The sequence below is a fragment of the Macaca mulatta genome, chromosome 13 (assembly GCF_049350105.2).
Source record: "Macaca mulatta isolate MMU2019108-1 chromosome 13, T2T-MMU8v2.0, whole genome shotgun sequence".
Lineage (NCBI taxonomy): Eukaryota > Metazoa > Chordata > Mammalia > Primates > Cercopithecidae > Macaca > Macaca mulatta.
Window position 1 is genome coordinate 86,189,683 of NC_133418.1, and position 104,918 is coordinate 86,294,600.

The window sequence follows — 104,918 nt, forward strand, 5'->3', positions numbered from 1 at the left end:
CCATTCTCCTGCCTCAACCTCCCGAGTAGCTGGGACTACAGGCGCCTGCCACCTCGCCTGGCTAGTTTTTTGTATTTTTTTAGTAGAGAGGGGGTTTCACCGTGTTAGCCAGGATGGTCTTGATCTCCTGACCTCGTGATCCGCCCGTCTCGGCCTCCCAAAGTGCTGGGATTACAGGCTTGAGCCACCGCGCCCGGCCGAATGTGATTTTTTAAAAAAGATTCATGGGGCCAGGGGCGGTGGCTCACGCCTGTAATCCCAGCACTTTGGGATGCTGAGGAGGGTGAATTAGGAGGTCAGGAGTTCGAGACCAGCCCGACCAATGTGCTGAAACCCATCTCTACTAAAAATATAAAAAATCAGCCAGGCATGGTGGCGTGTGCCTGTAATCCCAGCTACTCAGGAGGCTGAGGCAGAAGCATAGCTTGAACCAGAGTGGCGGAGGTTGCATGCCATTGCACTCTAGCCTGAGCAACAGAGCGAGACTCCATCTCAAATAAAAAAAAAAAAGAGGCCAGGCGCAGTGGCTCATTGTGTAATCCCAGCACTTTGGGAGACCAAAGTGGGCCTGGGCCTAGGAGTTCCAGACCAGCCTGGGCAGCATAGTGAGACTCCCTTCCTCATCTCCCCCGCCCCAACCATCTCTACAAAAAAATTAAAAGCCAGGAGTGCTGTTGCATGCCTGTAGATGCAGTTACTCAGAAGCTGAGGTAGGAGGATCCCTTGGGCCTGTGAGTTCCAGGCTGCAGTGAGTTGAGATCACACTCCAGCCTGGATGGGGGAGACAGACCCTGTCTCAAAAACAAACAAACAAAAACCCACGCCACTGTGTCCTAGAATTATTCTGTCTGGTTACATACCATGGAAGGTTGTTTACTGTTGCTTTTGGCATTGTTTTTTAATTGTTTTGTAGAGATGGGGGTCTTATCATGTTACCCAGGCTGCTTTTGAACTGGACTCAAGCAATCCTCCCGCTTGGCCTCCCAACTGCTGGGATGGCAAGTGTGAGCCACCGGGCTCAGTCTATTGTATTTTTATGTACAAATATCCTTATTCCTTCTTTAGAAAAGCAGCCCCCGGGCCGGGGGGGGGGGGTGGCTCACACCTGTAATCCCAGCACTTTGGGAGGCTGAGTCGGGCGGATCACGTGAGGTCGGGAGTTCAAGACCAGCCTGACCAACATGGAAAAACCCTGTCTCTACTGAAAATACAAAATTAGCTGGGTGTGGTGGCACATGCCTGTAATCCCAGCTACTCGAGAGGCTGAGACAGGAGAATCACTTGAACCCAGGAGGTGGAGGTTGCAATAAAGCCGAGATCACGCCATTGCACTCCAGCCTGGGCAACAAGAGTGAAACTCTGTCTCAAAATAAATAAATAAATAATACAATTATTTAAAAAATAATACTACAGACAGGGTCTTGCCATGTTGCCCAGGCTGGTCTCGAAGTCCTGAGCTCAAGCCATCCACCCACCTCTGCCTCCTTGAGTGTTGGGATTACAGGCATGAGCCACCTCACCTGGCCATTTCATAATACAATATAACATTCCTCAGAAAACTTTACCATTACCTAGATTTTACACACCTAAACCATCCATTTAGGTAGTATTTGTACCAGTGGGGCATTCCTACATCACATTATTCCTTTTCCTAGTTTCACTCTTGAAGTTGGTCAGAGCACTGCAATTGTTTAACTATTGCTCTCTCTCTCTAGCCTCTCATCTTTTAGTACTGACAGTTGTCCAGTACTTGGCTAATGAGAAATTAATTTCTTAATACAGTATGAAAGAATTATGAACATGCCTCTTCCTTCCCAGAATGTCCTAACAGCATTCTAGAGGAAACAGAAAATCATGAAATGTGGAAAAAGTAAAGAAAGCTGAATATAGCTGTTTGACTTGACCTACAGTACACACACACACAGCACATACATAGATACATATTAAAGACTAGTATTTGTTAGCATAGGCTACTTATTTATATTAAAAATAGATTATTGGCCTGGCAGAGGGGGAAGCTGGGGTCCAGGAGGCGGAGTCCGAGGTCTGCCCACTTCTCGCCCTGCCTTAAAAAAAAAAAAAGATTAATGTGCAAAAGGTTTAAATTTGTTTTTCCTTTCTTGTTTTAACATTTTCACATTCAAGCTCAAGTGATGATAATAATGATGATAATGACTTAAAAGTGAAACTGAAATGGTGAGAGAAGTAAGATTAAAAAGGGAACTTTTTCTTTAATATTTATCTGGAAATACCAAATGTAGAAAATGCGGATACATTTTGAAGACTGCTGTAAAAGGCTTATGAATTACTCCGCTTTCCTAAACTAATAATACTGTTAAAATTTAACAGTAGTAACATGTTAATAACTAATAATTCATATTAGGAAATATTACAATATTTGAATTAAGTACTTTTCATATTCAAACCATCTGAGAATGTAATCTAAATTTAACACAGATTTCCAGAGGCAGAAACTTATGTGGGTGAATGTGAATTCAAAAAGAATTAGCAGGAATGAAAGTTCTCTGCACAGTAAAATCTCCCTGATTTGGATTGACATTTAGTGAAAAGAATTGGTTGCCTGTTCTTAGAGAAAGAGTGTTCAGTAGAAAGTAGAATAGTCTGTGGAAATAGTATACAGTACTATGATTTTTTCATGGTAACCAGATTAACAAAGCCTGGCCTTATACTGACCCTGCTTTCATAGGGATAAATAGTATGTAATTAGTTTACTGAACACCTGTCTCCAAGACAGGCATGTCTGTGAATCAGGATTTGAAAGCAATTGGTTATAAATTTTAAAACTGCTTCTGTTTACTATTACTTGCTTAGAAATTTCTTTAGTACAGCTATAGACTTTTTGTTTTGTTGGTAGAGATGGGGGTCTAGTTCTGTTGCCCAGGTTGGTCTCAAAGTCCTGGCCTCAAGCAATCCTCCCACCTCAGCCTCCCAAAGTGCTGGGATTACCGGCATGAGCCACGAAGCCTGACCTAGACTTTGTATTCAGAGTCAAAAAAAGTTTATTGAGGTTTATTAGGAATTATACAGCATAATATGCACTGTCTTTCAAGCAGTTATCTATGCTTGGTTCAACAGTAATTTTCTTTTTTTTTTGAGTCAGAGTTTTGCTCTTTTTTTTTTTTTGAGACGGAGTTTTGCTCTCGTTGCCCAGGCTGGAGTACAATGACGTGATCTCGGCTCACTGCAACCTCTGCCTCCTGGTTCAAGCAGTTCTCCTGTCTCAGTCTCCCAAGTAGCTGGGATTACAGGCATGCGCCACCACGCCCAGCTAATTTTGTATTTTTAGTAGAGACAGGGTTCCTCCATGTTGGTCAGGCTGGTCTCGAACTCCTGACCTCAGGTGATCCACCAGCCTCAGCCTCCCAAAGTGCTGGGATTACAGGCGTGAGCCACTGCGCCTGGCCTCAACAGTAATTTTCATAGCTTCTTAACAGAAGAAATAAGGCTGTACAGAATTTATGTTCTATCTTTCAGTGACTATATAATTTTTTTTTTTTTTTTGAGACGGAGTCTTGCTCTGTCGCCCAGACTGGAGTGCAGTGGCACAATCTCAGCTCACTGCAACCTCCGCCTCCCGGGTTCAAGCAATTCTGCCGCCTCAGCCTCCCGAGTAGCTGGGACTACAGGCAAACGCCGCCACGCCAGGCTAATTTTTTGTATTTTAGTAGGGACGGGGTTTTACTGTGCTGCCCAGGCTGGTCTCAAACTCCTGAGCTCAGGCAATCCGCCCGCCTCGGCCTCCCAAAGTGTTGGGATGACAGGCGTGAGCCACTGCGCCCGGCCCCTATATAGTCTTTATAATTCTTGTTTAATTCTTTTTTTTTTTTTTTTTTTTTTTTTTTTTGAGACGGAGTCTCGCTCTGTCTCCCAGGCTGGAGTGCAGTGGCCGGATCTCAGCTCACTGCAAGCTCCGCCTCCCGGGTTCACGCCATTCTCCCGCCTCAGCCTCCCGAGTAGCTGGGACTACAGGCGCCCACCACCTCGCCCAGCTAGTTTTTTGTATTTCTTAGTAGAGACGGGGTTTCACCATGTTAGCTAGGATGATCTCGATCTCCTGACCTCGTGATCCGCCCGTCTCGGCCTCCCAAAGTGCTGGGATTACAGGCTTGAGCCACCGCGCCCGGCCTATTGTTTAATTCTTTTGAGAAGAACCTTGTTAAGACAAACATCACCAAGACTAAGTGAGAACACATATACTCTACAGAGCTTCTATTTCCTTCCTAGAGATTTTCCTGAGACAGACTAATTCTCTCTATAACTTAACCTATTTAAAAAATATGCAGAAAATCATAGCATGACCTGGAGAGAATCCATGCTTTATTCACCAACTAGGCCTCCTTTCCCTGTACTTTACATTCCACACCTATACACACCAAATGAAGTTGCTGAAGATGAAAAAGATAAAAATGCAAATACCTAAAGATGTCCTTTTTTATGTACATTTCCAACTTTTGTGTATTCCAAGAATTTACGATGTAATGTCTATGTTTCTAGCAAAAAAGAACTATTTCTCTATTTGTAGTTGGTGTCTAGAGCAATTCTAATGTAAAGAAGTTTTGCATTTATTTGGTACTATTGAGTGGCTGAGCCGCAAGGCTGCTATTTCCACTGAGTGGAGATACAAAAAGATGACTTATGAGTCCCAGTCCTCAGGATCTGAGTATTGGTGGATCACACGTGTTACAAAACGAAAGCATTAGGAAGTGCAAATCAGTTACTTTGAGCTTCAGATGCAAATAATTTCCAAATTGTCACTGCCCAAAATGCTTTAAACATTCAGGGTTTTGTCACAATTTCAATATAACGGGGGGGGGGGGGCGGGACCCCACAGCTCTATTCCTTTGTCTTTCAGACTCCAAGAACTCAGACCGTGGTGGTGACAAACTGGTGACTGACTGGTTGAGAAGAAGTTGGAGGGGGCGTGCAGGGCAGGAGGCTTTACCACCAGTCCCTGGGTGCGTCATCCTTCCTAAAGCCTATGGTGTAAAAACCACCACTCAGAATGGCGGGGCTCATGGACTTTTCACCAGGGCCAAACCTTCGATTACCTCTGATGAGCCCCAAAGATCACAGAGTAGCTGACTGGGCCAGGTCCCCCAAACGGAAAGGTGCGACGGCTGCAACATCAGCGGTTAAATGGTACAGCCTTTCATAGGCCGGTCTAATGCATCCGTACTAAGATTGTTAAGGCTGAGGGTCCCTAGACTGGGGAAAACGAATGGAGGCAGGGGGTAGGGATACGGGAAGGAAGACAAGGAGGGTGTAGAAAAGGGGGAGAGGAGGGGGCGGGACAGCATGGGGAAGGTCTCAGGTTTACGGGCGAGATCGTGGCGTTCCCATGGAAACGTATCCCTCCGCCCATGCCCCGCGTGTTCGTTTCTTCAGTTCCTTCCGCGTCGTTTCTCGCTGTTTCCGCCCAGCTCCTTTGTGCCGCGCAGAACAACGGGATGACGCATGCGCAGAGTCCAGCGGCCGCATATATAAATGCGAACCCGGGCTCTTCCTCGTAGTGCCGCCGGGACTGTTGGCGGGTGTGGGTCTGTGTCAGCTTTTGCGTCACTCGAGCCCTGGGCGCTGCGAGCTGAAGAGCCGAGCACGCGGGTCGGTCATCATGTCGCGTTACGGGCGGTACGGAGGAGGTAAGAGGCTGGAGTCCGGTGAGGGACGTTGCTGTGGGTGTAGTGAGCACTGCGAGGCCGTAGGGTTGGCGCGGCGGTTGGGAGACGGTTATTCCGCGTGCGTAATGGCGGCTTCGGCGCACGCCATACGAAGCCGGAGGCAGCGGGGGCGGGGTGGTGAAGGGAGACGGAGGATGGCGGGTGTACCTCTCTGCCGAGTTCGGTACTCTCGGGCATTTTTGTGGCCCAATCCAGCCTGAAGCAGGGTTGAGATCACGGTTTTCGCGTTGCCTTTCTCGGAGCCGCCCGGCGGCCCCCCCTCCCCCCGCCCTCGGCGGCGGCTGCCATTTTGCGCACATTGACGACCGTGGTGGCGCATTTCCTCAGCGCTTTCCCGCCACTTCAGCGGACAGATGTGGCCGCAGCCGTAAGATCGTGGTTGTGTTTGAGAAGGAACGAAATTGACAGCTGTGAGCTGCGTGTTCTCGTCAAACAATCGGTTAAATTGCGGAATGGGAATGGGGACGTAATCTGCGACTGGCGGCTGGTTTCTTTTTCTCTTTTAGTTCTTTCGAGCACGGTTTATGGCTCTGGGGCGGGGAGCTGGAGTCTTGGGCGAGCCTGTGCCTGGGGCGGTTGCCGCGGAGGAAGAGAGCTGGTGCAGCCCTGCTCTCCCTGCCCGGCCCCTACTGAGGCCCTCCCGCCGCCGACGCCGCTGCCGCTGCGGGCCCGCGCGCTCCCCGTGCGCCCGGGGCTGCCGGGACTCATGGGCGGGGCCGGGCCGGATCCCGCCCCACGCCTCGGTGTATCCTACCACGCATCTCTGTGTTCGGGAGGGTCACTTCGCATTATTTAGAACGTTAAGAACTTTGTCAAAAGTCTAGTTTTTCAGGGATTTGCGGACTTTCACCAGTTTTAGGACTAAGTTCAATCTTGGATAGAGGGCATTTAATGTGCTTTACCCTATCTTGAGGATGGCCCGTTTTAAGGCAAATAATTGATTGAAATTTGGGCCAGGTTTTGCATAACGTGCATTCTTCTATTTGCGTTTTTAAACAGAAACCAAGGTGTATGTTGGTAACCTGGGAACTGGCGCTGGCAAAGGAGAGTTAGAAAGGGCTTTCAGTTATTATGGTCCTTTAAGAACTGTATGGATTGCGAGAAATCCTCCAGGATTTGCCTTTGTGGAATTCGAAGATCCTAGAGATGCAGAAGATGCAGTACGAGGACTGGATGGGAAGTAAGTAAGATGTTATGAAACTTCTGTTCATTAAAATATACTGTGGCTAGATAATAAACTTAGTGCTAAGCTTGGATACTGAAGTCTGGAAGAGACCTTAAATAGCTAGTCAGAGTGTTACTTGCTAAAGGCACACGAAGGTTAAAGAAAGCGGAGATGGATTTAGGGCTTAGTAAAGACCGCCAAAGTTTGTGAGGGGGAAGGAGTGGTTGGAAAGAGTTCTTTTTAAATCTAGAAGTCCTGAATATATTTTTAACTTTAGAATTTTGTTAATTTACTTTTATTAGAGTGATTTGTGGCTCCCGAGTGAGGGTTGAACTATCGACAGGCATGCCTCGGAGATCACGTTTTGATAGACCACCTGCCCGACGTCCCTTTGATCCAAATGATAGATGCTATGAGTGTGGCGAAAAGGGACATTATGCCTATGATTGTCATCGTTACAGCCGGCGAAGAAGAAGCAGGTATTTATTTTAATAAAGGAATGGTTGGTATTCTAGTTAATCAAGTAATTCTTTTATTAGCAAGGCAGAAACTAGTGTTTTTCTATAAACTTGAATGTTAATTGTACAGGTGTATTTTACAATTTTTGTTTAATTAAAAAAATGTTACTATATTAATAATCAACCTGGTCAAAACCTTTCAGGTTTCTTCGTTTGAGTCAGTCGCCTTGATTCAGAATGTCACGAGCCTTATGATATCATGCTGAGGCGCCTTGCAAATCCGACAATTAAGATCCTCCTAGACCTTGAGGTGATCAGCATAAGAGGCCAGATCCCCTCGAGTCATCTACACCTAGCTTCACCTTATTCTTTAAAGGGCAGAAAATTTGAGACGGTGATCGCCGTAACAGTAAATTTGGCTTACAATTGGGGCCCCCCTCCGGTTTAGAAAGAGGAACACCAGATTGACCACATTCCCAACTAGAAAAATCTTCTTGCGTCAATCAAGCCTCACCTGGCTCATTTGGCTGTCAGTTTGATCGTCGTTAGATTGAAGAAAACATCTAGATGCAGCGATCGGCTATAGATACTTCTAGATCGTCTAGATCTACTAGACCATGGGCCAAAGAGGGTCGACCTGCAAACTTGCAAGGTTTATTTTAAATACACATTACAGTGTTTTATATTATGTAATTCTAAGTTGTAATTCAGCTTTTAACAAATCTTTTTTTAGGTAGTAAAAAAAAAAAAAAAAATACTCAACAACTGATAGGCCCAGAGTTTATTTCCAAATGAGACTCTAAATTTAAATAGTTTTGAGATTTGATTTCAGCAGAGGCACACAAACTCTTAAAAACGAGTTATTGTCTGACATTTTGTTTTTTCTCTAACTTGAAAAATAGGTCACGGTCTAGATCACATTCTCGATCCAGAGGAAGGCGATACTCTCGCTCACGCAGCAGGAGCAGGGGACGGAGGTGAGATCTTGTTTAATTGAAGTCTTTCTGTATTATTATTAAATTCACTGATAGTCCAATACAGAAAGAAAAAGCTCACTAATTTTTTGGAGACAGGGTCTTGTTCTGTCACCCAGGCTAGAGTACAGTGGCATAATCACGACTCACTGCAGCCTTGACCTCTTGGATTTAAGCAGTCCTCCTGCCTCAGCCTCCTGAGTAACTGGGATTGTAGGCACTGCCACCATACCCAGCTAGTTTTTCTTTTTGTAGAAATGGTCTTGCACTGTTTCCCAGGCTGGTCTCAAGCTCCTGGGCTTGAGACCAGTGCTGGGATTACAGGTATAAGCCATTGCACCGTTCCCCAATTGAAGTCTTAACAGGCCAAAAAAAAAATGTGGAGATGGACTTAAAGTTCTTTATTTTAGGTCAAGGTCAGCATCTCCTCGACGATCAAGATCTATCTCTCTTCGTAGATCAAGATCAGCTTCACTCAGAAGATCTAGGTCTGGTTCTATAAAAGGATCGAGGTATTTCCAGTATGTAACACTTTCTTTTCTTACTTGTGTTTGGGTTGTTCACATCTTCACAGCAGTAGAGTGTCTTAAAGACATAATTCAAATGGATTGTTGCAGGGAATATTTGAGATGTAAAAGTTTGGAATTGATATGTAACTTGTAACATAAATATTAATCTAGTTTTACAGATGAAGAAAAGGGCTACTAGAGATTTTAAGGCTTGTTAGAGAGGCCATGGTGGTAGAGAAAGGTCCAAAGCAACACAATTTTAGTGAACACGCTGGATAGGCATATTGCTATAAACTTGTGGCTTCAGATTAGATGATACTAGCTCTGAAAGATGGTAATTGATTTTCCCGACAAAAAGGCCTGTTAGAACCAGGAAAAGAGATTAGAAGCAAGTAGAAACATTTCTCATTTTTGGAATGATGGTGTTGATTGGAGACACTGGAAAGTTGGGGCAGTAGTGTGTACATACAAATGAATGTGGATTTTTTTTTTGGACAGAGACCTGAAAAAACAAACTTAAGAACCAGAGCTTTACTCTTTGTAGGCGGCCTTAAAAGGAGATAGAGTGGAAAAAATTGTAAAATGAGTATTGTAATATGTAATTAATAATATTCCAATATTGTGAGACAGAGCCTCGCTCTGTTGCCCAGGCTGGAGTGCAGTGGTGCAATCTCTGCTCACTGCAAGCTCCATCTCCTGAGTTCACACCACTTTCCTGCCTCAGCCTCCCTGGTAGCTGGGACTACAGGCGCCTACTACCACGCCCAGCTAATTTTTTGTATTTTTAGTAGAGACGGGGTTTCACCGTGTTAGCCAGGATGGTCTTGATCGCCTGACTTGTGATCTGTCCGCCTCAGCCTCCCAAAGTGCTGGGATTACAGGCTTGAGCCACCGCGCCTGGCCCAACAATATTATCTGTATCAATGATAAAACAGTGGTACAGAATGCTACTGGGAGTTAAATTGCTGTTTAGTAGCACAAAACCTTTAAATGCAGGAACTCTGAATCTTGTGGTCTATTTGAGAAAGCTATGGACTATCTCATTAGATATATTTAAAAGATAGATATGTCCGATTTGGTTTGTCTGACAAATTGATGGCTCTCAAACGTAACGATCCAGGAATGTAAAGCCTTATTAAGTGGTGGCTTTCTTCTCGTCTGGCCTTATCACCTGAATTAGTCTCAGTTCAGGGGTCTGGTTATTTTCTTTTTTTTTTTTTTGAGATGGAGTCTCTGTGTGTCGCCCAGGCTGGAGTGCAGGGGCGCAATCTTGGCTTACTGCAAGCTCCGCCTCCTGAGTTCATGCCATTCTCCTGCCTCAGCCTCCCCAGCAGCTGGGACTACAGGTGCACAACGCCATGCCCAGCTAATTTTTGTATTTTTAGTAGAGACGGGGTTTCACCATGTTAGCCAGGATGGTCTCTATCTCCTGACCTTGTGATCCACATGCCTTGGCCTCCCAGAGTGCTGGGATTACAGGCGTGAACCACCACACCAGCTGGGGTCTGGTTATTTTCATCCTGCCTTAGCCTCCTGAGTAGCTGGGACTACCATTGTGCACCACAGTGCCCAGCTGAGGAATCTGTGCCTTAAGTGAGGTTAGTTTTGCTTCCTTCATACCAGTCTTATCAAATGAAAACCATGTGTTTCCCTTGGATGTTACACAGTGTTTGAGAATATTCCTGTACGGGAACTGTAACCAGCTGAGTGATAGAAACGAGTAATTGAAATGGTGGTTCCTTATGTCTCATAACAGTTTGTTTGAAAGTGTGTTTAGAATAAGGCAAGTGTTGTATCTTGCTTAGTCTTAGCTTCTCTATGCCTAACCTACCTAATACAGTGTTGAGTAGTTGTTTAAGGAAATTCCTTTGGATAATTGATATAATTGTGTTTTTCACTTTTTTATTAAGATCCCCGTCGAGGTCAAGATCAAGATCCAGGTCTATTTCAAGACCAAGAAGCAGGTAGGGTAAAAATTTGATTATGCTCTTCTAGTTATATGGCACCAATATCCAAAGAGTTCAAAGTGTTTTTTAATTGTTGAAATTTTAAGTGTTAACTCTAAACTTAGTTGTTAGTGGGAACACAGTACCTTATTTGTGTATGTCCTATTTATTACTGACTGACTTTCCCTGAAAAAGGGAATGTAAAACTGTAGTGAGAAAGACGTTTGTGACTTTGGGGATTATATTAAAGAGGCCCTTGTTAGAACTGATAGGTGCATGGAGAAGCATCCTGAAATTAATATGCAATGTAAAAGATTAATCATGATACAGTAATTGATTCATTTTTTTGAAAAACAGTTGTTGGAAGATTGGCCTTTGTTAGCAACAACTGGTAGGATGTTTTTCAGTTTAAGTGCAGTCTGACATTTTAAGCTTAGGACCTTTGGGGGTTTGTTTTACGGTATTGGTGACTACAAGAAAGGGATTGGTTAGTACTCTTTCTTTAATAGAATTTCTCATGTTTTGACAGCCGATCAAAGTCCAGATCTCCATCTCCAAAAAGAAGGTAAGCTAAATGTTTTGTTGCCAGATCTTGCCTGTCAAGTGTGGCCTCTGCAGAATTTGTTTGCTTACTGCTTTGCAGTCTTTGAGCTCTTTGGAGAATTGGTGCTATATAGATTAAAATACTATGCTAAGTTTCTGAAATGATTGCTTTTCTTGATTCAAGAACATTAGTTTATACTTTAGCTGGAAATATTTAGTCATAAAATGTTAGTGTGATTATGATTGGTCCTGTGAGTACTTGGTAGAAATTTTGGTAAGAAACATGCCTTTTCCCCACATGTAATAGATACAAAGTGAGGAGACAAGTCTTGCAAATAGTTACCTGCATAGTGCTAATGACCAGAAAACTTCAAATAGTTGTCATATTTAACTGCAAGTTGACCTTCCAATTTTGACAAGGAAGATAGCCTAATTTTTTTTTTCTTTTTTTTTCGAGATGGAGTTTCCACTCTGTCGCCCAGGCTGGAGTGCAGTGGCACAATCTTGGCTCACTGCAGCCTCTGCTTCCTGGGTTTAAGCGATTATCCTGCCTCAGCTTCCTGAGCAGTTGGGATTACAGGCCCACCACCACGCCTGGCTAAATTTTTGTATTTTTAGTAGAGACGGAGTTTCACCATGTTTGGCCAGGTTGGTGTCGAACTCCTGACCTCAGGTGATCCACCTGCCTCAGCCTCCCAGTGTTGGGAGTACAGGTGCGAGCCACCGTGCCCGGCCAGGGTAGCCTAATCTTAAGCCAGGGACAAAAGATGAACATGTAAGTCTCATGACATTTTTAGGTCTTTGCTATAGGAAATTAGTACTTTAGGCTACCTTTGAATTTATTGAAAGTTAGTACGTGTACATGAGAGTTTCAATTGACACTAATTGGATCCAAACCTAATGTTTTTCTTTTTAGTCGTTCCCCATCAGGAAGTCCTCGCAGAAGTGCAAGTCCTGAAAGAATGGACTGAAGCTCTCAAGTTCACCCTTTAGGGAAAAGTTATTTTGTTTACATTATTATAAGGGATTTGTGATGTCTGTAAAATGTAACCTAGAAAAGATAATTCAACCATCTAATCAAAATGGATCTGGATTACTACTCTGTAAATTCACAGCAGTAAGATAATATAAATTTTTGTTGAATGTATTAACATCCTATGGTCTGAAAATGTGGGTTTTTATTTGGCACATTTAAATAAAATGTTTCTAACTAGATTTTTGATTTGTGTTCAATATTAACACTTATCAATTTGACGAATTTCAGAGTCAGACGTTATAATTGTTAACCTTATTCATACAGACCTACATTCAGAATTGAAAGGTGTTGGTTAAGTCTTGAACATCACTAACTGTTCTATACATAAAACTTGGCCAGGATCTTAAGGGACTTTGAAAATTAAATTTTACCCTTGTAGCTTTGGGTAAGATGACCTTGAGTCCCCTATAATATAGCATGACTGCATCATGACAGATCCTTAAGTTAGCTAATCCGTTTGAAGTTGGTGTTAGTAGGTATTGTCAAACTAATGATCAGTGGTCAGGCTAGTGGGACCGCTGATCTGTCTGTAAATGAGCATGACAGGAACTAAGCAAAAGTGATTAAATGTATGACAAATAGGGAGAAACTGATTTCTGGATGATCTTTATACTAATTGCAGCTTTCAGGCTACTACTAGGTGGCATAGTGTCAATTAGAACTCCCCAACATAGGGGGAATTCTACTCAATGGTCTTTCATTTCTTTGCTTTCTACATTAGTTATAACCAGTTTTATACCAAAAAAATGCATGTTTGAGGAATTGTCTGAAATAGGGACAAAACACCATGTAAACCAGCTTTGCAAAATTTTCCAGCCCAGATACTACTCCTGTATTCAAATGGATTGTCTTATTCTGAGCAAAGACCTGGTAATCTTCAAGCTAGGTTTTGCAGTTCCCAACCACCAACATTCTTCTATTTTGCCAGGCTGGTGCAAAGTAATTAAAGATGTCAATCAGAAATGTCAATGAGACTAAAGTGGTTTTGTAAATCTCAGCTATATTTAGCAACACTCCATGTAGCTAATTTTTTTTTGGTAGCATCTGGTAGACCTTAGAATGTTATAGCCAGTAGGTTCTTTATTCAGATTTTAAATATATTAAGAATAGTAGGGCAGTAACAGTTACTTTTGAGAGTTTTCTGGTCAAGCTTTTACCAGGCATTCTCTAGCCTTGGTACAAAAAAAAAAAAAAAAAAAAAACCCTGCTGGTTGCACAGATACCTAGGCTTGTCCATTTTATGCATTTCAGCAAAGTCATTGGATACCATTGCAACTTGGGAATACTGGTCTGCATCAAGTTTATTTGGTAGTTTGATCGCTAGTATGTTGGAAGTTATTTGGATTCTTTGTTTTTGGAATTTTGACAACTGGCTGAATTATGGTTGGTATAAAGTTATGTGTATAATTGGCAGGCTTATTTATCTGTTGCACTTGGTTAGCTTTAATTGTTCTGTATTATATAAAGATAAGTTTACTGAACAATAAATCTGCAGAGATTGAACAAATAATCCTGATACTTAATTTTTGGAAGCGGGAGCTCTCAGCCAAAAGTAGGAGGCATTAATCCTGTAGCTTTAGGATGGGCAGCTAGCAGCGTCCTAGAAATGAGCATTGAAAGGCTAAAAAGGGTATGGAGGAGGGGTAGGGGCAAAAATGGTTTTAAACAAATTCTACCCTTGGGAAGAGGGCTGTCTGGGCGCTCTTACGTCACATGCAATCTGGCACCCCTGTTACTGATCTCAAAATAAGCTTTGGTGCATCTCCCACTTGTTTTCTGTGATTGGAACTGCCAAATAGATGCTGATTTGAAAAGTGCTGGTCCAGACTCATTCCTTCTAAACTTATAGCCTAGCACTGATGAGGAATCAGTTTTTTTTTGTTTTTTTTGTTTTTTTTTTTTTTTGAGACGGAGTCTCGCTCTGTCGCCCAGGCTGGAGTGCAGTGGCGCGATCTCAGCTCACTGCAAGCTCCGCCTCCCGGGTTCACGCCATTCTCCTGCCTCAGCCTCCCGAGTAGCTGGGACTACAGGCGCCCACAACCGCGCCCGGCTAATTTTTTGTATTTTTAGTAGAGACGGGGTTTCACCGTGGTCTCGATCTCCTGACCTTGTGATCCGCCCGCCTCGGCCTCCCAAAGTGCTGGGATTACAGGCGTGAGCCACCGCGCCTGGCCAGTTTTTTTTTTTTTTTTAAATTAAAAATTTTTTTTTGCCGGTGCGGTGGCTCACACCTGTAATCCCCCAGCTACTTGGGAGGCTGAGCCAGGAGAATTGCTTGAACCCAATTGAATAGAGGTTGTAGTGAGCTGAGATCGCGCCACTGTACTCCAGCCTGGGCGACAGAGGAAAACTCCGTCTCAAAAAAAAAAAAAAAATTAGTGTTGCAGTGAATAACTACAGTACACCACTGACAGGTGAACGTGCTTATCCAGATCATTCTCGGAAATGGAATTGCTGAGTCAAAGGGTATGTGCATTATGATTTTTGCTGGGTATTGTTGGTTTGCCTTCATGGCAGTGTATAGGAGTACCTGTTTCCTTGAATCAATTCCTACCTGATGGGCTATCAAACTTGATTTTTACCAATCTCAAGTTGAAAAATGCTCTTTCAGCATAGATTTTTTTTTTTTCTTTTTTAAGACGGAGTCTTGCTCTGTCACCCAGGCTGGAGTGCAGTGGCGTGATCTCCGCTCACTGCAACCTCTGCTTCCTGAGTTCAAGTGATTCTCCTGCCTCAGCCTCCCAAGTAGCTGGGATTACAGGTGCCCACCACCACGCCCTGCTAATTTGTACTTTTAGTAGAAATGGGTTTTGCCATGTTGGGCAGGCTGGCCTTGAACTTCTGACTTTAGGTGATCTGTCCGCCTTGGCCTCCCAAAGTGCTGGGATTACAGGCGTGAGCCGCCGTGCCTGGCCTCAGCATACATTTTTTTTTTTTTTTTTTTTTTTGAGGCGGGTTCTCACTCTGTTGCACATGCTGGAGTGCCTTGGTACAATCGGCTTACTGCAGCCTCTGAACTCCTGGGCTCGAGTGATTCTGCTACCTGTCTCCCGAGTTGCTGAGACTACAGACATGCACCACCACACTGGGCTTATTTATTTATTTCTTATTTTTCGTAGAAATCTCGCTTTGTTGCCCAGGCTGTTCTTGGACTCCTGGGTTTAAGTGATCCTCCCATTTTGGCCTCCCAAAGTGCTGGGATTCCAGGTGTGAGCCACTATGGCCGGCCAAGTTTTACATTTTGAAGTGGTTGAAAAAAAATTGTTCACGTTTTATGACATGTAAATTGTGTGAAGTTTGAATTGTAGTGTTTATAAAGTTTTATGGAAACAGCCATGACTTTGTTTGCTTATCGGCTGTGACTGTTTTTGTGCTAACAGTAGTGGAGTTGCCACAAAGCCTAAAATATCTACTCTCTCCTTTTCATTTTATAGAAAATATTTGCCAGCCCCTGGTTTAGACATTTGTCTTCAACTTCACAACTTTCAAAACAATTTTTACCTGGAGATCTTGGGTACCAAGATTATTTGTAGGGTTGCCAGGGCCTTACTAAGATAAGACTTTTGGTCTGGGAAGACCGACTTCTCCAGGACTCATTCCTTGAAGTGCTTTGTGAAGCTAGGGGGCAAATTCTAGCCAAACACATTTACACACCATAAAATTGGTGAATGAGATCATAGTAGGGAAAACTTTTACTCTAGGACAGTGGTTCTGATTGCTAGTTGTAGACTAAAATCACCCAGAGTGCTTAAAGACATTTGAATGAAAGAATCACTGAGGGTGGTGAAGCCTGGGTATTAATCTAAACATTTTACCTGGTGATTTTTTTCTGAAAGCATCTGTCACCCAGGCTGGAGTGCAGTGGCATGATCACTTGACTCCCTGACCTCAGGTGATCCTCCTGCCTCAGCCTCCCGAGTAGCTGGGACTACAGGCATGTGCCACCATGCCAGCTAATTTTTGCATTTTTTTTTTTTTAAAGATGGGGTTTCGCCATGTTGCTTAGGTGGGTCTTGAACTCCTGGGCTCAAGCATTCCACCACCCTCAGCCTCCTAATGTGCTAGGATTACAGGTGTGAGCCACAGTGTCTCGCCTCTCCCTTGGTTCTAATATGCAACCAGAATTGAAAACCACTGCTCTGGAAGTGGTTTTCGTTATTGAAGATTGGCTTGGTTTATTCTATTATAATAAGGAAGTAGCAGCACTCACACGTGTTTCAAAGAAGGATTCTACTACGTGTCCTCTAGGTTTCTCTGTCTCCAAATGATCCCATGCTGGAAACAAAACTGAAAAAAACAGAAATGGCATTTTAATTTATATTAGTACCAGTAGAGGTCACTGTGCTCAAGGAAATAATCATCTTTAAAAAAAAGTTAACGTTCTATTCAGAAATTTTGTTTTTTTTTTTTTGAGACAAGAGTTTTGCTCTTGTTGTCCAGGCTGGAGTGCAATGGCGTGATTTCCGCCCACTGCAACCTTTGCCTCCTGGGTTCGACCTTTTTTCCTGCCTCAGCCTCCTGAGTAGTAGGGATTATAGGCATGTGTCACCACGCCCGGCTAATTTTGTATTTTTAGTAGAGACGGGGTTTCTCCATGTTGATCAGGCTGGTCTCAAACTCCCGACCTCAGATGATCCACCCGCCTCGGCCTCCCAAAGTGCTGGGATTGTACAGGTGTGAGCCACCATGCCTGGCCCTCTATTAAGGAATTTTGAAGAAGTATTTACCAGGTCTCTCTGATGACCTAAACTTCCCTACACTCTGTCACAAAGAAATAAAGCCCTGGCAGGGCCCTGAAGGAGGACAGGGTTTTGTGTGTGTGTGGGTTTTTTTTGTTTTGTTTTTTGTTTTTGTTTTGTTTTGGAGATGGAGTCTTGCTCAGCTGCCCAGGCTGCAGTGCAGTGGCATGATCTCGGCTCACTGCAACCTCCTCCGCCTCCCAAATTCAAGCAATTTATCCTGCCTCAGACTCCCAAGTAGCTGGGATTTAGGCATGCACCACCATGCCTGGCTAATTTTGTATTTTTAGTAGAGACGGGTATCGCCACGTTGGCCAGGCTGGTTTCAAACCCCTGACCTCAGGTGATCTTCCCACTTCAGCCTCCCAAAGTGCTGGGATTATAGGCATGAGCCACCACACCTGACCTAAATATTTTTTTTAGTATAAAAAATTAAGATAAATGTGTTACTTAATTCCTCTTGATTTTTTAAAACTATTTTTTAGTTAGTGGTTGAATCTTAATTTATCACAATGTAGTTCTGATTAATATTATGGTAAAATATAGAAATTATACTCCAATGCTATTTCCTTTTACTCCTCCCTCCTTTATGCTGTTTTTATGTATTCTAAACTCGATACTGTGTTATAATTATTGCTTTATGCAATCTTATGTCTTTTTTTTTTTTTTCTTTGAGATGGAGTCTTACTCTGTTGCCAGGCTGGAGTGCAGTGGCACGATCTTGGCTCACTGCAACCTCTGCCTCCTGGATTCAAGTGATTCTCCTGCCTCAGCCTCTCGAGTAGCTGGGACTACAGGCGCATGCCACCATGCCCAGCTAATTTTTGTATTTTTAGTAGAGACAGGGTTTCACCATGTTAGCCAGGATGGTCTCGATCTCTTGACCTTTGATCCGCCTTCCTCAGCCTCCCAAAGTGCTGGGATTACAGGTGTGAGCCACCATGCCCAGCCAATCTTACATCTTTTAAGATAATAAATGAAAAATTAGAGCATCTTTCTTCTTAATCCATATATTTACTATTTCTGATCTTCTTTATTTCCATGGATTCTGGTGTAATTTCAGTATGAAGGACTTCCTCCAGTATTTCTCATAAGGCAGGCTTGCTAGCAATGAATTCTCTAGTCTTTATTTCACCTTTGTTTTTGAAGGATAGTTCTGGGTGATAATTGAATCTCTGGTTTTGAAGCACTTTGACCATGTCATTCCACTGCATTCTGGACTCCATTGTTCCAGATGAGAAGTCAGCTGTTCATTGTACTGGTGCTGGTGGTCCCCTATAGCGAGGAGTCATTTTTCTCTTGCCGCTTTCAAATTTTGTTTGCTTTTGACATTCAACAGTTTAAATGTGTCAACAGTTTGATGTACCTAGATGGGAATCACTATCTTGAAGTTTGTTGAGCTTCTTAGATTTATAGATTAATGGTTTTCATCAAATTTGGACGTTTTTTGCCATTATTTTTTCTATCCCTCTCTTTGGACTCCCATTACACATACACTCATGTGCCTATTTTCTCACAGGTCTCTGAGGTTCTGTTCAGTTTTCTTCAATCTCTTCTGTTTTTCAGATTGAATAATTCCTATTACTCTACCTTCAAGTTCACTTTTTCTTTTGCTGTCTCAAATCTACTTCTGAGTCTCTCTAGTTAACCTTTTTTTTTTTTTTTTTGAGACACAGTTTCACTCACCCAGGCTGGAGTGCAGTGGCATGATCTTGGCTCACTGCAACCTCTGCCTCCTGGGTTCAAGTGATTCTTGTGCCTCAGCCTCCCAGTATTACAGGCACAGGCATGTGGTGACGTCTGGCCAATTTTTGTATTATTAGTAGAGATGGGGTTTCACTAGGTTGACCAGGCTCGTCTTGAACTACTGTCCTCAAGTGATCCGCCTGCCTCAGCCTCCCAAAGTGCTGGGATTACAGATGTGAGCCATTGTGCCTGGCCTCTCTACTTAACTTTTCATGCATTATTGTACTGTTTTCAACAAACTCTTCACTTGATGCCCCACCTCCTTTTTTTTTTTTTTTTTTTTTTTTTTGAGGTAGTGTCTCACTCTGTCACCCAGGATGGAGTGCAGTGGCACGATCTCAGCTCACTGAGATTGCCTTCCAGGTTCAAGCGATTCTCCTGGCTCAGCCTCCCAAGTGTCTGGGATTACAGGTGTGCGCCACCACACCTGGCTAATTTTTGTATTTTTAGTAGAGATTGAGCTTTGCCATGTTGGCCAGGCTGGTCTCAAACTGCTGGCCTCAGGTGATCCGCCTGCCTCGGGCTCCCAAAGTGCTGGGATTACAGGCGTGAGCCACCAGGCCCAGCCTACTTGATTCCTTTTTATAATCTCCAGGTTTGTTTTTTTTTCCCCCCCCAACATTATTGTGTTTATCTTTTAAGACAGAGTCTCCCTATGTTGTCCAGGCTGGAGTGCAGTTGGCTATTCACAGGTGGGATCATAGTACACTATAGCCATAGTACACTGGGCTCAAGCAACCCTTCTGTCTCAGCCTCCTGAGTAGCTGGGGCTACAGGCACGAACCACTATGTCCAGCTTCTTATGCTTATTTTAAAATTCTAGGGGGTTGCCTTGTGTCTGCACAGCTTAGGGGGCAGCCACTTTCTGGAGAGTTTGTGCTGATACCTCAACCAGTCAGACTTCTGCCCTCCGCTGATGGGTCTGTGTGTAGGCAGGTGAGTAATTTTAATATTCAGGCTGCTTTCAAGTTTATCCTGAGTTTTACTTTTTGTTGAGCCCTTCATCTTTGTTGCACATGCACCCAGCCTCCGATCAGCCAAAAATCTGCTTGCTGCAGCCACGACTGCAACCTCAGGCCAGTAGAGCCATAGGCCCTTCCTGCCTGCACAGCACTGGGATCGTTACTTCTATTGACGATGATTTGGATATGGCTGCCACTCACACCTCCAAAAGGAGTGAACCCTCTTTCAACCACAGCTGCTTGTTCGTCCTCCGCAGAACCTTCATAATTACTGAGTTGGAGGAGTGAGGGGGATGGGAACAGCCCCAGGCAAGAACACTACAGACTCCCACTATTCCTACTCAAAGCTCAGTAGTTTTTCAGACAACATATCTCAGACTGGAAGGTTTTATGTCTGTTTCCAGAGCACCAAAATTGTTCTGAGCCGGGAGTAGTGGTGTGTGCTTATAGTTGCAGGTACTTAGGAGGCTGAGGCTGGAGGGGGGATTGCTTGAGGGCAGGAATTCAAGACCAACCTGGGCAACATAGCAAGACCCCCATCTCTAAACAAACAAAAAAAAATGTTTTGCCAAATGTTTTCAGCATTTTCATTGCTTGAACTATAATAAGGAGAGGATTTGCTGACGTCCTTGCCTGACTATAGCTGGAAGTGCTGCCCAAAGCATCTGAGACTTTAACGAAGGAAATGCCTTGATTGGAAAAGGACTGTACTCCTGTCCAAACAGCCTCTTGAAAACTGGTGATCCAATTGCTTAAAATGGTTAAGAGTGAAAATGGGAACTGGCCAGGGACCAGGACACATGCCGGGCTTCCTTCCTGCCCTGTGCTGGTAGTCCTGCATTTTTTTCATGTTCTACTTTCTGTAAACTCTCCAGTTCCACCTCCACAGCATGACATCTTAATCTTTACAGCAATGTTTGTGCAATTATTTTAATATTACATCTTACCTTGTACTTCTTTTTTTTTTGAGACAGAGTCTCGCTCTGTAACCCAAGCTGGAGTGCAGTGGTGCAATCTAGGCTTACTGCAACCTCCGCTTCCCAGGCTCAAGCAATTCTCTGTCTCAGCCTCCCGAGTAGCTGGGATTACAGGCACCCACCACCACGCCTGGCAAAGTTTTGTGGTTTTAGTAGAGACGGGGTTTCACCATCTTGGCCAGGCTGATCTTAAACTCCTGACCTAGTGATCCACCCACCTCAGCCTCCCAGAGTGCTGGGATTACAGGCATGAGCCACTGCACCAAGCACCTTCTAAAATTTTATTTCTTGCTGGGGCCTTCAGAGACTTTATAAAATCACACAGTTATGCTCACATGCTGTCACACGTCACAATCTATGTCTTATAAGCACATGGAAGGGCTTCTCAAGCAAAGTTCTCGTGTGTTTCATGAAAAAGGACAGATTGGTTGCTGCCACTAAAAGAGTTTCTCCAAATTTTTGCTTGCCTCAGATGCATGGTGTGACAAACGTAGCCAATTTTTTTTTTTTTTTTTTTTAAGACGAGTCTCACTCTGTTGCCCAGGCTGGAGTGCAGTAGCGAGATCTCAGCTCACTGCAACCTCTGCCTCCCTGGTTCAAGCAATTCCCCTCTCTCAGCCTCCTGAGTAGCTGGGATTACAGGCGCATGCCACCACGCCCAGCTAATTTTTTTGTATTTTTAGTAGAGACGGGGTTTCACCAGCTTGGCCAGACTGGTCTTGAACTCCTGACCTCGGGTGATTCGCCCGCCTCGGCCTCCGAAAGTGCTGGGAGTACAGACGTGAGCCACTGCATCTGGCCACCTTTTTACTTGCTTTTATAAACACCATTAATTTAAATGCTAGTAACTTATTTGAGCTGCCCCACAGGCGATGAGTATCCTTACTTGGACTCCTGGAGACTTGGCTTCTTATAAAAACAATACTCTTTTTGGACAGAAGAAAACAAAGCATTTGGCTAATTAATTAATAATAAATTAATTAATTTGGCATTCTCAAACCTAGAGGCCGTTACACTAAGAACTAATTTGTAGTTGTTACATTTCTTTGTTTTGTCTCAGTGGATCCAGGGCTGGAATTGTCCCCATAGTGGCGGCAGGGGAGACCCCACCAGGGAGTGCTCCAAGCTGTCTCGAGATAGGGCAAAGAAAGAAGCTCTAAGCGCCAGGGTGATCAATCCAAAGCATGTATTAGAGGAACTTCCTTACAGAGTGCTGCAGCAATCGCTGAGAGAGAAAAGGGGTGTTGTACCGAGGTATGTCAGCATTGAGGGAGTTTCTCTGACAGTTTAAGGAATTTGGCTCAGGGCCAGAGCCAGTTTCTTTTTTCTTTTTCTATTTTTTTTTTTTTTTTTTTAGACAGAGTCTCGCTCTGTCACCCAGGCTGGAGTGCAGTGATGCAATTTTGGCTCACTGCAACCTCCGCCTCCCGAGCTCAAGCAACTCTCCTGTCTCAGCCTCCTGACTAGCTGAGATTACAGGCACCTGCCACCATGCCCAGCTAATTTTTTTGTATTTTTTTTCAGTTGAGACGGGATTTCACCATGCTGGCCAGGCTGGTCTTGAATGCCTGACCTCAGGTGACCCACCCACCTCGGCCTCCCAAAGTGCTGGGATTACAGGCGTGAGCCACCATGCCCGGCCCAGTGCCAGTTTCTTTTAGTGTTTTAGGGAACAACCTAGACAGCTTTATCAGTGCCTGGGAATGTTCAAGGCCCGGTTTGGGTTCAAGCCTGCTGGGAAAAACCTGCAGCTGGCTAGGGGACACAGGTCAAGGCACTCTGTGACTTTTGCTCAGGATACAGAAAGCAGGGGCAACTGGCAACCCTGCACTTGTGAATAAGACAACGTTCATTCTCTTCTCTGGGATTTCCTAAATGATTGCTGGCACCCAGAGTATGAGAACCCTGCATCGAACAGTTTAATCAAATTGGTAGCTGGGTTGCAGTCAGCTTAACAGTTCATCTCTGAGGCCTCTTGGCTAATGTATACATTGGTAACTTTAAGAGTAGAGAGACCTGCAGGCAGCCTCAAGTCACCAAAGTTAACCTCACCAGTGAGAAGACACCTGAGTACGTTGCCCCACCTGACGGGCTGTCGTGGGCAGCATCACACCTGACTTGAACCCCTTCACAGACCCAGCAGAGGGCTGGGTACAGAGCAGGTGCTCAGAAAATCCATGCCGAAATGAATTGAAAAATAAACAAGATCTTTGGTTTATTATCGGTTACAAAGAAAGAGGAAGTATGGAAAGCGACTTCCACTGAGATAGCTTTCCTAACTGTTAGGCAGGAAAATGCCGGGGCTCCCACTGGAGGGCAACGTAGAATCCAGAACACATCCATATTCTCGGTCCATTTCCCAAAGGTCCACGCCTGAGAGACTTAAAGCTGAGTAAAGGAACAAGTCTTTTGAAGATGCAGATTTTGGTTTTATTTCAATTCAGTACAGTGTATATTAGTATAACATGCTTTTTTTTTTTTTTTTCAAAATCACCAACCAAAACCCATCACCGATGCTTTGATTGTCTAGGAAAGAAGGAGCCCCCAGCCTTGTCATATAACACAACCTCTGTCCCTGGTGCAATGTCATGCTCACTGTGCTGTGAAAGGCAAGGCTCTTTCTTCACCCTAGTATCTCCTGTCTCCAGTGCTTGCCTGCCTTTCTTCCCAAGCATTGGCCTGGCTGTGCTTTCTCAGTCAACCCAAAGGCTCTTTGCAGGCCTTTTCCTCTCGGAAGTCCCCTCCCTCTCCCTAGAGACAGAGAGCTGTTTTCTCTCTCTCTCTCTTTTTTGTGAGATGGAGTTTTGCTCTGTTGCCCAGTGCAATGTCACAATCTTGGCTCACTGCAACCTCTACCTCCCAGGTTCAAGCGATTCTCCTGCTTCAGCCTCCCAAGTAGCTGGGACTACAGGCGCGTGCTACCACACCCGGCTAATATTTTTTGTAGAGACGGGGTTTCACCGTGTTAGCCAGGATGGTCTCGATCTCCTGACCTCGTGATCCGCCTGCCTTGGCCTCCCAAAGTGCTGGGATTACAGGCGTGAGCCACCGTGCCCAGCCTCAACTTTTTATTTATTAGCTTGTTGGTCTTCAACCTCTCTAAGTCTCAGTTTCCTCACTTAGCAATCATCTACTGCTGTATAGAGACAGGTCCATCTCCCAGCATGCAGGGTGAGCTAACGTGACATTTGAAAACTCCGGAGTGCTGCTGACAGCGGTTGGAGGTGAAGGAGGAGGAAACAAAAGCAATGCGAGAATAGCTTTAAAGAAAGGAAGGGCGAAAAGTTGAAAGAGGCAGCGTGGAGAGATGGAGCCAACAGCAGCATGGGAGTCCCTGGCTAGGATCAGGGCTTAGATGACGACATCGTTGGTTGGGTTCACTTGCACTCTGAACTGCACAGGGAATCGAGCTGGTCATTAGACATGGCCTGGAGCCAGTCACTGGAAAAGGAAATCAATACCCAGACTGATTCTCACGACAGCCACCATTTGTATGATTTTAATCCATAGAATCATTCTGAAAGCTTCTTAATCTTCACCTTTTTTCTGGACAGGAGACAGGCGGCTGAGCCTAGCCCTGGACTGGATCATATCTTCACACCTTCTTAAGCCACAGAAAACTTGAACCAGGTGGTGTGGTCATACTCCTCACCAGGCCTCAGCAGCACGGGAGGGAAGTGGGGCTGTGAAAGGGGAAGCAACACAGGTGACATTTGACACCACAGGCTGCAACATTAACCATTCGGGTGTGCTTCTGGACAGTCCTCTAGACCAGTGCTCCGTGGAGGGCCGCCAGTGCGGGAACTGTTTATGATTGGTTCATGGTGAGATAAAGAAGTTTAATCAGAGTGGAAAAAAGCACACTTTGTTAAAGGAAGGCTTTCCTGATGAAGGGAAGCAGTGTGTTGATCTATAATCCGGTGCAAGGTGTAGGCTTTTTTTTTTTTTTTTGAGATGAAGTCTCACTTCTGTTGCCCAGGCTGGAGTGCAGTGGAACAATCTCAGTTAACTGCAAACCCTGCTTCCTGGGTTCAAGCGATTCTCCTGCCACCTCAGCCTTCCAAGTAGCTAGGATCACAGGCACCTGCCACCATGCCCAGCTACTTTTTGTATTTTTACTAGAGACAGGGTTTTGTCATGTTGACCAGACTGGTCGTGAACTCCTGACCTCAAGTGATACGCCTGCCTCAGCCTCTCAAAGTGCTGGGATTACAGGTGTGAGCCACCGCACCTGGCCCTTTTTTTTTTTTTTTTCTTTTTTTAAGACAGGGTCTCATTCTGTTGCACAGGCCAGAGTGCAGTGGTGTGATCATGGCTCACTGCAGCCTTGATCTCCCAGGCTCAGGTGATCCTCCCACCTCAGCCTCCCAAGTAGCTGGGGCCACAGGTGTGCACCACCACACCCGGCTAATTTTTCTAATAATCCGTAAGGATGAGGTCCCCCTGTGTTCCCCAGGTTAGCCTCAATCTCAGGTTCAACCAATCCTCCCGCCTCAGCCTCCCAAAGTGCTGGGATTACAGGCATGAGCCACCTTGCCCAGCCCAAGGTGCAAGTTTCTTATTGTGGGCTGGCACTTTCAGGAGTACTGCTTTAGGTAACAACCAGAAAAGAAAGTTACGAGGGAGCACACAGGAGGAGACGATATGGAAGCGCTCCTTAAGTGTGGCTGCAGAAAACGAGAAGGTATTGGTAAGGAGAAACAAACTGGATAAAGGCTTTGAGCTTTCTTAAAACCATGTAAATCCCAAGTCAGTAGCTTGGCTGTGGGTTTTCTGTGACTTGGAGAAGAGAATAAGCATGAACTTTTGAGCCGGGCACAGCGGCTCATGCCTGTAATCCTAGCATTTTGGGAGGCCAAGGCAGGTGGATCGCTTGAGGTCAGGAGTTTGAGACCAGCCTGACCAACATGGTGAAACCTCATCTCTACTAAAAATACAAAAATTAACCAGGCATGGTGGTAGGTGCCTGTAATCCCAGCTACTTGGAAGGCTGGGGCAGGAGAATCGCTTGGACCCAGGAGACGGAGGTTGCAGTGAGCTGAGATCACGCCACTGCACTGCAGCCTGGGCGACAAGAATGAGACTCTGTCTCAAAAAACAACCTAACAAACAAAGCCTGAACTTTTGAATCATACAACCTGATCCGAGTGTAGTGAACTCTGTCGTATAGTGTGACCTTGGACACAACTCCACTCCAACAAGCCAGCCTGTGGCATTACCTGATTGACTGCGTCAGGCCAGTTCTGAGTCTCCAGGCAGAAACCAGAGTGCTTAGGATAGATAGCTCCATTCTTGCCCTTTAATGTGCCATCCAGGAAGTTGCCCGTGTAAAACTGGACCCCGGGCTGGGTGGTGTATACTTCTAGTACCCGCCCGCTTGCAGCATGATGCACCCTGGTAAGAAACACAAACCACATGAGTCCAGGGCAGAAAAGCAGGCGGGGAGGAGTAGAAGCTGGGAAGCAGCTTTGAGACAGGAATCAGACCCAGCCACAGAGCAGGGACCAGATATAAGGAGGAGATGAAGGTAAGAAGAGCATGATGGAAAATTCTTCCAGTCTCAAAAGCAAGGCATGAGCAGGTGGCTTTCAGGATCCTCAGTAGCAACGTCTCACTCTGATCTTGGCTTCTTTGGGGCATCACAAAACAGACTCACTCCTGCCAGCTGGGGAGTAAGGAGGAAGGCAGCAGCCAGGTTGGAGAGAAGAAGGTCCTGGAGAGGCTGAGATTCTTTCTTTTTTTGAAATAGAGTCTTGCTCTATTGCCCAGGCTGCAACCTCAGCCTCCCGGGCTCAATCAATTCTCCCACCTCAGCTCCCCAGTAGCTGGGACTGCAGGTGCACACCACCACGTCCAGCTACTTTTTGTGTCTTTGTTTGTTTGTTTGTTTTGAGACGGAGTCTGGCTCTGTCGCCCAGGGTAGAGTGCAGTGGTGTGATCTTGACTCACTGCAACCCCTGCCCCCATAGTTCAAGCGATTCTCCTGCCTCAGCCTCTAGAGTCGCTGGGATTACAGGTGCCCGCCATCACGTCCAGCTGATTTTTTTTGTACTTTTAGTATTGACGGAGTTTCACCATGTTGGCCCAGCTGGTCTTGAACTACTGACTTCAGGTGATCTGACCACCTCAGCCTCCCAAAGTGCTGGGATTACAGGCATGAGAGCCACTGCACCCAGCCTGAGATTATTTTCTTTTTGAGATGGAGTTTTGCTCTATTGCCTAGCCTGGAGTGCAGTGGTGCAATCTTGGCTCACTGCAACTTTCGCCCCCTGGGTTCAAGCGATTCTCCTGCCTCAGCCTCCTGAGTAGCTGGGATTATAGGTGCCCACCATCACGCCTGGCTAATTTTTATATTTTTAGTAGAGACGGGGTTTCACCATGTTGGCCATGCTGGTCTTGAACCCCTGACTTCAGGTGATCTACCCGCCTGAGCCTCCCAAAGTTCTGGAATTACAGGTGTGAGCCACCATGCCCTACTGAGATTCTTTTTCATAAAGAATTGGGGCTCTCTGCTTGACCTGGCAAAACCACCAGCCTTGTCTCATGAAAGTGAAGAGAAGCTTTTCTAAATTAAACTGTTCCCTTCCCTGGGACTTAAGCAGGCTGTTTTTTAGTTAGGTCTCCCCTCATAACAGTCCTGCTGTGGGTTTTCACTAGATTCACTGTGTTCTTTTTTTTTTTTTTTTTTTAAATCAGGCCTTGGCCGAACATGGTGGAGCCTGTAATCCCAGCACTCTGGGAGGCTAAGACAGGAGGATTGCTTGAACTCAGGAATTTGGGACCACCCCTGGAAACATAGTGAGACTTTATCTCTACAAAAATAAATGATTAAAAAACCTAGCTAGGCGCATGGTCCTTGGGAGGCTGAGGTGGGAGGATTGCTTGAGCCTGGGAGATTGAGGTTGCAGGTGAGTTGCGGTCTCACCACTGCACTCCAGCCTAGGTGATGAAGCAAGACCCTGTCTCAAAAACCAAACAAAGCAAAATAAAACATAAAAATCCAGGCCTCTACAGTGGGGAGTTTCCTGCCTGGTCCTACACTTGGTGTTGAAGGGATATAGATTAAAACAGGCCTGGGTCTTATAGTTTCACTGAGAGGCAAAACACATGCATGAAATAGTTAAAACATCCCCACCACAGGCAGTTAACCAAGAGGTTCTGAGAAAGATGCTTGGAGAAGGAGGGCTAGGATTTGGGTAAATGGGGAGAGAGCAGGAGGGTCTCCCGGGGTGGGGAGAGGAATGTGGGTAAGAGCACAGAGGAGGAAAGTCGGGTGGAGCTGCAGGAACACTGCTGGGACCTTGTACTGGGGCTCAGAGTCAGGGAAGGGATTTTTTTTTTTTTTTTTTTGAGACAGAGTCTTGCTCTGTCACCTAGGCTGGAGTGCAGTGGTGCAATCTCCACTCACTGCAACCTCCATCTCCCTGGTTCAAGCAATTCTCCTGCTTCAGCCTCCCGAGTAGCTGGGACTATAGGCCCGCGCCACCACACCCAGCTAATTTTTGTATTTTTAGTAGAGACAGAGAGCTTCACCATGTTGGCCAGGCTGGTCTCGAACTCCTGATCTCAAATGATCCGCCCACCTCAGCCGCCCAAAGTACTGGGATTACAGGCGTGAGCCACCACCCCCAGCCTGGAGAAGGTCTTTGACCTTTTTTCTGTCACTATTAGGTTTGAGTCATTTTCTCTGCTTTATTCAAAAACTGTTGAGCCGGGTGCAGTGGCTTACCCCTGTAATCCCAGCACTTTGGGAGGCTGAGGCGGGTGGATTACAAGGTCAAGAGTTCAAGACCAGCCTGACCAACATTGCAAAACCCCCATCTCTACTAAAAATACAAAAATCAGCTGGGCATGGTGGCGCATGCCTGTAATCCCAGCTACTCAGGAGGCTGAGGCAGGAGAATCGCTTGAACCCGGGAGGCGGAGGTTGCAGTAAACCTAGATCCCGCCACTGCACTCCAGCCTGGGCGACAGAGCAAGACTCTGTCTCACAAAAAAAACCAACTGTTAATTCTGCAAATATTTATTCATTATTTGCTAGTGCCAAGGATGATACTAGGTGTTAGGGTAGAGGTAGGGCTTCACAAAGATGAAATGACATGAGGAGCTGGGATTTGGTGAGAAGGCGAGAGTGTGCACACAAGTGTCTATCGGTCAAGGCTGGAGGCGGTGAGTGCTGCGGGAGATGCCTAGCCTCCAACTGGCCATGGAGTAGGCAGGCATAAGTCACAGATCGAGAAAACACAAAGCCTCTGGAAGTTCGATGATGGCCAAGGTGACTTACGCTAGGAAGAGTTAAGGCTTCTAACAGAAAATGAGCCTTAAAGAACAGGCAGAGAGTGAGAGAAGGGGTGTTGAGCAGGGGGCCTAGGGGTAATGGCAGGCAGAGGGAGGAGGATACATTCTACAGAGCTCACCTGTGCCATGGGAGCTTTGAGAAAATATGGGATGTGGTATTGGGTCACCTGTAGCACGGTAAATGCCACGGATGTGGCCAGAGGAAAAGCCCCAGAGGAAGATAGGAGGTGGTGTCATTTCTTTCTTCCTTACAGACTCAGGAAGTGAAAAGTACCTCACCTTGCACAAAAATGCTTTTCTTTAGATCCCTTCAGACAGAAATTGTGGTCAAAACCATTGAGATGGAAGTCCTGCAGGTGTTTTCCCAGCTCCACTGGCTTTCTCAGGTCGAATGCAGTTCCTTGCACCGGGGCAACTTCTCCTGATGGGAGGAGACAGAAAACAAAGATGATAAATGCCCAAGTTTCATCTTTATATAGAGCCTCCCCAAACACTCACTGGTTCTACCCTCTCCACCTTCATTTTAATTTGTTAAAGAGATGGGAGCCCAGATCCTGGGAAACATGCAGAGACCCCATCTCTACCAAAATAAATAAATAAATACAAGTGAAAAATTAGCCAGGCATAGTGATGTGTGCCTGTGGTCTCAGCTATTTAGGAGGCTGAGGCAGGAGGACTGCTTGAGCCCAGGAAGTCAAGGCTATAGTGAGCCATGATTGCACCACTGCACTCCAGCATAGGTGACAGAATGAGACTGTCTTCAAAAACAAATATGGAGAGGGTGGGGAAGAGAAAACAAAACAACCCTCAAATAAATAAACAAGTAAATAGAGTATATGGGAGTATGGGCTCAGATTATATGCAAATACTGCACCATTTTATAGAACGAACTAGAGTGTCCAATGATTTAAGTATCAGTAGGGGGTCCTGGAACCAGTCTTCTGTGGATTCCAAGGGACAATGGAAAATATATACTCATAAATATATAGTAACATATATATAAAAGCCAGAGTTGTTCTGGCTGAATCAAGTACAGGTTCTGAGCAGCTCAGGTGGAAAACCCCAGGATAAGATGATCCACTTCCTCTTAAAATTATGGCCCACCCAGGAGTAACAGCCAGGTGCTAGAACCTTGCACCAAGAATAGAGAATCCCAGGTTCCTCTGTAACAGGCCAAATCGCTCCAGCCCTTTCTTTTTGAAGAGGAAAGAGAAAAGGACTCTGTTTCAGAGCCTGAAACAATGATACAGTTGAGTCTTCTTAAAAGCTTTTTTTTTAGACAGAGTTTTGCTCTTGTCGCCCAGGCTGGAGGCTCCCGCCTCAGCCTCCCAAGTAGCTGGGATTACAGGCACACACCACTACGCCCAGCTAATTTTTTTTTTTTTTTTTTTTTTTTTTTTTTTTTTTTTTTTGAGACGGAGTCTCGCTCTGTCACCCAGGCTGGAGTGCAGTGGCCGGATCTCAGCTCACTGCAAGCTCCGCCTCCCGGGTTCACGCCATTCTCCTGCCTCAGCCTCCCGAGTAGCTGGGACTACAGGCGCCTGCCACCTCGCCCGGCTAAGTTTTTGTATTTTTAGTAGAGACGGGGTTTCACTGTGTTACCCAGGATGGTCTCGATCTCCTGACCTCGTGATCCGCCCGTCTCGGCCTCCCAAAGTGCTGGGATTACAGGCTTGAGCCACCGCGCCCGGCCTCGCCCAGCTAATTTTTGTATTTTTAGTAGAGGCGGGGTTTCACCACGTTGGCCAGGCTAGTCTCCAATTCCTGACCTCAGGTGATCCACCAGCCGTGGCCTCCCGAAGTGCTGGGATTACAGGTGTGAGCCACCATGCCTGGCCTAAAAAGTTTTCTTATAGTCCCAGAGCTGTCTCATATATTTTAAAGGTAAATGCAAGTGATAGGAGGTTAACATACTCTTTTAGGGTGATAATTATTTTTCCCTTTCATGTGGTCAAATGGCAATTTTAGGAACTTGGCTTCTACTGTTATTAGGGAAGAGAATTAGCATGCAAAGTAGGGCTGAAATCTTAAGAGGCTAAGAAAAAGCAGGAACTTGTACCTTACCATTAAAATAATTTAAAAAGTAAAAGAAGAACCAATTGCCAGTCATTTAAAACATTTGGTTCTGCTTTTGTGGGTTCCTAAATGCTGAGAGAACACACAAATCTATCTGAGTAAAAGAGGACATTTCCTTTCTCTCTCTCTCTCTCTCTCTTTCTTTCTTTTTTTTTTTTTTTGACATAGTTTCCCCCTGCCTGTTGCCCAGGCTGGAGTGCAATGGCGCAGTCTTGGCTCAATGCAACCTCTGCCTCCTGGGTTCAAGCGATTCTGCTGCCTCAGCCTCCCGAGGAGCTGAGAATACAGGCGCACACCATCACACCCAGTTAATTTTTGTGTAGACACAGGGTTTCACCATATTGGCCAGGCTGGTCTTGAACTCCTGACCTCGAGAACCACCAGCCTCGGCCTCCCAAAGGGCTGGGATTATAGGTGTGAACAACTGCACCCGGCCCCATTTCTTTTCTTAAACTCAGAACTGCTCTTCAAAAATGTAGTCTTCCTGGTGTCTGAAGACTAGAGTTCTGAGTTCACATACAGCCTCAGGGTGCCTGGGTATGAAGCACTCAAGTGAGACACTGAGGTCCAGGTGATACCAGCCCGCGTGTCTGGGTGTCCACTGTTCAACCGAGAGAATCTGGGAAGTGCACAAAGGATTCCTTGCTCTTTTTTTTTTTTTTGAGACACATTCTCACTGTGTCGCCCAAGCTGGAGTGCAGTGGCGCGATCTTGGCTCAGTGCAATCTCTGCCTGCCGGGTTCAAGTGATTCTTCCGCCTCAGCCTCCCAAACAGATGGGATTTCAGGGACATACCATCAAGCCCAGACAATGTTTGTATTTTTAGTAGAGACGGTTTTTTGTTTGTTTGTTTGTTTTTTTGAGACGGAGTCCCGCTCAGTCGCCCAGGCTGGAGTGCAGTGGCACGATCTCGGCTCATTGCAAGCTCCGCCTCACGGGTTCACGCCATTCTCCTGCCTCAGCCTCCCAAGTAGCTGGGACTACAGGCGCCCGCCACCTCGCTCGGCTAATTTTTTGTATTTTTATAGAGACGGGGTTTCACCGTGTTAACCAGGTCTCAATCTCCTGACCTTGTGATCCGCCCACCTTGGCCTCCCAAAGTGCTGGGATTACAGGTGTGATCTGGCCAAATTTTTAATTTATTCCCTGTTTAAATTTTTAAATTTTAAACAGGGAATATTTGCACATGCAACCTTTTTTTTTTGTTTTTAAGACAGTTTTGCTCTTGTTGCCCAGGCTGGAGTGCAGTGGCACAATCTCGGCTCACCCCAACCTCGGCCTCCCGTGTTCAAGCGATTCTCCTGCCTCAGCCTCCCTAGTAGCTGGGATTACAGGTACGTGCCACTATGCCCAGCTAATTTTTTGTATTTTTAGTAGAGACGGGGTTTCTCCATGTTGGTCAGGCTGGTCTCAAACTCCTGACTTGAGGTGATCCACCCACCTCAGCTTCCCAAAGTGCTGGGATTACAGGCGTGAGCCACTGTGCCTGGCCACAACCATTTTTTTTTAAACTTTTTTAATTTTTTGAAGCAATTCTCATACCTCAGCCTCCCGAGTAGCTGGAATTACAAGTGCACACCACCAAGCCAGGCTAATTTTGTATTTTTAGTAGAGATGGGGTTTCACCATGTTGGCCCTACTGGCCTTGAAGTCCTGACCTCAAGTGATCTGCTGCCTTGGCCTCCCAAAGTGCTGGGATTACAGGTGTGGCCTTGTAGTTTTATTTTTAATTGACACATACTAATTGTACATATTTATGGGGCATAGTGTTGATGTTTTGATACATGTACACATTTTGTAATAATCAAGTATTTAGCATATCCATCACCTCAAACATTTTATTTATTTATTTTGAGGCAGAGTCTCACTCTGTTGCCCAGGCTGGAGTGCAGTGACGCGACCTCAGCTCACTGCAACCTCCACCTCCCCGGCTCAAGTGATTCTCTTGCCTGCGCCTCTGCCTCCCAAGTAGCTGAGATTACAGGCACGCGCCACCATTCTCATCTAATGTTTTGTTCTTTTTTTTTTTTTGAGACGTAGTTTCACTCTTGTTGCCCAGGCTGGAGTGCAATGGCATGATCTCACTGCAACCTCTGCCTCCCGGGTTCAAGCGATTCTCCTGCCTCAGCCTCCCGAGTAACTGGGATTACAGGTTTGAGACCAGCCTGGCCTACACGGTGAAAACTTGTCTCTACTAAAATACAAAAATTAGCTGGGTGTGGTAGCGCACGCCTGTATTCCCAGCTACTCGAGAGGTTCAGGTAGGAGGATTGCTTGAGCCCAGGAGTTCGAGGTAGTAGTGAACTATGATCATGCCCCTGCAACCACACTAGCCTAGGTGACAGAGGGAGACTCCATCTCAAAAAACCAAAACAAAACAAAAATACAAACAACTGAGACTCTGTTTAATAGGCACATTTAACTGCATTAATACAGCATATATATATATATTTTATATATATATAAATATATGTGTGTGTGTGTTCTGTTGTTAGTTCTGTCATTGTACTTTATAGTATACTTTCTGTTTTTATGACTTCTGTTTTTTTGTTTTTCTTTTTAAATCTTTGGGATGCCAAGGCAGGGGGGTCATTTGAGCTCAGAAGTTCAAGACCAGCCTGGGCAACATGATGAAACCCCATTTCTATTAAAAAAAAAAAAAAATGCAGCTGGGCGCGGTGGCTCACGCCTGTAATCCCAGCACTTTGGGAGGCCGAGGCGGGCAGATCACGAGGTCAGGAGATCGAGACCATCCTGGCTAACACGGTGAAACCCCATCTCTACTAAAAATGCAAAAAATTAGCTGGGCGTGGCGGCGGGTGCCTGTAGTCGGAGGCTGAGGCAGGAGAATGGCGCTGAGGCAGGAGAATGGCGTGAACCCGGGAGGCGGAGCTTGCAATGAGCTGAGATCGCGCCACTGCACTCCAGCCTGGGCGACTGAGCGAGACTCTGTCTCAAAAAAAAAAGCAAAAATTAGCAGGGCATGGTAGTGCACACTGTAGTCCCAGCTACTAGAAAGGCTGAGGTGGGAGGATCGCTTGAGCCCAGGAGGTCGAGGCTGCAGTGAGCCAAAATTGTGCTACTGCACTCCAGCCTGGGTGACAGAGTAAGACCCTGTCTCAAAAAAAAAAAAAAAAAAAAATCTTTTACCATATGGACTGTGTTTGCTTGTGTGCATTTCTGGTAATTTAAATTTAGAAGGTCTGTATTTTTGTTTTAGTGGTTCCATCTAATATATAAGCATTTAATCCTCTTTTTCTTACATAGAATCTGCTCTGAGCTTCTCTTTCCTCCCCTTTTCTCCTTCTTCTGCTACCTGTTAGGTTGCTGACACTTTCATCTGAAGGTATACTAATAAAGGCACTTTTGTCTCCCAGTAGATGGTGCTAGAGACACAATAGAAAGAGGTTGCTTTACAGTCTCTAAACCCTGATCAGTTCTGGCAGGATTCATAGTTGAACTTTTTGGATCTCGAAAGCCAAAGGCCAAATCCGAGATAGCAGTGTGACTCACTTGGGTATGCTTTTGTCCTGCAACACTTACATGATAAACCACCTCCCAGACTTGCATGGTGGCTCATGCCTGTATTCCCAGCGCTTTGGGAGGCCGAGGCGGGCAGATCACTTGAGGTCAGGAGTTTGAGACCAGCCTGGGCAACACGGCGAAACCCTATCTCTACTAAAAATACAAAAATTAGCCAGGTGTGGTGGTGCGTGCCTGTAATATCAGCTACTCAGTAGACTGAGGCACAAGAATCGCTTGAACCCAGGAAATGGAGGTTGCAGTGAGCCAAGATTTCACCACTGCACTCCAGGCTGGGTGACAGAGTGAGACCCTGCCTCAAAAAAAAAGCAAACCAAACCAAACCAAACAAACAAACAAAAACAAAAAGCAAAGCAAAGAAAAAGGCAGCAATAATTTTTCTTTTTTAGAGACAGGGTCCTGCTATGCTCAAGTGATCCTCCTGCCTCAGCCTCCTGAGTAGCTAGGACTACAGGTGTATGTCCAATTTTTATATATATACACATACGTGTGTGTGTGTGTGTGTGTGTGTGTGTTTAAGAGAGCGGGTCTCGTTCTGTTATCCAGGCTGTAGTGCAGTGGCATGATCACGGCTCACTGCAGCCTCAACCTGCCAGGCTCAGGTAATCCTCCTGTCTCAGCCTCCTGAGTAGCTAGGACCCCCAGGCATGTACCAGCACCCCTGGCTAATTTTTAAATTATTTGTAGAGATGGGAGTCTCACTTTGTTGCGCAGGCTGGTTTCAAACTCCTGGGTTCAAGCAATCCTCTTGCCTCAGCCTCCCAAAGTACTGGGTTTGCAAGCATGAGCCACCATGCTCAGCAGTTCTTCATGAAACAATTAGACTTGGGGAAAAAAAGCAGGTATTCTCATGGGCTCAGGAAGATTTTAGCTTTACCAACCTATATTCCGAGTGGTAACTTATGCTTTCTTCTATAACTTTATTTTTTTTATTTTTTTAATTTTTTTTTTTTGAGACGGAGTCTCGCTGTGTCTCCCAGGCTGGAGTGCAGTGGCGTGATCTCGGCTCACTGCAAGCTCCGCCTCCTGGGTTCACGCCATTCTCCCGCCTCAGCCTCCCAAGTAGCTGAGACTACAGGCGCCCGCCACCACGCCCGGCTAGTTTTTTGTATTTTTAGTAGAGACGGGGTTTCACCATGTTAGCCAGGATAGTCTCGATCTCCTGACCTCGTGATCCACCCGCCTCGGCCTCCCAAAGTGCTGGGATTACAGGCTTGAGCCACCGCGCCCGGCCTCTTCTATAACTTTAAATGGTGTTCACAATATTTAATTCTTCCTTAAAGCCACAGTCAACTCAAAATCTAACCCATATGAACGTCCTAGTGTGATTGACTCAGGTCAGTCAAAATTGCTTATAATTATCTCCCTTAAGGTATAACTACAGGTAGAAGGCTTGAAGAAACAAAGAAAGCTACAAAATTTTTGTGAAGGAAAGACAGAGGGCGTATATCAGGTCTCTTTCCCTGTTACCAAGCATCTACAAATCAGTGTTTGCTTCAGCTCTTCCCTCTGTAAAATGAAGCTGTTATTTGCTGCCGCATTACATGGAAATATTTGATAAATGGTGTGCTTGAACACCTTCAGGAGGCTGGCATAAAAAAATATATATAACAGGGCCAGATTTCAGGCTACCACATAGAATACAGAGCAGAGGGCACAGAGGGTAAGACTTTAAGCATGACAAAGAAGCCCTGACTTAAAATTAGAAAATTGGGACAATTCTACAATGATGAAATTTTTGCTAAATGAGAAGAAGAAAAAGAGAGAAGGCTCCAATCTATCTTGTCCAACGTCATGCACTGACACACTTGGTCATGTGTTTAATGGTCAGCTATATGGAAAATGTGGAATTTGTCCCCCAGATTTGCCATGTCTTTGGGCCCTTTCTCAAAACTGGAAAGAATGTTCCTTCTGGTTCCCTATGCCCACCACACTCTGGCAAAGTCCAGTTGATTGTTCAAGAATATTCTCTAACATAATTTCCTCTTGTGAAATATTCTAATCTCTATAGCCAGAACCAATCTTTTTTTCTTTGCTCCCATTATACTTAGAACAGACTTTCTCAAAACATTGATCACATTATGACATAATTACATGATTTATCAAAGTCAAAATAAAATATAGAGATGAATCTCTCAATGTTTTATTTGAGAATCACAGAATTGGCCAGGCGTGGTGGCTCATGCCTGTAATCCCAACACTTTGGGAGGCTGAGATGGACAGATCACTTGAGGTCAGATAATATTTGTCTTTACTAAAAATACAAAAATTAGCTGGGCATGGTAGTGCATGCCTGTAGTCCCAGCTACTCTGGAGGCTGAGGCAGGAGAAATGCTTGAACCGGGAGGTGGAGCTTGCAGTGAGCTGAGATCGTGCCACTGCACTCCAGCCTGGGCAACATAGCGAGACTCAGTCTCAAAAAAAAAAAAGAGAGAGAGAATCACAGAATTGCAATTCAGAGCGCACACACAGCCTGGGTGGTCCTCAGTATGTCCGGAAAACAGAGAGAAGGTTGGGAATTTTATATATATATATATATATATATATATATATATATTTTTTTTTTTTTTTTTTTTTGCTTTTGTTTTTCTGTTTTTTGAGTCAGTGTCTTGCTCTGTCACCCAGGCTGGAGTACAGTGGTTTGATCAGAGCTCACTGCAGCCTCAAACTCCTGGGCTCAAGGGATTCTCCTGCCTCAGCCTCCTGAGTAGCTATGACTATTGGAGTATACAACCATACCAGCTATAATTTTTAAATATTTTTGTAGAGATGAGGTTTCACTATGTTGCCCAGGGTGGTCTTGAACTCCTGGCTTCAAGTGATCCTCCTACCTCAGCTTCCCAAAGTGCTACGATTACAGGCGTGAGTTACTGCACCTGGCCAGGAGTTTTATTAGAAAGAGAAATGTTACATACTATTCTGACAGAACACTCATTGGCACTAAAGAAACTTCTGGGAGCTGGCAGGCTCTGACTGGTGAGTGACAGCAGTAGGTAAAACTAGTGTTAGAGTCACAGCAGGTCATTTTAGCAATTACTAGGGTGAAACTGGTCTTAGGGTTACAGCAGGCTGTTTCAGCTTTGCAGAAAAATCAATTCTTGGAGCAGGTGCTATGTACCCTAAATGCCCTTTTCCCCCAGCCTCTCAATTCTGAGTTAGTTGGGTATGACAAGAATGACCCAGTTTGTATAACCAACTTTCACATATATCAAGTGATTTGTCTATAAGGAATGTGAGTTCCTAAAGGGCAAGAATTGTGCCCTGTTTATCTCTGTACCCTCTGGGCATGAAGCAGAGCCTTTAGTTGATTGAAAAACTGATGAATGAAGGCAGGAGAGGCAGAGAAAAACCCAGAGGCAACTGTGTATATTGTAGCATCTGGTGATGAAGAATGAAAGATCTAGAAAGGGGCTTAGGAATTACCTCATCCCGTCCCCTCACTTTGCAGATGGTGAGCTTGAGCCCCCGGCAACTGAAGGGACTTGCCCGAGGTGACACATCTGCATAGTGTCAGAACCTCCATTCAGGCACTTTCCACCTTCCTCTGGAGTGTCCGACTTGGTTACAGCCCCTTACGCCCCCAACCCCAACAGGTGCTCTTGATTTTTCTCACTAAGAATTTAGAAAATGAACGTGCAGTTTTTCTAACCTTGGTTTATCTGCATATATGACTTCGTGCTTTGGTGCTAAGAATAGAAGGAGATGTCAAAATAGCTCTCTCAGCAACGCTGAGTGTTCAGAAAAATGAAGCGGAAATGGAAAGGGTACCCTCAGAGAGAATGTCACATCCTCTGACTTTAGTTCTGAAGCCACCAGAAAGCCAGGGGTGTCAGCAGGGAGAAGCAGTTTCTGAAGAGGATTTTTTATTCTCCTGGAGGCCAGATGGGTGTGTATTCAGGTCTGGGCAGCAGTGCCTGGCAGATGAGGGGCTATGACCCAATGTTGTAGGGTTACAGCTCTGGGCCAGAGGAGCAGCTCATGCCCTATTTCAGAGAACGTCTGACTGCAGGCAGCATCAAGGGCCCACTAGAGGTTGTTTTCATAAATATAGAGACCAGAAGCTGCATGGTGACAGCTGTGGAGGGTGTGCGGGGTGGGGTTAATCAGGGTTGGGTTTGTTAGGAACATACAAGAAGGAGGGAGGGGGCAAGAGAGTTGAGTGTGTGCAAAGGGATGATTCTCATGATAGACTTCTTAGTAGAGACAGGGTTTCACCATGTTGGCCAGGCTGTCTCGAACTCCTGACCTCAGGTGATCCACCAGCCTGCGTCTCCCAAAGTGCTGGGATTACAGGCGTGAGCCGCCTCACCCGGCCTGCATGATACACCTTTGTTCTAGGTGGGGGCAGGGGGTGGGGAAGGGAAGGTATAGTTGGGGAGGGACAGTGAAAAGGTGATAGTTATGCCAAAGAACTGTATGTTCTTGTGGTGCTGAAGAATTATTGGAGCTGAAAGATATCTGGAATAGCGATCATGGAAGGTTGCAAAGAGAGGTCATGACAAAGTCAAAGAAGTGAGCAGCTGAGAAGGGTGAAGGACAAGATCATTGGAAGAGTGGATCTCAAGCTGAGTGGACCAGGCGTGGTGGCTCACGCCTGTAATTCCAGCACTTTGGGAGGCTGAGGAGGGCAGATCCCTTGAGCCCAGGAGTTCGAGACCAACCTGGGCAACCCGGTGAGATCTTGTCTCTACAAAAAATTAAAAAATTAGCCAGGTGTGGTATGGCACACACCTGTGACTCCAGCTACTAGGGAGGCTGAGGTGGGAAGATAACTAGAGCCTGGGAGGTCAATGCTGCAGAGAGCCATGATCATGCCACTGCACTCCAGCCTGGGTGACAGAGTGAGAGGCCATCTCAAAAAAGAAGCAGAGTGGTCAGAGTATCACCAACATGGATAAGAAAATAATCAAGGATTATGACAAGAGTGATGTTAGAGTGACAGTAAGCCAGGAAGAGGTGGAAGTGACTGGAGGAGGGGGGATGACTTAACAAAGAGAGTTCGTGAGGGTGTTACTCTAGCCACTACGACTGCCTCATTTTTTCAAGAAGATGAAGTAGATCTGATCACTGGAAATAGGACTTTCTAACATTCCAGATCTCTGTCACAAAAGATTAAACCTTCCTCTTTCTATTTGCATTCTTGACAGAGTTAAAATTACCTGCACTCTGAAAGTGAAGGAAAAACTCACTGCCTTCACAAAATTCATCTGCCTTGATTCATATCTCTTGTCTTACATAAGAGATTCACACCCACAGTCTATTATGAGGAATTTGGCCTTTTCCCCATGACTGCTTGTGACAGATTGCATTTTTCAAAGATGGCCACACTAGTCTAGATCCCATCCACAAGCTCTCCTTACAATGTGATGTTGACACTTCTTCACTGAGCGGTGGAGTCTGTGTTTCCTCTTTGGAACTTGGATGGACCTTTTAAACCACCTTAACCAAAAGAATGTGGCCAAATGACGCTGTGTGATTTCTGTGACCAGGTTACGTAAAAGGCTCCAGCCTCACCCTCTCTCTCTCTCAAGGCATTTGCCCTTGGAGCCCAGCCACCATGCTGTAAGGAAGCTCAAGTCACGTGGAGAGGCTGTGTGTGGGCTGTTCTGGCTGACAGCCCCAGCAAGGCCTCCAACCAACAGCCAACATCAACTGCCAGACATGTGAGTGAACAAGCCTTCTGATGATTCCAGCCCTGTTCTAATCTTTTAAGCTGAGGCCCTAGACATCATGTGCAGAAACAAGATGTGCCCTGTCTAAATTCCTGGCCAATAGAAACAATGAACGAAGTGCTGGAGTAATTTGTTGTATAGCAATAGATTGCTAGTATACTGCTAGTATCTAAGAGGTGATGTTTTCACCTCCTAGCACTGACTTCACAAATTCTGACAGGAGACTAATTTTCCTCCCCAGCTCCTCCTTGCCCCCCGCTCCTTTTTTTTTTTTTTCTAACATAGTCAGAAGTGCCTTTACATGATTATACCTTAAGAACACTAGTCCTTGCAATTACTTTTGGATGGGGAAAAAACAAACACAAATTTGTTAGTTTACCAATTTTTGAGCATTTTCTACGTGCCAGGCATTAAACTGACCTCAGGAAACCTAGAACCTAGCGGAAGAGACAGATTAAAACCATAACAATTTATTTATTTATTTATTTAGAGACAAGGTCTCACTCTGTCACCCTGGTGGAGTGCAGCGGCGTGATCATAGCTCAATGAAGCCTTGACCTCCCTGGGCTCAGGTGATCCTCCCACTACAGCCTCCCGAGTAGCTGGGACTACAAATGTGTGCCATCGCGCCTGGCTAATTATTATTATTATTATTATTATTTTAGTACAGATGGGGTTTCACCATCTTGCCCAGGCTGGTCTCAAACTCCTGGGCTCAAGCAACCCACCCGGTCAGCCTCCCAAAGTGTTGGTGTGAGCCAACGCACCTGGCCAAAACAATAACACTTACAGGAGAGTGTGAGACATGCAAGGACAGTGGAATTCCTAAGGCTCTGGGGGAGCAGGGAGAAGCAGCATCGAACTCAGCCTCGGGGGTCACAAAAGGTTCTCCGAGGTGTGACAGGATCCTAATCTTTTTTTTTTTTTTTTGAGACAGAATTTCACTCTTGTCCCCTAGGCTAGAGCGCAATGGCGTGATCTCGGCTCACTGCAACCCTCCACCTTCAAGCGATTCTCCTGCCTCAGCTCCCAAGTAGCTGAGATTATAGATGCCCACCACCACACCTGGCTAATTTTTGTATTTTCAGTAGAGACAGGATTTCACCATGTTGGCCAGGCTGGTCTCGAACTCCTGACCTCAAGTGATCCACCCACTTCAGCCTCCCAAAGTGCTGGGATTACAGGTGTGAGTCACTGCACCTGGCCAGGATCCTAATTTTTTTTTTTTTTTTTTGAGATGGAGTCTCGCTTTGTTGCACAGGCTGGAGTGCAATGGCATGATCTCAGCCCACTGCAACCTCCGCCTCCCAGGTTCAAGCAATTCTTTGCCTCAGCTTCCCAAGTAGCTGGGATTGCAGGCACCTGCCACCATGCCTGGCTAATTTTTGTATTTTTAGTAGAGACAGGGTTTCACCATCATGGCCAGGATGGTCTTGAACTCCTGACCTCATGATCCACCTGCTTCGGGCCCCTAAAGTGTTGGGATTACAGGCATGAACTACTGCACCCAGACAGGATCCTAATCTTGAAGGGTAAATTGGGATTGGCTAACTGATGAGGCGCAGGAGAGAACACGCACAGGACTGGCTCCAGCCACCAGTGAAGGTGCAGCTGTGGCACAGGCAAGACACATTTATGCCACACACATTCTACAGGCTCCTAGCGCTAACTTAATTTTGATGGGGAAGACTGAAGAAATGAGGTAGAAAGTGAGCTGGGTCTATGAACTTCTGACCAAGCACCGATTACAGGAAAATAGCCTTTTTTGTAATATTTGGCCATGAACACTCTCTCACCTGGGGTGAATTTTAATTCAAAGCTTTTAATTTCTCATGATCTCAAGTCGCTTTTTTTCCCTGCCTGGTGGCCCTCATGCCTGACTCTCTGAGAAGAGGAACAGATGGTAATGACGCTGTAAGAGTTATTGACTCTTGAGTTCATTCATTTTTAGACTCTTCCTTCCCAACAGATCCTCTTTCTAGCCCATCTTCACACAACCCAGTAGACAATCCAGGAATAAAACCACAGTCCTGCCAGACGAGGACTGTATAAAAGCACAGTACCTGTGCTCCTGAGCACAGATACATCCTGTTTATAATAACAATTAAAAATTATTTTAAGGGAGAAAAGAGAAAAGAAAGGAAATCTGACATAGACTTCCTAGAAAAATTTGGGAAATGAGTAGGAAAGAAATTTTCTCCAATAATGTTTTTTCCCCTAAAAAAAGAAATACTTGGGCCAGGTGCAGTGGCTCACGCTTGTAATCCCAGCACTTTGGGAGGCTGAGGCAGGCAGATCACCTGAGGTCAGGAGTTCAAGACCAGCCTGGCTAACATAGTGAAACCCTGTCTCTACTGAAAATACAAAAATTAGCCGGGCAAGGTGGCGGCGCTTGTAATCCCAGCTACTTGGGAGGCTGAGGCAGGAGAATCACTTGAACCTGGGAGGCAGAGGTTGCAGTGAGCTGAGATTATGCCCTCCAGCCTGGGCGAGAGAGGGAGATTCCATCTCAAAAAAGAAAAAAAAAGAAATACTTGTACACATATTAAGCATGTTATTTGGAAACTGTTTTCTGGCTGGGGGCAGTAGCTCACACTGTAATCTCAGCACTCTGGGAGGCCGATATAGGAGGATCTCTTGAGCCCAGGAGTTCAAGACTAGCCTGGGCAACATAGCAGGATCCCCATCTCTACAAAAAACAGAAAATATTAGCCAGGCGTGGTGGTGCGTGCCTGTAGTCCTAACTACTTGGGAGGCTGAGGTGGGAGGATCGTTTAAGCCTGGGAGGTTAAGGCTGCAGTGAGCTGTGACTGTGCCACTGCACTCCAGTCTGGGCTACAGAGCGAGACTCTGTCTCAAAAAAAGAAAACAAAGAAAATGGTTTTATATAATTTGTTCCTTATTTTGCTTTACAAATCTATGCAAGCTGTCTTAGGGCTTGCGTGGACTTACTAACTGATCTCGGGTATTTCTATGCCCTGTAAGATTCAATTTCCCCATTTATAAAATGGAGCTAAGGCCTGGGATGGTGGCTTCCACCTATAATTCCAGCACTTTGGGAGCCTGAGGTGGGGGGATCACTTGAGGCCAGGAGTTCGACACCAGCTTGGCCAACAGGGTGAAACCCTGTTTCTGCTAAAAATACAAAAAATTAGCCAGGCATGGTGGTGTGCACCTGTAACCCAGCTACTTGGGAGGCTCAAGTGTGAGAACTGCTTGAAGCCAGGAGGCGGAGGTTGCAGTGAGCTGAGATGGTGCCACTGCACTCCAGCCTGGGCGATAGAGTGAGACTCTCTCAAAAAGAAAAATGGAACTAATACTAGTATTTACCTGGCACATAGTGTGTGTTCTCTCTCTCCCTCTTTTACACACACACACACACACACAACTTCCTTAATACAGAGACCAGGTATTAATCACAGCAGAAACCTTTTTTTTCTTTTCTTTTCTTTTTTTTTTTTTTTGAGACAGAGTTTCACTCTTGTTGCCCAGGCTGGAGTGCAATGGCACAATCTTGGCTCACCGCAACCTCTGCCCCTGGGTTCAAGCAATTCTCCTGCCTCAGTCTACCGAGTAGCTGGGATTACAGGCATGTGCCACCATGCCTGGCTAATTTTGTGTTTTTAGTAGAGATGAGGTTTCACCACGTTGGTCAGGCTGGTCTTGAACTCCTGACCTTAGGTGATCTCCCCGCCTCGGCCTCCCAAAGTGCTGGGATTACAGACATGAGCCACTGCAGCCTGGGCCCCGTAGCATAAATCACGTAAAAAGGAAGGTGCAGTTCTGCCTCCAGGGCACACTGTCATTTTCATAAGAGTACTTAAGGTTTCTGTTTTGTTTGTTTGTTTGTTTACTTGTTTTTAGAGTCAGGGTCTCTTATGCTGCCTAGGCTGCAGTGCAGTGGCTATTCACAGGTGTAATCATAGTGCACTGCAGCCACGAACTCATGGGCTCAAGCCATCCTCCCACCTCAGCCTCTTGAGTAGCTGGGACTACAAGCACACAGCACTGTGCCTGGCTTATTCTGTTTTCTGAAGCTTCCTCTTCTAGTGATTTTAAAATTGAGAACAATGATTTTTAAATGATTTTTTTGAGTTATGAAATCCTTTGAGAATATTATAAAAGTTATGAGCTCTCTCTCCAGTAAGATGCACACACACATACAAAATGTTCCCAGAGCCTCTGAAGCCCTGCCGTGCATCCCTGGCTAAGAATCCCTGGTCTATAGAATATGTTCTACTTACGGTGCTGTTCATCACAAAACAAGTTGCCCCGTCACAACCTGATGTTGAAATGCACATTTGGAATCTCACAGTCACATAACCTCAAGTGTTTGTTCAAGAAACACAGATTCCTCCCATAGCAACGTGGCAAAAACTTTGTGTAGTACACCAGGCCTCCTTCTGGATTGTTTATGATTCCTCTATACTCTTGAACACGTACACAACAATCTGACGAGCGAAAGGCACAGAAGCTGGTCTTAATCTGAGCAAATCAACAGCTTTCAGAAGCTGCAGGGAAATGAAGCATCAGAGAAAGTGAAAATTATCCCTAACAACAGCTCAGAAAATAGGGCTGATTAGGCAAACTGTGTATCCCTGGGTTTCAGTGGATCCTAGAAGTCATGGATCACCAATTGCTGTTACCAACCTCCTAGGAGCATCCTGCTCACCTGTTCGGCAGTCAAACTCAAGAGAACAGCCTTTAGAGTCAGGCAGGCCTGGATTTAAATGCTGGCTTTCTTTGCTGTATAAATTTTTGGAGGCTGCTTAGCTTCTCTGAACCTTGATTACGTCATCTGTAAAATGGGGATAACGAGAATCTACCTCTTAGGATTATTGTGATCATTAAATGAAACGAGGCAGGTAAAGTGCTCAGCACCCTCCTCAGCAAGTGGGAAGTACTCAGTAATATGGCTGTTACTATGGGCAGTAGCAGAGGACAATAACAGTGTAACTCTGGAGTTAGGAAAACTCGATTCCAGGCCGGACACGGTGGCTCATGCCTATAATCCCAGCACTTTGGGAGGCCAAGGCGGGTGGATCGCTTGAACCCAGGAGTTCAAGACCAGCCAGACAAAAAGTACAAAAATTAGCCAGGTGTGGTGGTGCATGCCTGTGGTCCCAGCTACTCAGGAGACTGAGGTGGGAGGATCACTTGAGCTCAGGAGGTTGAAGCTAAAGTGAGCTGTGATTGCACCACTGTACTCCAGCCTGGGCAACACAGCAAGGCCCTGTCTCCAAAACAAAAAATAAACAACAAAAACCCCTTGATTCTAGATTTTGACTTCACCAATTACTTACAAGTTTAACTCTGTGCAGGTTACTGAACTCTCCCATTTTTAGCTTCCTCAACTGAGGCACAGGGTTAAACCCTACTTCCAAGTGTAGTTCAGCCAGGCACAGTGGCTCACCTGTAATCCCAGCACTTTTGCAGGCCGAGGTGGGAGGATCATTTGAGGTCAGGAGTTCAAGACCAGCCTGACCAACGTGGTGAAACCCTATCTCTACTAAAAATACAAAAATTAGCCAGGTGTGGTGGTGCACGCCTGTGGTCCCAGCTACTCGAGAGGCTGAAGCAGGAGAATTGCTTGAGCCTGGGAGGCAGAGGTTGCAGTGAGCCGAGATCGTGCCACTGCACTCCCGCCTGGACGACACATCAAGACTCCATCTCAAAAAACAACAACCCTCCCCACCACCAAAAAAACCCCAAAGTAGTTCAATGAGCTCATAGTGCATGTGCTATATGTGTTTAGACATGTCTGGTACATATTAGACACTCAGTAAATACTGGCAATAAAGATGATGATGGTACTAATAATAGTTAATACTTACAAAGCTCTTACTAAATGCCAGGAACTGTTCTAAGCATTTTACATGTATTATTTTTTATTTAGTTGTCACAACCAGTAAGGTAAGTCCAATTATTATCTTTGGATGAGGCCTACAGAACTCAAATAAACTGTGCTAGATCACAGAGCCAGTAAAGATTTTTTTTCCTGAGGCAGGGTCTTGCTCTGTTGCCCAGGCTAGAGTGCTGTGGCACGACCAAAGCTTATCAGAACCTCAACCTCCTAGAATCAAGTGATCCTCCTGCCTCAGCCTCCTCAGTAGCTGGGACTACAGGTGTGTGCCACAATGCCCAGCTAATTTTTAAATTTTTTTTGTAGGGATGGGGTATCTCTATGTTGCTCAGACTGGTCTCAAACTCCTGAGCTCAAGCAATCCTCCTGCCTTGGCCTCCCAAAGGGCTGGGATTACAACTGTGAGCCAGCACACCCGACAAGATTTCAACCTAGACAGAGCTCGAGACCTTGCCCTAAACCACTGTTTTCCTGAGAATAATGTGTCAAAATCAGCCCTGTAAATCAGCGATTCAAGATCATTTCACTAGGGTTTGAGACACTTCCCATTTCTGGCTGGGGCTCCCCTGCCTGCCCCATCAGTTTTCATGGCATGAGGGGCCACCATTGTCCAAGAACAGGAGGACTGCTAGGGCCACATGCTGTTTTTTTTTTTTTTTGAGATGGAGTCTCGCTCTGTCGCCCAGGCTGGAGTGCAGTGGCCGGATCTCAGCTCACTGCAAGCTCCGCCTCCCGGGTTCACGCCATTCTCCTGCCTCAGCCTCCCGAGTAGCTGGGACTACAGGCACCCGCCACCTCGCCTGGCTAGTTTTTTTGTATTTTTTAGTAGAGACGGGGTTTCACCGTATTAGCCAGGATAGTCTCGATCACCTGACCTCGTGATCCGCCTGTCTTGGCCTCCCAAAGTGCTGGGATTACAGGCTTGAGCCACCGCGCCCGGCCCATGCTGTTCTAAGAGAACAAGACAGCCTTCCCCAAATCCACTGGCTCAGTCAGCCAATGGCCACTGACTGCTCTAGTATGAGAGAGACAACCCTTCTGCCTGACCACACCAAGAGAAGGCATTCAGGGTTTGCTTGATGATTTCATGAGGGGAACATATTGGGGTGGAAGAATGTTCCCTGCATGCTTGTTTTGCTACTTCCCAGCAGCTCGGGCAGGCTCCGGTGACAACGGCGGGATTAGGGAGCCCATGCTGATGGCAGACCCAGGGCCTCCTGCTCTCCTCCAAAAGTCGCAAGGCTCCCACAGTCACGACTCACAGGAAGCCAAGAAGGGCACCAGGGACAGGTGGCAGACATCCCGACATCGTGAAAAGGGTGGGTAATTGAACTTAGCTAGGTTACATTAATTACCCAGGGTCAGAGAACAGAACCAGGAAAGGAGACAGGGGAAAAATCAGTCCAGTCTTTCTGGTCATTTGGCACAGGAGCAGTGGCACAAAATGGCTTTATGTGGGGGATTTAGCCCCCGTAATCTCTATCAGGGCAGCCCCTGCCTGCAAATCACCCCAAATAAACATACAACCTAAATTCAGCCCCAGCCTCCCCTCTGATGAGATTGCTGCCCTGAGCTCCTCCTTTATAGAAATGCAGGCAACACCATGACTGCTCAGCCACCTATGGTTTAGTGGGAACACAGAGGCTTGCATTTGCACTGCTGGAGTCAGAGGCAGGGAGCCCTGAAGCCCAGGGACAGTCTCCTAGATCTAACTATCTGCGGGGATTAACTGGTCATTATCCCCTCTGGGATGTGTGTTCTGCAGGCCCTGCTTTCTATCTGTTCCTTGCATCTAGCCCTGCCCAGAGGACTAATTTCAACAACTATAAATTTGGGGGGTGCGGTCCATCTTGGAAAGGATTCTGGAATGCAGACCTGAAAGCTGTGAGGAAACATGTTTCCCAGGAACCAAATACAAATATGTTCAAATACAAATCATGCCTGACCACTCTCTAGGCTTCTCTGAGTGGGTTACAAGACTACAGGCTCAGGGAGCTTCAGGAGATGTGCACCATCGGGCTTCAGTGAGCAGAATCTGTAGGGAATTGCCACATGGCCTCTGACCTTGTGTATGATCTAGGTGAAGATACATATTTTTCTCACAATATGACAGACAGCATGAAGCTAGGGGCAGATACACTTGGGAGGACAGAACCAGGAATCCAAAAGATAGTGTAAAGTAAGGGTAAAATGCTGACTGAAAGAAGAAATTTATGAATAGCAGGAACAGATATGGTCTTGCACTTTTGTCAACAATGAAACAAACAAAACCAACCAATGGACCCTGCTCAGATTTAGATTCTTGTCACTGTTACCCTGGGCACAAAACATAATCTTGTGAGGTCCCACTTCCTCACTTATAAAACTGGGATAACAATAGCCCCTACCTCATGAAGTTGTTATGAGGAGTAAATCAGTAAATGTAGGCAGAGCACTTACTTAACATATTGATGATGATGATGATGATGATGATGATGATGATGGTGATGATGATGATGGTGGTGATAGTGATGGTGATGATGGTGATAGTGATGATGGTGATGATGATGATGATGGTGATGGTGATGATGGTGCTGGTGATCATGATGATGATAGTGATGGTGATGATGATGGTGGGTTTAGTGATGATGGTGCTGGTGATGATGATGATGGTGATGGTGATGATGGTGGTTGTAGTGATGATGGTGGTGATGATGGTAATGATAGTGATGGTGATGATGGTGGTTGTGATGATGGTGATGATGGTGGTGATGGATGATAGTGATGGTGATGGTGGTGATGGTGGTTGTGATGATGGTGATGGTGATAGTGATGGTGATGATGATGGTTGTAGTGATGATAGTGCTGGTGATGATGATGATAGTGATGGTGATGATGGTGATGGTGATGATGATGATAGTGATGGTGATGATGGTGATGGTGATGATAATGGTGCTGGTGATGACAGTGGTTGTAGTGATGATGGTGGGGATGGTGATAATGGTGGTGGTATGATGATGACGGTGATGGTGGTGACAGTGATGGTGATGCTGATAATGGTGGTGACAGTGATGGTGATGGTACTGATGATGGTGGTGATGGTGATGGATGATAGTAATGGTGATGATGGTGATGGTGATGGTGATAGCGATGGTGATGGTGATAATGGTGGTGACAGTGATGGTGATAATGGTGGTGACAGTGATGTGATGGTACTGATGATGGTGGTGATAGTGATGGTGATGGTGGTGATAGTGATGGTGATAATGGTGGTGATAGTGATGGTGATGGTGATAATGGTGGTGACAGTGATGGTGATGGTAATGATGATGGTGGTGATAGTGATGGTGATGGATGATAGTAATGGTGATGATGGTGATGATGGTGGTGATAGTGATGGTGATGGTAATGATGATGGTAGTGATAGTGATGGTGATGGATGATAGTGATGGTGATGATGGTGGTGATAGTGATGATGATGATGGTGATGATGGTGATGATGGTGGTGATAGTGATGGTGATGGTGATAATGGTGGTGACAGTGATGGTGATGGTAATGATGATGGTGGTGATAGTGATGGTGATGATGGTGGTGATAGTGATGGTGATGGTAATGATGATGGTAGTGATAGTGATGGTGATGGATGATAGTGATGGTGATGATGGTGATGATGGTGGTGATAGTGATGATGATGGTGATGATGGTGGTGATAGTGATGGTGATGGTGATAATGGTGGTGACAGTGATGGTGATGGTAATGATGGTGGTGATAGTGATAGTGATGGTGATGATAGTGATGATGGTAGTGATAGTGATGGTGATAATGGTGGTGATAGTGATGATAATGGTAACAACGATGGTGGTTATAGTGATGGTGATGGATGATGATGATGGTGATGGTGATAGATAACACATGGTGCTAATCATAGTGCTTCCCACTAGGCAGTCTCATTCCAGAGACTATGTTCTTAATCACCTTGCTATACTAACTCTCATAAGTGTTAAGTGTAATTATTATCATTATTACTGACTAGGAAGAAATGTGGCTGATCCACAGCATGTGTGAAAATGACTTTAAGGATGATGGCTGACAGCAAGTTCAACATGAGTCACATAAAGGCTATCTGTAAGGCGAGGTGTGGTGGCTCATGCCTGTAATCCCAGCAATTTGGGAGGCCGAGGTGGGCGGATCACCCGAGGTCGGGAGTTCGAGACCAGCATGACCAACGTGGTGAAACCCCATCCCTACTAAAAAATACAAAAATTAGCCAGGTGTGGTGGCACGTGCCTGTAATCCCAGCTACTCAGGAGGATGAGGCAGGAGAATCACTTGAACCTGGGAGGCGGAGGTTGCAGTAAGCGTAGACTGCGCCACTGCATGCCAGCCTGGGCGACATAGCGAGACTCCGTCTCAAAAAAAAAAAAAAAAAGGCTATCTGTAATGAGGTGGTGACACTCCCAAGCTACTTTTTGCAGCATGAGTATCACAAGAGGAGAGGCCTAAAGACACACAGAGCAGGATCAGAAGGAAATGACCAGGGGTGGGTACAGTGGCTCACGCCTGTAATCCCAGCACTTTGGGAGGCTGAGGTGGGCGGATAGCCTAAAGTCAGAAGTTCAAGACCAGCCTGGTCAAGATGGTGAATCCCCGTCTCTACTAAAAATACAAAAATTAGCTGGGTGTGGCGGCAGGCACCTGTAATCCCAGCTACTTGGGAGGCTGAGGCAGGAGAGCCGCTTGAACCCAGGAGGCGGAGGTTGCGGTGAGCCAAGATCGCGCCATTGCACTCCAGCCTGGGCAACAAGAGTGAAACTCCGTCTCAAAAAAAAAAAAAAAAGAAGGAAATGACCAGTATGACCAAACCATAGCATAAGAAGAATAGCCAAGACCAGGCATGGTGGCTCATGCCTGTAATCTCAGCACTTTGGGAGCCTGAGGCAGGAGGATCACTTAAGCCCAGAAGTTTGAGACCAGCCTGGGCAACATAGTGAGACCCTGTCTCTAGAAAAAAAATTTTTAATTATAGCCAGAGGACCTGGCATGTTTTGCCTGAATAAAATACTTGGGGGACATGCCAGCCACTTTCTAAGGCCTTAAGCCGGCTACATAGGAACCAAGGCCCAGAAGTAGGGCAGGTGAGGGTGAGCCCTACGTAGACAGATCTCAGCTCAATACAGGAAGGCCTTTCTGACATGTTGACCCAAGATGGATAGTAAGCATCCTGTCCCAGAAGCATCTCAGTGCTGGCGGAATCCAGAAGTCTGGGACTCAAACACTGGATAGGGGAGTAACTATTTTATAGGCTCTAAATAGCTCCTCCAAGTGTGGGCCTAGGACCATCTGACGACCACATGCATCACCCAGGGGCTTGTTAGACACATGGATCCAGAGGCTACACCCCAGCCACTGAGTCTGAATATGCATTTTCGCAAGTTGCACAGGTGATCTGTGTGCACATGAAAGCTGACAAGCACTGATGTGGAGATCATCTGAGCAAGACCCAAGTTCAGGTGGGGTGCCGCTCTGAAAAGCAAGAGTTGGGAGGGACGCTGGGGCAGCAGGAAGAGCACATGGTGCTAGAGTCTAGTCTCCATGCGGATGGCCCAGCTGTGCTTCCAGCCCAGCTGCTCCAATTATGTCTGTTTCTTTATCTAGTCGGGCTCAGAAGAGTCAGTCAAATTTGCATAAGGAGGCCTGCGGTAAAGGGGCTCGTGGGCACAGGTACTTATCTGACACCTCATTAAGCCATCTTGGTAAATCATCTCTAGAATGCCTGTTGTTATTTTAGGAAACAACATAAAGAGGATGATAATTAAAAGTAACACCCTGGGTGGGAATTTTTACTTCCTTCCAGTGGTTGGCAAGTAAAGCACCTTGGGAATTTTTTGGTAAGGTAACATTTCTATACATTTTCACAGATCACACAACATCAAAGCTTGTCTATGCTGCAGCTTTTTTTCCTTTTCCTCTGTTGGTGCTTTGGGTTTGCGGCTTTATTCTATTGCTGGTTTTTTGTCTTATGGTTTTTTTTTTTTCCTTTCCACTGAGCATTTTCTGATTTTACTTTGACTTGCAACGTGGGGAGGGTATTGCTTCTGGATGTTACATGACATCCAAAGCATAAAATGCTAAACCAAGCTGCAGGTCGTTTTCAGGTGAAAAGGCAATTTTACGCTTCATGGTTGGGACCATGTAAGGCATTTTCATGGTGGGGTATTTTTCATCTTAGATCCATCAGGATGACATCCAGGGATTTGCTATCTGGTAGAAAGTTCACCTTTCAGTTACCCACTATCTGTCTGCAGTCTCCTAGTCTTGCTGCTCTCCTGCAGGTGCAAGGGCATTCCTGCTAGACCTGCTCCTCTCCTGGGACTGCCAGGCCCCTGATGTGGCAATATTCCCTGGGTTTTCAGGGCCCCTTGCCATGCATCTTCCCTGTCCCCCACGACCTTCACTGCCTACCTGTCTAGGCCCACTGTCTAGGACCTGAGCCCCTTAGTAACACTCCTTGATCCGTCTTACACCCTGTCCTCCTGTTCCTCCTCTCTGATAAAACCCCAGCTTCGGGTCATCCCACCATTTGCCTTCTCTGCTCCTGACTCCACCCTGCCGAGAGAGGAGAAAGCCCACAGAAGCACCCGCTGAGGCCACCACAGATTCACGGTCTCAAGCCTTCCCTGGATTCCTTTGCTCTCTGACAACCATTTTACTTGTCCTAAATCAGCTCCTCTCCTCCAAAACAAAAACAAAAACAAAAACAAAACTGTTATTTGACCCCACTTCCCTGCCTCACAGAGGAGCCTTCTCTTTGTCATGGCTTGTTGACAGCACATTCTTTCTTTTCTTTTTCTTTTTTTTTTTTTTGAGATGGAGTCTCACTCTGTTGCCCAGGCTAGAGTGCAATGGCGCGATCTCGGCTCACTGCAAGCTCCGCCTCCCGGGTTCACGCCATTCTCCTGCCTCAGCCTCCCGAGTAGCTGGGACTACAGGCGCCGCCACCACACCCAGCTCATTTTTTTGTATTTTTAGTAGAGACAGGGTTTCACCATGTTAGCCAGGATGGTCTCGATCCCCTGACCTCATGATCTGCCCGCCTTGCCCTCCCAAAGTGCTGGCATTACAGACGTAAGCCACCGCGCCCGGCCGACAGCACTTTCAATACCAGTCCTTTCTGTTAACTCACTGAGGCAGCATCTAGGATGCTGGGACAGATTCCATGGCCCTGTGCTAAAGCCAATGAATCAGAATCTCTGAGGTGGGGCCCAGGGTTCTTTTTTATTTATTTTTATTTTTATTTTTTTAGAGACAGGGTCTTGCTCTGTCACCCAGGTTGGAGTGCAGTGGTGTGATCATAGCTCACTGTAGCCCCTAGCTCTCTGAGCTTAAGAGATACTCCTGCCTCAGCCTCTCAAGCAGCTGGTACTACAGGTGCAAGCCACCATGCCAGGCTTTTTAACTTAATTTCATTTAATTTAATTTAATTTTTGATACAGAGCCTCACTCTGTTGCCCATGCTAGAGTGCAGTGGCACGATCTTGGCTCACTGCAACCTCCGCCTTCCAGGTACAAGCAATTCTTCTGCCTTAGCCTCCCGAGCAGCTGTGATTACAGGTGTGTGCTACCATGCCTGGCTAATTTTTTATTTTTAGTAGACAGGGTTTCACCATTTTTGCCAGGCTGGTCTTGAACACCTGACCTCAAGTGATCTACCTGCCTTGGCCTCCCAAAGGTGCTGGGATTATAGGCATGAGCCACCACACCCGGCTGCTAATTTTTTATTTTATATATTTTTTGTAGAGATGGGGTCTTGCTGTGTCCTGAACTCCTGGCCTCAAGTGATCCTTCCGACTCAGCTTCCCCAAGGACTGGGATTATAGGTGTGAAGCACTGTGCCTAGCAGAGTTCCGTATTCAAGAAAGCTGCCTAGTTGGGAATCAGTTATTGGCCTATATTCCTGAATCTCTCCTCACTTTTTGTCACTTCTCAAACGGTTACAGTCTGGCTTCTGCCCTGACCACTCTGTTAAATACTTAAACGGGCTCAGGACAACAACCACCACAGCCATGCAGGTTCCCAGGTCTCCTGCCACTTCACCTCCCTGGAGTATTGACACTGTTGGTCACTCCAAGACTTCTAGACACCTCTTCTCCTTCCTTGCCTTCTACCCCTGGCCATCTCCCTTGGCACTTTAAGGGAGACCCTTTTTGGACCTTAAATATTGATGGTTGGTTCCTAGAGTTTCCCAGGGTTTGGTCCTCAGACCACTGCTCTCCTTAATCTACGATTCCTCTCTGGGAAATCCAAGTGGCTTAATCTATAAAGTACACACTGATGTATGTCTCCAGCTCTCATTTCTCTAACGTCACTCATGGGTCCAACTGCTGGAGGTGTAAGGTCAGGTGTACAGAGGAGATGGACACGCCACAGGCACCCTAACCTCAAATATTTCAAGATCAAATCCACAGTTCCCCCAGCCCCCAGTCCCACGCCAGCTCCCCCTCCTCCCCTACTCACGACTCACTGAACATTCCCATCCCTACTGCCCAGCAGCTGCCCTAGAGTCCCGAGGTCATCACATAGCCTTCCTGCTTCCTCATCTACGCATTCAATTCAGGCCTCTTGATTTTTATCCCCTAAATATGATTAAACTGCCTTCTTCCACCTGACCCTTAGTTTGGGTCTCATCTCTTGCTTGGACTATTAAAATAGCGACCCCCCAACCCACCTTTTTTTAAAGAGATGGAGTCTCACTATGTTGCCCAGACTGGACTTGAACTCCTAGATTCAAGTGATCTTCCCACCTCTGCCTCCTGAGTAGCTGGGACTACAGGAACACACCATTGTGCCCGGCTCCAACAACAGCATCTAATCTGGTCTCTGTCTCCAGTCAAGTCCCACCAGAACAGTTGCTGGGGTAACATTTCTTTCTTTTTGAAACAGGATCTCCCTTAGTCGCCCAGGCTGGATCACAGTTCACTGCAACCTCCACCTCCCTGGCTCAAGGGATCCTCCCACCTCAGCCTCCCGAGTAGCTGAGACTAGAGGTGTGGGCTACCACACCTGGCTAGTTTTTTTTTTTGTAGAGATGGGGTCTCAATATGTTGCCCAGGCTGGTCTCAAACTCCTGGGCTCAAGCAATCCGCCTGCCTCGACCTCCCAAAGTGCTGGGATTACAGGTGTGAGCTACCACGCTCAACCTGGGGTAATATTTCTAAAATGCCAATCTTGCCAGGTCAGTCCCCAGCTTAGAATGCGCTTGTTATCCAGGCTGGAGTGCAGTGGAGCAATTATAGCTCACTGCAGCCTTGGCCTCCTGGGCTCAAGCAGTCATCCCACCTCAGCCTCCTGAGTAGCTAGGTTCACAGCCATGCCCCCACCATGCTCAGCTAATTAAAAAAAAATTTTTTTTTTAGGCTGGGAACAGTGGTTTATGCCTTTAATCCCAGAAGTTTGAGAGGCCAAGGCAGGAGGATTGATTGAGTCCAGGAGTTCAAGAACCTGAGAAATATAGAGAGACCCCATTTCTACTACAAAAAAATAAAATAAAAAAATTAGCCGGGCCCAGTGGCATTCACCTGTAGTGCCACCATGTGAGAACTGGGATTCAGAAAACCAGGATATAGGTCTCCGTTCTGCCATTCTAGCTATGCTATGAATCGGCCATGAAAATTCTCTGGGCCTATTGACTGAATCTGTAAAATCTGACTTATGAAAGCCCTCTATGATCTAAAGTTAAAATTCCAGTCGGGTGCGGTGGCTCACACCTGTAAACCCAACATTTTGGGAGGCCAAGGCGGGTGGATCATCTGAGGTCAGGAGTTCGAGACCAGCCTGGCCAACATAGTGAAACCTTGTCTCTCCTAAAAATACAAAAATTAGCTGAGTATGGTGGTGGGCACCTGTAATCCCAGCTACTTGGGAGGTGAGGGAGGAGAATCGCTTGAACCTGGGAGGCAGAAGTTGCAGTGAGCAGAGATCGTACCACTGCACTCCAGCTTGGGCAACAGAGTGAGACTTCATCTCAAAAAAAAATAAAAACACTAAAATACAAAAATTAGCCGGGCATGGTGGTGCATGCCTGTAACCCCAGCTATTCGGGAGGCTGAGGTGGGAGAACAGCTTGAACCTGGAGAGGGAGGCTGCACCATTGAACCCAGAGTGGGAGGTTGCACTGCTGAACCGGACGGGGAGGTTGCCACTGCACTCCAGCCTGGGTGACAGCGCAAGACTCCGTCAAAAATTAAAAATAAAAAAATCCCAGCTCATCAGCATGGCCCAGAAAGACAATCACACTATACTCAACTGTAGGGCTGGGCAAATGCGGTGCCTAGGGTGCAAAATTTAAGGAGACACACACTCTCAGGTGCTGACCCTGCACGTGCATCACCCTGAGAGTGAGTGCTCCTTACATTCTGCACCCTAGTCCTTGCCCTGTCCAACTGCCTCTTTGGCTTCTTGGCTTAACAGTCATCCCCACTCCTGAATTCTGTGCTTTGGTACTCTCACTCTCCTTGTGGCTAGATCCTCACAGACACTGAGAGGCTTCTCACAGCTCAGGACAATCTCGAGAAGCCTCCTTCTACCCTGGCTTCTATACTCCGTCAGTCCCACAGGCATTGTGTCTACAACTGCTCTGACCACATTAGGTTCTCTCCATCCCTCTGAGCTTCTCAAGGGCAGAGACAGTGTTCCGTCCTCTCTCTTTCAGGCAGCATGTAACAATCAGTAGTAGGTGCTCTATAAATGTTAGCTGAACTGAACACAATTCTGCTCTGGGAACTCACCTGAGTTAACATCAGGTCCATTGCCCAAGGCCCACAGTCCCACTAAGCCCCTTCAGAATGTAGTGACCACTAAGGATGGCTATGCACCAGGAATGAACTAGAGCCAGCCCTTGTCCAGACCTGTGCTGGAGGAAGGGTAGATGTGAACCATCAACTCTCCAAGGGTGGTTGCTCTAGCAAATAATTCCCCTTGTGGCAAATTCACTGAAGGTTAGCCTGCAATTTTCACAGGAATTATACATTGCCTGGCCAAGTGCTAAATTTTGAGCTTTCTTCCTGCCAAATTTCTACCATGCTGGTTCATGTTTGCCAATCTTGTAGTGGTAATGTGTTTTCCAGTAGGGAACATGAGTAGCTTCAGGAGTTTTTCTGGAGGCTCATAAAAAGGATCTTGTGACCATTTCATAGGAAGGATTCAGTAATGTGCCCTCTTAAAGAATACCATTGGTCCTTGGAGAGGTCCTTGGAGTTTTTGCATTCAACCTTGAACACCATCTAGGAGGGACTCAACATACAATAAACAGCTCTCGGGTAAACACATTTCATAGGCTCCAATGTCATGACTTTAACTTTTTTACTGTTTTAACTTTTTTACTGTTATCCAAGTACTTTCTTACCTGTAGCTATATATATATATATATATATATATATATTTTTTTTTTTTTTGGAGACAAGGTCTTGCCGTGTCACCGAGGCTGAGTGTGGTACACATCATAGCTCAATTTGCCTTGAACTCCTGGGTTTAAGCAATCCTCTGCCTCAGCCTCGTAAGTAGTTGGCATTACAGGTGAATGCCACTGGGTCCAGCTAACTTTTTGATTTTTTTTTTTTTTTTAGTAGTAGAAATGGGGTCTATATTTCTCAGGTTCTTGAACTCCTGGACTCAATCAGTCCTCCCACCTTGGCCTCTCAAAATACTGGGATTAAAGGCGTGAACCACTGTTCCCAGCCTCAAAAAATTTTTTTTAATTAGCTGAGCATGGTGGGGGCATACCTGTGATCCTAGCTACTCAGGAGGCTGAGGTGGGATGACCGCTTGAGCCCAGGGGGCGAAGGCTGCAGTGAGCTGTAATTGCGCCACTGCACTCCAGCCTGGATAACAGGGTGAGACCCTGTCTCTAAAAAAAATAATAATAAGTAAAATAATAAAAAGAGAATACATGGTAGGGCAACCATAGACTACCATTACTTTGAAGGAGGAAAAAAGATAAGAAAATCCCCTTTGTGGGCCAAGGTGATGCAGCCAGTTCACAAAATATTTTACATAGAATTTTTTATTTTATTTTATTTATTCATTTATTTATTTTTTGAGACAGAATTTCTCCTTGTCTCCCAGGTTGGAGTACAGTGGCATGATCTTGGCTCACTGCAACCTCCACCTCCAGAGTTCAAGCAATTCTCATGCCTCAGCCTCCTGAGTAGCTGGGACTATAGGCACATGCCACCACACCTGGCTGATTGTTTTTGTATTGTAATAGAGATGGGGTTTCACCATGTTGCCCAGGCTGGTCTCGAACTCCTGAGCTCAGGCAATCTGCCCGCCTCAGCCTCCCAAAGTACTGGGATTATAGGTGTGAGCCACCATGCCCAGCCTTGGATTTTACATAGAATTTAAAGAGCTCATGATCCCCTTGAAGTTCTTTCATCACCTTCCCAGACATACAAGAACCCTAGTTAAGAACATCTGGGTTAGAGATTCTGTGTGGTCTTTGAATCAGGGTGTAAGAAATGGACAGGACCTCAGAGTTCAATGAATATAATCCTCATCAAGTCAGATTTTACAGATTCAGTCAATCAGGCCCAGAGAATTTTCATTGCTGACTCATAGCACAGCTAGTGGATGGCAGAACAGAGACCTATGTTCTGGTTTTCTGAATCCCAGTTCTCACACAGTGTTGGGCTAATATACTGTGTTTAAGGTTGGGTACAGTGGCTCATGCCTATAATCCCAGCACTTTGAGAGGCCAAGGTGGGTGGATCACCTGAGGTTGGGAATTAGAGACCAGCGTGACCAACATGGAGAAACCCCGTCTCTACTTAAAATACAAAATTAGCAGGGCATGGTGGTGCATGCCTGTAATCCCCCCTACTCAGGAGGCTGAGGCAGGAGAATCACTTGAACCTGGGAGGTGGAGGTTGCGGTGAGCCGAGATCATGCCATTGCACTCCAGCCTGGGCAACAAGAGCAAAACTCTGTCTAAAAAAAAAAAAAAAAAAAAAAAAAAAATCCCACATATCATCCCACCTCAGCCTCCCAGCCTCCTGAGCAGCTAGGATCACAGGCATGCCCCACCATGCCCAGCTAAATTAAAAAATAATAATAAATTATATATACGTGTGTGTGTGTTTTTGTGTGTGTGTGTGTGTGCCTATATATATATACTGTGTTTAAAACAAATGTAAAGAAGAGAGGAGTGTAGAGAGACTGGCTGGGGGCAAAAAAAGCAATAGTTAATTCCTAGGATGTATAGGTTGGCTATTACTCAGCTTCATTTTTGTGTTCAGTATAGATTAGTTTTCTAGCTTCAACCCAAAGAGACCAAGCCTGAAGCTCCCTACTTTCAATCTGTGACTAAATCCTGATGGATTATCTGAGCAAGCTCTGTGGAGAAGCAAATAGCAGGGCCTGGGCACATCATGAATTCTAAACAGCTGATGTCATTACAAAAACCATGAGCAAGAAAGAATCTACGGTTTCCAGAAAGTGGGGGGGAAAGTTTCTAAGGAGAAAATATGAGTTGTGAAGAAGGAGGGTAAGGGCTATGTAGCAAAGAAGAGGTTACTGGGTGGTCCCTGTAGGCTGGGGGTGGGAGAGGGATGCACAGCAGGGTGGGGTGTGAGTGAGGCATGCTCAGAGATAATTTTTGTTTTTTTGTTTTGTTTTGTTTTGTTTTGTTTTTTTTTGAGACGGAGTCTCGCTCTGTCACCCAGGCTGGAGTGCAGTGGCCGGATCTCAGCTCACTGCAAGCTCCGCCTCCCGGGTTTACGCCATTCTCCGGCCTCAGCCTCCCGAGTAGCTGGGACTACAGGCGCCCGCCACCTCGCCCGGCTAGTTTTTTGTATTTCTTAATAGAGACGGGGTTTCACCGTGTTAGCCAGGATGGTCTCGATCTCCTGACCTCGTGATCCACCCGTCTCGGCCTCCCAAAGTGCTGGGATTACAGGCTTGAGCCACCGCACCCGGCCTGTTTTTGTTTTTTGACCAGTGAAATGTTTGATTTTTTTTTTAGTTTTACAATTTTTAAATTTTTATTTTTTTGACCAGTGAAATGAGAGATGGTTTTGGGGAGGCCTGGGAACTGTCTAAGAGGTTTATTAACCTGGAGATTATCAAAGTAAGATTTGCCTTTTAGATAGATGCTTTTACATGGAAGATAGAGGTTAAGTTTTTTTTTTTCAGTTAGGTGTTAGAGTGCTGTTGTCCAGAATATGAATCATTCATTCATTGATCCCACTTTATGAAGCCCATAATATAAGCCAGGCACTAATCTAGACAAGAAAAGATAGTCTAAAGCAGCACAGTGACAATGGAGATGGAGTTATATAACCCACGATACACACTGAGGAGACAGATTTGAGAAATACTTAGGAGTTAAAAATCAGTAGAATCTGATGACTAATGAAGGCAGTGGGGAGTGGAATGGAAAGAGTAAGGTATTGACAGATGCTTGAAACAAATATGTCCAATATTTTAGAATTATATAATAAATGTAAAGGAATTTTCTGTCAGGAGCTCCAGAAAGATTAAAACCCAAATGCTAATACATAAAGATCAAAACAGCCTTCGTTTGCAACATCTTTGAATGAGGAGACTACTTTGGACTTTGTTATTTCTCCAAGGCAGAGATAGAGACTTACCCCAGGGAGGTAATTATATCATCTACCGAATTGTAGGTTTAACCAAGAGAGGTTGAAAAAAAATACAAAAGTCTTGCTGGGCCTCTCTCCATAGCCTTGTGGCAAGCGTTTCCTACCAGAATTCTAATTTTGTCAAAATGGGGTTGCTTTCATGTAATTTTAGAATAAGCTTTTAAAAACTGAGAGCATCAAGAACAGCAGTGAACACAGATGGGCTGGGGGGCAGAGTGAATTGGGTAAATTTTATAAGAATAAAAAAGAAGAGGGGATTTTACTAATGTTACCTTCAAAGGCAAAAGACCTAGTCAAAGCACTCATTTTTGCTTTCTTAATTCCTTATCTACTACTACAAATAAAGAGCACTAAACTTATAAGGAAAAAAAAAAAAAAGCTATGTGCTGTAAATGCCTTTTAACACACCTCCTTGGTAGTGCACTGTGTTGTATACATCATAATGTCTTGCTGGGCAAGCTGCCCAGCTCACCCCCTAATTCTACAGTTCTGTGAGTTGAAGGTGAAATGTAATATTTACAATCCTGAGAATGAATTAATCCCTGGCAAAATAGAAGGATTTGATTTTCTCATCTGCTCACATCTAGCTGGCCTAATACTTAAGCAGTGCACCAGGGATCTGTTTCTACTTGTTACCATAGGGCAGGGAACTAGAATCAGGTCCTGAAACTAAATGTCTGACATATCTCAGACAAACAAAAACTGACAGAATTCATCACCACTAGACCAGTCTTACAAGAAATGCTCAAGGGAGTTCCACGAAATGATAATTACTATCAAGAAAACACAAAAAATATAAAACTCACTGGTAGAGCACATACACAAAGAAGAAAGAAAAGAATCAAACTTTACCACTATAGAAAACCACCAAATCACAAGAATGAACAATAAGAGGGGAAGAAAAGAACAAAGGATATAAAAAAAAGAAAACAGAAAATAATTAACAAAATGACAGAAGTCCTCACCTATCAATAATAAACTTGAATGTAAACTGATTAAATTTCCCCCCTTAAAATATATAGACTGGCTGAATGGATTAAAAAACATGACCCAACTATGGTTGCCTACAGGAAATTCACTTCATCTGTAAAGACACACATAGACTGAAAGGGTGGAAAAAGATATTCCATGCAAACAGAAACCAAAAGCAAGCAGGGTAGCTGTACTTGCATCAGATGAAACAGAGTTCAAGTCAAAAACGATTAAAAAAAAGAAAAAGGTTATTATATAATGGTAAAGGGATCAATTCAGCAAGAGGACATAACAATTCTAAATATATATGCACCCAACACTGAAGCGCCCAGATATATAATATAAAGCAAATTATTATTAGATCTGAAGGGAGACATGGACACCAGTACAATAGCTGGGGAATTCAACAACCCATTCTCAGCACCAAACGGATCATCTAGACAGAAAATCAACAACAAAACACTAGATTTAAACCGCACTTTAGGCTGGGCGCGGTGGTTCACATTTGTTATCCTAGTACGTTGGGAGGCTAAGGTGGGCGGATCACTCGAGGCCAGAAGTTTAAAACCAGCCTGGTCAACATGGTAAAACCCTGTCTCTACTAAAAATACAAAAATTAGCTGGGTGTGGTGGTGGGCACCTGTAATCCCAGCTACTTAGAAGGCTGAGGCATAAGAATTGCTTGAACCTGGGAGGTGGAGGTTGCAGTGAGTCAAGATCATGCTACTGCACTCCCAGCCTGGGAACAGAGTGAGACTCAAAAAAACAAAAAATCCCTGCATTTTAGACTAACAAAGAGACATTTACAGAGCATTTCATCCAACAGATTCAGAAGACACATTATTTCATCAGCACAAGAAACATTCTCCAGAACAGACCATATGTTTGGCCACAAAACAAGTCTAGTAACTGAAATTATATCAAGTATCTTTCCTGACCACAATGGAATAAAACCAGAACTCAACAATAAGGTGAACTTTTGAAATTGTACAAATACACGGAAATTAAACAATATGCTCCTGAATGACCAGTGAAGAAAATTTTAAATTTTATTTTCTTTTCTTTCTTTTTTTTTTTTTTTTGAGACGGAGTCTCGCTCTGCCGCCCAGGCTGGAATGCAGTGGCCAGATCTCAGCTCACTGCAAGCTCCGCCTCCCGGGTTCAAGCGATTCTCCTGCCTCAGCCTCCCGAGTAGCTGGGACTACAGGCGTCCGCCACCACGCCCGGCTAGTTTTTTGTATTTTTTTAGTAGAGATGGGGTTTCACCGTGTTAGCCAGGATGGTCTCGATCTCCTGACCTCGTGATCCGCCCGTCTCGGCCTCCCAAAGTGCTGGGATTACAGGCTTGAGCCACCGCGCCCAGCCTTCTTTTCTTTTTAAAGACGGTTCTTGCTATGTTGCCCAGGCTGGTCTTGAACTCCTGACCTCAGGTGATCCACCCACCTCGATCTCCCAAAGTGCTGGGATTACAGGCGTGAGCCACTGTGCACAGCCTAAAGGTTGCTTAATGGATACAAAAGTACAGCTAGATAGGGGGAATAAGTTCTAGTGCTCTAAAGCACTATAGGGTGACTATAAGTAACAATTTATTGTATATTTTCAAATAGCTAGAACAGCAGATTTTGAATGTCCCAACACAAAAAAATGATAAATGTTTGAGGTGATGGACATGCTAATTACCCTGATTTGATCCTTACACATTGTAAACATGTATCAAAATATCACAATATACCCTGTAAATATGTATTAGGTATCAATTAAATATGTATTAGGTATCAAGTATTAAGTATCAATTAAAAATAATAATAGCTGGGGCCAGGTAGGGTGGCTCATGCCTGTAATCCCAGCACTTTGAGAGGCCGAGGTGAATGGATCACCTAAAGTTAGGAGTTCGAAACCAGCCTGGCCAACATGGTGAAACCCCGCCTCTACTAAAAATACAAAAATTAGCTGGGCATGGTGGCGGGTGTCTGTAATCCCAGCTACTCGGGAGGCTGAGGTAGGAGAATTGCTTGAACCCAGGAGGCGGAGGTTGCAGTGAGCCGAGGTTGTGCCATTGGACTCCAGCCTAGGCAACAAGAACAAAACTGTCTCAAAATAATAATAATAATAATAATAATAATAATAACAGCTGGACACAGTGGCTTATGCCTGTAATCCCAGCACTTTAGGAGGCTGAGGTGGGAGGATCACTTGAGCTCAGGAGATCAAGACCAGCCTGGGCAACACAGTGAGACCCCATCTCAAAAACAAACAAACAAAATAATAAATAAACAAATGTCTGACAAAGCAGCACACGGATCTGGCACTGGAGTGTTCTCTGTCTCTGGACATCCATTATCTACACCCCTATCCTTTCTGGGAAACAGCTTCGGGGAGTTCTACTTCTGGGAAACTACAGGGACAGCCCTGACAACAACAAACAGAAAACACATGCCAGAGGGCCTCAAATGCCCAACAATAGAGTGTGCTCCCATCCTACAGAGCAGCAAATGCTTTATGGGCGTCATTTTTTTTTCCTTTTTTTTAATCTTTAAATAGCTAAGGATAATTGCTCTGAAGACGCAAAGCTAAACTAACTGCTAACATCCAAACACAGCCTGACAGTGTAGCTGCAAACTTTGCTCCTGGTCCATGGGTAAAAGGAGCTCTCAGCCTTGCAGAAGCCTTCTGTTGGTGCCGCCTGCCATGGGACAGGAAAGAAGCACCTGTGAGTAAGGGTCATGCACTCAGTACACTGCTGCTGACTCCTAAGTGCCGGAATTTCATCTAGAGAAGCAGCTTTAGAAGTTAGGTGATGAATTCTACTCATTTTTTTATATATATATACGTATATACTTAAAATATATACGTATATATAATTTATATTTATATATAATGTATATTTAAAATATAACGTATATATTTAAAATATATACGTATATATTTAAAATATAACGTATATTTAAAATATATATGTATATATAATTTATATTTATATATAAAATGTATATTTAAAATATATATGTATATATATAATCCTAGCACTTTAAAAGGCTGAGGTGGGCAGATCACTTGACGTCAGGGGTTTGAGACCAGCCTGGGCAACATGGTGAAATCCCATCTCTACCAAAAATACAAAAATTAGCTGGCTGTGGTGGTACGCACCTGTAGTCCCAGCTACTCAGGAGGCTGAGGCAAGAGGATCACTTGAACCCAGGAGGTGGAGGCTGCAGTGAGCCGAGATTGTACCACTGCACTCCAGTCTGGTGACAGAGTGAGACTCTGTCTAAAAAACCACCAAAACTCAAAATTGCCAACAGGAAGAAGGCAGGAGCAAAACAGGTGCTCACAGCTGCTAGATATTTGTGGGCCCTGCCTGGGGTAGAGATCTAAATGCTGGCTCTGCATTGAAAACATAAGGGAATTTCTTTGTCTTGCTCTTGCTCCGGCTCCCTCTTACTGCATACCATGGTATCTCTTTTCTTTCTAGGTGATAATGCCCCATCCATAAGCAATTTACTAACAAAATGGAGGACAGGACTTCACTCCTCCCCAAACATCTACAAGGGGAAGGTCCCCTTTTACTGAGCACCATGGCCACAATTTTAACAGTTACTACAAAATAAAAGTTGCTACATTCTCATGATGATGGGTTTTCCCATCACCTGAAAAATTATTTACCGAGTGTCTGTAGCCAGCGTGAAAAACACCCCTAAAGTTTAGATATGCATCAGTATTTCCCTCAAGAACAGCACACGTTAAAAGCTTTCATAAAGAGAAAACAAAAATAAGGAGTTGAAAAACATAAAAGTATAAATGAATAGCCACAAAAGGGAGAAGTTAAAGAGAGACTATGAAAACATATTTGTCTTGCAGAAAGATACAATCTGAGAAGCAACCCTGCAGGACTTGGCTGAAAGTCAACGGGTGGCTGATCAAATGAAGCGATAGGAGCTGTGTAATTTGTCACATCAAGCATCTGCGACAAACCCACACACAATCCGAGGAATGTAGGTGATCTGACAAAAGGCCTCATGTTTAAAATTCGCCCTAAGCTTCCCCAAATCCATCACAAATTTCCCTGCGTGAGCCTTTTTCAGACACAGTTTAGCTATCTGTTCTTGTGACACGAGGTGCATTTAAAGAGTTCTTAGGGGCCGGGTGCAGTAGCTCATGCCCATAATCCCAGCACTTTGGGAGGCCATGGCGGGTGGACCAGTTGAGGTCAGAAGTTCGAGACCATCCTGGTCAATGTGGTGAAACCCCCTCTCTACTGAAAATACAAAAATTAGCTGGGCATGGTGGCGTGTACCTGTAATTCTAGTTACTCGGGAGGCTGAGGTGGGAGGATTGCTTGAACCTGGGAGGCAGAGGTTGCAGTGATCTGAGATCATGCCACTGCACTCCAGCCTGGTTGACAGAGCAAGACTTTGTCTCCAAAAAAAAAAAAGAGTTCTTGGGGGTAGGTGCAGTGGTTCACACCTGTAATCCTAGCATTTTGGGAGGCTAAAGTGGAAGGATGGCTTGAGGCAGGGATTTTGAGACCAGCCTGGCAACATAGTGAGACATCATCTCTGCCAAAAAAGAAAAAAAAAAAATCCATGTTGAGTCACATTTGTGTAAGAAAAGAAAAAATTACCTGGGCGTGGTGGTGTGCACCTGTAATCCTAGGTATTTGGAAGGCTGAGCCAGGAAGATTGCTTGAGCCCAGAAGTTTGATGCTACAGTGAGCTATGATTGTGCTGCTGTGTTCCAGCCTGGGCAATAGAATGAGACCCTGTCTCAAAAACAACAACAACAACAACAACAACAAACTGGACACAGTGGCTTGCACCTGTGATCCCAGCACTCTGGGAGGCCAAGGCAGGTAGATCACCTGAGGTCAGGAGTTCGAGACCAGCCTGACCAACATGATGAAACCCTGATTCTACTAAAAATACAAAATTAGCCAGGTGTGGTGGCACATGCCTGTAATTCCAGCTACTTGGGAGGCCAAGGCAGGAGAATTGCTTGAATCCAGGAGGTGGAGGTTGCAGTGAGCTAAGATCGCACCACTGCACTCTAGCCTGGGCAACAAGAGCGAAACACTGTCTCAAAAGAAAAAAACCTCTACACTTTTTTTATTGTTACAATGACAAAAATAGAGGCTTTTCTCTCCAGGAGCTCTAAGTGAAATTAATGAGAATTCTCATGACTCTAGGAAGAGAGATTTTCAAAACAAACATATAGGCCGGGTGTGGTGGCTCACCCCTGTAATCCCAGCACTTCGGGATGCTAAGGCGGATGGATCGCTTGAGGTCAGGAGTTCAAGATCAGCCTGGCCAACATGGTGAAACCCCATTCCTACTAAAAATACAAAAATTGGCTGGGCGTGGTGGCATGCACGCCTGTATCCCAGCTACTCAGGAGGCAGAGGCAGGAGAACCACTTGAACCTGGGAAGTGGAGGTTGCTGCAGAGAGCTGAGATCAAGCCACTGTACTCCAGCTTGGGCAACAGAGTGAGACTCCATCTCAAAAAACAAACAAGCAAACAAATAAACAAACAAAGAAAACCACAAACATATAAACCAGGATTTGGGGTGGAAAGCAGAGGACTAGAATGGTAAGCAAAAGAACTGATTTACAGAGTAAAAGTCATTCATATGCAAAAAGGCCAAAGCTGTTTTAGAGAAGTTTTCTACTGTTGATTTCTGAGGGTTTCAACACAACCAAGCAGCCTTCCCAGGGAAAGCCAGGTAGGGCAAAGGGTCTAAAATGAGCTCATTATCCGGCATCTCCCCCGGATAAATGAAGTACCCACCATACGGGGCTGCTCCAGATAGCTGAACGCCATCCTCTAAGTGGTACGGCTTTTCTTTGACTATGTCTGTAAATTTTCTTTCATTTTTTGAAATTTTAATTAATCAATTTATTTATTTTTATTTTGAGACCGGGCTGTGAGATTGGCTAATTTTTGTATTTTTGGTAGAGACGGGGTTTCACCGTGTTGCCAAGGCTGGTCTCGAACTCCTGGGCTCAAAAATCCAAACGCCTCTGCCTCCTGAGGTGCTGGAATTACAAGCATGAGCCACCGCGCCTGGCCTGTTTGTAAATTTTCTACTGACGGTGATTTTTCTATCATCTTCAACAGAGATGACCAACATATATACTTAAAGAAAGTGAACTGCCAACACAACTTGGTCACAACGAGATTCTGCATATGAGAAAACCAAGAACCGGAAAGACAAGGGATCTGTCAGGAACACCACATGTTGCAACAGAACAATGACACCTGAGGTGACTTTCCCTGGACTTTCCCTTTCTTGTCAGACTAACAAGGACAGACACTTAAATTCATGCTCTTTAATTTCAAGAAACCTCTCCCTCCTTCCCTTTTTCCTTTCCTTCCTTCCTCTTTCTCTCTCTCTCTCCCTTTCTTATATTTAATTTAAACAAACTTGGTTTCCTGAAAAGTAGAAATAAATTGAAGGGAGGAAGGAACAAGGAGGAGACAGTGAGAGGACTGGGGAGGCTCCCTGTACAAAAGGTGACAAAAGAGCTGAGGACTGACAACTGGCAAAAGTATGTTCGTTTTGGCTTACTTCCCATTTCTTGACTATATGTTGCACTTGGGTATTTATATAGTTAAGAAATTAATTTTTTTTTTTTTTTTTTTTTTTTTTTGAGACGGCGTCTCACTCTGTCCCCCAGGCTGGAGTGCAGTGGCACGATCTCGGCTCACTGCAAGCTCCGCCTCCTGGTCACGCCATTCTCAAAAAAAAAAAAAAAAGAAATTAATTTACTTTTCTTTCTATCCTCACTCCTTTCTGCCTCTCCCCTACCTCCCAAATCTTCTTCTTCTTCTTTTTTTTTTTTTTGAGACAGGGTCTTGCTCTTCACCCACATTGAAGTGCAGTGGCACAATCACAGCTCACTTCAGCCTTGACCTCCTGGGCTCAAGCAATCGTCTTACCTCAGCCTCCCAAATAGCTGGGACCACAGGCATGCACTGACACTCCTGGCTAACTAAAAACATTTTTTTTGTATTAATGGGGTCTCCCTATGTTGCCCAGGCTGCTCTTGAACTCCTGGGTTCAACCAATCTTTGGTCTCTCAAAGTGCTGGGATTAAAGGTGTGAGCCACTGTGTCTGGCACCGAACCTTCTTGACATCTAACCACACTGTAAGATCTGCAGAGTGCAGGTCTATTAAGAGCCTGAGTTCTAATACCAGACTACCTTGGTGTGAATCCCAGCTTTCCCCCACTTGCTAACTGGGTCATCCTCTGTAAGATACTTTAACTCCTTGTTCTATAGTTTTCACATCTGTTAAATAAGAAAAATGAACAGAACCTACCTTACAGGTTTGTGTTATGAATTATTTATAAAGTCCTCCCTGAAATACTAGCTATTATCATAAATCTTTACCTTATCTCACAGATAATCAGTATCTTCTTTTTCTCAATTCAACAAAACCACAGTTGGTAGGTAGTGCATATTTATTTTGAGAAGTCTTAATGGAGTACGACCGGTCTAACAGGTTCTTTTCTTTCTTCCTTTCTTTTTTTTTTTTTTTAGAAACGGAGTCTCGCTGTTTCCCAGGCTGGAGTAAAGTGGCGTGATCTTGGCTCACTGCACCCTCTGCCTCCCAGGTTCAAGCAATTCTCCTGCCTCAGCCTCCCAAGTAACTGGGATTACAGGCACCCACCACCACACCCAGCTAAGTTTTGAACTTTTAGTAGAGGCGGGGTTTCGCCATGTTGGTCAGGCTGGTCTTGAACTCCTGATCTCAAGTAATTTGCCCACCTCGGCCTCCCAAATTGCTGGGATTATAGACGTTAGCCACTGTGCCCGGCCTGGTCTAATAGGTTCTTGTAGCACGTCTCAGGAAAGTGGCCTTGTGGTTCAGTCCAGCTCTGGCAGAACATGCTGAAGTTTGAGACTGGACTCAAGTACACCTGTGAGTCAGCTATGTGGATCAGCCTTGAGCTCCAGGCCAGCCTGGGGCCACCCAGGGCCACCCTAGGGATCGCAGTTCCACAGAGCCTGGTACAGATCTGACATGGCCCCAATCAACCTCTCCAGACCCATCTACTCTCTGCCACTAAAATTGTCCCCCAAATGCTTTGCTTCAAAAGCACAGCACTTCCCTGGGCTAGTCCTGCTGTTTCTTGCACCGCCCACGCTTGTTCATCTTTATCTGGAACACCTTTCTCCTCCTCACTCCCTGGCAAACTTCCACTTTCCCTTCCAGGTTTTATTTAACTCTCATTTCCTCTATCTGGAAGCCCCCTCAGCAGTACCTGCCCTCTGTGCCAAGTCTCCTAGTTATGTCTATCCTGATATTTTCCAGAGTAATGGACACAATTCTGGCTGACTCTTCCCATAGACTGCCAGCTCCTGGAAAGCCCAGCAACACTTCTGAATGATCAAATGATGGGCAAGCCTTTTGGACTTCTTTCAAAATTAAGCTCATGGGCTTTTGATCAGTGTTAAGAGTCAGATGAGGACCAGCGTGGTGGCTCACATCTGTAATCCCAGCACTCTGGGAGGCCCAGGTGGGAGGATTGCTTGAGCTTAGAGATTCAAGACCAGCCTGGGCAACATAGGGAGACCCTGTCTCTACAAAAAAGAAAAAAAAAAAAAAGAGAAAATCTGGGCTCCTAGAGATTTGTTCTCAGTTGAAAGGGGGCTAGACATGTGAATTCTTACATTCCTAAAGTGCAAGGTAGCAGTTACCACCCATTTTTGGAGGAAGTTTCAAAGGAATCAGACAATAAACTTGTTTCTTTTTTTTTTTTTTTTTTTTTGAGATGGAGTCTCGCTGTGTCGCCCGGGCTGGAGTGCAGTGGCCGGATCTCAGCTCACTGCAAGCTCTGCCTCCTGGGTTTTTACGCCATTCTCCTGCCTCAGCCTCCGGAGTAGCTGGGACTACAGGCGCCCGCCACCTCGCCCAGCTAGTTTTTTGTATTTTTAGTAGAGACGGGGTTTCACCGTGTTAGCCAGGATGGTCTCAATCTCCTGACCTCGTGATCCGCCCGTCTCGGCCTCCCAAAGTGCTGGGATTACAGGCCTGAGCCACCGTGCCCAATAAACTTGTTTCTTAAGGACTTCTGAGAAAAGAGAAAACAATACTATAATTTCTGTTTAAGTGTCACTGGGCAAACAGGTATAACATGTAGGTCTGGCTCAAGTATGGATAGGTAGGAGAGAATTATAAATTTTTCATGAGCTCTGAAGTTGCAGCAACTTATTTACTTCAATGATAGAGTTCTAAAGCATTTGAAGAGTTGTGGAAATAGCATTAAAATGTTGTGCTAGGAGCCTCGTAGAATTAAAGAATGCAAGAGATAGAAGTGGCCTTACAGATCAATTACTAGTTCTCAATTATGAGTTAGTGATAACATTTTCACTGGTCCACAGAAAACAGATACATTTGGATAATCTGCTATTTATTTTTTTTTACAGTATTGGCTCCAAGTGATACCATATATTTTTTAAAAAGCTACATAAATTCAATATAAATAGTTGTTATTCTGAGATTAAATATGTTTACACTTTTATGGTACTAAAATATTCTTTCATGAAAAGATGATGATTATAAATGATAGTTTGGTCTTTTTTTTTTTTTTAAAAGAAAAAGCTGAAATATAACATATATATTCCCAGTTAGGTTTTTTTTTGAGATGGGGTCTTGCTCTGTTGCCCAGGATGGAGTGTAGCAGAGATCACGGCTCACTGCAGCCTCCAACTCCTGGGCTTGAGAGAGCCTCCTGCTTCAGCCTTTTGAGTAGCTGGGACCCCAGGTGCATGTTACCACACCTGGCTATTTTTTTTCAATTTTTTGTTGAGATGGGATCTCACTGTGTTGCACAGTCTGGTCTCGAACTCCTGGGCTCAAGTGATCCTCCCCTGCCTCAGCCTCCCAAAGTGCTGGGATTACAGGTGTGAGCCACCACACCCAGTGAACACAAGTTTTATACAGTCCATTAGAGTGCATGTTAAGCCCTACTATGCTTTGCCACAATGACTTTTTACAATCAAGTAAAATAACTTGGCCTTTACAGGGCCTTTAAATGCACAAATTATGCCCTGTTGTGATTTTCATCTGATCAACTCAACCAGATAGCATGAGAAGATTTCATAAATATACACAAATAAATGTGCACTTATTTCATAACCTCCACTTATAAGCTAATTGGTTCACTTTCTTCCTTATCAGTCATAAAACAGCAGCCACCACTATTTTTTCCTTGCAGTTCACAACATATAGTTCTACTGCAATAATTCTGACTCTAGGACCAGATGGGCCAGCTTACTCATGCCCTTCTACTGAGTCATGTAAATATCACAAGATGACATGTGCTACCAAGACAAACAGAAAAGCCTTTAAACTCAGCCCTGGAGCCAGGAAAATATTCAAAACTGTGATGCCAAAAATTTGACCCCATTGATCTCAATTTTTCCTTATTATTCCAATTAGTTTTGTAGTTACTCTATTTATGGGAGTTCCTAATGCCTGCTGTTAACTGAAGTTGTTGTTTGGTATGCAGGCTCACATGCTTACCTTTCTTCCTCATAAAAAGTTTGAACTAGCAGCCATAAACTCAACCCATTAAAGACAACAAAGTGGCTGGGCGCAGCAGCTCACACCTGTAATCCGGGCCCTCTGAGAGGCCGAGGCGGGCAGATTGCTTGAGTCCAGGAGTTTGAGACCAGCCTGGTCAAACCCTGTCTCTACTAAAAAATACAACGGGCATGATGGTGTATGCCTGTGGTCCTAGCTACTCAGGAGGTGGAGATGGGAGAATCACCTGAGCCTGCGGAGGTCAAGGCAGCAATGAGCCGAGATCACGCCATTGTACTCCAGCCTGGGCAACAGAGTGAGACCCTGTCCCCTCCCCCGAACCCCCAAAAAAGCCAACTAAAACAAAAGCTCTTACCTGGTGTAAGATGAGTATCCAGTAAACTTATTTAAATTTTTTTTAAATTTCTCTTGCATTAAAATTTTTTTTTTTTTTTTTTTTTTTTTTTTGAGATGGAGTCTCTATCTGTCGCCCAGGCTGGAGTGCAGTGGTACGATCTCGACTCACTACAACCTCCACCTGCCGGGTTCACTCCATTTTCCTGCCGAGTAGCTGGGACTACAGGCGCCTGCCACAACACCCGGCTAATTTTTTGTGTTTTTGGTAGAGACAGGGTTTCACCACGTTAGCCAGGATGGTCTCGATCGCCTGACCTCGTGATCTGCCCGCCTCGGCCTCCCAAAGTGCTGGGATTACAGGCGTGAGCCACTGCACCCGGCCAAAAAAACATTTTTTTAATCTTAAAAAAAAATAAGACAGGGTCTCACCATGTTGCTCAGGCTGGTCTCTAACTCCTGGCCTCAAGTTATCCAACCGCCTTGGCCTCCCAAAGTGCTGGGATTACAGGTGTGAGCCACCATGCCCAGCCCCAGTAAAGTATTATCTTACTCACCATTTTTTAAAAATTTTTAAAATTTTGAAATCATTTTAGACTTACAGAAAAGTGGTAAAAATACTACATCTCTGTCCCAGCTTTCCCTCATGCTAAGACTACATAAACACAGTACACATATCAAAACTAAGAAATTACCACTGGAATAATTCTATTAACTAAACTACAGACTTTATAAAGATTTCACCACTTTCTCCACTAATGTCCTTTCTTGGCCTCAAGAGCCAATCCACGATCCCACATCACACAAAAAGGTTAAATTCACCAACCTATAGGAATCAGGGTTTCATCCACAGGCAAGTAAGTATCCGCTTCTATGGTGACTTCATGGTCATATATATTCGGGGAACCCTGGGAGGAAAAGATAGGGGAAAGGTTTTCTGCTTAGTCTTATTTCATATACCCACTTTTTAACTTCTCTTGCAAAAATGTTTTCAGGCATTGACAAAAACTTTTAAAATCTTGTTTGGCTGATGGTAATGATTGAATATAATCATATAAGTGTAGGTAGATAAAGCCTCAAAATAGCAACAGATAAATTTGGAAGAAACTTTCAAGTGTGCACGCATTTTCTTTTCTAAATAGAATATGAAGGTGAAAAATCAGAGACCACAGTGGTTTGAAAGCCTTTTGGACTTTGGCTTATTAATGTAGGTGTTTCTTCTACTCTTCTCACACGCCAGGCAACCAGAAGAGCAAGGGCTGGTAACCAGAAACACATCCTGAGAGGTCAGGGGACTGCTCCAGGCTCACTCCTGGGGGTGCACCTGGCACTCCCCTCTAGCCCAGTTTCCACACAGAGGCCCCACTCTCTGCTCCATGACAGAAGCCCAGATGTCAGAACTGCGGTCCCTGCTTTTGAGAATTTGCCCACCTCCTCCATGAAGATGCAGTCTGCCCTTTTCGGGGGAGTCAAAGGCTGGTGCAAGAAGTACTGGTCAGTGTCAGAAGGCCTGGGGTCTAGTTCCAGCTCTTCCTGAGCGGTCCCAGGGAATTTATTTAACCTCATAGACTCTCATTTCCTTTGGTTTAACACTGGGCTAATGGGGCCGGGCGCGGTGGCTCATGCCTGTAATCCCAGCACTTTGGGAGGCCGAGGTGGGTGGATCACCTGAGGTCAGGAGATGGAGACCAGCCTGACCAAAAAGAAGAAACCCCGTCTCTACTAAAAATACAAAGTTAGCCAGGCGTGGTGGCGCATGCCTGTAATCTCAGCTACGCCGGAGGCTGAGGCAGGAGAACTGCTTGAACCCGGGAGGTGGAGGTTGCGGTGAGCCAAGATCACACCATTGCACTCCAGCCTGGGCAACAAGAGCAAAACTCCGTCTCAAAAAATAAATAAACAAACAAATAAATAAATAACTAAACAAAATAAAATAAATTTGGGCTACTGATGCCTCTACCTTTTCCAGGGTCCTTGTGAACAACAGTTTAGAAAAGGTGCATTGTGCTGTTTGTAAATCAGCAAATAGTTTTATACATGCATGTTTCTAATACAAATGCTTATTTTATATTATTATTTATTTATTATATAAAATAATTATTTTATATTATATTGCTATTATTCAATAGCAACATATTTTAAAGCTTCACACCAGAAGATGCGGAAGGGAAACCAAGTGAGGGCTTTTGCTTAGTGAATGCTCAAAGATAAGCTAAACTAGTGGTTCTCAATTGGGGATAATTTTGCCCCTCGGGGGAAATTTGACATTTGACTTTTTTTTTTTTGAGACCGAATTTTGCTCTTGTTGCCAAGGCTGGAATGCAATGGCGCAATCTCGGCTCACTGCAACCTCCACCTCTCGGATTCAAGTGATTCTCCTGCCTCAGCCTCCTGAGCAGCTGGGATTACAGGCATGCACCACCACGCCCAGCTAATTTTGTATTTTTAGTAGAGAAGGGGTTTCTCCATGTTGGCCAGGCTGGTCTCGAACTCCCGACCTCAGGTGATCTGCCCACCTCGGCCTCCCAAAGTGCTGGGATTATAGGTGTGAGCCACCACGCCCAGTAGACTTTTTTTTTTTTTTGAGACAGAGTCTCGGTCTGTCACCCAGGCCTGAGTGCAGTAGTGCAATCTTGGCTCACTGCAGTCTCTGCCTCCCAGGTTCAAGCGATTCTCCTGCCTCAGCCTCCCGAGCAGCTGGGATTACAAGCGTGCACCACCACACTCGGCTAATTTTTGTATTTTTAGTAGAGATGGGGTTTCACCATATTGGCCAGGCTGGTCTTGAAATCTTGACCTCAGGTGGTGATCCACCCACCTCAGCCTCCCAAAGTACTGGGATTACAGGTGTGAGGCACTGTGCCTGGCCAACTCGATTTTTTGAGACAGGATTAGGACAGGTTAGCTGGAAACAGATTCTATGGTCTGAAAGACTGGCCCATACAATCAAACTGAGTCATTCTAAGAAAGGTCAAGATTTGAGAGACCATGAGAATGCATGTCTAAACATGACAGAAACTGGCTCTTTTTCTGAAAAACTACGATTCTTTTTTTTTCTGAGGCAGAGTCTTACAGTCGCCCAGGCTGGAGTGCAGTGGTGCAATCTTGGGTCACTGCAACCTCCACCTCCAGGGTTCAAGCAATTCTCCTGCCTTAGCCTCCTAAGTAGCTGGGATTACAGGCGCCCACCACCATGCCAGGCTAAGTTCTGTATTTTTAGGAGAGATGGGGTTTCACCATGTTAGCCAGGCTGGTCTCAAACTCCTGACCTCAAGTAATCTGCCTGCCATGGCTTCCCAAAATGCTGGGATTACAGACTTGAGCCACTGCGCCTGGCCAGAAGAACCATGATGCTCTTGTATTCTCCCAGTGGGTGCATGCTGGACAGGGGTATGAGTGGGTGGGGGACAAGGCCAGGGCAGAGGCCTCTCCTCTGCACTTCCTACAGCTTGTTTGGTCCCTGCTCTGAGTTGGGGTGGCAGGTCCAAGATGGGAGGGGGTCTGCACCCCTGCCTAGAGCAGGTCTAGACTAGAGCTGATGTCTCCTCTGTGCGCCTCTCTCTCCTGCCATCTTCTCATGCCTCAGGTGGTGCCAGCACCTGAAGATGCCCCTGGGACTGTTGGAGAGGAGCTGAGGGAAGAGAATTTGGGACTACTGCACTTCCCTGGCCCTATTTGTTCACTACTCAGCTCAACACGGAGGGCTTTGGGTCAGCCGAGACAAGGGGTGCGAAGGTTGGGTTCAAGGCCTTGGTGGCACTAAACTGGGAGCTGCAGCCCACGTACAGAACTGAAGCGTGTTAGAAAAGGAGAACCCAGATGGACTGAAGCGTCTCCATACTTCCTGTGCACAAACAAGCCTAGAGGAACACAATCTATCTAATGTCATCCAATGAGGACGCCTGCAGGAGGCAAAGCCATTCTCCAGACTCCTGGCCTAGCATTAATTCAGGTCTTCCCTCTGTTTCCTAGGTGCCTGCCTCTTTAGAAACAGATCCATGCAGTATATATTCTTTCGTGCCTTGTTACTTCCACACAACATAACGCTCCTGGGACCATCCATGTTATATTTCTTTGTACTGTTGAGTAGTATTCCATTGTATGAATGTATCACAGTTTGTTTATCCATTCTCCTGTTGATAGACTTTTGGGTTGTTTCCAGTGTTTTACTGTTATAAATAAAGCTGCTTAGAAATTTCCATTTTCTGTTTTTTTGGTTTTTTTTTTTTTTTTTTAGCACTAGAGAAATGAATCAACATGAAAATCACACACCAAATAAACTGATGAATCTAAGATTTAGGAAGAAGCCTAGGAGGAGAAGGAAAAGAACATTCATCAGGCACCCACCTTCTTAAGGGTCACCAAGCGGTAGCAACATTCCTTCATTAAAGAGATGCATGCTTTGTGGCTGGGCGCGGTGGCTCACGCCTGTAATCCCAGAACTTTGGGAGGCTGAGATGCGCAGATCACTTCAAGTCAGGAGTTCAAGACCAGCCTGACCAACATGCTGAAACCTCATCTCTACTAAAAATATAAAAACTTAGCCAGGCGTGGGGCACACGCCCGTAATCCCAGCTACTCCAGAGGCTGAGGCGGAAGAATCGCTGGAACCTGGGAGGTGGAGGTGGAAGTGAGCCAAGATTGCGCCACTGCACTCTATCCTGGAGACAGTGAGACTCCGTCTCAAAAAAAAAAAAAAAAAAAAAAGATGCATGCTTCTTTTTATGACTCTTCTAGGCTGGAAAAATGCAATGATCTACTCTGGTGGAATATTACTGTTGGAATCATTTCAAGACTGATGAAAACTTGGCAAGAAATGCTGATTCACAAACAGACCTTGAGGCCCATCTCTGGGTTCAGTATTTGTTTTGGTTAACTTTGCTTGGCTGCTACCCATTTGTAACATTAACCACTTATAGAGCCCATCATGATTTGCAGGGGACTTTAAAGACATTGCGCAATGTCACTACTACAGCCTTAACTCAGCTCTTATCACTCCTAGCAGGAGGGTACAGACACTGCGGGTTACTACCTACAAGCCATGGCAACTCTTTTACCAGCAACTCTGTGCCCCCAGGGAGAAACCAGGTTTGTTGATTTATCCTATGCTAGACCAGATAGTCAGATATTCGGGGAAGGGGACTCCCCTTCTCCGTTCCCAGAGGGCGAATTTTGACTGGTCTAAACCAATCATCGTGGCCTAATTCCCTTGCTGGCGATTGGGTTAGGCAGAGCATAGGCCACACTTCTGGCCAATGAGAAGTCAGAGAAAATTGGCTGGAGGGCTTCTAGGAAAGGTATTGCTTTTTCTTTTCTTTTTTTTTTTTTTTTGGGGGGGGACGGAGTCTCGCTCTGTCGCCCAGGCTGGAGTGCAGTGGCCGGATCTCAGCTCACTGCAAGCTCCCCCTCCCGGGTTCACGCCATTCTCCTGCCTCAGCCTCCCGAGTAGCTGGGACTACCGGCGTCCGCCACATCGCCCGGCTAGTTTTTTGTATTTTTTAGTAGAGACGGGGTTTCACCGTGTTAGCCAGGATAGTCTCGATCTCCTGACCTCGTGATCCACCCGTCTCGGCCTCCCAAAGTGCTGGGATTACAGGCTTGAGCCACCGCGCCCGGCCAGGTATTGCTTTTTCTTAAAAAGAGGACATTAGAGATATGAAAAAAGGAATTAGTCTTTTTGTCTCTGGATGTGACTATATGAGGAGGTGATTCCTGGAGCTGTGGCCATGAGGGGACAAGGCTGAAGACAAAAGCCAAAATACTGAGGAAGCAGATGGAAACAAAAATACCACTTATTAAATTTAAATAACACACAAAAATATATAAGATGAGCTGACTAATTTAAATATCAGGTTTTGAGCTATGTCCCTGGGGAGGGTTTGAGATATATGATAATGCTTCTCAAGATATGGCAAGAGATATTCCGAAGATGCAGAAGCCCTTGACTCCAGGTCCGGCTTGGTGATCATCCACTCCTACTGCAGTGCCTCAGAAGGCTGGTGCCCCCATCCACCTTCAAACCTGAAGCTGGTGGCTGTGGATTCAAGCTACACTTACTAAGATACACGTTGAACATCCCTACTCTGAAAATCTAAAATCTTTTCAGAGATTTAGATGGCTCACGCCTGTAATCCCAGCACTTTGGGAGGCAGAGGCGGGCAGATCACCTGAGGTCAGGAGTTCGAGACCAGCCTGGCCAACATGGTGAAACCCCATCTCAACCAAAAATACAAAAATTAGCTGGGTGTGGTGGTGCGTGCCTGTAACCCCAGCTACTAAGGAAGCTGAGGCAGGAGAATTGCTTGAACCCGGAAGGTGGAGGTTGCAGTGAGCCAAGATTGTGCCGCTGCACTCCAGCCTGGGCAACAAGAGCGAAACTCCGTCTCAAAAAAAAAAAAAAAAAAAAAGACAAGGTAAAATCTGAAATGCTCCAAAATCTGAGCTTTTTGAGTGCCAACATGATGCTCAGAAAAGTAGTCACTGACTGGAGCATTCCAGATTTCGAGTTTTCGGATTAGGAATGCTGAACGAATAAGTATACATAATGCAAATATTCCAAAATCTAGAAATCTCCAAAATCCAAAACATTTCTGGCCCCAAGTATTTTGGATAAAGGATATTCAATCTGTGGTATATGGAAGGAAGTTTATACTGACTGCCCTTTTGGGTGGCGTCTAAGATCTAGGAAACTATTCAGTCTAAAAAGAGATTCAGAAATACCCATCACTCCAAGTCCCTGCAGGACTGGAAGGGTGGTAAAAAAAAAAAGGCTTTTTACCTTCATTGGAACACACTGGCAGATGGAATACTGCATGCATAATTTCTCTTTCTATTTCTGAATCTATTCCTTTAGATCTCCCCTCCCCATTATTAAATAGGATGTACTAAGTACGCAGAAATGTAAAAAACAGAATTATCACCAAAGTTTATTACCTACATAAAACAATACTTTGTTCTATTTCTGTCGTTTCTTTCTGAACTTATTTTAAGAAGTAGAGCCTCTTAGGTCTGAGTGTTTTTGTTTTATTTTTGTCTTTTGTTTTGGTTTTAATATTATTTATTTATTTATTTTAAAGATGGAGTTTCGCTCTTGTTGCCCAGGCTGGAGTGCAATGGCACAATCTCAGCTCACTGCAACCTCAGTCTCCCAGGTTCAAGTGATTCCCCTGTCTCAGCCTCCCGAATAGCTGGGAATACAGGCCCATGCTACCACGCCCAGCTAATTTTGTATTTTTAGTAGAGACGGGGTTTCACCATGTTGGTCAAGCTGGTCTCAAACTCCTAACCTCAGGTGATTCACTCATCTCGGCCTCCCAAAGTGCCAGGATTACAGGCATGAGCCACAGCACCCGGACTTGTTTTTAAGATTTCAAGAAGGATGGTGAAAGTTCCTGAAGATAAGGAACACGCAAGTAAAGGGTCAACTTTTTTAAAGGGAGAACGTTGGAAATTTTACAAGAACCAATTAACTCTGCAATTTGGGAAAATTCTAGAAAACAGAACCCAGCAGATCATCAGCAAACTCCTGAAACAGTATAAAAATGTGAGATATTACTAGCTGACTGTGAATATCATCTTGCGGTAGAAAATGAGGCCAAAGTGAGTCAAGTATAGTGGACAATGATGAGTTCTTCAGATAAAGAGGAAGTAATAAATATAATCTACAGAGTTTAGCTGAGTTTTTTATTCTGTCTGATATGATAGCCTCCTCAATGAGCTAAACTGTTACCGTTAGGAGAGAATGAGGTAGTTCAGAAGGGATCACTTAAGGGGGGTTGTCAGCAGCTCTACACCACTCTTAGGTGGGCAGTTCAAGTGGTCCCCCACTGGGGTCTATTCCTCTGCTGGGTTGATTTTAGTGTCTTAACCAACAACTTCATAAAGGGCTTCTAACAGCAGCTGACAAACAGTAGGTAGTGTTATGATTATGAAATCGAGAACATGCCTATTAATCTAAAAAAAAAAAAACAGGTCTTCTAAATACAAATCCAGTGCTCTTTCCACGGTACTGTGCAGGGCAGGACTGGCCCACCCAAACCCCTGGGAGGAGGTGGCAGGTTCACAGGGGAAACACACACATATTGGCAGCATATCTAAAGGAGCTGGGCCATGCCATTTCCAAAGCTCCAAGGGTGGAAGGCATCTTAATTGGAACAAATTAGGGGGGAATAGAAGTGGAATAAGGAAAGCAAATATAAGTGCATGTTACAATTAGATTCTGAGAGGGAGTTCTTGAAACAGTTAGTTACCTGTCTGAAGCAAATGGGAAATAGGTACTCTCTTGGCAGTACAATGTACTCATTCTGTCTTTCTCTATAATTTTCAATTATTGAGCACCTACTATAAGTCCTCTACTGGGCCCTTTTTGTCATCATGAGGGTGACCTCACTGCCACAGCAATTCCACACTGCTCTGATCTCTCTAGCCACAGCCCAGGACATTCCACAAAGCACGAAGCAGGAAAGAACAAATTCACTTACCTGGCCTGCCAGGTTGAAGTAAGAATGGTTGGTCAGGTTGACTGGTGTGGCCTGACTGGCCTGTGCTCTATAGTTGACCACAAGCTCCCCGCCATCCAGGGTGTATGTCACCCAGACTTTTAACTCTCCGGGGTAGCCTTCCTCACCATCTGGACTGATGCGCGAGAACTGGACGCCATTGGACAGCACCCGAGGGGTCCAGAGTACCTGGAAAATAGTATTTTCAAAGTTGTGTAGTTGCTCCAACCTCAAGTTAAAGCCACACTTCAATATTTAAAGACAACTGATTTCACAAGGAAAATGGTTATACAATCAATTAAGACTTTTGAATGACAGCCTGGATTTTTTTTTTTTGAGACAGGGTCTCACTATGTTGTCCAGGCTGGAGTGCAGTGATACATTCTTGGCTCACTGCAACCTCCACCTCCCAGGTTCAAGAGATTCTCGAGCCTCAGCCTCCCGAGTACGATTACAGGCATGAGCCACCATGCCTGGCTAATTTTTGCATTTTTCATAGAAACAGGGTTTCGCCATGATGACCAGGCTGGTCTCGAACTCCTGACCTCAAGTGATCTACCTGTCTCGGCCTCCCAAGGTGCTGGGATTACAGGCATGAGCCACCGCACCCGGCCCCTGGATTTAACTATTCCAAATTTTTGTTTTTCTCTACCTTCTCACACTCCCCATTCTCTTTTCTCTAACTTTGTATGTATATGTGTGTCTACAATATTTTCCCCTCCTCTTCTTTGATGATTTTTCTTTGATTTTTTTTTTTTAATCTTGTAGCCCCACTCTGCTAAATGCCATATAGCAATATCTGCTGAGAGTACTAAAAAAACTTTAATAAATCAGCCCCTGTCTCTTGGGGGTACTATATACACACATTTATTAAAATTCCTGCAAGGCTCTCTGTGTTCCCTAGGCAGAGTTCAAAACAAATAAGGCACTTGTGCCATTAAGAAGAGTTGTAGCCCACAAGTCAAGAGTCCTGATTTGGGGGGCCTCATTTGTCCCTAGCCCATTGTGTGACTCTAGGCATTAATCTCTTTCATAAAATAAAGGGGTTGAAGAAATTATCTCGAAGTTTCTTCTTGTTCTAGAAAATATGATTCTAAGACCGACAAAAAAAGTATGGAGTTTATTTTTAAAGTTTTTTTTTTTGTGGTCGGGTGCAATAGCTCATGCCTGTAATCCCAACACTTGAGCTCAGGAATTCAAGACCAGCCTGGGCAACATAGTGAGACTTCATCTCTATAAAAAAGTTTAAAAAATTAGCCAGGTATGGGCTGGGCGCGGTGGCTCATGCCTGTAATCCCAACTCTTTGGGAGGCCAAGGCAGGCGGATCATGAGGTCAGGAGATCGAGACCATCCTGGCTAACACAGTGAAACCCCGTCTCTGCTAAAAATACAAAAAATTAGCCAGGCGTGGTGGGAGGCACCTGTGGTCCCAGCTACTCAGGAGGCTGAGGCAGGAGAATGGTGTGAACCTGGGAGGCGGAGCTTGCAGTGAGCCGAGATCGTGCCACTGCACTCCAGCCTGGGCAACAGAGTGAGACTGTGTCTCAAAAAAAAAAAAAAAAAAAATTACCAGGTATGGTGGTGCATACCTGTAGTCCTAGCTACTCAGGAGGCTGAGAAGGGAGGATCGCTTGTGCCCAGGAGGTTGAGGCTACAGTGAGCTGAGATCGCACATACCATTGCACCATTGCACTCCAATCTGGATGACAGAGTAAGACATTGTCTCCAAAAAGTAAATAAATAAGTAAAAAGCATTTTGCTTTTGGAAATAGGAATTGGAATCTTGGATTAACATAGTGGCTGTTCTCAACTTTGTCCTAGAGGCTCTAAGATTACACTTACAGGGAAAGGAAAACGAACATTTATCTGGTACCCATTATGAGTCGAGACTCTTTGCTAGAAACTTCACAGACACTGTCTCATCTGTCTCAAAGCAGACTTAAAGTAGGTAACATCATCCTCATTGAATAATGAAAGAATGGAGGCTCAGTGAGGATAAACCGCTTGCCTCAGGCCACACAGCTAGTGTGTGGCATTGGATTGGATCCTGAGTCTGTTCCGTTATTCTATATTATCAGGGGATGAGTTGGCCAGAGATTCCCAGTGCCTTTAGAGAGCTCTGGGATCACTAAAGAAGGGGCCTGTTGCAGGCATGAGACCTCCGATTTGTTGAATGCTGAATAGTCAATGACCTAGTGCTTTACATAAATCATTTTGCAAGGTACAGATTTGGTTGAACCAAATGAAATGACCATCACTGTAGGTCAAAACAGTTGAACACTGGCAATTTCATGTGGCTTCAACAAATATTATTTACCTCCATTTTACAGATGAGCAAATTGAGTTCAGTGGAGTTAACTTATACCCACGTCTACCTTCCACATTCCTAGTGTGCGTCGGGGAGGGTAGGGAGTTTCATACTTCCTGTCCATTGTTTAGAAGGAAAAAAAATCTTGTTTAAAGTCACACATGTGGCCAGGTGCGGTGGCTCACACCTGTAATTACAGCACTTTGGGATGCCAAGGTGGGCAGATCACTTGAGGTCAGGAGTTCAAGACCAGCCTGGCCAACATGGTGAAACCTCATCTTTACTGAAAATACAAAAATTAGCCAGGTGTGGTGGCGGGCTCCTGTAATCTCAGCTACTTGGGAGGTTAAGGCAGGAGAATTGCTTGAACCTGGGAAGTGGAGGTTGTAGTGAGCCGAGATCACACCACTGCACTCCAGCCTGGACAACAGAGCAAGACTCCATCTCAAAAAATAAGTAAATAGATAAAGTTATACATGTTATTTGTGACAGAGCTGGGGTTCAAACTCAGGACTGGCTGTCTCCACTATTCCACATTTTAGTCTCAGTGAAGTTTTTGTTTGAATCTTCCTTTTCAACAAAAAAGTTGAGGCCAAACTCTATAGACTTGAAAGATAATAGCCTCTGTGGGACCCAGGAGTGGCCTCTGAGCCCAGGATCTGTCCACTTTACTCTCACAGACGCGGCATTTGCCAGGAAGGAGAACCCAGCAGGAACGGAGGTTTCTGCCTTCACCTACAGTGAAAGCAGCTGGTATGTGAAATACTTTCACCGAGCTTAGTGAAAAATTCATTTTACACCCTAGTTAGCTCCCAGAAAGGTTGAACTGTCAAGACACTCAAAATATGAAGCCTGTTACATGTGTAATTAAAAAGGAAATAGAATATCCCAAATAGAACATTTCAAGAATTAAATAATTGAAATGAAATCTTAACTTGCTACCTAGTTTTTCTTTTGCAGAGAAAGGACACAATGGAAAGATTTTTGGTAAACCAATATGATTGGTTAAGTATAATTCCTATTTATAGAATGATTTCCCTGAGCCTATAGTTTCTAAATTTCCAGAAACTTTGCAGCTCTAGACCTTCTTATACCATTTCAAATCCTATTCAACTTTCATCTTAAAAAAAAATGTGTTGGTGGCCGGGTGCAATGGCTCATGCCTGGAGTTTGAGACCAGCCTGACCAATATGGAGAAACCCTGTACTCTACTAAAAATACAAAATTAGCCGGTCGTGGTGGCACATGCCTGTAATCCCAGCTACTTGAGAGGCTGAGGCAGGAGAATCGCTTGAACCCAGGAGGCGGAGGTTGCAGTGAGCTGACATCACGCCATTGCACTCCAGCCTGTGGGACAAGAGCAAAAAAACTCCATCTCAAAAAAAAAAAAAAAAAAAAAAAAGCATTGGTATAAATAGAAAAACACATACCTCCAAACCAACAATTATTCAGTCATTGTTGAGACGTGACACAATGTAAAACAACGTTCATCTGATGGGCGCATGGCACTATGTCAAAACCGACTGTTCAAAAACTTTCAGTGGCTTTATAAAAATGTTGAAAGTCGGCCAGGTGCAGTGGCTCAAGCCTTTAATCCCAGCACTATGGGAGGCCGAGGTGGGCGGATCACCTGAGGTCAGGAGTTCGAGACTAGCCTGACCAACATGGAGAAACTCCATCTCTACTAAAAATACAAAATTAGCCAGGCGTGGTGGCGCATGCCTGTAATCCCAGCTACTCGAGAGACTGAGGCAGAAGAACTGCTTGAACCCAGGAGACGGAGGTTGTGGTGAGCTGAGATGGCGCCATTGCACTCCAGCCTGGGCAACGAGAGCAAAACTCTACCTCAAAAAAAAAAACCAAAAAACGTTCAAAGTATTTCCCTATCCCTCTCAGGGCCACTGTGCAGCCATTCTCTCCCATATCCATGTATTGAATGAAATGCTTTGGCTCTTCAAGGCCAGTTCCAATCCTACCTCCTAGGTTGCTATTTCATTTGTTCACACCCAGTTCCTACTGCACCTTGTTGTCATCTTTTGCGGCATTTGTGGCTTCTCACCTTTAACAGTTATCATGTAAGAGTCCACCTCCCTCTTTATACTGTGAGCCTCAGGAGTCCCCGGCCTACTGTGCCCCCCGCTTCACAGAAGGGGCTCAAGGGCACACTGCACTGAAGGCTACATACACTCACGATTTTGCTATGTTCTTGAAGGGAATATAAGTTAAGTAACACCACGGAAAATGCCACAGTGAACAGGGGGAGCAGGGACAAGCTACAACGAGGTGCTGTCCTAAGGCTCCTCTGAAGATCCCTGTCTGAAGCCAGGCTGGGCCTTACTTCCTCTGGTTGGGGTTTGCTCATGATCCTGGCATGTTCTAGAGACTCTGCACTAACATGGGCAGAGCACATGCTGCCCTTTGCCTCCCTGGCATGAAGAGTCCCATCCTGAGGAAAGGGAAACCCATGGGGCAGTCAGTCTGGTTCCAGGCCACCAGCAGGAAGCTCATGGAAGCAGGGAAGCCAGAGCCACCAGCCTCCTTCTGCAGGACAAGTGATGGTTAGAGGCAGAAGAGAAGAAACTGTGACCGGTAGTGGGCATACATGTTTCTGTCTTCTCTGGCTCTTCTCTAGCAAATAACCTGGGTGGTATAATGTAAAAGAAAGTTAACTACTGAAATTTACTCCTTCACAGCCTGAAATCAGACTAGTAAGAGAGCAATCACTGGGGTTAACCTGTAGACTCCCATGGGGCTAGGAAGCAGGGGGCCAAGCACTCCCAACCCAGGGAGAAGCTGTTCGATCAATTTGCTTTCTTGACCTTGTTTTCTAGGGATCCGCTTAAAGAAGGGACGTTTTCATATGGAGGGGAGGAACTGGGGAGAATCTGATATGATTTTGAGGCATGAGGCACTTCAGTGGAAGGGGAGGCACTTCAGTGGAAGGGCAGGCCTTGGTGCAGGGCCATGCTGCATGGGGCGGGGGGCTTAATGACAGGTACAGGGAAGCATGCTGGATGGGGGCACCCATGCGGCCTGGGTGGACACCAGCAGCTATGGTGTAAGAATGAGTGTTTTGGGCCAGGCAGCCCTGGTTGTCCCACTTTGGAGTCATGTGGTCTTTTATTTATTTTTTATTTTTCATTTTTTTGAGATGGAGTCTGGCTCTGTTGCCCAGGTTGGAGTGCAGTGGCGTGATCTCAGCTAACTGCATCTTCTACCTCCTACATTCAAGCGATTCTCTTGCCTCAGCCTCCTGAGTGGCTGAGATTACAGGTGGCCACCACACCCAGCTAAGTTTTGTATTTTTCATAGAGATGGGGTTTCACCACGTTGGCCAGGCTGGTCTTAAACTCCTGACCTCAGGTGATCTGCCCACCTCGGCCTCCCAGAGTACTGGGATTGCAGGCGTGAGCTACCATGCCCGGTCATGTGGTCTTTTAGTGCCTCAGTTTTCCCATTTAGTGATAACACAGAGTTTTAGTAAGGGTAAGAGATAATATATGTCAGTGTCTTGTCCAATAAGTGGAAGATACTGTTATCAATCCACTTCTCTCCAACCCAACTCCCTGATCGTAACACTGTGAGAACGTTGTTTCTTGTTTTTCCTGTCAAAGACTGACATCCTTTCTCTTGGGGCTCTCCTGTCTGTTCCAACAGATGAACTAGAGAAGTATGGGTCCTGGGACATGCCCATTGCACCTGCTGCCCTGAACCACAGGAGTGGCCTCTTTCCTGTATTTCCTCACCACACACGTGCTCTAGGGCCTAAGACCGTGCCTGGCAAGCAGAAGGTACGCATAAAGTGAGCCTAAAGGGAACTCCATCACATGTGCCAGACTTACCTTATCAAACCCTCTGACTCCTCCATGCAGACTGTTGGGTTCCTTGTTAATGGCCAGGTGATACTCCTTCCCATCCACCTTGAAGGTTCCTTTGGCGATTCGGTTGGCCACCCTCCCAATAACTGCTCCAAAGTATGGCTGCTTTTGGAGGTATCCTGCAAGGACAAGGGATGACAGCACTTTTAAAACTTCAATTCAGGCTGGGTGCTGTGGCTCACGCCTATAACCCCAGCGCTTTGGGAAGCCGAGGCGGGTGGATCGCCAGGTCAGGAGATTGAGACCATCCTGGCTAACATGGTGAAACCCCGTCTCTACTAAAAATACAAAAAAATTAGCTGGGCGTGGTGGCAGGTGCCTGTAGTCCCAGCTACTCAGGAGGCTGAGGCAGGAGAATGGCATGAACCCAGGAGGTGGTGCTTGCAGTGAGCCGAGACTGCACCACTGCACTCCAGCCTGGGTGACAGAGCAAGACTCCATCTCAAAAAAAAACCCAAAAAACCCTCAATCCAAAGGTGTGGCGCATGCCATTGTCCCCCACCTTCTTCAGAGGGATGCTGCACATGGTAACATCTTGGGCATGTCAAAGTCCTCACCAAATCACAGAAAATGGCTTTCATTACATATGATCCTTTCCTTTTCCAAAAGTAATTAATATTCATTATACAAAATTGTAAAGAATTTTATACAGCACAAAGAAAAAACTGAAATTATCCTTCATCTCATCACTAGAGAGAACCACTGTTAATATTCTTATGTGCACACACAGTCTTCCATCTTTTAATACATGCATCTGTGTGCTTTTTTCTTTCTTTTTATAAAACTATTTGTTGTTGTGGTTGTTGTTAAGACAGAGTCTCACTCTGTTGCCCAGGCTGGAGTACTGTGGCCCCATCTTGGCTAACTGCAAACTCCGCCTCCCAGGTTCAAGTGATTTTCTTGCCTCAGCCTCCTGAGTAGCTGGGAGCAGAGGCATGCACCACCACACCCAGATAATTTTTGTATTTTTAGTAAAGACGGGCTTTCACCATGTTGGCCAGGTTGGTCTCAAACTCCTGACCACAGGCGATCTACCCAACTCGGCCTCCCAAAGTGACGGGATTACAGGCATGAGACACCGTGCCCAGTCTTTTCCCTCTCTTTCAAGACATCTTATTGTACTGTATGCACCTATTTTCGGTCCAAAGTTGACTCTGAGTGACTGAAACTGCAGGAAACAAAACTATGGCTGATGGCAGACTGTATAACACTGCTTTGTAATCTCCTTTTCTCTAGGCCAAAGTTATACTTTCCTGTGGTCTCGAGAGAAAACGATCTTATTCTTCTTTCTTTTCTTATTTATTTTTATTTATTTATTTTTTTTGAGACGGAGTCTGGCTCTGTCGCCCGGGCTGGAGTGCAGTGGCCGGATCTCAGCTCACTGCAAGCTCCGCCCCCCGGGTTTACGCCATTCTCCTGCCTCAGCCTCCCGAGTAGCTGGGACTACAGGCGCCCGCCGCCTCGCCCGGCTAGTTTTTTGTATTTTTTTAGTAGAGACGGGGTTTCACCGTGTTCGCCAGGATGGTCTCGATCTCCTGACCTCGTGATCCGCCCGTCTCGGCCTCCCAAAGTGCTGGGATTACAGGCTTGAGCCACCGCGCCCAGCCTCTTTTCTTATTTTTTTAATCACATAATTAGTACTTTAGAATATCCTTTAAAGAGAGTTAGGTAATACACAAGGATATAGAGTAGGCTGGCCAGAGGAAATATAGAATGCCTGGTTAAATGTGAATTTCAAATAAACAATAAATAATTGCTTAGTATAAGTATGTTCATGTTATTAAAATACGCAGGACATACTTATACTTTAAAAGTTGTGGGCCGGGCGCGGTGGCTCACGCCTGTAATCCCAGCACTTTGGGAGGCCGAGGCGGGTGGATCACGAGGTCAGGAGATCGAGACCATCCTGGCTAACACAATGAAACCCTGTCTCCACTAAAAATACAAAAAATTAGCCGGGCGTGGTGGCAGGCTCCTGTAGTCCCAGCTACTCGGGAGGCTGAGGCAGGAGAATGGCGTGAACCCGGGAGGCGGAGCTTGCAGTGAGCTGAGATCGCGCCACCGCACTCCAGCCTGGGCGACAGAGCGAGACTCTTGTCTCGAAAAAAAAAAAAAAAAGTTGTGGCCGGGCGTGGTGGCTCATGCCTGTAATCCCAGCACTTTGGGAGGCCGAGGCAGGCATATCATGAGGTCAAGAGATCGAGACCATCCTGGCCAACATAGTGAAACCCCATCTCTACCAAAAATACAAAAATTAGCTGGGCATCATGGTGTGCGCCTGTAGTCCTAGCTACTTGGGAGGCTGAGGCAGGAGAATTACTTCAACCCAGGAGGCAGAGATTGCAGTGAGCCAAGATCGAGCCGTTGCACTCCAGCAGTGAGCTGAGATCGAGCCATTGCACTCCAGCCTGGTGACAAAGTGAGACACTGTTTCAAAAAAAAAAAAAAATAGTATAAGCTATTTATCTGAAATTCACATTTAACCAGGCATCCTGTACTTTTATTTGTGAAATCTAGTAACCTAAACAAAGAATAAAACACAAAAGCCTTCCTTCACCTCTCCACTCCCCTCCTTTCCAATGGTAACCACTATTAACAGTCTGGCACATATACTTTATTTTAAAATTTGAATTAACTACATATAAGCAAATATACAAATACACAATCACACATTCTATATAAAGAGAATCATACTATATAGAGTATCACACTATAATCATACATTGTTCTGCAACTTTTCATTTATCAAATATCTTCAGATTGCTCCATGTCATGACATATCTACCATATTCCTTTTCATTTTTCTTTAGCGACAGTCTTGCTCTGTCACCCGGGCTGGAGTGCAGTGGTGCAATCTTGGCTCATTGCAACCTCCACCTCCTGGGTTCTAGCAATTCTCCTGCTTGAACCTCCCAAGTAGCTGGGATTATAGGCACATGCCCCTACGCCCAGATAATTTTTTTTTTTTTTTTTGTATTTTAGTAAAGACAGGGTTTCACTACGTTGCCCAGCTGGTCTCGAACTCCTGAGCTCAGGCAATCCACCCGCCTCGGCCTCTCAAAGTGCTAGGATTACAGGTGTGAGCTACCCCACCCGGCCAATATTCCTTTTTATTTTTTTAGATAGGATCTCGCTGTTGCCCAGGCTGGAGTGCTGTGGAGCCATCATAGCTCTCTGCAGCCTTGACCTCCCAGGCTCAAATGATCCTCCCACCTCAGCCTCTGGAGTAGCTGGGACCACAGGTATATACCACCATGCCTGGCTAATTTTTTACTTTTTATTTGGTAGAGACAGAGTTTCCCTATGTTGTCTAGTCTGGTCTCAAACTCTTGGGCTCAAGTGGTCCTCCTGCCTTGGCCTCCCAAACTGTTGAAATTACTGGCATAAGCCACCGCACCTGGCCCCACATTCCTTTTGATGGTTATATAATGAGCACAAACTGTTTGGGGCCTTTTTAGTGGAGGGGCTATACAAAGCAAAGTAGCATCTTCACACTTACAGCTTTGTGTGTGGGCATATTATGGTACTTTTCTGCTCTTTAAGTTCCTCTGTGCTTAGTTTACAATAGAAAAGATTAAGGTTTGGAGATTGTTTTCTGTATTATCACCAAGATTACTTTCCACTCTAGTTTTCACTCAGACGTCCTCTGAATTCCATTGTCTTTTCCCATGGTACTCTGTATCTGTCATGTCTACTTCAGATCAGCGGAGAATGCAATTCAAGCTTATGAACTATTTTTCCACGGGATGGAGAGGCTCTCAGGATACAGATCCTGAGCTCATTCGGCCAGTTACAGGTCACAGGTTTCCATTACCCAACTGGTTGGGTACAGATTAAACATTAATCCTTCTCTTCCAGGCCTTTCCTGGTTTGCTTCTTTGCTAATCTGCAGGTGCATCAGAGTGTTGCCATGGACTATCATAATAGAGCTAACGCTTACTGAGTGCTTTTTTTTTTTTTTTTTTTTTTTTGAGAGGGAGTTTAGCTCTTATAGCCTAGGCTGGAGTGCAGTGGCAGGATCTTGGCTCACTGCAAGCTCCGCCTCCCGGGTTCATGCCATTCTCCCACTTCAGCCTCCTGAGTAGCTGGGACTACAGGCACCCGTCACCATGCCTGGCTAATTTTTTGTATTTTTAGTAGAGACGGGGTTTCACCGTGTTAAATAGGATGGTCTCGATCTCCTGACCTCCTGATCCACCCGCCTTGGCCTCCCAAAGTGCTAGGATTACAGGCGAGAGCCACCGCGCCCAGCCTTTTTTTGTATTTTTAGTAGAAATGGGGTTTCACCATGTTGGCCAGGCTGGTCTCAAACTCCTGACTTCAGGTGATCCATCTGCCTCGGCCTCCCAAAGTGTATCCCAGCCACTTTCTAAGTGCTCTACATTTACCTCATTTTATACTCAGAACGTTTCTATGACGTAGATACTATTACTATCCCAATTTACAGATGTGGAAACTGAGGACAGAAAAGTTAAATAACTTGCCCCAAAACACACAGCTAAGTAGTGGCAGAACAAAGACTTGAACCCATACAGTCTAGTTCATGAGTTCGTGTTCTTCAGTATCAAATTATGTGGAAAGCACAGGCTTTCTGTTGACCTTACCTCCATCCTTAGGCATAGGCCAGGCTGATCTCTCTCTCCTGTTCCCACCTCTCCCCACCTTCTTCTCTTTCTGAAAATAGCTTTAAAATCCCATACACTGGTTAACCAAAAGGAGTCCCAAAGAGCCAAACAATCTTTCCTTGGTTTTGTTTCATCTGCTTTTCAGAAACTCAAAAATTATAGAAAAGCAGAATTTTTTTCTAAAAAACAAGATGTTTGACTGTAGAGATTTTTGAGTCCCACTTTGATTCATTCAACAAGTGAACACTGAGCTCCCGCTCTCTGCCGGAGGCATACTGGGTGTTGGAGACAACCACAAAGACAACCGCAGGGCTCCTACCACTCGGGCTTGCAAGAATCCCCTTACAAGTGACCACTACCTGAAAACAATCACGTCTTGGAGATTGTCAGGCCTCTGAGCCCAACTTAAGCCATCATATCCCCTGTGACCTGCACATATACATCCAGATGGCCTGAAGTAACTGAAGAATCACAAAAGTGAAATTTAAATGGCCTGTTCCTGACTTACCTGATGACATTCCACCACAAAAGAAGTGAAAATGGCCCAGTCCTTGCCTTAACTGATGACAGTACCTTGTGAAATTCCTTCTCCTGGCTCAAAAAGCTCCCCCACTGAGCACCTTGTGACCCCCGCCCCTGCCCACTAGAGGACAACCCCCTTTGACTGTAATTTTCCTTTACCTACCCAAATCCTATAAAATGGTCCCACCCCATCTCCCTTCGCTGACTCCCTTTTCGGACTCAGCCTGCCTGCACCCAGGTGATTAAAAAGCTTTATTGCTCACACAAAGCCTGTTTGGTGGTCTCTTCACAGGGATGCGTGTGAAAGAAATAAGCAGCACTCGCCAGGCCAGTTCCTTGGTTTGGAGGAATAGTTGGGTTTTTTTGTTGTTTGTTTTTTCCCCCATAATTATCAGGGTTTTTTTGTTTTTGCTTTTGGGACTACAGGCATGCGCCACCACACCTATATACTTTTTATATTTTTTTCTAGAGACAGAGTGTTCCCGTGTTGCCCAGGCTGGTCTGAACTCCTGAGCTCAAGTGATCCTCCCACCAAGGCCTCTAAAAGTGCTGGGATTACAGGTGAGAGCCACTCTGCCCCTGGAGGAATAGTTTTTAAGAATTATACTCTAGGCCGGGCGCGGTGGCTCAAGCCTGTAATCCCAGCACTTTGGGAGGCCGAGACGGGCGGATCACGAGGTCAGGAGATCGAGACCATCCTGGCTAACACGGTGAAACCCCGTCTCTACTAAAAAATACAAAAAACTAGCCAGGCGCGGTGGCGGGCGCCTGTAGTCCCAACTACTCGGGAGGCTGAGGCAGGAGAATGGCGTGAACCCGGGAGGCGGAGCTTGCAGTGAGCTGAGATCCGGCCACTGCACTCCAGCCTGGGCGGCAGAGCGAGACTCCGTCTCAAAAAAAAAAAAAAAAAAAAGAATTATACTCTAAGCACAGCAGAAATCCTGTCTCTGAAAAACCCTTTAGAACAAATTTTATATTACCTTCAAATGTTACTCATATGGTTTGGCTTTGTGCCCCCACCCAAATCTCATCTCAAATTGTAATCCCACCTGGCGGAGGTAATTGGATCATGGGGGCGGTTCCCCCATGCTGTTCTCGTGATAGTCAGTGAGTTCTCACGAGATCTGATGGTTTAAAAGTGGCAATTTCCCCTGCTTTCCATCTCTGTCCCACTGCCACGGATGGTCTGTCTAGCTTCCTCCTCGCCTTCTGCCATGATTGTAAGTTTCCTGAGGTCTCCTTATCCATGAGGAACTGTGAGTCAATTAAACCTATTTTCTTTATAAATTACCCAGTCTCAGGCAGTTCTTTTAGAGCAGTGTGAAAATTGACTAATACAGTTACTAAGCTTTCACATCAAATCAGAATTACAAAAAGTGACAATCCCCAAATCCCAAATAAGGCATGGCTAAAAATCTGTTTTGAAATGCAGAAAATACTGTTTTCCATGAAAATGTTCCAAGTCCTGGGTCAAGCCATGAATGTTGATTTAACCAAGGCAATTGCTGAGCTTAGAGTAGAGGAAATGCTCGCGCCTTTTCCTGGGCAAGGCACTGGTGAGAATAAATTAATAAACGCTTAATCATGGGATATGGCCCTTTCCATTCCTCTAACATCCCAAGGACCACAACTATGACATCCACATCGGACAGACCAAAATTAGCCAGCATGCACTAAAGTCTGAAATAAAATTACTCACCACTCTCAATCAAAACCTCCATTCACAGAATGACTTATCCTTTGGTTATATGAAGAAAACAATTAATTAATAAGCACTTTAGTAATCTCAGATAATTTATATACTTTTTAGTGGCTTCTTGCTGTCCTAGATGAATCTCCATGCCATTTTTTGCAGTGTTAATTAAGTGAAATAAAAAGTTCTAGTAGAGTGATAGATGGTATTTGGGGGCAAAAGAAAGAAAGGGGATAACAATTATTAATTGCTCACTCTGGTCAGAGACATATCAAATATGTGGTCAGATATGGTCAGACACATATCACAGCCCATAGCTCATTAAATCATCACAATCCATTTGTTTCACGTGAGGAAATAGGTCTGGAGAGTTTAAATAAATTGCCCGGGGTCACACGGCTTTAAGGAAGGAAGCATAACTTTAAACCAGGAATTCTCAATGCTCACACCAGGGTGCTCCTGGTCGTGTGTGACATTAAACTACAGCCTCTAACTTGATTCTTTATTTCCCTGATCCCCTCTTCTGAACCCAGGTTTTCTAAAGGCACTAAATTTACTTTTTCTATTTTTTCCTTAATGCCTCTCATGGCAGTTAATAGCCAGATCTTTGGTGGTAACTGGGGGAAACATGAAAAGGAAGGCGTTTCGATGATTGTATGCGTAGGTTGTTTATACCTGCGGTTTATAAGCAAATATTCTCAGCACAGGCTTTGAAAGAAATCATAATGACTGTAGGTGGGACATGCCAATGAAAAACACTTTTAGGCTGGGCGTAGTGGTTCACGCCTGTAATCCCAGCACTTTAGGAGGCTAAGGTGGACGGATCACTAGAGGTCAGGATTTTGAGACCAGCCCTGACCAATATGGTGAAACCCCGTCTCTACTAAAAGTACAAAAATTAGCCAGGTGTGGTGGTGCCCACCTGTAATTCCAGCTACTTGGGAGGCTAATGCATGACAATCGCTTGAACCCAGGAGGTGGAGGCTGCAGTGAGCCGAGATCGCGTCACTGCACTTAAAAAAAAGTTTTTTTCTTTTCTTTTTTTTTTTCTTTTGAGACGAAGTCTTGCTCTGTCACCAGGCTGAAGTGCAGTGGCACAATCTCGGCTCACTGCAACCTCCGCTTCCCAGGTTTAAGCGATCCTCCTGCCTCAGCCTCCTGAATAGTTGGGATTACAGGCATTCGCTACCATGCCCAGCTAATTTTTATATTTTTAGTACAGACGGGTTTCACCACGTTGGCCAGGATGGTCTCCATCTCTTGATCTTGTGATCCGCCCACCCAAAGTGCTGGGATTACAGGCGTGAGGCACTGTGCCCAGCAAAAAACATTTTTCAACACAAAAAAAGGTAGAAAAACTCATAGGAGGCATTACTGATTTTTCTAGGCTGTTGTAGCAGGACAAAATTCCTCAGACACCAAGTTAAAGAAGGAAGGAGCTTTATTCAGCAGACTTGCGTCTCAAAAGCTGAGCTCCCCGAATGAGCAATTCCTGTCCCTTTTAAGGGCTTACAACTCTAAGGGGGTCTACATGAGAGGGTCGTGATCAATTGAGCAAGCTGGGGGTACCTGACTGGGGGCTGCATGCACTGGTAATCAGAACGGAACACAACAGGACAGGGATTTTCACCGTACTTTTCCATACAATGTCTGGAATCTATAGATAACATAACCGGTTAGGTCAGGGGTCGATCTTTAACTACCAGGTCCAGGGCGCAATGCCAGGCTGGCTGCTTGTGGATTTCATTTCTGCCTTTTAGTTTTCACTACTTCTTTCTTTGAAGGTAGAAACTGGGCATAAGACAATATGAGGGGTGGTTTCCTCCCTTACTATAACTAAAAATTTATATAATTTTCTTCTTTAGAATTCCATGAAAGAAAAAAAATCTCATTTTCCCAGGGAGAAACTGAACCATTCTGACCTCTGGTTATGGCTGTCATCCAAACAGTTTATATAACCTGTCTGGGAAACTGGAGATTGTTCATCTCTAACTCTGCAGTTACAAAAGGACCATGTCTTATGGAATTATTCACGCTCAGATCTTCCGCATGGCTCAAAACCATTTTTGAGATATGGTAATGTCAAGATAGCCCCTTATTCTGTCAAATCTTAAAAAAAAATTTTTAAATTTATATTTATTGATTTTTATTTATTTTAGAGACAGGGTCTCACTATGTTGCTCAGGCTGGTCTCAAATTCCTGGCCTCAAGCGATCCTTCCACTTTGGACTCCCAGGATTACAGGCATGAGCCACCATGCCGGCCTCTGTCAAGTCTTATTACTTTAAATTATTTACCTCTGTTTGTTTATATATGTTTATATACTCTGACATTTTAAAAGAATATACAGTGAAAATTAAGTCTCCTTCCCACCCCCTGCACCCTGGGTACCCAGGATCCTTTCTTAACAACTACTGTTACCAGTTTATTGTTAACATAGGTTTTAATGCACTCGAAATATAGTATCACACCATCAAAATAGTAACAGAGTGCTGTATATCTCCCCTGCAAGAGTCACAGCCCACACCTCTACAACAAACACTGGTTAACAAGAGAAAAGCAAAACATCTGGGCACAGTGGCTCATGTCTGTAATCCCAGCACTTTGGGAGGCTGAAGTGGGAGGATTGCTTGAGGCCAGTAGTTCGAGGCTGCAAGTGAGCTATAATTGCACTACTGCACTCCAGCCTGGGTGACAGAGTGAGATTCCCCCTCTAAAAAATAAATTAAAAAGCCAAACAAATGTATTTGATTATAGTTTTATGTGACAAAGGAGCTTTCAGAATGAAGACCCACAGATACAGGGAAAACAATCCATTTTTATGCTTAGGTCCAGTGAAGCATGGACAGCCATGTAGAAATATGATTGGACAAAAAAGGTAGGATCTGTTGCTAATAGAGGGAGTGGGGAAACTTGGCAAGGCCTGTGTTCAGATTTTTCTTGGCCTCCCCATGCAGCATTCCTTCCTCCCAGGTATGGGGCAGGACTCCTCTGAAATGAGGGTCTTACTTTCTTTATGGTCAGCTGTTACACAGAAAGGCAGAGGGAAAGGTTAGAGTATATTTTTATTTTTTTGAGATGGAGTCTCACTCTGTCGCCCAGGCTGGAGTGCAGTGGCGCAGTCTCGGTTCACTGCAACTTCCGTCTCCCGGAAGCGATTCTCCTGCCTCAGCCTCCCAAGTAGCTGGGATTACAGGTGCCTGCCAGCAGCCTGGCCAACATGGCAAAACCCCATCTCTACTAAAATTACAAAAACATTAGCCAGGCATAGTGGTGTTCAACAGAAAGCTGGGTTTTGTTTTTTTACCTTAGGAATCTGAAATTTGCTCTCTGTTTTTTAAGATAAGAGTTTCACTCTGTCACCCATGCTGGAGTGCAGTGGCACAATCTTGGCTCACTGCAACCTCCGCCTCTCGGGTTCAAGTGATTCTCCTGCCTCAGCCTCCTGACTAGCTGGGATTACAGGCACGTGCCACCATGCTCAGCTAATTTTTTTGTATTTTTAGTAGAGACAGGGTTTCACCATGTTGGCCAGGCTTGTCTGGCCAACATGTAACCATGAGCCACGTTACATATCTGAAGAACCAGACAGAATGACACACCAAAAGGAAAACCTCAAACCTCCTCTCCAGCAGAATTTGTCTATGCCCCAACCACTAAGCAGAGAGTATTAACTCTCAGTTTCTCTTTGCCAGCTTTATTTCACACCTCATTTTCTGTCTAGTTACACCATGGTGCTAAGAGAGCATGATGTACATTTTCCTTTGCTGCAATCAAGCTGCAATTGTCATTCTTTATGCAATTACTGAGTTAAAGCTGCAATTGTCATTCTTTCTTTATGCAATTATTGAGTCAAAGTCTATCTCCCCAGCCAAACCACAAGAGTGGGGACCTTGTCTGTCCTGTTGAATGAGGGTCAATGGATTAATAGAGTTTTCAAATGTATGAATTAATGCCTGATCCTAATTGCCCATGGATTCTGGGATAAAAGTCAATCCTAGTTGGTAGGAGACCTGATCTCTAGACACTGAGTTGGTCTTGTCTATTTTGTTCCCTAAATGGTTATTGGGTAGCTGGTGTACTAGGCAACCACTGAGCTTACTGGAGCATTTCTGAGACAACCAGGCCTCAAAGAGAATCTGATCTTCCGGAAGAAGGAAGTAGAAGAGGCAAGTATTTGAATTTCCTTCTTCAAAAGGGAAGCACTGGGAGCCACACCCCCTCTTGCCTGCTCTTTCCTCTCCAGCCCTCTCAAGGGATCAGGCAGTTCAAAGATCAGGCAGTTCAAAGATCGCTCCAGGATCGCTGAAGTGTATCTTACTATCAGCTGACCTTTTACGTTAATTGGGGCAAAGCCTGAACGGATAACCAGAGGCCAACTCTCATAGCTTATTTATTACAGTTTTTCCCAAACGCCGGATGGCCACACAGCCCTCTGTTAGCCTGATGCACGCACTTGCAAGTCAGACAGTCCCAAGCTAGGCGACTTTCCCCCTTGGTCCCTCTCATTGCAAGTGGCCCGATAGATCCGGGAGGTGTGTAGCGTGGGTCTGGGGCCTGCTCGCAGCCCTCTGCCGAGTTCAACCCACCTTCCAACTCCGCGAAGCCAAGCACCACGTCTGAGGCTCTCCCCTGCCTGTCTTTGACCTCTAGGGCTGTGATCGTGCAGCCCCAGGAGATGATGTCCACTCTCAGGAGGTCTGACTGCAGCTGGAACTTTTCCACTGTCCCTCCTCCCGAGGGCAGCTCTCCAAACGCGGCTCTGGTCACCGAAGCCATAGGGAAAGTTCGGCGTGTGCAACTACTGCCCACTCTTCAAACTTGTTTTGCTAAGCTAGAGGCGACACAAGTTTACAGGAGCAGGGGCGTGACTCGGCTCAGACTCCTCCCTTTCCTTGCCTGGATTTAGGGAGTGACCGGTCCTGCAAAAAATAGCCCCTGGGGCCTTTCTAAATCATTCCTTTGCCTGAGGGTAACAAGAGGGGCAAACTTTGCAGCCACGCTTGCAGTTCTTTTCTTTGGCTTGCCCTGGTTGCATTGCATGTTGGGAATTGTAGTTTTTGGGAGGTGAAATTGCATTTTGGGGCCTGTAGTCTTTCTAAACTCGAATCCTGGGTTGACAGTGTTCTACCTCCATCTCCCCACACCTCAACATGTAATGAGCTGGTCATTAATGTCGGTGGCTATCAGACGAAGAGCGGGAAAATATAGATAGCAGACTTACAGTGAGACCGATCTTGGGAGAAAATTCTATTTTAACTCTTTGATACAAGGGGCAAGAAGTACAGTAGTAGTTGGCCGGGCGCGATGGCTCACGCCTGTAATCCCAGCACTTTGGGAGGCCAAGGCAGGGGGATCACGATGTCAGGAGAATCGAGACCATCCTGACTAACACGGTGAAATACCGTCTCTACTGAAAATACAAAAAAAAAAAAAAAAAGCCGGGTGTGGTGGCACATGCCTGTAATCCCAGCTACTCAGGAGGCTGAGGCAGGAGAATGGCATGAACCCGGGAGGCAGAGCTTGCAGTGAGCCGAGATCGCGCCACTGCACTCCAGCCTGGGCAACAGGGCGAGACTCCGTCTTAAAAAAAAAAAAAAAAAAAAGAAAGAAAAAAAAAGTACACTCATAGCTTAGAAATGAGGTAAATCATTTTGGTCTTCTCTGCACACAGACTTACTGAAGATCCATTCTTTTTGTCCCACGGATGAAGTCCTGGACTTCGTTCTGTTGGAGCCACTACCCAGAAGGCTTTCCTGACAGTCAAAGCTGTGCCAGCCTCGAGGAGCTTGGCCCAGACAGGGTCAGGTAGATGAATTAGGCCTTCCCCTCCGTGTGCGGAGGTGATTAGAGACAGCCTCAGACTCTCTTTACTTCAGGGGACTGGGAAGGGACCTCGGGTGTTTTCTGGCTCCTGAATTCCACAGTTCCTTTAAGAAGGGATTCAGGGAACAAGTATTTATTGAGGTCCTTGTAAATGCCAGGTACTGAACCTTTGTTATCTCCTTTTCTGCAAGTAGGATGGAGTCTTCAGGTATGTACAATTGGAGAGGAAAGACACTAAGGTCATTAAATAATTATCTTGCTTGATCGTGTCTCAGAATTAGCTGAGGACATTTAAAATGCATATTCCCAGGCCCACCTCTGGAATTTCTAATTCTGAAAGTCTAGGGTGAAACTCAGGAATCTGCGTTTTTCATATTCCCCAAGTTATTCTTCTGCAGATTATCTAGGACCATATTTAGAGAAATATTGCTTTAAGGCTTGATGACTAATCTGAAATTTTTTTTCCCCAAAAAAGTAGGCTCTGATGGCAGAAGGATTAAAATAAAGCTATTAAGGGCCTTAATGAGATAACATACAGGCACCTATGTATTTCCTTGCTAAGTCTGGCAACTCTAGAGGAGTACTGAGCCTAGGAAGTGGGAGGGTACTGGGAGCCTAAAGACAAATTTTACTCAAGCCATCTGCATAATCATCTATCTTTTCTTGATACTGCTCTTGGCTTGGCTCCTGGGTACTTCAGAGGGTATCCAACTAGACTGTGGTGAGTGCAGAAATGAAATGCATCTTTGATTAGGAAATTAGGAGAATTGGGATTATGTGCCTGGAATCAGATGCTAATGAAACATAATAACTATCTCTCAGCCTCTTCTGTCTGTAATTTAAGGAATATTTAGCATTCTTGCCATAGAGCCTCAATTCTCCATCATGAAGCAGAAGAATTCTGATAGCAATCGAAAAATAAAAAAGACTTGCAACAGGCTTCAGTGGAGCTCAACATATAATAATAAAAAGACCCAAACAAGTCAAATTATAGACTGCATCACACTCATACAATAACCAACAGGCACTCCTATGTGCTGCTTCATCAGAAGTTCTCATAAACTCCGAGTTTCATCAGCCACTTAACTTTGTGGTTGATTCACACATAAGCCCTTTGGCAATGCTGTGTTAGCAAGGATGTCTTAGAATCTCTTCTCTGAGCAGGAAGACCACTTTTTTCTTTTTTCTCAACCTCCAGTTCTCAGTGTTCTGCCAAGCACATGCTGTTACAGAAAGAAAGAAATGCATTTGCGTGCCCAATGCTAAATGTCTCTAGGAAAGGTCTTGTTACTCCATTTGGTAGAAAATGAATGTACCATGATATCTCCCTAAAATGTAAAGAGGCCTGGGCGCGGTGGCTCCCACCTGTAATTCTAGCACTTTGGGAGGCAGAGGTGGGTGGATCACCTGAGGTCAGGAGTTTGAGACCAGCTTGACCAATATGGTGAAACCCTGTCTCTACTAAAAATACAAAAACTAGCCAGGTGTGGTGGCAGGTGCCTGTAGTCTCAGCTACTCGGGAGGCTGAGACAGGAGAGTTGCCTGAACCCCGGAGGCGGAGTTCAGGCAGTGAGCTGACATTGTGCCACTGCACGCCAGCCTGGGTGATAGAGAGAGGCTCCATTTCCAAAAAAAAAAAAAAAAAATTGTAAGGAGTACCTTTCTCGATTTCATTTTCCTTTGAAGGGTTTAACTAACATATATTGTCGCAAATAGGATTACCTTGTGCTTGAATCAACTGTCAGGCACAAACCTTGATTTTTCCTCACCCTAATATCCCATTTTCATCCCACAGTGAAACTCTAAAGGAATATCTGTGCACTTAAAAAAAAAAAAGCCTAAATCTAGGGGAAATTCTCCATCTGCACGGAAGTCAGAGATAAGGTAGTAATCTGGAAAATGAAGCACTGTCAAATTTCAGGAGGTATTTATTTTTATTTTGGGGGTAAGGGCCTGAGGATGAGATTATAAGGTAAAGGGAGAAGGGATTATGGCATTTATGTAAAAGGAGAATTACTTAAAGTAGATAGCATTTCCTCTAACTAGAAAGGGAGGTGTCAGGGTGGCCTGGTGAAGAATAAGTTCTGGGTTTTTTCTGTGTTGTTTTGTTTGTTTGTTTTTTGAGAGGGAGTCTCACTGTTGCCCAGGCTGGAGTGCAGTGGCATGATCTCAGCTCCCACTGCAACCTCCACCTCCTGGGTTCAAGCAATTCTCCTGTCTCAGCCTCCCAAGTAGCTGGGACTACAGGTGCCCACCACCATGCCCTGCTAATTTTTGTATTTTTAGTAGAGATGGGGTTTCACTATATTGGTCAGGCTGGTCTCAAACTCCTGATCTCAGGTGATCCACCTGCCTCAGCCTCCCAAAGTGTTGGGATTACAGGCTTGAGCCATTGTGTCCAGCCAAGGTCTGTCTCTTATCAGATAGAGGTAAGTCCCCAAAACTGAGTGCCTGGGGAGCCAGGCATGAGGAAATCTGAACCCTTGGACGCTGCCACCACCTCCTCATTCAACACAGAAATGGCAGGGTGTGGGTCAGACCCTGCTTTCGTAAAAACATTCTGGGCCGGGCACAGTGGCCTTATATCTGTAATCCCAGTACTTTGGGAGGCCAAGGCGGGAGAATCGCTTGAGCACAGGAGTGGGCAACATAGTGAGACCTCATCTCTGCTAAAAGTTAAAAAAAAATAGTTAGGCTGGGCACGGTGGCTCATGACTGTTAGGTCCAGCACTTTGGGAGGCCGATGTGGGCGAATCATGAGGTCAGGAGTTCGAGACCAGCCTGACCAGCATGGTAAAACCCTGTGTCTACTAAAAATACAAAAATTAGCCAGGCATGGTGGCAGGCACCTGTAATCCCAGCTACTCGGGAGGCTGAGGCAGGAGAATAGTGTGAAACCAGAAGGCAGAGGTTGCAGTGAGCCAAGATCATGCCACTGCAGTCCAGCCTGGGCACCAAGGGCGAAACTCTGTCTCAAAAAAATATTAGCTGGGTGTGGTAGTAGGCTCCTCTGGTCCCAACTACTTGGAAGGCTGAGGCTGGAGAACTGCTTGAGCCTTGGAGGTTGAAGCTGTGGTGAACTGTGATCACACCACTGCACTCCAGCTGAGGTGACAGAGCAAGACCCTGTCTCAAAAAATAAAATAAAAATAAAAACAATATGAAGTTCTAAGCTATTGACAAGCTGCTACACAGAGAAAATTCCCTGAGTTATAATAACCAAACTGAGTCACAGTTTGTCTATAAAAAGACCTGGAAAAAAGATTCTCTCCAGTCACGTTGGTCCATTACCACACTCCTGTTCTCTTTGTCATTTCTCTGAACTCCAACATTGTTTATCGTCAGTTCTCCTTAAAGGGCACTCAGTAGCTACTATCTTAGATGATTCCTTATCTTTCCATGAGTACATTTTTGTTGTTGCTTACTCAACTATTGGCTCTCTGACTTAATATTTTGACTTACATATATATAGATATATATTTTTTTGAGACAGAGTCTCACTCTGTTGCCCTGGCTGGAGTGCAGTGGTGTGATCTTGGTTCACTGCAACCTCCACCTGCCAGGTTCAAGTGATTCTCCTGCCTCAGCCACTCAAGTAGCTGCGACTACAAGCACGTGCCACCAGGCCCAGCTGATTTTTATATTTTTAATAGAGATGGGGTTTTACCATGTTGGCCAGGCTGGTCTCGAGCTCCTGACCTCAGGTGATCCACCCACTTTGGCCTCCCAAAGTGCTGGGATTACAGGCGTGAGCCACCGTGCCTGGCCAGACTTACATATTTTTAATTAATGAATTATTTTTTTGGAGACGGAATCTTGCTCTGTTGCCTAGACTGGAGTGCAATGCTGCGATCTCCACTCATCGCAACCTCTACCTCCTGGGTTCAAGCAATTCTCCTGCCTCAGCCTCCTGAGTAACTGGGATTACAGGCACAAGCCACCATGCCTGGCTGATTTTTTGTATTTTTAGTAGAGACAGATTTCACCCTGTTGGTCACGTTGGTCTCGAACTCCTGACCTTGTGATCTGCCTGCCTCGGCCTCCCAAAGTGCTGGGATTACAAACATGAGCCCCTGCACCTGGCCCCCTTTTTAATTTGTTTTGATTAATTTATTTTTTGAGACAGGGTCTTGCTCTGTAACCCAGGCTGGCATGCAGTGGCACAAACATGGCTCACTGCATCCTCAACCTCCTGGGCTTAAGTAATCCTCCTGCCTCAGTCTCCCAAGTACTTGGGACCATGGGTATGTGCCACCACATCTGGCTAATTTTTAACTTTTTTTTAGAGATGGGGTCTTGCTCTGTTGCCCAGGCTAGTTACAAACTCCTGACCTCAAGCCTTCCTCCGGCCTCAGCCTCCCAAAATGCTGAGATTACAGGCACAAGCCACCACACCCAGCCCAACTTATGTATTTTTGCAAACCAAACTCACTCTACTTGATTTCAGATAAAAACTACCTGTACATGCCTGGCGTGGTGGCTCATGCCTATAATCCCAGCACTTTGGGGGGCCGAGGCGGGTGAATGATTTGAGGTCAGGAGTTCGAGACCAGCCTGGCCAACATGGTGAAACCCTGTATCTACTAAAAATTCAAAAATGAGCCGGGCATGGTGGCACATGCCTGTAATCCCAGCTACTCAGGAGGCTGAGGCAGGAGAGTCGCTTGAGCCTGGGAGGCGGAGGTTGTGGTGAGCCAAGATTGCACCACTGCACTCCAGTCTGGGCAACAGAGTGAGACCCTGTCTCAAAAAAAAACAAAAACAAAAAACAAATAAAAAAACTACCTGCACTGGAAGCCAGGAATCTCTGAGAGAATCTTATCAAGTTTAAAAAAGGTAGAATTATTCAGTTTAATTTTTTAATTTTTATTT

The 104,918-nt window shown here is 45.2% G+C and overlaps 2 protein-coding genes across 5 annotated transcripts; one reads left to right on the forward strand and one right to left on the reverse strand.

Annotated features, from left to right (window-relative positions):
• Positions 1 to 5,402: 5,402 nt before the first annotated feature.
• SRSF7 (serine and arginine rich splicing factor 7) lies at positions 5,403 to 13,840 on the forward strand. Of its 4 annotated transcripts, none has more exon segments than NM_001195586.2 (8): positions 5,403 to 5,660; positions 6,699 to 6,879; positions 7,167 to 7,343; positions 8,225 to 8,299; positions 8,707 to 8,817; positions 10,716 to 10,769; positions 11,281 to 11,316; positions 12,211 to 13,840. In NM_001195586.2, coding segments are annotated over 8 exon segments (717 nt in total). In that variant the 5' UTR covers positions 5,403 to 5,632; the 3' UTR covers positions 12,266 to 13,840.
• Positions 13,841 to 23,161: 9,321 nt separating this feature from the next.
• GALM (galactose mutarotase) lies at positions 23,162 to 99,280 on the reverse strand. Its single transcript, XM_015112146.3, has 7 exons — positions 98,810 to 99,280; positions 87,345 to 87,499; positions 81,176 to 81,382; positions 73,522 to 73,603; positions 29,332 to 29,473; positions 25,974 to 26,148; positions 23,162 to 24,437 (listed from the first exon to the last, which is right to left on the reverse strand). The coding sequence occupies exons 1-7, from the start codon at positions 98,997 to 98,999 to the stop codon at positions 24,360 to 24,362; spliced, it is 1,029 nt and encodes a 342-aa protein (XP_014967632.2). The 5' UTR covers positions 99,000 to 99,280; the 3' UTR covers positions 23,162 to 24,359.
• Positions 99,281 to 104,918: the final 5,638 nt, after the last annotated feature.

Bases quoted from the DNA above. Each gene is read 5' to 3' on its own strand.
- SRSF7 (XM_015112148.3), top strand. From the start codon at position 5,633: ATGTCGCGTTACGGGCGGTACGGAGGAG. The intron at 8,809-10,715 runs GTATTTCCAGTA...TTTTTTATTAAG, and splicing joins GGTTCTATAAAAGGATCGAG to ATCCCCGTCGAGGTCAAGAT. The intron at 11,317-12,210 runs GTAAGCTAAATG...TTTTCTTTTTAG, and splicing joins TCTCCATCTCCAAAAAGAAG to TCGTTCCCCATCAGGAAGTC.
- GALM (XM_015112146.3), bottom strand. From the start codon at position 98,999: ATGGCTTCGGTGACCAGAGCCGCGTTTGGAGAGCTGCCCTCGGGAGGA. The intron at 73,604-81,175 runs GTAAGTGAATTT...TTTTCCTCCCAG, and splicing joins ACTTCAACCTGGCAGGCCAG to GGTTCCCCGAATATATATGA. The intron at 24,438-25,973 runs GTAATGCCACAG...CCCCTTTCACAG, and splicing joins GGCCTGACGCAGTCAATCAG to CCCCACTTCCCTCCCGTGCT.